General features: G+C 46.1%; 2 protein-coding genes across 13 annotated transcripts in view; one reads left to right on the top strand and one right to left on the bottom strand.

The window, feature by feature from the left end:
• Window positions 1-1,233: 1,233 nt before the first annotated feature.
• TNFRSF19 (TNF receptor superfamily member 19) lies at window positions 1,234-91,801 on the top strand. 12 transcript variants are annotated; one of them, XR_009536826.1, is made up of 12 exons: window positions 1,234-1,668; window positions 19,872-19,974; window positions 22,365-22,475; window positions 35,718-35,896; window positions 45,925-46,010; window positions 78,937-79,101; window positions 79,586-79,711; window positions 82,979-83,081; window positions 83,674-84,079; window positions 88,756-89,072; window positions 89,692-89,744; window positions 90,642-91,801. XR_009536826.1 is itself a non-coding variant. In XM_060129389.1 (10 exons), exons 2-10 carry the CDS (start codon window positions 19,906-19,908, stop codon window positions 88,786-88,788), a joined length of 1,278 nt encoding a protein of 425 aa, XP_059985372.1. In that variant the 5' UTR covers window positions 1,234-1,668; window positions 19,872-19,905; the 3' UTR covers window positions 88,789-89,165. The 12 variants fall into 12 exon arrangements, 7 of the variants coding, with proteins under 7 accessions (XP_059985372.1, XP_059985375.1, XP_059985377.1 ...); XR_009536823.1 differs by having other exon boundaries at window positions 89,692-91,801; XR_009536824.1 differs by lacking the exon at window positions 89,692-89,744 and having other exon boundaries at window positions 90,421-91,801.
• Window positions 91,802-137,235: 45,434 nt separating this feature from the next.
• The window catches only part of MIPEP (mitochondrial intermediate peptidase), a 133,605-nt gene continuing 126,661 nt past the window's right edge, over window positions 137,236-144,179 (bottom strand). Inside the window, exon 19 of the mRNA XM_060129388.1 lies at window positions 137,236-139,495. Coding sequence (XP_059985371.1) covers window positions 139,398-139,495 — 98 coding nt within the window. The 3' untranslated portion in view covers window positions 137,236-139,397. The remainder of the gene's footprint in view (window positions 139,496-144,179) is intronic.

A 144,179-nucleotide genomic window follows, 5' to 3' on the forward strand; every position in this document is an offset into this window, starting at 1 on the left:
AGTAAGCTTATTTTATTGAATCTGCTACTGTTAAGGAAGGGTAGCAAGACAATTCTAGATAATGTGCAATAAATTTATTTTTTGAAGCATTTTTTTAAAATTAATTCATGTTTGGCTGCGTTGGTTGGTGCATGCGGGCTTGGTGCGAGGGCTTCTCATTGCGGTGGCTTCTCGTTGTGGAGCACAGGCTTCTAGGCACGCGGGCTTCAGTAGTTGTGGCACACGGGTTGAGTAGTTGTGGCTCACTGGCCCTAGAGCGCAGCCTCAGTAGTTGAGGCACACGGGCTTAGTTGCTCCGCGACATGTGGGATCTTCCCGGACCAGGGCTGGAACCTGTGTTCCTTGCATTGGCAGGTGGATTCTTAACCACTGCACCACCAGGGAAGTACAAAATTTAAATTATGGATAAATAGACTAATGTGATGATTTTTAGTGAGTAAAGAGTTCAAACTATGGATTTAGCAGAAACGGCCCTAAAAGGCAAGGAGCACAGCTTTGGGGTAAGCACGGGGCAAGACAATCCTCTACGTCATTCTTCTCTTTTGTGGATTTTAAATGCTTCACAAGTGTTAATAAATTGCACCTATCTAAGAAGTACACGTTGTTTTAAAATCTGATTTTCTGAATCCCAAACTAAGACCGAGACTAAGATTAAGTGTCCACCCAGGGCCTTAAGTGAGAGGGTGACAGATATCAGACACTAGGTAACTCTTGATTATCTGCTCGTTAATTACTTTAATTAAAGTACCGCTGTTTAATTGGCAAAGTCTAACAATGTAAATTTCAAAGAAAAGACAGTTTACTTAAAATCCTTAAGGACTTGTCACACTGCAAACAAAACACACTTTGAAGAAGTCACGCTCTCCCTCTGGCAGTGTCCTGGTGCTTCTCCGAACCATTCTGGATACTGGACCCCCGGTTTTCGGGAAGAACTGTGATTTCTTTAAGGGAGAGGCAATTATTACGTGCTGTCCTCTGGAGCCAGGGTGGATGAGGGGGCCTTTCCCGCTGGAATCACCCCGCAGTACCGCCAGGCCTTCCAGCTGGGCAGCAGATGACAGAGCTGCGCTGCGTGAGTCGCAGGCGTGCAGCGCGATTAGAGGCCGGGCCGCCCTGCTTCCCGGGGCGGGGCGCGCTCCCCGCGGGCGGTGCAGCCTTCCTGCCAGGCCCGGCGCGGTGATGTCATGGGATCCGCGGCTCGGCGAGATGAAAGGGATCCAGCGCGGCCCGCTGGCAGCAGGCGCAGCTTCCAGCGCGCAATCAGGGCGCAGCGTGGGGACCCGAGCGCTGCGGTCCCGCCACTCAGCCCGGGCTGGGGGCACCGCCGGGCCAACTGGGTGCAAGAAAAAAGGAGGAAAGCAACGTGATCCGGGTCAAACAAAAGAATCCGAGGACGGGGAGGGGGGAGGGCGACTACCTGTTGAAAGGAGCGTTCCAAGAGCCCTGCGCGCACACACGCAAACTTGGCCTGCCTTTGATGTGCTGCAACTGATCACCGATCAGATTACGGGCATTTCATCTCGCTGCTCGTCTGCCTTTGATCTGCAGGGTTCTTCTTCTTCTCCTGGATTGGAAGATTCGTCTGGGCTTGCGCTGACATACATTTTGGGGAAGGTAGAGCTTTTGGCCCAGAAGCGCTGCCAGGGAGAAGCTCAGCTGCCGAAAAGGGTGAGTACTGCAGAGAGTTCAGCACGCTGAAGGCACCGCGCTCATGTTTCGTTGTGGCTTTCAGTTCGCTTTTCCTGCGTGTGCTCAGAAAAGATGGTTTTAGTGCAGAGAGCACGAGCATTTCTGTGCTTGAGTACTATGTGTATGGATGAGAGGAAACACGATACTCGGTGCCGGTTTAGTAGTTTGTACAAAGGGTTTGCAATCTGTCGCGCACATTTTACTTGGAAATGAGTTGTTCCAACAGGACAGAAAGGGAGAGAGCTAACTTTAGCAATCACCCGCCGCTGCAGAGCCCGAGGTCTGTAGGCTGTAATTGCTCTAAGTATTTACAGGTTGCTTTACTTAGTAAACGGGCGGAGGAACTCTACTGGATGCCAATGTTTTCCTTGTTTTCTCATAGAAAAGAGTACAGTGCATCTCTGGCAATACTGTTTCTTTATTTATTCTCTCACCTCCAAGACTACAACCTATCAAATACATTTCCTTATGCAGTGTGTATCCTCAAAGGAATCACTGGAGAGGCATTCAAGTATGATTAAAGCCTTTTCTGGGTAAAACTGAAGAATTTTCAAACAGGGAGGTTGAAGTTGTGCTAAGTTTGTTTTAAAAAAAAATCCTCTAGTGGTTTTCTGGAACCTTTGGCAATAGCACAAGCCTCATGTACAGAAACATTCACAAAGTTACTATTCCTAAATTAAAATGTACTTTCAATGTAGTGACAGCTGTTGTGAGTTAAAATTTGCCAACTCTCTATGAAAACTGAGTAATCAACAGTTATGATGTTACATACAGTTTTTAGCGACATTTTCACTTTAGTTGACGCTCAACATGGCAAAACCAAAATATATTGCTGTGCTGAATTTGAAAGTTAACTTGTTTTGTCAATTCAGTGATCACATGCGTGCACGCGTGCACACAGAGTGAAGTCTTTACATCGAGATGCAAGAAAATACAGTGGAAATGTAAGAGCACCATGTTCACATTAGTTCATTTTAATATTCTGGTCTTAATTTTGGGGGGTAAGATATTTATCATCACAATAGTCTATTTTAATGCTAGCCGAACCACAGAGAAAGTGTAAGTGATGAGAGAGATGGGTTATTCTTTAGTCTGAAATTCTGATGAGACAGGAAGGGCCTAATGAGTCTCATTTCACGTGTAATTAATTTTTCAGAGCCAATTAATTAAATTACTTTCTAAACTTTCCTCCTGATATTCTAAGGAGGATAATTAGCATTGTTTGCTTAATTTTAAAACTGATAGCAGTTAAGTGGAGATTATTTAAAACCATACCAAACTGACTATATTTTTAAGATGTGTCGGTGAGAATTTGAAAGATTTAACTGTTGTTTTTAGTCATGCCAAGAGAGGCATTTAAATTTTTGTTCTACTGACAATGTGACAAAGCATGTTCACAAAATCCTGAATTATCAGCTTAGGTTGATTTTTTTCATTTGTTTGCTGAAAAAGTCCTCTTTAAATCACAAAAGCAGTAGTAATGTTCACATTAGGATAAAGAAAATTAAACTTTTAAGATAATGACTGGAGAAGATGCCCAAAGAAATAGTGTGCTTAAGAACTCCGTCATTTAGTTCATGTTTGGGACTTAAAAAAATTTTTTTATGACTGTTTATTCTGCTACTAGGTTCATTCTAACAAACAGACTTCCTTCAACACAAAACAAAAGGGAGAATTAGCAATTATCTGATTAATTTAGGTTTTGTAGAAAACTAGCTTGGGCGAGTCAAGTCATTGAAAATTCACTTCAGTGTCTGAATTAATTCAGTTAATTGTTTACTTCTTGTGTCTTGGTTGAGAAATGAAACAGATTGTATTTGATTTTAAAAGAAAGATGCCTATTGCTGAATGTACAGGTACAGTCTCAAAAGCTGTCTCTGAATGAATTTCCACCTGAAGATCTTGACTGTGATTTAAGAGGGGATACTCCATAAGACTTCCACTGAACGGAACCCTTACATTACATTTTTTAAGCACTTTCCTATCTGTTGCTTCAATGGCAGCTTTGTTACTGCAGAAAGTCCAAGACTTCAAAAGACTTATTTCTAGTCCTGATTCTGTCACTGATTAGCTATGTGACCTTAAGGGATTTGCTTCACTCCCCAGTGTTCTCATATGGGAAATGAGGGAGTGGATCAGATCATCCTCCTGAAATAAGCAGGGTGGAATTTTTATAGCCATCTTGCAGATGAGGAAACTGAGATTGCAGAAAAGTCACTTGACTTTCTTAACTAAGTTACATGGCCTGTTTTCCAAGTCCTGGTCCTGTGTCCTTCCCAGTTCACCATGGATATTTTCCAACACCTGCTAAAACAAATGCACTGCTGACTGGAGAACAGTTTGAAAGATCAAGATAACCACTTCCTTCTGCTATGCAGTTTTTGTTTCTGTGATAGATGTGTCAGTCAACTGGATTAGTCCGCTGACTTCCAACAGTTGCTTTTGCTTCCGTATTTCTAACCAGTCTGAACACAATTACTGCTACACATAGTTTACCATGACATTTAAAATAATTTTCACAAAAATTTAATATATCAATGCAATGTGGAATTATATATATTCGTGTGTCTGTGTTTGTATGTATATATACGTGTGTGCACATATATATATATTATGTACATCTTTTGACATTATATGCACATCTTCTTGTGTTTCCAAGGAATTGACACTTTCTTAGAAGATGTCAGTGGTGTGCATGAGAAGTTCAATAGTTAATTAAAGGCTGCTATTCCTCCAGGGAGATTCCCAGTGGGATTTTGTGAGATTTCAGTTTACATATTCAATATGGGCTGGTACATGATATATATTCCCTATTACATTTGATTATGTTAAGAATCCTTGAACATGTTTTCACTAACTCCCTCTGGGTTTTTTCTTGAAAAAAAAGGAATATATTTCTTGTGAATAAATTTATTTATTCACTATAAATTTTACACATATACACTGCTCTCAAGGCCAAATATCTCTCATGTCTTATCACCCTCATAAAGGTTTCATATAAAGCTTTACAGATTATTACTTAGTAACATTCACTAATATTTATTAATGTGCTAGTTATTAATTCAATAATATTTATTGAGTACTTGTGTGCAAGGCACTCTGACAGTATTTTTCAGGACACCATCTCATTTAAATTTCCAGCAATTAAGTTTGTCATTCCAATTATACAGATGAGAAAAGTGAGGCTCAGAGGGATTAAATAACAAGTGCACGGTCACAGGGCTGGTTAAGTGGCACCACTAGAGTCTTATCTGATTGCAATTCGGGTTCTTTTGTTCTAGGGCTGGGCAGTTAATTCCTTCTATTATAAGAATTACATACAGCTGAACTTAACTGTTAGCAAACATTACAGCCAAAATTTGGCAAAAACATGCTCTGTTTTTCTTTCTTTCCTTCTTTTGGTATATTTTATGAGCACTATTAGAATTTTTTGATAGGGTTTTCCATCAGTTGGCCTAGAATCTTCAACTATAAAGGACCTCAGGACGTAATTCATTCTTCCTCTGCTTCAGGACTGGACCACACTCAAGCATCCACCATTGGTCTGGCTGATCAGACTCCCTGTGATGGCAGGGCTGGTCCAAGGCACCCTGGAAACATTCAGAAACTGGTGTGCCTTTAAAGAGTGATTCTTTAAAATGTCAGCACCGTTTAGAGGAACGTGCTATGAAAGGGGGGGCAGGAGGAGGCTCCCTGGTGGCCATGCCTCATTCCTCCTCAGCTGTCACAAGCCATTCAGCTTTGCTCCAAGCTGCCCCGCAGATCCACCCACTTGCTGAAGTCACCACTCTGAAGTGACCAAGTCTCACATCCTTCGATTGAGAAGTACTTTAGCATCATCCATTGTGACTTAGATCTCTGGTGAGAAGGTGGAGGGAGGTGAGATGGGGGTGTTGAGTGACTTCATGAAACCATTTCTTCCAACACAACCCACTCCCTTTGTGAGAAGAGCTCTGAGAAGTACAGCTTTCCCCATCCTGTTAATGGTCCCCAGTACTTAGACAGCCCTATGGCCTAGCCTCATTGGCTGCTGCCCTGCGAGCCTGTTCCTCAATTCTGCCACGTGCGGAAGAGTCCCCTGTATTTATCAGGAAGCAGAGAAGGAGAGTCAATGGCTCGTTTCTCCTCTCAGTAAACACATGAGAAGAGTCTGGCCAACGCAGTGTCATAAACTCACCAGGGTCAGTGCAAGTGCTGCAACTTATAGCACATTTGCTCTATAAATGTCATGAGTTTGACATTATATCAACTAAATAAATACCCTCCTTGGACTTTTCATGTGTATTAATTTAAGCATTCGTGGTACGGTGATGGTTATATTAGGGTTCAGGAAGCCTGGATTTTGGATCCTGTTTTGTTATTAACTTGGTGTGTGGCCTTGGGCAAGGGGCTTCCCATCAGGCCCCAACCCTGCGCTGATTGTCTGTTGGCAGCAGTGGGTGCTGGGAATTACTTAAATAGCTGGGTCTTCGTTATTTTCCCCCTTATTTTCTTAACTATATTTGGCAAACTTTACAACTCTTTGAGATCGTGGCCCCCCCGTTTATTCATTCATTCAACCAATTTTTAATGAGTACCTACCACGTGCCAGGCACTGTGAACAAAGGGACAGAATTCAGGAGTCTCATGTAGCTTGCTTTCTATTCCTTTTTCCCATGAAATAGTGCTCTACATGGAAATTACTAGAAAGTCAAACAATTTTCCATTAATTTTGCTTCCGGTGAGCTAGCTTATCACTGAAATTATTTTCTCAAGAAGTTTGTTACTTCATTGGTTCAACTTTTTTAGGAATACATTCTAAACAAATACACTGCGTATCAGCTTAGATATTGCTAAAACTAGCTTCAGAAAACCAACCCATAACGTAGTCTTAAAAACAACACCTCTGCCGAGATCTTCCTAAGGATTTGGCTTTTTCAGGGAATTCGCTGGCGGTCCAGAGGTTAAGACTTCGGGCTGTCACTGCCATGGGCCTGGGCGCAATCCCTGGTTGGGGAACTGAGATCCCTCAAGCCACAGCGGCCAAAAAAAAAAAAAAAATTTAGCCTTTTCACTAAAATTTCAATTCATTCATGATAGTCAGTGCTCTAAAGGGAGAGAATGCTTGCAGCCCTAATTCTAAGCATTGGTTTCATTCTGAAAGAGCCTGGGAGTCATATGATTCTTTTTGTACCACCACTGTGTCCTCCTTCCTTCAGACACTGTCCCCAGGTCACTTACACTCAAAGTGAGGTAAGTGGGGAGCATTTGTTAACTTAAGCGGCCTCTTCTTTAAAGAGTAAGAGGCACTTAACAGCTACAGTGCAGAGGTTCAGTGGCTCTCCGCTGTCGAATACCATTTCAGTTATCGATTTCTGATGCTTGGCGCTGTGTGCCTGACAAAAGGTACAGCGCTGCCAACGGTGGCTGCCATTTAATGAGCACTTACTGTGTGCCAGGCACTGGGCCAAGCGCTTTAAATACCGCATCTTATTTAACAGCGACCAATGAAACAACTTATTTCAACGGTAGAAGATACAGAAAGTTGGGAAGGTCAAGTAACTTTTCCAAGGGCATGCAACTAGCCAACGGCCAGTTGGCCTCCAAGGCCAGAATGTGCGATGCCAAAGGCTGTGTACGTTTATAGGATCTGTCCGCAGAGAGCTAGCAGCGGGCTCACGGGGAAGAGCAGTCACGTACAGATGACATGATGCAGGAGGGAGTGAACTACATAATGTGCCGCTGTCTCTAAGTAGAAAGGGAGGCCAGAGAAAAAACAAAGTAGTTCCTGCACTGGCAGATTAAATTCCTCTCAGAAAACACTTACTGAACATTCGTGTGAATGTCTGATACTATCAGGGATGCAAGTTTGAGCAAAATATGCTGCTTCTCGAAAGCAGGACTCCTTTTAAGTCCTTGAGGAAGAAAGCTAAGTCACAGGAACTCCGGACAGGAGGGTGCTGTCATTGTGGTAAAAAGGCCTCAGACCTCGCCGTGACTCCTGGGAGCTGTGGCTTCTGAGCTGGTCCCTTACCAACTCAGGGGAGGCAGCATAAAGAGGAAGCTTGGGGCGCAAAGGAAGGGCAAGTTCAGGGCACACAGGAGGCAAGGCACGCAGACCAGTTTGGCCAGAACTCCCAGTGTCCCGTCTAGAGGCAGGAAAGATAGAGCTGGAGATGTGGGTGGAGCCCAAACATGGAAATCCCTGACTGGAAGCCATTCTTCACGGTGAGGAATCTTTGTAAATCTTTTCATTGGACAGTGACCATGATGAAAGGCAGGGGGAAGCAGGACGGGTGGAACAGAGCAGCCGGGAGGGAGGTTCGAAGGGAGGTTTGACGGCGGGGCATTCAGGGGAAGGGTGCGGAGGGCCTGTTTGGCAGTGGACGGGGTGGTGGGATGAAGAGAAAACGAGGAGGAAGGGGTGAGTGTGTGAGACCTTAACAGAGAAGCAGCAGTAAGTCAGCTTAACCACGGTGGCTGGAGGATGCCCTGTGTGCTGGGCTCTGGGCTATGAAGGAAATAAGCTGTGCCCTCGGGAAGGTGAGGTCTAATTAGACAAATAGGTAACTTCCATCTAAGGGCGAGCTTGTTAGGGAACCTTGGGCTGTGATGTGGTCCCAGATCACAGCTGACAGGTAGGCTGGGGACAGGCACACTCGCCTTGACGTTCAGGTAGGACAGTGCGTATCATTTGTAAATGGTGAAAAATAAGTCGTGATTGCGGTTTCTGTTCCGGCCATGACAGCCTTGAGGCTGACACTTGGAAGGATATTTTTAATGTATTTTTTACAAGTACCTAGTAGCGCATTCCCCGTTCTCAGTGCGGGGTCATGAGACGGGCGGATTGGTGACCAACGGTGACAACTTATTCTCTCAACAAACATTTATTGACCGCTACCATGGGCCTTGCGGTATAGAAAGGAAACATGGGATTTGGTTCCATTCAAAGAGACGTGCAGGTGTGCCGGGGAAATCAGAACCAACACAGGAAGTGGTGGGCGCCCCTGCACCAATGCGGTGCGTGCGCAGTCTCTTGGGCTGGGGGGAAGTTTGTCCACTTACTGGACGGATGAACGACAATTGCTTACATTTCTACAGCATTGTAGTGCGGAAACCTATTTGTTCTGTACATGGTTCTTTTACTCCTTCCACTAAATCTGTAGAGCGGGCACCATTAGCCTTGCTCCGTAAGCGCGCGAAGTGGAGAAGTCTCGACACCGTCCTCGAGCCGCGTGTGGATGCACGAAGCCCGGACCTGCGCGGCCCACGATCCCCGGGGGCCTGGGCCGGACCGGGCTGTGCTCGCGCCGAGGCGGTGGACGCACCCCGACCTCTGGAGGCCAATGTCCGGCGAGCGAAATGGGGAGGACCCGCCGGGAAAAGCATCTGCGAATGTCGAGGCGGCTGATGGGCTGGGTCCTGGTGATTCGCACCCGCCGCGCACACGTGTCACATCGTTTCCCGGGCCTTTCCTGGAGCAGAGGCGGGCGCGGGGTAGAAGGTCACCGGCAGCGCAGAGGCACAAAGGCCTGGAAACAGGTCCAGGTGGACGCGAAGGCGTCCCCCTAGCCGCAGGCAGGTCCCCGACACAGCCCCGCTCTCCGTGGTCCTGGTGAGCCCCCTCCTTCCTACCCAGGTCCGCCAGCGGGATGCAGTCAGCAGCTCCCGCAGCCCGGGGGCCACCAGCGGCTGGACCGCGGCCTGGGGCACCCGGGGGACTGCGGGGACGCAGCCCGGAGCCCAGAGGTGGGTGGTGGGCAGTGGTTCCGATGTGGGCGGGGCTCCAGGTGGGCGGGGCCGGAGGCGGTGGCCGTTGCCGGGCTACGGGGCAGCGCGGACCCGCGGCGCCTGGACGTGCCGGGTGTGCGCGCGCGGAGGGGACCCCGGCCCAGCTCCGCACCGAGTGCCGCGCGCTCAGCACGGTTCAGCGCGTACCGGAGCGTCAGATCGCCGCCGAGACCTGCGGAGCAGCCTCCAGGCACCTGGGAAGGTAGGTGCCTCGCCGCCCCCGGGGCCGTGGCGCCGCGCCGCGCGGCGGATCCGCACGGGACGCGCGCGGAGAGGAGGCAGCTGCGGGTGGAGGGAGGGGGCGCCGGCCTGGGCTGCTCGCGTGCAGAGTAGGGGGCGGGAGGACAGGGCCGGCGGAGGCGACTCCCGGGAAGGCTGACAGCAAGGCCACCGAGATGCTGCAGCTGGAGGCAGCGGAGGGTGTGAGCACCCCCCGGCCCCCGTGGGCGACGGGAGTGGCCGCGCTGAACCCCGCTGTGCAGGGATCTTGTAAATAGAAAGGCTGCATGTAGGTGAAGGTGCGTGAGTGTGTAAGTGTGTGCGCGAGTCTCTCCCGGGGCCTGGACGGGGGCGCTCCAGCCCGTCCTGGCGGGAAGCGGTCTGCAGGCCGGCCGGGCCGGAGGGAGCTGGGGAGGGGAAGGGAGGGCACGCGGAGGATGTGACAGCAGCCCGTAGGCGCAGTGATGGGAGGGCCGCTCGCACAGCCCTGGTCAAGGGTCTCATGCCATTTCATGGAACAGAAATTTAGCTCATACGCTCTTGAGGATGATGTTTGGAAGCATCCAAATACAGCGATATGGTTTGATGGTAGCGAACTATGCGTCAAACCTGCAGTTACCATTGTAAGAAATCCAGGTCACTTTTTTTTTTTTTGCATTTTAATAAAAGGACTCAATTTGCAAACAACGAAAAAACATAAGCGTTGTTCGATATTTCTTTAATTGAAACAGTTTAACAAACTACTTATGAATGGGTGGTTTTTACTCCAATGACAGTTTTCCTTTACTAGAAGACGATTTCTTTATATAAACAGGAAACAGTAATTGTTAAACATGACTTCCGCAAACAGAAGGATTTATATGTTGTTATTTCATGTTTAATATGTTGTTATTTCATGACCAGATACTTGTATGCAAAAGGGAAGATTATATTGCATTCGCTCAGGATTTACTCCATATGTTTTCTGTTGTACAGCTTCACCTTAGGTGTAGTTTAAAAGCATGTTTATTTCAAGCGCGGCTTATTATCTAATTTAAACATACGTAACTAGAGGCGGTGAGAATAGAGTCCTTCCCTGAAAGACAGTTTTTGACAGTTGTTCACAGAGATGTCGGTACTTAAAAAGAGTTTTTCTTCGCATAATATTTATTAAGTTTTGAGGATAATACAAAACACAGAAATGCAATTTCATTTTGAAAATACTGCCTTGACATGAATACATAGTGCATTATCATGAGCTCTGTGTTTGTTCCTTTTTAACCCATGGAAGTGTCTCATGACATCTACTTTGTTACTGAGGCCACATGGCTTTATTAACTTGGGAATGTTTTTCCATACTAAGTGCTAGCTCTAGGATGTTGTGTTAGCATTTTCTGGGACATTCATGGAAGTTATTTGTTTCTTTGATGGGGGTATTTTTAGGCTCTGAGTCCAGGCTGGATTTTGAATTTGAAAGGTAAGGACATAGGAAGACGTTTTATGCACTTGAAATTGCAATGTACAGTGCCTTTCCTATCCAGAAGACTTGAATAAGGAACACTGCTAAATTTAAGTAACCTTTAAGAGGCTTTTTAAAAGAACAGAAAGAATTTTTTTTTTTTACTTTAGATGGTCATCAGATTTAATTTATATATAATGTGTTTGTACATACATGTAATAATCACATGCTGTGCTTAATATGTTCATTTAATTTACTAGTTGTAGCTCTAATATGTGAATCCAGGGTATGTTGGGGACATTTGAAACCTAAGTGAGGAATTCTGCTCACATGAGGAGAATATTCTTCTCCTTTTTCACCTGTTTAAATCTCTGAACCCAAGCTTAACCCAATCCTCTGCAACCAGTTCAACCATTCAAAATATAACACAGCACAAAAAACTGAAGGCATCTTTAATGAAGAAAGCCACGTCCTCTTAAATCTGATGAATCAATATTTAAAGTCAAGCATTTAAAAATCTGGAAAAGGCCAGCATGCTCTGTCTGTTGACAACAGGTTGAATAAGAATACCCACCTCGAATAAATGTACACCCCAAATAAAGAGACAGCTGCTTATGGGATAGGGGAGCCAGGAACAGCTAAACAGTTCAAGACGTTTGTCTCATGGCAGCGGATCCTTAAATGGTCAGAGCCTGTCTAAAGTGACCTTCTGGCTGAAGAAAAAGAACAGTCAAGAGTGGAAACGCAGTTTCCTTTCATGATTTACCGGCTGAGCAGTGAATTCATTCATCGTATTTTATCTGTCTCACATGTTTACATTTAAAAGTAAGATGTTTAAACAGTATTGGGTTATCGTCTAGTCCACACATCACAGAATAGGTACCTTTTAAATTGACGTTTTAAGACCTGGGTTTTTAAAAAGAGAACAACCAACCTCAGCAATTATATAAGACAAAGGAGCTTGTCCACCTCAAGATTAGATGTTATTCAGCCAACTCTTCCCCTCCGTCTGCTCGGATGGCTCTAATCTGAGGAAATTCTAAAAGAATGGAGGCCTCTTATAATGGAGAACACTACACATGTTACAAAGAAGGTCTTTGGAATCTATCCAGGCTTCTAAAATAAAAATTTCAACAGCTGTGTTGTAGACATTATTACGCACAATTCTCTAGAATAGATTGTGTCAATGTTTGGGGTCCCCTCAGACCTTGATGCCACAATTGTCCTATTTGTATTTTAGGATTGAGAAACATTTGTGAATTGGGGGAAGAGTACATCAGTTACAAGACGCTTGTTGATTGAACATTCTGAGAATACTATGACTGATTTTCCTAAAGCAAAAATGACAGCACCTACAACTCAGCGAAATGAAAAGAATTAGTCTCAAAAAACCATATCCGGGGCTTCCCTGGTGGCGCAGTGGTTGAGAGTCCGCCTGCCGATGCAGGGGACATGGGGTTCGTGCCCCGGTCCGGGAAGATCCCACATGCCGCGGAGCGGCTGGGCCCGTGAGCCATGGCCGATGAGCCTGTGCGTCTGGAGCACAATGGGAGAGTCCACAACAGTGAGAGGCCCGCGTACAGCAAAAAAAAAAAAAAAAACATATCCTAGGTTAAGTTCTGTTCAAAAAAATTATAGGAGCCTGACAGTGACTGGCCCCTAATGTTTTTGAACTTTGGAGGAATTGAAGATATTGTATTTGGCAACAGAACATTTTAAAGCTTGTAGAGTTTTTAGTAGAAGATATTTCTTGACTTGAAAAGGGAAATCATTCTCATTTCCCAGCCAACAACAATATGTATATTTTTATTACCGCATACCTTCGTGAGCTTCCTAGGCTACAAAAAGGGATGCCAACCCTACTGTGTAGGAAGAACAATTTTCAGGATATAGTGAAATTGAAGACAGAGATAAAGAACAGCTAGAGGCTAGGGGTTATTGCCCCATTTGGAAATAGCAGTACCCTAAATTTCTAATTAATTTTTTACCGTAAGGTAGATAGCTAGTGGGAAGCAGCCGCATAGCACAGGGAGATCAGCTCGGTGTTTTGTGACCACCTGGAGGGGTGGGATAGGGAGGGTGGGAGGGAGACGCAAGAGGGAAGAGATATGGGGACATATGTATATGTATAACTGATTCATTTTGTTATAAAGCAGAAACTAACACACCATTGTAAAGCAATTATACCCCAATAAAGATGTTAAAAAAAAGAAAATTAATTTTTTACTCTCTTCACATATGGGACTGACGTTATTCGCAGCCATTTATGATTCTGTTCCACCATTAAATGTAAAAGGCTCTATGTGTGGCATTGGCGTCATTTCAGTGCTGATTTTATAAATTGTAAGCTTGCCAGTGTACTTTAATGTTGATTTCTTTAAAAATATTTCAGCTTATTGCATATTGGAAAAATGTATGAGTTGGTTGTACCTTCATGACCTAATAATGTTCATACAGTTCTGCTAGATGAAAATGTTTACATGTTGCATGCCCTGTGTGCTGGATGATAAATCAAATGGCTTTGAAGGGATGGGGGGAAAAATAAAAGAAAATTAAGCTACTTATTGTGAAATGAATTATCCAGATTTTTTTGAGTTATTTCAGATTCATATATTTTGGTCATTTATAAGATCACAAATAAAGACTATTCTCAAAAAGGTTACTGAATTGTTAAAATTAGAAAGATACATACCAGCTCTTCCTCTTGGTGATCTTTGTTGATATTATAGACCTATATTCAGAAATGGGGTCCTCACCTGAATTGTGTGCTACCGCCAACACTTACAGTTCAAGCTCGAGCTGTGGTCGCACAGATTTTCCCCTATATTATTTTATCCCTTACAACAGCCCTAAGAGTAAAAATATTATCCCTAGCTAATGAATTTCTTCATTTATTCAGCATACGTTGGGCACTTATTTTGGGTGAGTTACCGTTCTAGAGGGAAATCGCAGTTCTTGTCATGAAGTCCTCAGACCCTAACTGATGGTCAACTCAAACGGCTTGGTTATGATGAATGAAGGAAGGTTGCCCCCTGTGACGATAGGGAGGAGTAGAGACTGGAGCACCAGACGCCTATGTTCTTCTATGGCTGGGACAACAGATGCTCAGCCGTAGCTCATGTTGCCTTAATGTGGGACTCATGGATGCCAGGCTTTCTAATTTTTCAGGAAAATGCTTCCTTTTTAATATTGAAAACTTGCTTTTTTTTTTTTTTTTTTTTTGCGGTACGCGGGCCTCTCACTGTTGTAGCCTCTCCCGTTGCAGAGCACAGGCTCCGGACGCGCAGGCTCAGCGGCCATGGCTCACGGGCCCAGCCGCTCCGTGGTGTGTGGGATCTTCCCGGACCGGGGCATGAACCCATGTCCCCCGAGTCGGCAGGTGGACTCTCAACCACTGCACCACCAGGGAAGCCCACTGAAAACTTACTTTTAAAATTAAGTGCTGTACTGACAGAAGGAAACGATGCCTCCTGGCGAGATGCAATACAAGAGCTACAAAGAGAGAGAAGGAGCCGGATAATCATCCTGTGAGACAGAGAGATATCCAGGGTGCTACGGAAGCACCAAGGAGGGTTCCTGTGCCAGATGTAGGGAGACCCCGGTTTGACAGATTTAGGGAAGGCATGGTAGATGAGGCACAGTGTATAGGAGAGCCCCAAGGCAAAAGACGGGCGGCAGTGGAGGGACCTGCAGGTTGAAGCCGCCACCGCAGTTCAGATCCAGGGCGCTGCCCCTCCGCAGCTGCTCCCAGAAACCCTGAGCTTTGCCTGGTGACGCACCAGCCCAGGTCTTCAGGATCTGGACGTGGAAGGGAAGGGGGCTGCACTTCGTTTCAGCATCTGTTGGATTTACCCCGTCTAGAGGCTGGCCAATCAGGACGCCTCCCTGTTAGTTACCATTCGTTCAGATGCGCAGGCTAAGCAGGTTAACTTGGTAAGCGGCCACTTTCTCTGCCGCGTAACAGAGTGTTTGCCAGCTCTGTGCTTTGGGCTCCCACCTCTTCTTTTTTGCTTGCCTGGTTCTCCTGACACCTGCTTGCATTTGCTGTAGAGCAGATGGTGAGGCAGGAATGCCACACACCTAGATTCCTGTAAACCAGCATCCTTGGTCTTCTCCTGATATTTAGGCAAACTGTGAAAACCCTTGTGGGCCCATCGTACATAATCTCATAATGTGTGTATCTTGTGCTTGACCACCCCTCCCCCAAATAAACAGAACCCGGAATTCCATCTATAAAAGCATTTCTTTACCTTGGCCAGACCCAGAAGTTAAAAGCAATTTCAGTAAATACCTTTTTATGGCCTTGTTTTTATTTTAAATATTATTACTTAAATGCTTGTTATTTCATTAACTTTTCCTTCTTTTTATGAATGCCAGAGCATTTCATAAGGTATTTCATTTGTTTCCAGGAAATTCAAGGTCACGCTTATAACACTGCGAGGGCTAAATTGTTTATTTCTAAACAGTCTGTGGCCAGGTGGCATGAAAAGTCTTCGCAGCCCTGCTTAGCTGGGAGTCCCTGCAAAGCACACCTGTGCGGCGTCCTCCCCCAGGTGGCATCACCTCCTTTCAGGCACCTAATAACCGCTTCATCAGAGTTGGTGTTCGTTCAGCATGTTACGTGGTTACATAGCTTTGTTCGTGTTGACCAGTTGGATGTAGTCCTACTGTGCTAAGTGGAAGGGACTTGGATGCTCAGCGTGGAGGGTACAGCCCTTAGTCAAGCTGGCAGAGCGCCAGGGCCCTGCCTCGGGGTCACCAAGCGTGAATTTGCTTTGGTTTCCACTGTTTCTAGTACGTGTGTCCTTCGGCCCTCCGCGTTCTCCCCATCGTGTGGGGATAAAGATCTCCTTTAGAGGGTAGGTAGTAAGGAAAGAAGCTGTACTTCTTCTGAAGCACTGACACAGCACTTGATACCATGAATGCTAAGTTCACACTGACCCTGTTCTCAGTCTTCGAACGCTTTCTGCAGCCTCAGTCCAGAGGCCTGGAACGCTACCTGCCCCTCGATTACGACTGTCTGCATCATGTCCCACATTTGTCCAGAAGGTTGCAGCCTTCAGGGACTGTCACACGCACTGGACCATTTTCTCCTCAAGGATAATATCACTAACAGTGGCGGCCACCATTGCTAATGAGTATTGAGCACTTATTCTGGGCCAGGAACAGTCAGGTCTTCCAGCTGTTAAGCTCACTTATTCCTCACGGCCGTCCGGGAGGCGGTACTGTCACGACGCCCAATTCAGAGAGAAGGAAACAGACTTGGGTCAGGGCCACAGCTAGTAGGTGATGCTCCCGAGAACAGCAGGAACCATGGCGACGTCAGCTTCTCCCGTAGGTAAAGCCGGGAGCTTTTAGTCTGTCCCGGGCCCTGGGCTACGCATCTTACCTGCATTATTTCAGCAGACCCTCAGCTCACCCCATGAAAAGGGGTCTGTTTTTGTCTCTGTAGGTGTGTGGTCTCAGAGTGACTTTGCTAAGAAATGGGACTGAAAACCCAGGTGTTCCTGTTGCCATTTTCCTGTGACCATTCTCAATAACGCCCAGGCTGTTTTCAGTTATGGTGGGTTTACCTGCAGAAGACTATTGGAACTTGGCCTTTATATCACCCTGACGGCTCTCAGGATCACCCACCCAAGTCTAAATTACATCCCAGCCTCTTGGTGTAAAAAGCCAGGTTAAACAAGAAGCCACAGAAAACAGAAGTGGCGTATTTCAGTGGCACAGTTCAATCCCCAGCTCCCAGTGTAAGAAATCTTCTGTGAAGCGCTGCTTGCGTATTTTAAGCCAATTCGGATTTTTAAAAATATGTCACTATATCATTTAATCCTGTGTCCTAATCTAAGGCACTGAATGCCTTGAGAAGGCAATAAGATTTTATATAAATCCGAAACAGAATGTTTATTTTATCCTGTTCACCACAGAAGAATTAGATCTGTTACGTGCAAACAAATGTCAGGTGTTTCCCACAATGTATTTTTCATTGTTTTGTGCTTCTTCATTCACTTAGTTAATTCCGGAAGCGTTCACTGAGCACCTTTGTGCTCGACACTGGGAACACAGAGAGTTCTAGGTGTGATCCTAAAATTGAATGCTTTAAAGGAACATTCAGTCTGGGAGTGAAACTGACCTGCAACGTGATGGGTCTTGTCCATGGATGCGGAAAGGGCTGTGGAACCCCAGGGAGCACCTCTCTTCACTCTGCTTGGCTGTGGACCGCATTCAGCAGAGTGATAGTTGAGCTGGTTCCCAGAGGGACCCAAAAAGCGAAAGGCTGTCCAGACCAAGAGGGCAGGATCACGGGTGTCCAGAAGAACTGTGGGTATCGGGGTACGGCTGAGCTGGGCGGGCAGTGAGAGCAGTGACCCGTGATGGGACCGGCAGGCCGGCGGGTGAGATTGTACAGGGCATAGGTGCCGGGCCGAGGAGTTCAGAAGATAAACTGCAGGGACAAACCCACCTGTACCCCTGGAAATTTAGGTGTAGCAATGCTCCTTTTGTATTTCCCATTCAAACTACTCAGTTTAGCATGTGTGTTGGGAAGATAAGACAAATCAGCACATTGGATCTAGTTCCATTAATTTTTTTCTACCCTATCATCTAAAAAAGACCCAAAATCTTTGTGATGCAAAAATCATAGTACACTTTGTTCAAATTTTCTCCTTTTTCATGGTAGTGTATATGTGGTTTTTATCTCATCATCTTTTTTAGTTTATAAACTTTCAAAAAGGATCGTGTTACTTACCTTTTTTGCCCCAAGAGCACTATTCATATATTTTTTCCATTATTAATGAAATATTTACACTACAAAGATTTTTTTAGGGTAAAGAGGGTAAAAAATTCACCTGGATCACCACAGTATAAACCTAAACCATTGATAATATGTTGGCATATTTATTTTTGTACACAAAATGGGTGTATCTTACAAAGTCAGAAGCATAGCGCCATGACTTCTAGATTGACGTGCCTTTCCAAGAAGAGGCTGCAGTGTTTGTGTGCCTCACACAGTAACCTGCACCATATCCCAGGAGAGTTTTCTGTGTAAACTGGATGTTCGATTATCGACCGATTATGGACAGACTCTATCGATCTCTTTATTTCTCATGTTTTATGTAAATGCTTTGGTATTTATACCCTCTTTTCCATATTAGTTTACTTCCATGTAGATTTTATGTTTTTTACTTTAAAAAAATTAACACACTAAAAAAAATTGAAGACCCCGCTGGGAAAGAGATAGCCTAAAGCATACCTTTCAGGGAATGTGATTTTATCTTCTGACCCCAATCCTTTGTCTACACAGCAGCAGGTTGCATGGTTGGGTAATTGCTGGATGATTTTGAGATATGCAAGGGGAAAAAAAGCTATGACCAAGAAGCTGGAAAAGCAAAAAAAAAAAAAAAAAAAAGCCGTTTGAATTCACTCAAAATGGGTCTTTCATTCAGCCAAGCTTACAAATGATTTTTCATTGCCCTGGTGGTTGGAGCTGCTGGGGCAGCTGGGATGACCACCTGGGTTGGTCTCCAGGCGGGGGAGGGGTACGCCCCTGGCTGGCTGCTTGGTCCATGGTTAGGACAGCAGCCTGCTCAGCCCGCTTCCTTTCTTGTTATTGTTGCTGTTTTTCTTGAGCTCTTTGGTCTGGTTCTCTGCTCTGGTTTCTTTCCAGTTAGTCAGGTTATCTGCTCTGGGTTTCTGTTAAAGAGAAACGGAACCATTTTTTCTCTGTCTGATCAATGGAGCAACCAGGTGAGTCTTCACCTTTTAAACATTTTCAAATAAATCTCTTCTCTTGACATTGAGTGAATCTGTAAAACAAAACAAAACAGATTCATTTCTGCATTTTCGATCATTCCTGGTAAAGACAAAGAGGCTTAGTTTATCTTTTCTTGAAACGTCAGGATAGCGCCTCCAATTCACCACTTGTAAATGATTTTTAGATGGTTTTAAATAAATGCTCATTTTTCTGCTAGTAGATGCTTTGCACTGCACTGGTTTGGGGAAGAGCTCACAAATGCCAGATGTTAGCTATTTCTGCTTCTTAGTGGAGCTGAAGGCCCAATACCCAAGCACACAGTTTTTATTAAACGGAGCAGGTTGTTTTCAGGTGTATGTGACACGGGGACATTGGAGCCACCCACCTGGGTTTGCATCCAGCTCTGCCTCTCACGGGCGATGTGACCTTGGGCAAGTGACTCAGGCCTCTCTGAGCCTCCGTCTCCCCATCTCTAAAACGGGGATAATGACAGTATCCACCTTCTAGAGTAGTTGTGAAGATGAAATGAGTTCTGCTAAAAATAGTAGCTGGCATGGCGTACTTAGCATGTGTTAATTGTTATTTTATCATTGTTATCATCCTGTATGACTAAACCCGTATAAATGGAAGGTTTCTATAAGTCACAGTTTGAATGTGATTCTCTGCTGGGTGAAGTCGACTGGACACTGTAGAGACTTGGATAGAAAGAAAATAAAGGCATGTGTATCCTGGGAACTCAGAGCCAGCAGGAATTTTGTATATACTGTGTAGGTAGACAAAGCTTCAATTCTCATAACCTAAATCTGTAAAGAATTACATCGTACTTGTCTATGGTATCCTTTTAAAAGGTGATTCCTTTTAAAACATAAATAGTGTTATGTCTTACTAACATACTAAATAATATTATGGTTTACTAGTGTATATAGTAAATGGTAACATTGTATAGTAAATACAGAAAGCAGTCACTCATGTTATTAATGTTAACTGTATCTTCTTATCTTTTAGAGCTCTTCAACCAGAAATACATTTAACGAGAGCAATGGCTTTCAAAGTGCTACTAGAACAACAGAAAGCATTTTGCACGGTTGTAGTTTTACTAGCCTGTTTGGTAAGTCAGCTCTTTACTTTCATAATGTGGGGAAAGAATTCATAGAACTAGTACCCAATCTATTTTCTATTTCTAACCCCATATCTTAAAACTTTCTTTCAAATTCATTTTATCATTGTTGCATATAATTAATAAGTCAGAGGTTGCTGTTGGGTCTTGACTTGTGTAACAGTGGTCGCAATTATTTATTTAAATCTAGATGAAATCATAAAACCACAGCATTGCTCGTTGCTGCGTGATAATGTTGCTCCATCGAGTTTGTAGGCAGATGCTGCTCCCAGCACAGCCTAACAAGACCTTAGATTCTAGTTTGGAGCCCACGACTTCACAGGTTGTGAAAAATTAGGAATCATTTCTTAAATGCTATTGTTTTACATAGTTATTTATATCCTTCTTGGTTTCAAAAAGCATCAAAGACAGATGGAGAATTGTAATGTTTGAAAGCTTTAACACAAAACATCTATGTAGGTGTTCAAAAGAATTACTGAAACATTTAATCTGGAGATGCAATCATGATCTACAAATATAAAAAGAATTATTTACACTGAAGACAGTTCCTGAAGTCTTCTTGGAAGACAAAGGAAGAGGAAATGGGGTCCGATTGGAGTCTGACATGCAGATAGATGTAAGGAAAACGTCCCTTCCTTGAGCTGAGGTTGTTAAACATTGGAAGAAATGGTCCACAAGAGAAGCTGAGGCATTTCTTTCTCAAAGCGATGCAGTGTCTTTGTGGTGGAGGGGAATCTCCTCTCTCCTTTAAATAAAACCAAACTCCTCTAAGATTGGTTGTTAATGAGGGTTAAGAAAGGTGGGAGGTGATTACTAGACCTTTAGCCCCAAATCATGGTTTCGTCTTGAACCCCACCTTGGATTCTCCCTCCTGCCTGCTCTAGAGGTTAAGGCTGTGATTTTATTTAAGGAGGTTGGCTGACTTCATTATAGATATTTGCTCCAAGGTGGAGACAGTTTGTACTGAATAACCTCCCATTGTTATAACCATCAAAAACCATTTCTGTGCACTTGTGCCGTGGACATGACACACACCAGCCTCTGTTCCCCCAGTGCTTCCTGAGGTTCTCAGTTTTCCTTTAGGGAAACAAAATTGTGTCAATAGTCAGGAATGTTACTGAGGGAGTCCCTGCTTGATGTAAGAGTTTGAACTGAATGTTGTCACCAGTCTGAGATTCTGTTAATATCAACATTTTTAATGAAATACCGTCTGTTAAGAAGCAGATATACACACTTTTGTAGGATGGTGTGTATAAGATGAACTTACATTTTTAGGTAAAATAAGAAATAAAGACTATATCTTGAAAATGACTTACAACCTTTGTTTTTGCAAAGCAGATAATCTTTGCATTTAAGTCCTATGCTGTGAACCAAAGTTTATTGTTAGGACATAGAGAACAGACTTGTGGTTGCCATGGGGGAGAGATGGATTAGGAGTTTGGGGTCAGCAGATGCAAACTATTACATGTAGGATGGATAAACAACAAAGTCCTACTATATAGCACAGGGAACTATATTCAATATCTGGAGATAAACCATAATGGAAAAGAATATGAAAAAGAATGTATATATATGTATAACTGAATCAATTTGCTGGGCAGCAGAAATTAACATAACATTGTAAATCAACTATACTTTAATTTTTAAAAAAAGTATATTGTTAGGTCCAATTTAAGTGGCAAAATGGCAGTCAGTAGGAAAGTAAGTTCATGTTTACATGACACTTTTACTCTGAAGCATTCAGAGAGTTGGGCCATTGTTATTTTCATCATTATCAGGAATTTTACTGATGTCACGATTGTCAGAATTTTTTGAATGATGAACTCTAAGTAAATGGAATTCAGCTGAAAAACTTCTGCATCAAAGCTGGGTATCAGATGTGTCTAAAGGATAATAGCAGAGCTCTTGGGACTAGTATATGTATTCCATTTACTTATTTATTCAACTCATTATGGGTGAATATGTTTTCTTAAAGAGCAAAAATATAATTCTTGAATTCAGACTTTTTCAGGTTGCAAAAGGACCTCGGTCTCTACATAACTGTTCTTTTATACATCTTCTTACTTAGAAAAGAGAGCAGTTTCTACCTGTTTTTACCTTGGGTACTCAGAAAAGTGTCAGAAGAAGATAGCAGTTAAATCCAGAAAAAGAGAACTCTCATTCAAGGAATACAGAGAGGAATCAGACTTGTTGATTTAATTGTTCCACTGACTTTTCCAGAAAGTGGTTATTCTTCCTAAAGTGAAAACTGAGTTGGCCTCACTCTGAATTAATGTTTACATTCAGTGATTATGCGAATAACACTGAAGATACTATTCCTTTTTTGTGAAAAATAGAATTAACTTCCCTTAAGATAACGTGTTGTGAAACATTTATTTCAGGCATGTAGAGTGATGTGTGAAACAGGAGACTGTGGACAACAGGAATTCAGGAATCAGTCAGGAAACTGTGTTCTCTGCAAGCAGTGTGGGCCAGGCATGGAGTTGTCCAAGGTAACTGTCGGGTGTGTGGGAAAGTCGTAGATCTCTGTCTTTAAAATGCGTTCTTTTCGGCTAAATTCTTTCAGTTAATGACTAGTGAAGATTTCTTGGTTTGTCATGTCCCTTTAGCCAAATATTGCACAATTCCCTTTTCAATACATTCGATTCATGTGTCTTACTGAGATAAAAGAAATAGATTCTAATAACCGTAATTCAATAAATGTCATTGTTGTGTATAATTTAGTGTTTATTGTATTTTATTGAAAGAATAGAACCATTAAACAACAAGGTCCTACTGTATAGTACAGGGAATTATTCAGTGACCTGTGATAAACTGTAATGAAAAAGTATATGAATGATGGGATCACTTTGCTGTACAGCAGAAATTAACACAACATTGTAAATCAACTATACTTCAATAAAATAAATTTTAAAAAAGAATAGAATCATTAAGGTTTATTTGCTCTAATTAAAAAGAATCAGCATTCTACTAAAGATTTATAAATAAAGCATTGATAACAGAAAATGGTCATAATAATATTTACCGGGCCTTCTTTTTCTTAAAATTAAGGTTACAATTACTAGTCAAGAAAAACAGAGCCCCAGCAGTGTCTTAAGTAACCAGGCTCCAAGGTCGCAGTTCTTTTCCAGGCCGGGGTTTGGAACATTCCTTTGACAGTGCCAGTATGATTATTAATTTTCCCGCTTTGAGTATACGCTACTCCCAGGAGCATCTTCAAAGTATTCATCCTCACCACTGCTTGTGAAGCAGCTGTGTTCCAACTGGGTGGACTCAGAGTTCTGCGTGTTCCTGGGCACGTTGCTGTGAGCGTGTTCAGAGCGGCACATGCATTTGCTTTATTTTCTGACCTTTTGAAGACGTTACCAGTTGTGGACAATTGATGTATCGTTTTGTTCTAAAGAATGCACCAAGGTCTTCCTGTTAGAAAAGGAACAAAAGATGTGTCTTTTTATTTTAAGTGACTTTTCAAAGAGAAGTCCTTTCCCCTACAGTCTGCTGTTCTCTGAATTTGAGTCTTGTCATTCATAGATTTTTGATCGATGGTCTGCAAACAGCAGGAAACAAAGAATTATGCATTCCACAAGCGATTCCTGGTGGATGGCCTCTCTGGGTGTTGTGCTTAATATGTCGGCTTTCAGCTTCTTGTGCCGTCCGCGTGGAAGGAACTGGCTGAATTTTGAACTCTGCGGCGTCTAGTTGCTGAAGCCCCCTGGCCGATGTTTTTTAAATCCCTGTGGATTGTAGTAACATGAGTTTTCAGACATAGGTTTTGCTCTGCTGGATGTAAAAAGGTCCTTTATAACAGGAGGGCTGCATATCTAGGATCTGTCAACAAAGTAGTTAAGAATGCGATTGTGCCCGCGAGGAAAGCAGTGATGTTTCTACCCCTCAGAGTTCTTTTGTCAAATCTCTGTGAAAATATGAACGAATCACAGATTCGAAGAGATGAGTGAATCATTTCTAAGGAATTGCTCCCTAACCTTCATCCTTTATCTAGAGAATGAAGATGGAGGTTCTGTCAGCTCGCAGTATTTTTTTTTAAATCCATCCTCTGAGATTATCTGATAACAGTTTCTGTATTTCATAATTTCCCAGATATCCATAAGAAGTATTTTTCATTAGGTAGTAATTTTCCCCGAGTATTGCCGTAGCTGTCCAACTTTACTGGAGCAACCAAAAGGAAACAATCTGAATACCCCTGCCTGTGTGTACTTATTTTAGTTATTAATATTTATGATCATTTTCCTCATCAAAAAAAAGACCAGGACAAAACATGGAGTGAGAAAGAGTAAAAGTAAAGGTAACGACGCCACTGAAATATTAGATTCTCGGGACCCACTCAGAAGCACAAACTTACAAATGTAGAGCGTGTTCCTGCCTGTCCTGAGGTGTCCACCCTGCAGGCAGGCAACCCCTCAGCTTTCACCCTCACTGTCTAAACAGACCGCCCAGCTCCTTGTAACAGACACTTAGCGAATCTTTGCTCAAGGAGTGGACGAATCTGTCAGCCTCGGATAGGTTTTGGAAAAAAAGGTGACAGTTAAATCTAGTAATATAAAAGTTAACGAATGTGTGATTGTGTGTTGCAAATAATGTTTTGCCAAGTCTTTTAGCTTGGTTTTAGCTCTTAATAAATAAAATTAGCAAGTGAGCCTCGCCCAGGGTCTAAAATGTAAAACATAAGAAAGGCAAAGGAGTCAAATACACCTATGGAAGTAAAAATACATTTTTATTTTCCAGTTAATTAATCAAGGCAAAGATGTGAGTTTTTTATAAATAATTACTTTGGAGCTGGAAGTTTCTAAACTGTCCACTCATGAATTTGCAGTTTCTTCCTTCCAGGCTGCCTTTATTAAATTTTTAGCAAGAACATACATCTTTCAAAGGAAAGAAGAGTAAGTTCTGAGTATGTTAAAATCAGATAAATCACTTAAATCAACAAGTATGTTCAACTGGTTAATTGTCACTTCCAAGCTTTGCAAATCAAGGCAAAATTTATTCTTTTCACTGAGACTAAGTTTTTGTTAAATTGTTAGAAACTACATTTATAAATAGTCTATTTGCTTGTTGCTTGGAATACTAACTATATCATTAGGGGGGTTACCTGTTAATTTGTAATGAAGCAGATGAGTACAGGAGTCTTTACTTTTTTAACTGAGGTGTACCATTTCGGCTACCAGTGGTGTTTGAAATTTTGAAAGCACAATAAATAGCAAATATTTTATAATTAGTTATGAAAAAGTAGGGAAGCTGGATCAAATTATTGATATCCACAACTAAAGTTTTCTTTATATTAAGAATTTTTAAAAGCGCATTTTCACCAAACATAGAGTTCTTAATCATCTTTATTCTAACATTATTATGTAACTTATTCTGCTGTACTAAGCGTAATTGAAAACTTCTGTCCATTTTTCTACTATCATGTCTATCCAAAATAAATTCCGGGTCATGAGGTTCTTCGAATTACAAACGTATATCTATACCTTAAAACTCAAGCTTGCAAATACTTCGGGTAAGCAGGTGTGGTTGAAATTTCCATCTGTGGTTTTATTGCTCCTAATTATTATTTTCTTTGGAAGGCATTCAGTCCTGCCTTTTCACGAGGTATGGCTCACTCTCCCACGGTTAGGTCTCTACATTGGGACATGCAGTTGGGCTTGTTGGAAGGTGCCGGAAGAGCTTTCCAGGGGCAGCATGTGCTCTGCTCACCTGTGGCGTGTGGTCAGCGCTTCCCGACCGCTTTTTCCTTCCTTTCAGTTGTGAGAGCGTAAGGAGCCTACGCAGCAGCTCCAGGTTCAATAAGACCCTTGATGCTTGTTGAGAGCAGTACCCTTCTCATCTTTGGCCACTTTTTAAACGAGTACTTATTTTCACCTCTCACCCTGGATACGTTGCGTGTGTTCATCTGCAGGGTGTGTCTTAACCTAAAAAATATGGACTCTCTCTCAAAATGTCTTTAATTGTGAGTCTGTGATATATATACCATGCAATGAAAATAGCTAACATTGGCCAACATGTATTATAGTGAGCCAGGTTCTATGTGATCTTTGTATGACATAAGGAATTCTTACAGCATACGTCTTAAGGGGGGAGCATATATAACTACCCCTGTTTAGAGGTTAGTCGGTGTGTCCACCATCACTGTAAGTAAGTGACAGTGTCGGGGGGAGGGGGGGCTCTTGGGGTCACCGTCTGCCTCCCGCCTTGATAATGCCCGAGCACAGCGCACCTGGAAGGACTTTCTGTGCTGATGCACATGGTCTCTACCTGTGCTGTTCAACACGGGTGCTACGAGCCACTGTAGTTATCGAACACGTGAACTGTGGCTGGTGTCACCGAGGAACTGGGTTGCTTATTTTATTTCATTTTAAGTAATGAAATTTAAGTTTCCCCATGTGAGGTTATGGTTGTCATATTGGACAGTGTTGTTCTAGAATGATCGACTTCCCTCCAGAAGCAGTGGCTTAGGACCAACTTTGAAAACACAGACAAATATCCCAGCGTGTGTGATGCAGGAGCTGCTCCCAGCAGCCTTCTCCCCGCCCTCCTCCTCCGGGCAGTGCGCTTGTCCAGGTCCCCACCTGTCCCTCCCACTCCGCTGGCTCCGCCCACCAGCGCTGCCCTGGGGCCACGCAGAGCGGTAGCATCTCAGCAGCCCTTTCGGTTCCCAGGTCCCTCCCACAGGGCCCCAAGCACCATCTCTGTCATTTCGGCTCTTTTTTAGTAACTCAGCTTAGGAAGTCGTTTTCCTGAATCTTTGGGGAAATACGTGACGGGTCACCGAGCCATTTAGAATCTGTGTTGAGGACTTTATCCCCTTGAGCCCTATTTACTCTCTCCCCCACTGCAGGGTTTAATTTTTAGTCTTTGAAAGTTTATGATAAAGATAATGAATAATGTCTTTTTCCTGTTTCCGAGGCAAAAAATACCGAGTATGATTTCCATGGCTCTGTAAGCAAGCTACGCTGGGCGTTTTGACCACGACCGTGTGCGTGAGCGTTCGGTGGCGTCCTGGGGGCTCGTGAGAGTGAGCGGGAGATGATTTTTGTTTTCCCGAAGTGACCACATTAGACTTGAATTCTCACCGTCTAGAGTTTGCCCGCCCACGGCCCCTCCTCCGCACCGAGCATTAATGCCAACAGTGTGCTTTTAACACGATCGCCTCCCGGCAGTAAATCAGGAAACTAGTTTTTGCATGAGCCTCTGGAAACAGACTTCAAGACTCTGGAACGGTTTTCAAAGTAAGCTTTGCTAAGCAATTATTGGGATGACTTTAGTTAATGTGAAAAAAGTTAATTCTTGTAAACAACTGCACCCTTCCCTCCCCGCGGGTGCACGCGGGGCTCCCTATTTCTAAAGACATCTCCTCTTTGGAAAACTGTTTACGTCCTTAGGAAGAAAATCACACAAAGATTAATGTAATTGTCAAGCATAAAAAAGATTCATTTCTGCCATTTAATTACAGTGTCGCTCACTTTATTTGTGTCTAATTATACCTAATCAAGCCCAGTGGTGTTTGGCAGGTATTAACAAGCTCTAGCTTGTAATTTTTCGTTAGAAAACTCAACTGTGGGTTTTCACAAACCAACAGTTGGGGGGCTATGTCTTTGGTGGTGTTTTCTTAAAGGAAATTAAAAAGCTGATTGCTGCACACCAGCCGCACCTGAATCTAGTTTGTCGTTTCCATTTGTGTGCCCTAGATTTTCTTTATAAATAACTTCTTCTCCATCCAGTTTGAGCTTTCAAAATTCAAAGAACCCAAGTTAATACTTATTGGCTGTACAAATAAATAGTGCTTTTGACCGGAGGCCCCTGGATGTGTTTCCTGGATAATTCATGGTCTGTGAGGATCTCCCCTGTCGGGAGGCGGGCCTGCTCCCCCAGCGCGTAGGTGGGATCCAGTGGTGTTTTTTGTTCAGTTCTGGATTTGCAGAGGGAGAGAAGAAGGAAGGGGATATGAGCACTGTTTACTTTCAGTCATTTTGCTACTGGAAAGCCACCAAATGTGGCTTAAAAATATTGGGCAGAGTGACAGAGCCACGGCTGCCCCCAGCTCGGCTGGAAGAAGCCCAGCTGGGCCCAGCCCTCTCTTGCTTTGGAGCCAAGATCAGGAAGCTGCTCACACCTCCGCCCGCCCAGGGGGAAGGCTTGGCCTTACCAGCTAGGAGATGTTGCTGTGGCCCTTACAGGCTTTTGCTCCCTGGGATAAAATAATAGTAGTTGTACTAATACTGATACTGCTACTAATAATAAACTTGAGCAAATACTGCTTCACACAATATTTGTTCGTCCGTCTGTTTACCCAGCATTAGCCCTTCATCACGCACTGGCGTAGCTGCGGTGAAAGAAGAGATACTCAGTGGCACCTGCTGAAGTGGGCAGGGCAGGCGTCGTTCAGAACCTTTGCAGTAGGCATGGGGATTCTACAGCGGGAGGGAAGGGGCTGATCTCCGAATACAGCCTGGATGAGTGGGAATTCGTAGCCGAGGAGGAGGGGTCGAGTCCGTGGTGGGAATTGCTACCAGGAGACACGAGAGGCGGAGAATTTCTGACCGAAGCCGACCCGACGGGTTCTCGCTGAACACAGGGTGGGACGGCCGGATGTCACCCGGGGGGTGGGAGGCTGAGGACCCTGAGGGGGAGGGCCCTGGTTAAACTGACCCCGCAGGGCTCTTGCTGGAACTAGATTTCACGAGGCCATGCGCAGATGGGCCGGGAGAAGGTTCAGGAGGCCAACTCAAGCGTGGTCACGCAGAGAACCTTTGACAGCTTCAGGGATGTGGGCTTTGGGGAAGGCGGGGTAGGGGGCGATGTCAGATGCCAAGGGTTAGTCCCTTAGTTTATGATTTGGGGAAGTAAGTAGGAGCCCCATGGCCGTGCATTCTTTTCTAGCCATGTGTGTATTTTCCCACCTCAAAGTTTGTTAATAAAAAGGCCTTCCCGGTGATTCAGGGCAGTCCTAGGTATTTCCTTTAAGCTTTCAGGCACCAGGTCATAATTTCAAAAACAAAGAACTGCCGTATTGTTCTGAAGCCTCAACGCATTTCTAGCATGGATGTTAATGGCAGACCGTCCTCCATAAAAATAAAACACGTAGCTAATCCTGGAGCCCAGGCCAGTGACTGACTCACTCTTCCCTCCCCCTTCTCCTCCTCCCTCTCCCTTAGCCTCCCACACCACACACACACACACACACACACACACACAGTCCTTCTACTAACTGGTGAGAGGGCGAACTCAGTACAACCTGGAAAGTGTCAAAGAAAACCAGGACAGGACAGAGGTTACAGCAGGAAAAACAAATTCTATTCAGGAGCTTTTGCAACAGGAGAAGAGAGACCTCGCTCCAGAACCGCATTCAGCTCCACATGCAACGTGGACACATGGGGGTTACAGCCCCGGAGCAGAGCGGGGGGCAGGGTGGACGCTCACCAGGAGGAAACGGCGGAGGAAGGGGGATCCTGGCTATATAGACGCCAGGATTCCTGCTGCAGGCAGACAGGGGACCAGGCCTCACCTGGGGCGGGGGGTAGGGTGGGTGGCTTGGGAGGTCAGATATGGAGAATAAGCAGGTACTGAGGATGGGGGATTCTGGCTAAACCAACTGGACAGGATCCTCGGACAACCGGGTTCTTCAAGACCAGACCTAAGAACAGGGTGCGGTCGAAAAAGTGGCTCAGAGACGCCTGCAGACTTTGGTCAAGCAGAGAGTCTGTCAAAGGAAAGACTGAGCAGAGCCAGTGTGGGCAGCCTGCCCCTTCCTCCTGTCACCATGGACCTGTCCACACCTCTGCTTCTGTCCCCAAAAGAAGCACTGTGCCTGGGAGCTCTCCCCCTTGTGCCCCAAGGTCACATGGGAAAAACTAAAAGATCTAATACTGTTGGTATTTTCATGAGATGCCCAATTAGATCACGTGATGCTTGCCAGCTCAGTTGGCTGCGCTCGAAGGGTACCCTCTGTGCCCCAGCACCTGGGTGCAGTGATGAGTAAGAGCAGCTCCCATGGGGTACCAACCTGCATCCCTGCGGAGGAACCCGCGCTCAGGAGCTGATGCCAGCGCTCCCCACAATGCGCCAAGCGGGGTGAACGAAAAGGAGATGCAGAATAGTTGTCCACACACGAGGAAGATGTGTCTGGGAGGTTTCCCCAGACTTGGCACAGTGGCGGAGTGGGAAGTTAGGGACGGAGGATGGAAAGACGGGTTACCATGGGACAGGGGCTGGTGACCCCCCCCACCGTCTCTCTCTCTGTCTCTGTCACTCTCTCTGTCTTTGTCTCTCTCTCTCCGTTGTTTCGCCTCCTTCCGTTTCTCTTGGTAGTTGTTTATTGAACTTAATATGGAAGATTTCAAGGCATTTTAACCACCTTGTTTTAGTGAATGAAATAAAAACATCAAGGTAGACATTTATATGGGGGGTAATTTAATATTTATATGCTTTTTACTTTATAGCCTGGATTTCAAATAATTGTGACGTCTCTACGTTTATGGTGCTTTAGAAATGTGACAAATCAGCTCTAAATGTGGTTGCTGCCATGGATGCTATACAGTAATTCTTCGGAAATAACTGCTCTGAATTTCTAGTTAATTCAAGGTGTCTAGTTAATTTAACATGTGGAATGAGCACTTCATACACTTCTTAGACTCTCATGAACTGAAAGTGATGATATTATTCTTAAAAGTTTAAAAGTAATATTAGGCTGTGTTTCTAATAATCTTTTCTTAAATGGCAAATACTTTAGAGAAAGTATATATTTTTAAAATTTTATTGAAGTGTTGATTTACAATGCTGTGTTAATTTCTGCTGTACAGCAAAGTGACTCAGCTATACATACATACGTTCTTTTTCATATTCTTTTCCATATGGTTTATCATAAGATATTGAACGTAGTTCCCTATACAGTAGGACCTTGTTGTTTATCCATCCTACACATACTAGTTTGCATCTGCTAATCCCTAACTCCCACTCCATCCCTCCCCCACCCCCCACCCCCCGTCCTGCTTGGCAACCACAAGTCTGTTCTCTGTGTCTGTGAGTCTGTTTCTGAGAGAAAATATATTTTGAATAAAATTCCCCCAAATAATCGATCTCTGTACAAGTATGGCTCATGGTACCTGCTCTGTACATTCTGGTACTCTTTTGTGATGGTGATGGTACAAAGCCTTATCTCAACCCCTCACCTGAATCTACCCCAAAGAGAATTGCTGCAGCTGCCCCCAGAGCATATAAGCTGCAGGCAGAAATAGTAAGCCGGTATCCAGTTAATAAAGGCAAAAGCTGTGATGCCCTTGGAGCCTGGCTTTGTTTTCTTTCTGTATGTAATTTGGTCCAGTGCAGAGTGAACCAAAAAAAAAAAAGTTTCATGAAATCCTCATTCTATAAACTCTAATGACATGTAAATCACACACAACGATACATGGCAAAAACTCATTGGTCAAAGCGGTGCTTATGTACAATATAAACTCTAGACACGGCCAGGAATCAAAAAAGAAGCACAAAGATTTCCCAACACTGAAGTATATGTTTTCTCAAAAGAGATGGAACTGTCAGTACACCTGTGTATATTCTTTCAAGTTCATTTCTAGTCAGGTCATTTCTCTAGTTTCTCAGGACTGGAGAGGGGAAGTGAGTGGCTATAGACAGCGAGGCTCGGCAGGAGGGAGGGAGGCCCGCTGACCACGTGGCAGGGGCGTTAGAGCAGCAGAACGGCCCCACAGGCCCAGGACTGCCTAGTTCTTTGTATGACGGCGCAACGCAGTAGTGGATTCAACCAGGAAAGGTTAAATTCTGTCTTATGTACCCATTTTCAAAAGGAGGTACTTGGGGGCTTCCCTGGTGGCGCAGTGGTTGAGAGTCCGCCTGCCGATGCAGGGGACGTGGGTTCGTGCCCCGGTCTGGGAGGATCCCACATGCCGCCGAGCGGCTGGGCCCGTGAGCCATGGCCGCTGAGCCTGCACGTCCGGAGCCTGTGCTCTGCAACGGGAGAGGCCACGACAGTGAGAGGCCCGCGTACCGCAAAAAAAAAAAAAATTTTTTAAAAAAAGGAGGTACTTGGGATTCGATTTAGAAAAATTTTTATTCAATAAAAATGTTTTAGATGGAAAGTGATGTTTGAAGTAGCCTAGAAAAAATTGGGGTCTGCAGATCCCTTTATTCCCCAGTGAAGCTTTATTATACTGGAATCAAGAAAATCGGTCTGTTGGGCTGTAGAGAATCCAAAACAGTAATGGCCATGGGTATCATTTGTTTACGGACACCTGTGCTTGATTTAGAGTTTAGAGGCTTCATATGTTTCCCCTTTTATTCCTCAGAGTAACCCTGTAGGGCCTGCATTGTTATCCCATCTCACAGATGAAGAGTCTGAGGGTCAGAGAGTTCCCAAGATAACTTAGCTGGCAAGCGGCCGATGTGTCTTTTGCTCCAATGCAGGAAAATATACACTTTCCCCCTGTATCAGCCTGGCTTGAAAAGCAACATTTCTGACGTTTGCTACCAGTTCATAGACGCCTACCTCTTTCCCTTTGTTTTCCTATCTTCCTCTCCCTCCCTTTTTCTTTCCTTCTCTGTTGTGTGTTAACCTGTATATGAGACCCTTACAGTCCCAGCTGCCTGGATCAAAGCGTGATGTTGAAATCGCTGCCGCAGGAACTTTGAGGGATATGCCCAGCCTGAGTGAGGAGGTCCTGCCCCGGATGTCATGTGCACACGCTTTGATCCTGGGACTCGGGGTGGGAGGCTCCCTTCTGTGCCTAAAGAAAGCCTTCGGATGCCTGGGGCTCTCTCAGCAGCTAACGCTGTCCTGGTGCAGATCCCACTGCTGTGCACAGCCCCCCAAAATAGCAGTGGCCTCCTTCCCGCCAAGACCAAGTACACATCCTAAGAAATTCTTTCTCAGTGTGTGTCTATATTGTCTTCCTGATTACTAGAGGTGCTTCCTGCACGAAAATCAAATCATTACAGAAGTATAAAAACTGAAAACACCTCATAATTCCACTACCCCCCCCCAAAAAGATAATCCCTGTTAACAGTTCTAAAGAAATTCTAATCTGTGAATTAGTATTTAAAACTTTTCCCCCCTGCTTCTGTCTGTGCCTTTGGTTCAGAACATTGTCTAGCTGGAGCCCTCAGGGTTAGGAAGGTGCTGACCTCCTGCTTTGTTTTTCTCCCCTGCTCTTTGCTGTGCTTGTTCAAGACACACATTTGAAAGACTGGCAGAGGAATTGAAGGGGGAAAGGAAGGGATAGCCCCTCCCAAATGTGAGTGAGTTCATTAGTGAGGTCTGGATTGAAGTATCGTTGCTAATATCCTTTATTGAGTGGCTTACTGAGTACAGGGAATACTATTCTTTGTGTTGGTTTTTGTTTTTTAATTGAAGTATAGTTGATTTACAGTGTCGTGTTAGCTTCAGGTGTACAGCAAAGTGATTCAGTTATACATATATACACATACATATATATGTATATATATATGTATGTATATATATTCTTTCAGATTCTTTTCCCTTACAGGTTATTACAAGATATTGACTAGAGTTCCCTGTGCTATACAGTAGGTCTTTATTGATTACGTATTTTATATATAGTAGTGTGTATATGTTAACCCTAACCTCCTAATTTATCCCTCCCTCCACCCACCCTTCCCCTTTGGTAACCATCCATTTGTCTGTGAGTCTATTTCTGTTTTGTAAATAAGTTCATTTGTATCTTTGTGTGTGTGTGTGTTGGTTTTGATTTAATTTTCAGCCAATAAGTACTGCTTAGTTGACTTTGTATAAAAATATGGATGAAGAAGTTAAATATATAAATTTTATGGAGAAGCGAGAATTCTGACCTCGCTGGATCTGTGTTCTGGCTTCCGTGGTTCCCAATGAGGAAGCTGAGGCTGTGATTGGGAGCCCTGCCCGCCGCCCCCCACCCCGCGCCGCTGCCCCTCTGGCTGTGTGTGGGCTCCCAGCATGCCCTCCACGTGGGGCTCTGTTTGCAGCTCGAGAGCTGCTGTCTGATTTTCTTTTTAATGGCCAGCGTTCTATAGAAACCATCACATAGTGCAGATAACCGTGTTAACATTTGATATGTAATCTTTCAGACATCTTCTTGTGTATATGTCACATAAAGTGCCTGAAAGTCCCAGAGTGTAGTGGTATGAAGTCTGGCTCTGGAATTAAACGATGTAGGTTTGTACCATATGACTCAGCAATTCCGCTCCTAGGTATACATCTGAAAAAAACAAAAACACTAATTTGAAAAGATACGTGCACTCAGGGTTCATAGCAGCACTATTTACAATAGCCAAGGTATGGAAGCAACCTAAGTGCCCATCCACAGATGAATGGATAAAGGAGATGTGGTACGTATATGCAATGGAATATTACTCAGCCATAAACAAGAAAGAAATTTTGCCATTTGTGGCAACATGGAAGGACTTGGAGGGCACTGTGCTAAGTGAAGTAAGTCAGACAGAGACAGACAAATACTGTATGATATCACTTATATGTGGAATCTAAAAAATACAACAAACTAGTGAGTAAAACAAAAAAGAAGCAGACTCACAGATAAAAGAGAATAAACTAGTGGTTACCAGTGGGGAGAGGGAGGGAGAGGGGCAATATAGGGATAGAGGATTTTTTAAAAAGGATTATTATGGGATTATATGAAATCATGTGTGTGAAACTTTTGAAAATTGTAAAGCGCTATATAATAAATTAATTAATTAATTAATTAATTTTAAAACCATGTAGGTTCAGATCCTGGTTCTGACATTAGCAATGTCTCTTTGGTTAAGGTGCATGCCTTCTGAGAAACCCCATACTCCCATCCAGGAAATCGGAGCATGGGAAGCGCTTTCCTCATTGTGGGGGAGGAGGAATTAATGAGATCCTGGCATAGGGGAAGCCCCCGATAAATGTTAGCACTTACTATTAATGTTGTTGTAAGAAATGGGATCCTATTTCTCATTCTGTTTTGTAACTTATTTTTTAAACTATCGTGAACACTCGTCTATGGCGTTCTTTTTGTGACTGCATTTATAACGGCATCATATGACACGCTGTGATTGACTTAGTGCTGGAACTCGTATGCAGGTCAAAGAGCCGTCTGTGAAGCCCATCCTTGGAAAGCAGTTCTGGGTTCTGATGGCCAAATCTAGAGATGCTTGAGACCTTTAGTATCACAGGGTTTGATCCAAACAAGGATTTAGTGTTCTTATAAGCGTTGTGTAAGGATCTTCCCTCTCTCAGACAGTAATAAACAGCTAACCATTCCAAGTTTCTCTAAGGATATTGTAAACTTCTGACGTTTCGTATGCAGCTGTCCTTGTGTTCGGTTACTTATCACAGTACTTACTTTCTGCCTTGATAAGTGACTAGGTGTCTACATATTTCCCCAACTCTAGCTTCTGAGCACTCAGATGACCAGCTGAGTTGAAGAAAGTACCGTAATTCTGCCCTCAGCTGGCGGTAATGCCGCAGCAGCGGGGGGAGGCGGGGGAGGGGGAGAGCCTTTCTTATTCAAATGCTCGTGCTCCTGGAATAAAGTGGATGAGTAAGTATACTTAGGTCGTAAGAGAGATTATTAGCAGGGGGAGACACATTGGAACTCGCTGAAAGAGCGGCCTTTGTGTCCAGAGAGGCGGGCGCTGGGTAGTCACCAGCCCAGTTCTCCACCGTCTCCTCGTCCCCCTTTTTCACGCTCGCGGGGTCTGAATAGCTGTCTCTTGCCTGTTCATCCCCGCAGGAATGTGGCTTTGGCTACGGGGAGGATGCCCAGTGTGTGAGGTGCTGGCCGCACAGGTTCAAGGAGGACTGGGGCTTTCAGAAGTGCAAGCCGTGCCTGGACTGCGCCCTGCTGAGCCGCCTCCAGAAGGCCAACTGCTCTGCCACCCGCGACGCCATCTGTGGGGACTGCCTGCCCGGGTATGTGGCCAGTCCTTCCCGCGTAATGAGTCAGTCAGTCTGAACAGGCTTTTCTCTGGTTCCCTTCCAAGTGCAGATGCCCGCTGATGTTAACCTGAACACACTTGCCGAGGTTCGTGGCTCTTCTGTTCTCTGGGCCTCCTGTGTGCCCTGCACGGTGACAGGCGTGGTTAGAATGCAATGGATAAGCGTGGTGACCGAGGCTCCGTGTCCCGAAAATCCTCAGAGCTCCTGCAAATCGATAAAACAGAAAACATGGACAAAGGGACGAAAGAAAAAACTAGACAGTTCACAAAAGAGGCACGTGTGTGGCCTGTGACCATACAAAGATGTCCATCCTCAACATGATCGGAGAAATGCAAATACCGCCATCCAGTCATTTCTGCAGTATTTTGTAAGGCATCACTTTGGGGAGGGAGACGGAGATCCCCACCCACAGGCAGCTTATATCTTAATAAGATTTGACAAATACCTACACAGTAAATGATAAGTTATACAAAAAGGTGGAAGATATGATTGCTATGGAAAAAAAGAAAATCTCAAGCAGCTCAGGGCGTTGGGCGTGCCCCTGGGGGACGCAGGGGATGCAGGTTGCAGGATCAAGGTGGGTCATCAGGATGGGCGATGCTGGAAAGGTGAGCTGTCTCTGGACACAGACACTGGGGTGGACACGGCCTGGCATATCTCAGAAACTGCCGAGAGGCCGAGGCAGCCACAGGAGGAGGGAGAGCGGAGAAGAGGGAGAGGCAGTGAGAGCCGGGGTAATGCAGCTGTACCGGTGGAGACCTGAAATGGGCACGTTGGAAAGGAACCCAGGCCGTGGACAGCAAGGGGACCACACCTGGGCCAGGTGGGGAGACAAAGCCCAGGAGGAGGGACTTTAACATTTTAAGTGCTTCTAGGTAACGGTTGGCCGGACATGCCAGATAAAACAGGCAGCTGGAAGCCAGAGTCCTGATGAAGCCTGGGACTCGGTGGGGCCAGTGTGTGGTCTGTTAGGGTCGAGGCATTGCTGCAGGAAGTAAGGAGGGGAGGGGACAAAGTGAGCATCAGGAGGACCTAATTAGTATCTAGTGGAGCCAGAGGAGAGATGAGGATTCCCGGAGCTTTCCTGGAACCCAGGCTTTATTGCAGATGTAAAGCAACCAGGGCCGGCAGCATGACGGGAGCAGCAAACTGTATTACATAGTGGCTAAGCAGTTTACGTGAATTACTGTCTGTGACGTTCACAGTGTTTTAAAAACGAAGAAAGTGAGCCTATCATTAAGGTTATTCAGGCGAGATGGCACAGGAGTGCGCAGTGTGGCTTGGACTCTGCCACCAGAATCCACGCTCCACGTCAGTGCAGACGGAGGACGCTGACTGCACTCCGCCGGCTCGTACCCACGGGAGCAGGGATTTGACAGATGCTGCGTGCCCGCTCTGGGGCTTTTAGTGAAGCCAGAGGGCAGATAAAGCTCTGGGCCTGAAGGCCAGAAACAGGGCAGGGAATAGCCTCATGGGTCAAGCAAGTCCTTATGCGAAGACTCAGAACCCAAACAGATGCAGAAAGTAGTGGTCTTACACCAGCAGCACAAGTGACCAAAGAAAAAATAGCTATATTTGACTTCATCAAAATTAAAGCCTTTTGTGCTTCACAGGATACCATCAAGAAATTGAAACAACAACCCCCAGAATTAAAGGAACTATTCGTAACTCATATATGTGATAAGGGACTATCTTATCTAGCACATATAAAGAACTCTTACAACTCAATAACAAAAAGACAAATAACCCAATTAAAATACGGGCAAAGGATTTGAATAGACATTTCTCCAAAGAAGAGACACAAATGATCAGTGAGCTCATGAAAAGATACACAACGTCAATTAGTCATCAGCAAACGCAAAAAAAGAAAAAAAAAGACCCACATACTTCACACCCACCAGGATGGTTATAACCAAAAGACAGGCAGTAACAGGTGTTGGTGAGGATGTGGAGAAACTGGGAACGTAAAATTGTGCAGCCACTTCGGAAAACAGTACGGCGTTTCCTCAGAAAGCTGCACGTAGAGTTACCATGCGACCCAGCACTTCTGCTCCTGAGCGTGTAACCAAGGGAACTGAAAACATGTCCACACGAAGACTTGTCCACAGATGTCCATAGCAGCCTTATACATGAGAGTCAGAAAGTAGAAATGACCAAAATGTTCATCAGCTGATGAATGGATAAACAAAATGGAGTGTATCTAGCAAGGGAATATTATTCAGCGGTAAAAAGGAATGAATTACTGATACATACGACCACATGGAGAAACCTAGAAAACATTATGCTAAGTGAAAGAAGCCAGTCACAAAAGAACACATATTGTAGGATTCCATTGGTGTGAAACATCCAGAATGGGCAGATCTAAAGAACACAAAGTAAATTAGTGGTTGTCTAGGGCTGGTGGTTGGGAAGGGTTGAGAAGAAGGGGGAGTGATTGCCAAAGGGTACAGAGTTTCTTTTCTTCCCTGATGAAAATGTTCTAAAAGTGACTGAGCTGATGTTTACACAGCTCCCTGAGTGTACTAAAGACCATTTACTTGAATACTTTAAAGGGGTAGATTGCGTGGTATGTGAAGTGTATCTCAGTGATCTGTTATGTGTTTAGAAAGCAGTGGCCTGTAATCTCAGAAGACACTGAGAGCTGTGAATATTATTCCCCAGCGTCTTGAGCTCGTGCAAATCTGATGGAAGGACAGACACTGGGCCCCCGATACCTCTCTGCTCCTGTTCTGACGGAACCGGGTCTTGACTCCTCTGCCCTCTCCGCCGGGGAAGAGGATGGGGCGTCAGGGAGAGGAGGGGTCCACGGGGGATGCCAGGCTGAGCTGGGCAGTGCCCAGAGACCCAGGACTCGGTTTTTACAAGGGGGAACCCAGGCGTGGGCTGCTGGAGCGTGAGAGGGAGTCCCCGCCAAACGTGCTTCCTCGTGCTTCACCAAACGTGTTGTCACCTGAGCCCAGTGCTTTAGTGTCACGGTGTTTGCTCATTCTGTAAATAGATGCTTAGATGTGGCAAGGTTAGAAATGAGTAGACATTTGAATGGTGTTTCGTAGTTTAGTTATATGATTAGTCTAAAATTACATCCTTTCTAAGCAAGCATGAAGGTGTGAGGCAGGCAGCAATTACAGAGTGACTTCTACTCTTCCAGGTCTTCCAGGGTGTTTTCAAAGTGCTCACCCAGCTTGACTGTATTTTTGTGAAAGAGGAAAATAGTTGACACCCGTTTGACAGACAGGAAAATGGAGGCAGAAAGAAAATAAATAAATTGCGTATTGCCTCCAGAAAAATGCCAAGGTCAGGCATAAGGTGGGCAAGTTTATTCCTGGTGTGACGCCTGCCCTCTGCGGCCGAGGCCTCACTCAGATCAGGATTTTCTGCTGCCCAAAGGCCCAGCCCCCCACCGGACACCGGTGTGGAAAGTCTGTCCTCTGTGCTACAGTTTGACCAATTAGGGAAATTCAGTGCCCTCGTTCCCAAATATGGTCAACAGCTTTCGGCCAGTTACTTAATTTCTCTGACATTGATTCTTCTCACCTATAAAAATATCATCTAATAATAATACCAGCCTACAGAATTGTCAGAAGGATTAAGAACATAGCTCACATAGAGCGCCTAGCAGAGCGCCTAGTACACAGTAAGCACTAGATAAATCATTGACATTGTTACCAATTAATGTTATTGGGGGCCAGTGAAAGCTTTGCTGAAAGTGGCCAAAGGGCCTCCAGCCCCTGTTCTGGCCCACGCCCCCTTCCCTTCTCTGCCGAGGGGACCTGGGGCCCCGCCCTGGAAGAGTAACCCAGCCCCTGCCAGTTCTTTGCTGCTTTTAGTAACCGGGATGGTTAACACTAGGGATTAACATCACCCCCTCCTTACAAAGGAGGAAGTCCATCCTTGGAGCGGATGAATGACTTGCTCGAGTCCTGTTTCGCTGCCCCTGAGGATGGCCTCTGCCGGTTCTGTACCCACTCCCCCCCCAACCCCCGTCAGCCCTGCTCCCCAACCGCCTGGTCCGTCCTCCGTCCTTCTGCTTACAGTGGCACTTGGCAACCCTTGCCCATCCCGAGCGCCCCAGGCAACACCAGGCTCTTCCCCTGACGGTCATCTTTTCAGTAGCATCTTCTCAGTGTCACTGGGGCCATCGCTTTGGCTGCCGAGGACTGTGAACAGGGGGCTGACCCTCCAGCACAAACACGGAGCCCACGGGTGTGTAGGAGAGGGCAGAATTGTCACCCACCCCCGGCAGACGCGCTGCAGGAAATGGGACCCGATGTCACACACAGGACGTGGCAGCCGCATTCAAACCTGCATTAAGGGAGATCGTTCTGAGACCAGGGCTGGGCTGGGGTCTGTCACCCCCGCAGAAAAGCGCTCACCGGCGGAAGAGTTAGTGTCTGCAACCAGGCTTTCTTAAAACAGCAGTTATCAAGCTGGTGTTCATTAGACTAAGTTGTATTATTTGGGTTCAGCTCAATTAAAAACGCCTCTTCGCATTCAGTGTTGGGGAATATTTTGGGTGGTTAGATGTATTTATATGCTGCATCTCATCAGACGGTAAATTAGATAAAATTCAATGTGGTTTCCTTTTGTCTCTTTGCGTTAGCTGAAAGCACGGAGTAAAATTTAAAGTTCAACGATAAAAAGCAGTTTAACCAGACACCGTGTATATGTCTCTGTTCTCTTTTGTCTTATTTAATTTTTAAAAATTTGTGTCCTGTCTCATTTGGTCAGGAGCAGAGTTGCAAATATATCTATGTCCCCCAAACCTTGGCAATCTAAACAAAATAGAGAGAAGAATAATTTTTAAAGATTTATAGATTTCTTTACCCACTTAATCTTTTGTCACATCTTAAAACTCTAATTTCTGTATCTTCATCTTCAAATTGGATGATAATTTTAAGGAGACTTTTTAAAAATTAAAAAAAATGTCTTTGATCGTTAATACATAATTGGTGATTCAGTAATTATTCTGTGCTTTAGGATTCAGACCTTAATCTCATTTGTACTAAGTGGAAAACGTGAGAGTCGGTTGATGGCTTTGAAAATTTCGTAGCAGTTAAAAAACATCTTAGATTCTGCCGTCCAGCCATTGTAATCAAGAAGCTGGCAGAGCAGGTCCTGAATGCTTTTGGATAATCTCTGTACCGCTGCTGATAGCTGCTATGAGCATCATGCCCAAGTATCGCCTCTCCTGTGAGCAGTGGCAACAACGCAGGCCCATCCAACCTCCTATCTAGTTAGGGTTTCTAGTTAGACTTAATGGTCATTGAAAACATGAGATCTTCTCACCTGCTAGCCTCATTTGTGTTACAGCCCCCAAACTGATCATATATTTTAATAATTATATTTTTGGCAAATATATTTTGTTCAATTTCAGGGAGAGCTCAGACCTCCAAACTGTTTTGTCACAAATAGAATTCATTATTTTAAAAATGACCAGGGGCCTCCCTGGTGGCACAGTGGTTGAGAGTCCGCCTGCCGATGCAGGGGACACAGGTTCGTGCCCCGGTCCGGGAAGATCCTACATGCCGTGGAGCAGCTAAGCCCGTGAGCCATGGCCGCTGAGCCTGCGCGTCCGGAGCCTGTGCTCCGCAACGGGAGAGGCCACAGCAGTGAGAGGCCCGCATACCGCAAAAAAAAAAAAAAAAAAGTTCAATAATGTCCACATTTGATTCCCAGCACTTGTTTAGCTTATTTACATAGAAAGAGTTTTTCTGTTTAGAAACTATATTAGACTATCTCAATATTTAATTTAATCAACTTATAATTTGGCATGTTTTCTGTCTGAGATAAAGAGAATTAGTCCGCATATATTACAATGTTTAGCAAGAAGTACATCTAAGAAAGCTCCCTTATATTGTCGTATGGTTTTTTACCTATTTTTAGATTTTTTAATGCATTTTTTAGGTGTGGTAAAAAAATGTAACATAGAATTTACCATCTTAACCATTTTTTAAGTGTACAGTTCAGTAGTGTATATTCACGTTGTCATTATACGCAGATGACATGATTCTCTATATAGAAAACACTAAAGACTCCACACAACACTATTAGAACTGATAAACAAATTCCTCAAGGTAGCAGGATATGAGATTAACGTACAGAAATCTGTTGCATTTCTTTAGACTAACAATGAAATATCAGAAAGAGAAAGTTTAAAAATATTCCTTTTAAAATCGTGTCCAAAAAAAAAAAACCTAGGAGTAAACCTGACCAAGGAGGTGAAAGACTTATACACTGAGAACTAGAAAACATTGATAAAGGAAATTGAAGATTATTTAAAGAAATGGAAAGATATCCCATGCTCTTAGATTGGAAGAATTAATTTTGTCAAAATGGCCATACTACCCAAAGCAATCTACAGATTTATTGTGATTCCTATCAAATTACCCATGACATTTTTCACAGGACTAGAACAAAAAATCCTAAAATTTATATGGAGCCACAAAAGACCCAGAATTGCCAAAGCAATCCTGAGGAAAACGGACAAAGCTGGAGACATAACCCTCCCAGATTTCAGACTGTACTACAAAGCTGCAGTAATCAAAACAGCATGGTATTGGCAGAAAAACAGACATATGGATCAATGGAACAGAACAGAGAGCCCAGAAATAAACCCGTGCACCTATGGTCAGTTAATCTACGACAAAGGAGGCAAGAACATACAATGGAGAAAAGACAGTCTCTTCAGCAAGATCCTGGTTTCAATTCTTTTGGCTAGGACTTCCCTGGTGGAGCAGTGGTTAAGAATCCGCCTGCCAATGCAGGGGACACAGGTTCGAGCCCTGGTCAGGGAAGATCCCACATGCCGTGGAGCAACTAAGCCCGTGTGCCACAACTACTGAGCCTGCACTCTAGAGCCCGCAAGCCACAGCTACTGAAGCCCGCGTACCACAACTACTGAAGCCTGTGCGCCTAGAGCCCGTGCTCTGCAACAAGAGAAGCCACTGCAATGAGAAGCCTGTGCACCGCAGCAAAGAGTAGCCACCGCTTGCCGCAACTAGAGAAAGCCCACGCGCAGCAACAAAGACCAAACACCGCCAAAAAATAAATAAATGAATAAGAAAAAGAGTTAAAAAAAAATGTTTTGGGTATATACCCAGAAGTGGAATTTCTGGATCTTATGCTAGTTTTATTTTTAATTTTCTAAGAAAACTCCATACCATTTGCCATAGCAGTTGCTCCATTTAATATTCCCGCCAGTAGTGCACAGGGGTTCCAGTTTCTCCACATTCTCACCAACACTTTTTTTTTAATAGCAGCCATCCTAATGAGTTTGAGGTGATGACTCACTGCGGTTTTGATTTGCATTTCCATGATGATTAGTGATGTTAACTGTCTTTTCATGTGCTTGCTTACCATTTATATATCCTCTTTGGAGAAATATTCAAGTCCTCTGCCCATTTTTAAATCAGGTTATTTGATTTTTGTTGTTGAGTTGTAGGAGTTCCTTATATATTCTGAATATTGACCCCTTATCATATATATGATTTGCAAATATTTTTTCCCACAGGCGTAGGTTGCCTTTTCACTGTTTTCATTGTATCTTTTTTTTTTAACCACCAAAGAAACTATTATTACTATAATTTAAAACTTTTTTTTTTGGTTGTGACATTTTTTTAACCACTTTGTTGAGGTATGATTGACAAAGCTATACATATTTATTGTATACAACTCCGTGAGTTTGGGAATAAGTATACATTGATAGTATCCTTTGATGCACAAAAGTTTTAAGTTTAATATATTCCCTCTTGTCTATTTTTGCTTTTGTTGCCTATTTATTATATGCCTTCTGGTTGCCTTTTGATGTCATATCCAAGAAATCATTGCCAGAGTCCATGTGATGAAACTTCTCCTATATTTTCTTCTAGGAGTTTTGTAGTTTGGGGTCTTATGTTTAATTAATTTTGAATTAATTTTTGTAAATGGTGAAAGATCAGGATCCAACTTCATTCTTTTGCACGTGGATATCCAGTTTTTGCAGCACCTTTTGTTGAAGAGACTGTCCTATATCCGTTAAGTGGTCTTGGCACCCTTGTCAAAAAGCATTTGACCATACGTGTGAGGGTTCATTTCTGGGCTCTCTATTCTGTTCCATTGGTCTGTATGTCTGCATTTATGCCAGTATTGATAATTGGGAGTTCGTAATATGTTTTGATATCAGAAAGTGTGAATCCTCCAACTTTGTTCTTTAACTTTTACTTTATAAATTCCAAAATAAATATTTTTTATAAATTCTGGTGGAAAGTCACCATATTACAATCATTTAAACAGATTTTCACAGTCCGATGAAAATGGAAGGTTGAGCAAGTGCTGGGTGTGTCTGGACATTTGGTCTAATTATCTAGTTTCAAATGCAAATTTTGCTTCAACCACAGATCACACAGATTTGCTACTACATTATCAATTCCACAAAATAATTGCATCTATCTGTCTTTATAAACGTGGTCTGTAATTTATTCTCCACGTCACTATTTTTGTCATGAAAAAGTTGGAAGATAAACATATATGTAAAATCACTTGAATCCCCACCATCTAGAAATAATCAGTTAATATGTGGCATAGAATATCCTTCCACACTGTTTACAATGCAAAGTTATACACAAAAATTGTTCCTAGCTGCATTGGTAAATAAATGATCTGAAAGAATCTATACAAAAGCGTGTGTCTGTGCAAAATGGCATTATATTATTCACACTTCTTTCTTTTCCACTTAATGATATTTCATGAATTAAAAAAAATAGATATGTAGATCATATTTGGCGAGCCAAATACATGTAGATATGTATGCATCATCGTTTCTCAAGGCCCCTTTGTATTCCACAGCCTTGTGTCTACCATGGCTGGTCATGTCTGCTTTGGGTATGGGACTGTGCCTCGTTGGCTTTTTTTCTTTTATGAGCAATGCGGTGGTTACACTCTTTACATCCAGCTTCACCCACTTGATTATTTTTTGAAGATAAATTTCAAAAAATGAAATTACTGGGTAGAATGTAAACTATTCTATTGAGTTCTGATGGCCTACAGCTAATTGCCCTCCTAAAGTGTCAATTCCTATGCCGCTGACAATAAACACAAGTGCCTATTTACCTAGGCTCACGCCAACACTTTCCCAATTTTCTAAGTGAAAATGGTATATCTTCACTGCAATTTGCACTTACTTGTTAGTAATGAGGTTAAACATTTTACTGTTAATTCTTTAAATTTAATTGCATCATCTTTTTAGTTTTAATTGTGAAGTTTTAAAATTATGAAGTGTTCTTCTTTTGGGAATTAGTGTTTTTGCCTCTTTTTCAGTTGCCTTGTTCACTTCACCATAATGATTTTTAAGTTTTATCTTATAGTCTTAAGTTATAGACAATACCATGACTAGAACTATTTTCCAATTTTCTTTTGCCCACTATGTTGATGACGCTTTGTTTTTGCTCTTCAGATGCCTCTAGTGTTTGTGCGTCTGTGTGTGTGTGTGTGTGTGTGTGTGTGTGTGTGTGTGTGTGTGTGTGTGCTCAAAGCTGTTAATCTCTATCGTCCTGGCTCCTGGGTTTCTTGTCATGCCTAGAAACATGCCCCCTTTTATCACGATTGTATCAGTATCTGCCTGCATTTTTCCAATGGTTTTATGGTTTCCTTAGCATTTTTGGCCTTCGAATTTCAAAGGTTAAAAACTAGCACTTCACAAGGCATTTTGTCATTTAAATGACAATAGAAATGTCCAGATTTCATATGCCCTCACGGGCACCCCACCTCAGTGTAGGAAAAGTGGGGCTGAGTAGAACCTACAAAGTTACATTTAGTGAATTGTTACTTCTTAAGCGTTCACTGCATGCTCAGAGACCTTTCTAAGGATGTGTCTGTCTGCTGTTATAGCTAAGCCTTTGAGAACCTTTTTTGAAACGCTAGAACTGGTAATGGAGACTGCCAGTAATTTATCACATAAGTCTGTTTGCTGCAACTGTGAGCTCAGATGAAAATGCTAACAAGGATTATTTCCCTTTCTCTTCTAGATTTTACAGGAAGACCAAACTTGTTGGTTTTCAAGACATGGAGTGTGTGCCTTGCGGAGACCCGCCGCCCCCCTACGAGCCACACTGTGAGTAACGCCATACAAAGAGCAGAGGGGCTCTGGGCCTTTTTAAAAACCTTTCTTCAGTGGACAAATGGAACAAAATCTCTCTCTACTGCGGGGCTTAGAGTGCGTGGCCTTTTATCAGGAGTGCAGCAGGACAGAAAGCCCTTTTGTTGTGCGTCTCAGTCAGCAAACTGCATCCATTGATTAGAATCTCGGGTGAAGCACAGAGGCGTTGCTGCTGCCATGTCCCATTCAGACTCTTATCTTTTTTTTGTTGTTTTTTTTTTGCGGTACGCGGGCCTCTCACTGCTGTGGCCTCTCCCGTCGCGGAGCACAGGCTCGGGACGCGCAGGCTCAGCGTCCATGGCTCACGGGCCCAGCCGCTCCACGGCATGTGGGATCCTCCCGGACCGGGGCACGAACCCGCGTCCCCCGCATCGGCAGGCGGACTCTCAACCACTGCGCCACCAGGGAAGCCCCAGACTCTTATCTTTCATTCTAGATCATAACTCAGGCAACTCCAGTTAACTAGGGGGTCCACATCCTACTGCGTCGTGGCTTTGTGCCGGGCTCTTCCTAGGCCCCAGACGCTGTCGTGGGGTGGCTCCCAGGCACCCAGGCGTTTCTGGAGACATCCCCCTCGGGGAATGGCGATCACCTGCCGAATGAGCGTGCATCCTAGTTCATTTCATTCCCTCCTTCACTTTTCTCATTTAACAAGTAAGTAAAAAGAGAAAACCCATTACATGCTGGTAAAGAGAAAATTGTGCCTTTTCTTCTTTGTATTAACATTACTTGAACTTTTTGACCATATTTTTTCCTTAGATGGAAAAGGCGTTTGTTTCAGGTTATCAACCTGCATTGATTTTGAATAGGAAAGAGTGATTCCTCACTCTTCTTAATCCTAAATACAAATCTGGCCAATGAAAACCCACAGGTGAGGGGCCGGGAGAGAAGTCAGAGGGCGGGCGCCCCCCAACCCCGGCCCCCAGGTGTGCTCAGGGCAGGCTTGTCTCCGCTGAGCAGGGCCTTCCTGAGCTGTGGGAGCAGCGAGGTCCAGGAGGAAGGCTGGAGGAGGGCGCCATCCCTGCATGGGTTGCTCTTGACTTCGGGGAGCATGAGTAATACAGATGTTTATTTAGGGATTCGTCTGGTATAATTTTCCATGCATGGGATCTGACCTCTTGCTTCTTTTTGTGACAGAAGCCCCCTTTAATCCATTGAAAGTCATTGCATTATTTGATAAGGTCACATGGTACTTTTGTTTCCAAGAACGTCATGGCATTTTGCAGTCCCTACTATTAGGTCCTTTGCCAAAGCGCATTACTTTCTACATCTGAAGTGACGGAAAGGCAAAGAACTTGACCCTTTCCAACTTTTATAGAAACGTACCCTGACCCCCCATCTTTGTAATAGGTCAACGCTCGCCAAATAACTCATTGCAATTAACAGATGCAGTACTGAATACCTGTTATGTATTGGTCACAATTTGTTTTACTTGATTTTCTCAATGTCCTCATCAGCTCGCATTCGTCATTGAGGACACTGGGTCCAGAGGGTTAATAACTTCCCATTGTTGGCTGGTGATGGGCAGGGACAATATTCAATCCCAGGTCTAACTCCAAATACTGCGTTCTTCCCCCCCACGCCCTACTGTCTCGCTAGAAAAACCCAGCTGTCCAGTCTGTCCTCTGTTGGCTGGTGTAATCCACTCCATGTTGACTTTTTCCTGTATTATTTGCTTTGAGGTTCGTCATTTAACAAAAACTCTAAACATCTAACATAGGGGAGATACTGAAAGAGTCTCTTTTTGCTACACAGCCCATAAAAGGACACGTCCCCTTGCCAGTTAAAATGTGGCCGCAACCTAGTCTGGCCCGTGGCTCAGCTCAGCCATCATTTTGGCCAGAAGGCCAAGATTATGCCCTTCCTGCTAAACGACCATAAAAAGATTTAGGGAAGAAATCAGTATTGCCCAATTTAGAGTTGGAAAGTCCTAGAGGGTTTTTTTTCCCCTTTAATTTATTGAGTTTAAATTTAATGTAATCTAGTCGTAAGTCTGAGGCACTGGAATCCTTTGCCTTGGGGGTCTGGCGTAGCTTGGACATCATAACTTAGCCTGTCAATGTAGATTTCACATTTAACCTTTCATGTCTTGTAGAGCTGTAAGTTATAATTTGAAAAGAAAATTGGCTAGTTTAATTTATGTGTATAGATATGTTTCTCCCTATATGAGACTTTTTAGAAAGCAAAGAAATACAAATTATTTTTCAGAGTCAGAAATGCAGTACACACAGCTGATAGCTTTTGGAATTATGAAACCACTGTCTGGTGGTCTTCAGTGAGCCTTAATGCTTATCACTTGGAAGGAAAGTTTGCTGCCTTTGGCACAGTTCTTGGGAATAATTCCAGAACGCAGCTAATCTCTTCAAAAGAGATCTTGAGGTCTTTGGGGGACATTATGTAAGGCGCCTTATGTTTTCATTTCTTCTACTTCGGGCTTTTCCACTCAACCACGAAAAACTGCTCCTTCGGTGATTTTCCCCGAGGAGTTGCTGTGTTGTTTAGACGCTAAGCTCGAAGGTGGTGGCGCCTCTCAAGCCACCTGGAGCGATGGGGCTTGTTTCAGTGACACACGCGGCAGCGGGAGGCTGGCCTCCCCAGGCCCAGCGGCAGCCCTGGAGTCTGGGGGCTGTGGCCTCTGCAGCAGCACGCTCCCCGCAGCTACTTTTTCAGGTCCTGCTTCAGTCCCCCGTCCCCCCCAACACTCTCAGCGGGCTGCTGGGGTGTGTACTTCCCTGGTCAGGCTCCTGAAGGAGAGAGTCCGATCGGTGCAGGTAAACACCGTCGTCCTGGGAGGTGCAGCCTTTCCCACTTACCTGCTGAACAAATACTTGGGTTCCTGCTGGGAGCGTGCACACCACGGGACACACGTAGACCCAGTCCTTCCCTTCGTGGAGCGTAGGGTGCAGGCGGCTAGCTGTCGAGTCACTCAGGCGCCGCACACCTGGATGCACCTGGTGGATCAGTCCCACCTGGGAGGATGCGCGGCTTTAAGAAAAAGTGACGGGTGATGACTGGGGAGCCGGAGGGGGGCTGCCCCAACTGTGACTTTCCAGCTGTGACCTAAGAATCGGCCAGGGGAGGATGAGAAGGAGGAAGCTGGGGCAGGGGCGGGGTGGGTCGGCCGAGGTGGGAAGTGCCCTTGGACTTGGCCCCGGAGGTCTTTGGCGGCCATTTTAGGGAGTGATGGAAACAGAAGCCAGGTGACGGTGATGTAGGAGGTTGTGCAAGGAGAGCAGCAGAGCCGACGGCAGGCCACTCGGTCCAGAGCTCTGGCTTGAAGGTGATGCGCGGGAGGGTGCAGGCAGGGCAGGGGTTTTGTTTTATGTTGTTCGCAGGCAGGAGACACATCTGCCTGTTTGCAGGCTGAGGGAAGGTCCAGTTGAGAGAGGCTGACTGTTCTATGTGAGAGAACAAAAGAATGATGTCACGTCAGGTTTGTTGAAGGATCCAGAGAAGGGTTGGCCTCTGGTGGCGGCGAGGGCTCTGTGCTGTAACCAGGGCCGGGCGGGGCGCAGGTGGGCAAGAAGCCGGGCTTGTGCGTCCAGAGTCCGGCGAGGCGCTCTCGTTCCTGGCTGTGTGTGCGGCAAGCACGAGGTGCCCCTCTGCCGGCGGAGGCTGGACAGGCACAGGTGGCCGAGGGTCTCATCCCAGACAGTGGACGGACTAGGTTAGATTAAGCGGTGGGTTTCCCAGGAGCACCGAGGTCGCTGGAGTTGGTGGTCCTGGTGAGGCCTCGTTTGCCTCTGCTGTGATATCCGTAGGGGTCCTGCTGCCACAAGACATACCTAAATTGTACCCAAATGCACAGCTTATAGCAAGCAACAAAGGAGTCCTTAAAGAGGATGACTGTCTGTGTTAATAACACCAGAATAATTTTAAATGACTGTAAATACATTTTTTTATGATACCTGAAGCAAACCGAAGATTTGCTTCGCGAGATTACGAGAAAACTTAACAGAAAGCACAAGATTGACGACTTCCCATATTTCCGTCAACTCTCCGAAGGGCCACCCAGGCCCGTCCCTGTCTTGGCTGGTGTAACTGTGGCGGGTGACTGAACTCCCCGGGGGCTGGGTTTCATGTCTGTAAAATGGGGTGCCCCCCCCGCTAAGGCTGATGTGAGTAGGAGATGGTCGGTGTCTGGGATCCTCTGTGCGGTGTCCGGGCGGGCAGGAGCTCCAAGCTCTCAGCCCCTTCCTTGCCCCTTCTACCACGCAGCCCCTTCCTTGCCCCTCCTACCACGCAGCCCCTTCCTTGCCCCTCCTACCACGCGGTGCTTCCTGGGTGCCTCGGCCTCACCTCCTAGCGTTTGGGAGAAATTGCTGTCTGGAGAAAGGGCCGCGGGCCTGTCCGGGGGTCTGGTGTTGAGCAGAGGCAGTGGTTCAAAGACCAGCGGTGAGTGTGGGAAGCCGCCCCGCTCAACTGGACAGGGGGTGACAGGAGATGGAGGACGCGTTAGCCATCAGATAACAGATCTGTTCTCTGCAGCTTCGATCTGTGATCAAGGGTGTCTCAACAGGCGTTTCTCTCCCTGTAGGGCATACCTGTATTCCTTGTAAACTGATTTCAGAAACTAGGAGGGACTTCGCTGGTGGTCCGGTGGTAAAGAATCCCCCCTCCAATGCAGGGGACACGGGTTCCATCCCTGGTCGGGGAACTAAGATGCCGCATGCTGCGGGGCAACTAAGCCCGTGCGCCACAAAGTACAGAGCCCGCGCGACACAACTAGAGAAGCCCGTGCGCTGCAACTAAGACTCGACGCAGCCAAAAATAAAAATAAATAAATATTAAAAAAAAAAACTAGAAGGAAATTTCTGTCCCCCCGACTCTTTATATTGGCCCAGTCTTAAGGCGTCTACCAGCAGCAGAGTGTAGGACACAGCCTGGGACCAGGCTCGGCCTGGACCGATGGTGTCGCGTCGGGCAAGTCAGCTCACCACTTTGAACCTCCACTTACTCCTTGGGAAATGGGGCTCAGCATGCCATGTTGGCCGAGTTTAGATAGAACTGAATGGACTCACGTCCAGAAGCACACCAGCCTTCTTCTCGATGGCGCCTGCGGCCCCGCCCACCCCAGGTGTACCCTTCGCGGGGTACGGGGGCTGGGAACTGCCCCACTCGGGGAGGGTCTCAGATGCAGCTGGCTGTGATGTTGCCTTGCTGGTCCTCCCCCTGCACTGGGGGCTGAGTAGTGAAGGTTACCTAGAAAGGAGCTGGGGTGGACTTTTGCGTTTGGTTACTCGGCTGGCCGAAGAGTCCCTACTCCGGCCGGCTGCTCTCCTCTCTGTCCCATGGTGCAAGGCCTCATGCCCGCTGCCCGGCCAACATGACCTGAAGCTCTCCTCCCCCAAAGTAACGATGGACGTGTGAACGTCAGCTAGTCTGCCTGTAGCCTTAATTCGTGAGGAAGTCTGGTTGACATCGCTGTAGACGCAGATAAATAAGTGGCAACCTTTACGTGGAAACCCCTGCTTCAGGCTTTGCCCCTCATCATAGCTTCACCTCCTGATAAGGTGCAGCTGTTTAGAGCATTAGGAGAAATAGAGGAAAACACCAGGAAATTTTAGAACTATGTCCTGCCACGGGCCTGATAAGAAATGCAGATTCGGTGTGATTTCTTTTAGACCTGTTTACTTAATTTGGAACTGTAGCTGGAACAAATGGTTTTGAAAAAATTCAAAGCGGTTTTTATTTAAGGGTGTTTAACCTAGATGTTTGCTTTGTTCAACGAGCCACGTGATTCCCAAGAGATAAGCGATCAGATAAGTCCCCCCGTGGGGGAGAAGGAAAGTCAGGAGCTGTGCTAACCTGCAACTGTTTAGGAATTTACATGACTCAGTACTCTCAGAAAACCCGCAGGTCTCTGCACCAGTAAGTAATACATCACATTAGGAAAGATTGATTGTTTTCCAAAGGAAACTCAAACTGTCTTGTAAATAACGAATAAAACTAATTTCAGAGTAAACTTTTAAAAGAATTATTTGCTCATTAAAGATAGTTTTTAAAGTTTAATAGAAAAAAAGAAGGGGAGAACATCATAAACAAAACATTTCCAGCATTAGCACATACAAAACAAAATACAGCCTTCTGACGGCTTTCATTTATTTTTTTCTATCTCTACTACTGATCTTTTTTTAAAATAGGTGTAATGATGCTGTACATAGAATTTTGTATCCTTTTTCCACTTGAGATGTATATTTTTTCACGTACTATTCTAAACATTAATGACATTTTCGAGTGAGTATGGCGTGTGCTTTGGACTTCAGGTGGATTGGATTTCAGGGCTGTCTCTGCCACACACATTGCTCTGTCCACGTGTGCGTGAGCCCTTCCACAGGTGGGCAGGTGGATGGATGCCCACAGGTGTTTGTGTGTCCAAAGGCACTGATGTTTTTCTCTCTTGATCTGCAATGCTAAATTGTTTTGAAGTAAGGGTGTCTGGTAAACACCTCTTACAAAGAAAACCAATTTAAGAGGAAATAATGGGGAGTGTCCTGAAATCGATGCCAGTATGGGTTTTCCAGTTACTTGTGGTGAAACACAGGCGACCTCAGCTGCCACCTGTGTTTCAGCTGAACCCCTGAGGTTCAGAAGCCAGTTCCTGCCATCCTGCCAGCACCCAGGACTCTTCATACTACCGGGGACTAAAACACTCACTGAATCTGATCAGAGTGACATAGAATGAGATGCAGAGAGATGCATGCAATCCAAAAGAGTTATAGCGAATCCATTTGCTTTGGAAACACCATGTGATGTTATTGCATCTGTGTGTGTTTTCTGTTTCTGCAACAGAGAGTTCTTCTCCTGGGCTTGCTAATACTTAGTGGCCTGACTTCCTGGAGTCCTTCCTGGATCCTCTGCAGGACAGGCCCACAAAGCCACCCTGTGCTAATTAAGGGTTCAGTTTACAGAGGATGCTCACGGAGTCTCTGGTCCTCAGGCCGTGACTCTAAGTGTCGGGCGGGGGGTCTGGTGCCCTGGGTGTGCTGGTGGAGCCCGGCTTCCAGACTGCTTCAGGACAGATGGGGCTTCCTGGACCTCCTAAATGGTGGAGAAGGGCAGCTTCTTCAAGATGTGGGTCTTTCCTGTTAAACAGAACAGGGTGGAGAATAGGAGAACAATGAGATCAAAGAAAACAGCCTGGGCTACAGGACAGCCTCCCCAGGCATCTGAAGCAGGTTCCCCGTGCTGGTCACTCTTTATTCTTTGGTTTAGGGAACCATTCTCCTCTCTTCCTTCCACTTTCCGTAGTTGTCTGCTTTTCCTCCCTTTCTTTTTCTCAGTATTATGTGATTCCCTTACTTTATTGACAAACCGTCTAAAACAGTGGTCACGGAAGGTTGCTTATGGGGGAACCAAAGAGACGGAAATCCACCAGGGCTCCCTGCAGGGTCCCGGCACGAATGTCCTGCCTCGAGGACGCCTCGTGAGCCCCCATGGGGTCCACCTAGGCTTTACTGTGGGTGACGCTCTGTCGGCCCAGCCAGCCTGGCAGAGGGCAGGAAGCGGGGGAGCAGCTGAGACAGGCAGAGAAATGGACGCAGGGAGAAGCTCAAGGGCAGCCTGTGCGTCCAGCGGGGAGGACACAGGACCCCACGGGGCAGCCACAGAGCGCCGAGCACGCCGTGACTTTGTGCCATTTAGTGTAGAGCAGAGGGACCAATTCCACCTCAACGACTGACCCCCCTGGGCTTTCCTAATGCCACTCACGACAGGCATTGCAGTTTTCATTATTGCTCTGGACCCAGAAAGGGTAAGGGAGGGGAGACCCCATCACATTTGTTGAAATCTTTTTCAGAAAACAGAAAAACTGCTGTAATTTCTTTGAAATGATTTCCATTGCTAATGGTTAACCTGTTTTTTAAGCAGATTTGCTTCTGGAGGTAAACAACTGTTTTCTAAACATAGGTTGACAATTCATTATAGCAAACTCCTCGTTTTCCAAGGATATTGAAAAAGTAGCAGGACAGTTTTAACATCTTGGCCTCTTTAGAGAGAAAAAAGTGCGCGGTAACTGCAGCTGCTTTGAACGATTATTTAGCTGTTTCGGGGATTTATCTTTCCTTAGCCCTAGCTTCATTAAAGTTATAAAAATCAAAAAATTTCAAGAGAAAGATGTTTCTTACACTCATGCGCTCTGTGTGCATTCTTTTCTCCCGATACAAAATTGCCAGATATTTGTAAGCCGTTCACTTGGTCCTGCATAAGAAGAAGAACAGGAAGGGGCAGCTTAGCTGCCTCCACTGGGTCCGTGGACCGTGGCCCCTGAGTCTGGAGATGCTCTGAGAGCTCTGGTCAGCTGGCTGCCGTCCGGGAGGTGGGAGAGTCCTGGTCTGGAGACGCTGAAGGCTTTGGTCCTTCGAGCGGGGCGGTTGATTATTACCCAGTCGGCTATAAATCTAGCTTCTCGGCCTTTATCTTCAGTCTCTTTCAGACATTTAAAGTCAATGAACTCGTTTAAATATTTGCTCACGAAGAAACAGGTTGTGGTTTGTTAAAGGCCATCCCTAAATTAAGTGAATGTTAGATTAAGTGCAGTTTATTTAAAAAATATAAAATCCAGCAGGCCTGTTTCCTTAGGTTGTGGACTTTTACAAAGGGTACAGTGATTTGTGTGTGTACCCATTAAACGCTTGAAATAAATAGGTGTGGAGAAAAGCCGTCTCACAGTTTATGCCGGACCCGTAGTGGAAACACTCAAAGTTGCAGCTTAGCGACGACTCCCTCTCTTAGAGCAGAGTATTTATTCTCAGGAGGTGCTGTGCCAGGGCTCCTGCTGCCTGGAAACCAGCGCTTGGTCCTTCAGGGGCCACATTCCAAGGGCGCCTGGAATACGTAGCGGCCCCCAGGGAGGGGGGTCTTTTTGTCTTTAAACGTGGGTGAGCGCCCGGCTGCTTCCCACGCCAACTGCTTGACGAGGGATGTCATTGGAGGAACATTGCTTTGAGGAGGGAAAAGAGAAGCATCAGGAGAGTTTAAAATAGCAAGCAGGGGGGCTTCCCTGGTGGCACAGTGGTTAAGAATCCACCTGCCACTGCAGGGGACACGGGTTCGAGCCCCAGTCTGGGAAGATCCCACATGCAGCAGAGCAACTAAGCCCGTGTGCCACAACTACTGAGCCCACGTGCCACAACTACTGAAGCCCGCACGCCTAGAGCCCGTGCTCCACAATGAGAAGCCACTGCAGTGAGAAGCCCGCACACCACAACAAAGAGTAGCCCCCGCTCCCCGCAACTAGAGAAAGCCCACATGCAGCAACGAAGACCCAACACAGCCAAACATAAATAAATTAATTAATTAAAATCAATAAATAAAATAGCAAGCAGGGCTTGAGTTCCGGAGGGTACGAAACTCCATCCGTGTCCCGCAGCCTGTGCTGCCCTCACAGAACCAGGAGGTGGTCTCAGGGCAGAGAGGCAGGACGGGCGCCCAAGTCGGGCCTGCGTCTCCAGGCCAGGTCGGAAGGACCAGGAGTAAGAGTTTAATTTCAAACTTAGGGAAAAAACATTGAAACTATACTTGAAATGTAGTTGAGTCATCCTACTTGAAAAAGTAATGTAAAATAACTCAAAGGGAAAATAAAAAGTTAAAAAAAATTTTTTTAAATAACTCAAAGGGTGGGAAAGGTAGTAGAAAGTAAAACTTGGAAGCTTAAAGTCAGATATCAAATAGGAATTAAAAAAATAATAATATCCCATTTCAGGTGTTTAAACAAGTATTTTAACTGCTTCGTTTATTATTTTGACCATATCAGAGAAATTAAGCGTTTGTGAGGGTTCTGTCTATATACTAATCATGTATCCATTTTCTTAAATATTCAGGACGCTTCTTTTCTCAATACTGTACAATTATAAGGAAAGGGAAGAAGTGTTTCTTTTGTCTTTAACTGTTCCAAAGTAATTTTTTAACTTTATTGAAATGTACTTGACGTACAAGAAGAGGCATCCATTTTACATGCACAGTTCAGTGGGTTTTGACAGATGTGCACAGCTGTGTCATCATCTGCCCCAGGGAGGATGTGAAAGTCTTCCCAAAGGGGAGTCATCTCAAGCAGAGCCTGGAGTCACCTCAGAAGGGCTCTCTTTATCATACTTACTATTGTCTTGAAGATAGGGTTTAGACATCTTTTTGTTCGCTTGCATTTAAAAAAAATGTATGTATGCATATATTACTGTTTTCTGTCCACGTTTCCCTTTCTATGTGGAGACCAAAGGGTTATGGTGTGAGATGTCGAATTTTGGGTTTAAATGATTTTCCGCAAAATCTCCAGTATCAAAGTTAAGAAGTGCACTGAAAATCCATCATCCCTGGAAAGCTTTCCGGTGGTCGTAAGAGGCAGGCTTTGCTTTAAAATGAGGAAAATTACGTTTTCAAATTTTTGGTGTTAGGCTGCTTAGCTCAGGAAGTCTCCCAGGGAGTCCCTTTTGGGGGCCTAATGCTAGTCTGGAAAGCAGAGGACATAAAGACAGCTTTCTGATGTGATAACTGTCGACCAGTCTGGCCTCTTGTTCACGAACAGATGTACTGGATCCTACTCTGGGCACTGGCATGGCCCCAGGGACACTGCAGTGAAAAACACAGACTAAATTCCCAGTGCTCAAGGAGTTGACGCCCTAATACTCCGGGGGAGGGGGGTATTATGTAAGATAAGGTGGTCAGAAGAAGGCCTGTCCCAGGGCCCCTGATGCAGGGAGGAGGGCAGAGCATGGGCAGAGGCGGGAGCCCAGCCAGTGGGTGCAGGGCCTTGGGAAACCGTGCAGACCAAGGAGGACCCTGTCCTCTGAGGGCGAATGTTAACTACAGGAGTGACACGATCTGACTTCACATTTCACCGTCTGGGAGGTGGACTTCAGGAGAGCAAGGGAAGAAGCGGGGGACCAGTTCAATGCAACGGTTTTAGCTGCTTCGATAAAAGGATGCACTTAGAGGAACGGGCTTTCCACCCGTTTCTCAAGAGTTAATTTTTTTTGGCTGCGTGTATGAATAATGTAATAATATTTGTTATATTCTACCTGCTCTGTGATGTCAAAGCAAATTACAGAAGAATAGTGTTCAGTTGATTTTTTTCTAAACTTGGGCAAAACACGAATTTTGAAGAGGTGAACTTACGATTCTATATCACGTCGTAAGATTTTACTGCACGATAAATGTTTTCTATTACTTTAGGCCCTGGAACACAAGAAGGATCTAAAAAATAAGATCCTGGAAGTTTCTCTCTTACTTCTAATGCTCATTAGCACTGAAAGGACACTCACATAACTACCTCGTTTGATCATCCCAAGACTAATGCCGACCAATATCTACTTGATGTTTTTGTGGATTAGCTCATTTAATCTTCATTATGAAGAGGCTTGCCTTTGAGTCCTGGTCCTAACAGCTAACTTTCAGATGAATTATTTAACTTGTCTGTGTCCCAGTTTTTTCATGTACCAAAGGAAGATTCTTATAGGTTTAAAAGAGGAAATAAAGCCCCCCCAATTGAAGTCCTGAATCTGCTTCACATTCCAAACCTCAAGACATATGTGCTCTTTCCAACCTAACCCAGACTTGGGTTCTTTACCATAAGGTCTGTCAACTGTCAGGTTATAAATAAATTAAGAGCAGGGTCAATTGTGCTGTAACAGAGACAGCAAAAAACACAGTCCAAATCCAGATTTTCTCTTCAGTCTAGAGCCAGCCACATGAAACTGGGCAGAGACATACACACGTTTTTTTTTCTTAGTTGGAAGTTAATGGGTGGAAATAATTTGAGTTTCATCATTTTAGAATAATTTCACAGAAGATTACTTCTTTCAGGGACTTCCCGAGTGGCGCAGTGGTTGAGAATCCGCCTGCCAATGCAGGGGACACGGGTTCGAGCCCTGGTCCGGGAAGATCCCACATGCCACGGAGCAACTAAGCCTGTGCGCCACAACTACTGAGCCCGCGAGCCAGAACTACTGAGCCTGTGCTCTAGAGCCCGTGAGCCAGAACTGCTGAGCCTGTGTGCCACAACTACTGAAGTCCGCACACCTAGAGCCCGTGCTCCGCAGCAAGAGAAGCCACCACAATGAGAAGCCCGCACACCGTAAGGAAGAGCAGCCCCCGTTCGCCGCAACTAGAGAAACCCCGCATGCAGCAACGAAGACCCAATGCAGCCAAAAACAAAAAATTACTTCTTTCAATACTGCAGTGAGGTAACTAAGAATTATCCACTTTACTAATAACAGGGAAGCTGAGAAGTTCAGGAGGAGAGTCCTTAGGTGGAAGCATGCTGAGCTGGACACTGCCTTTCCCGAGGATGAGGTCTAACGAACAAGGTCGTGCTTTCACGGGAACACGGAGTCCAGGGCCCCCAGTGGAGCCTGGCACTCAAGGGGTTAAGCACAGTCCTGCGCAGGAACTAGGAGGGCAGGGGCCCAAGTTTCATGTCTTTGTTCCAATTCCCAGATGGCAACCCGGTCTGTTAGTCGCAGTTGAAGCAAAACTATTTTTGAGCCTGTGTATCCTACAGCACAGATGGTTGAGGCCATAATAATGTGTTTCTTTTATGGTGTCTTTTCTGTTTCTTGGTGTAGAAGTTTAAAAGCTTCATTGTTTCATCAGTCAAATAAACGCAGCAAGACCTTATGGGACTGTGGGACAATAAAAGGAAGAAAAACATCCTTGAACGCAGGAAAAAATCTTTTTCTTTACTCTGTTTACAGAGGAATGCTATAGACAATCTGCGGCCATTGTGGGCTTTATAATTTTTTCAGTGTTAAATATGGTATTTATCATAATTACGGTACCAAACAGTTATAATCCACCCGGTGCCAAAGACAAGTCTAAAGTACCAAGCTCTCTCTGGGCATCACAGACTTTCTCCAAACAGCACCAGGCGGTGAAAGTCGCTGGTCGATTGCGCGGTTGAACTGCGGGCAGTGGAGGCCTGGGGTTCACATCCCAGTCTCACCAGCCACTCTGCTGTGACAGTTGCCTTGTCTGTCCTTCCCTTCTTTTCCCCACAAGGATATGCATGATAACATGTGGCACAGCTCTGGTGGGGGACAGGTCTCTAAGCCAAGTGATCTGGAAGCAAAATTAAGAAGAACAGAAACCAGGGGACTGCCCTGGTGGTCCAGTGGTTAAGAATCCGCCTGCCAGTGCAGGGGACGTGGGTTCCATCCCTGGTCCGGGAAGATCCCACACGCCGCGGAGCAACTGAGCCCGGGCGCCACAAATAGAGAGAAGCCCACGAACCACAACGAAGAGCCCTCATGATGCAACTAAGACCCAACGCAGCCATAAATAAATAAATAGATAGATAGATAGATAGATAAGCTGCTTGTTTCCGCTTCAAAAAAAAAAAAAGAAGAAGAGCAGAAACCAAGTTCAGTAAATAATTGACCAAGTCTCAGCTACTGGGACCTTCCGCCTCGTGGCAACAGGTCCCGAGCCAGGATTCTCCCCCTCCCGGGGATGCTTCTGCCTGTTGGGCTGGACTTCAGGGTCCCCTCCGACCGCCAGCCTTTCAGGTCACTCCCCACACCCCCAGGCCTCTGGGGTTGTCTTTCTACCTTTTGGGAGCCTGAACCCCTCATCCTAACCCCACCCCAGCACCTCTCTTAACGCCCTCCTGACCCCTTTGCCTGTCCGACCTCCTATCACGCTTGCTCCAGGCCTCTCGCTGGGCTGCTGAGGGCCCTTGAATCCTGTTTTCCTTTGGTTTTTGGTTGCATTTCTGAGGGCACTGCCAAGGACACACACATCTTGAGGAGCAGAAAACTGTTTATCTTGTCCATCTGTAACTGCCTTTTGTCTTGCTGAGAATACAGCTGTTCACTTCAACGCCTTACTTTTTTTTTAATTTTTTAAAAAATTTATTTGTTTTATTTATTTATTTTTGGCTGCATTGGATCTTCATTGCCGTGCGCGGGCTTCTCATTGCGGTGGCTTCTCTTGTTGCAGAGCACAGGCTGTAGGCGCACGGGCTTCAGGAGTTGTAGCTTGCGGGCTCTAGAGCGCAGGCTCAGTAGTTGTGGCTCGCGGGCTCTAGAGCACAGGGCTTCAGTAGTTGTGGCTCACAGGCTCTAGAGCGCAGGCTCAGTAGTTGTGGCGCACGGGCTTAGTTGCCCCGCGGCATGTGGGATCTTCCCGGACCAGGGCTCGAACCCGTGTCCCCTGCATCGGCAGGCGGATTCTTAATCACTGCGCCACCAGGGAAGTCCTCAACGCCTTATAAATGTAGTTGATTTTCATTTTCTGGATAGAAACATTGACCTTTGGTACTAATAAGATCCAAAGCAAACTTAAAGAAACGAGAAAAGGAAAACCTTTACCGCTCCCTGTTGGTAACAGTCGACCAGCAGCGACTGGCCAGCTTCAGTGACCAGAGCCCTTGGGGAACAACAGGCCTGGTGAGGACGAGGCTCGCTTCCCAGCTGCTCCTCAGCCCTCCCGCCAGGACCGCGCCGGGGCTCAGTGCATCCGCCCCCGGGTGGGGTGTCCTCCCCTGGCGCCTCGGGGCTCCCGGCCGGGGTCGGTGGAAGCTGGTGGCTCAGTCCAGAGCAGCCACTGCTGGCAGATTCGGGCAGCAGGGCAGGGTCTGCAGGGCGCAGAGGAGATGGTGGGTGAGAACCAAGTGGAGGCTGGTGGGAGGGAGAAGACGACAGAGATCCAGGTGTTTGGAAGGACAGTTTTCAAAGCAGTACGTACCCTGCTGGATGAGAAAGGACATCCTTAAACCATTATTCTTCTGGCCGTTGAAAGACAAAGTACTCATTATTGTGGTCAGAGGGAGTGATGGTACTGTGGCTTCTCAGCTTAGAACAAAACAGAGCCCTGCTGGCAGGATACAGTGCTTTGTCCTTCGGGGGCTGAGGGCTGTCAGCTCACTCGGCGTCTCCGAGGGCATCTGCACCGGTGAACACGCAGCTGGTGATGGATGGAGCAACGGAGACGCTCTGGCTGGTGCCGTCTCTCAGGAAGAAGGTGCTGGGCTCCCAAGACTCCGTTCAGACATGCTGTGGGAGCCCATTTACTTAGTCGGATGAGGTTCGCAGTGGAAAATATGGCCTCAGTTGGACAGGGAACCAAGCCCATCTCTACACACACCAAGCGGAGACTTGGTGACTTCCGCCGATTTTTAAAAATCATGTTTTCTAACCACGCAGGTTAGTAACTGAAGTCAGAAAATGTAGTTGGGTAGCTGTGTTGGTGAGAATCTGAACCCACCACATTCCTCCTTCAGTTCACACCATCAGCTTATTGCAAATACATGCATCACCGACTTCCTGACCCTAAGGTGTCCCCAGGCGGGAGCAAGAGTGACTCTCAGCTAAAAGGTCACGGGTAAAGTCGAGGAGAGACAAGAGGGTGAAACCTCCCCGACGTTGGGTAGAATTTCCCGTCGGTCAGCATGTCTTTTTGGTCGTGGACGCTGTGCAGGCCAGGTGGTGGTCCAGCCTGCTTCCTCTTCACTGTCTCCCCTTTACCCCTCTTCCTCTCACATAAGAGGGTCTCTCTTCCCACGTTGGCTATCCACCAGATTGCAGATGCTCACCGAGCATGACCATCCACCCTCGGGAAAGAATAAGTTAAATTCCTTTGTCCACAGAGACAGTTGTCACACACCCATGGAACTGGCCTTTTTTTCTGCTGTAATTTCACAGTGAGGCCAGACCATCTAAATATTGGCAATAGAACCAGGCAGATACATACATGACAAAATACAGATTTCAGACAGTCATTTGTATTAATCCCTCTTCCTGCAATGCCCCTTTTTTATGCATTGAATTTAAATATGTATCACTGTTTATGCTTAAAGTCTGTTTCTGTTTATCTGTCTGTATGTCGGTAATAAGTCCAAACTGTGGTCTTAGTGCTCAAGGAGCTGGAATAGAAGGAGGCATATTGTTTTAGTTTATTCTCTCCAAATCCTGTACCAACAGTGCCTAATGCAAGGCTTTGAGAGAGGCTTGGCGATCTTGGACAAACATTGTACTCAGTTGGGACTCTCACCTTGTGTCTCATCCACACAGAATGCTCCGCCAGTGTATTTAAGAAGCAGTGAGGGCAGGTCCTATAGCTCGTGTGCCACATGCCTCTAGAGAGGGACCAGAGGGTTGCTTCAGAGTCTTGGCAGGTGTACCCCTGCTCTGTATTCTCTGAACTATCTCTGTGCCTGACCATTCATATCTTTCTGATTTGCCTAAGGTTCTTTTTCCCAAAGGCTTTTCTTAGTAATAGCTTTACCATTTCATTCACAGTATTCCATGAGGTTGAGTTATTTTGCTCGTGGTCGCTTATTCTTATATAACATTGCTTCTGTTACCATTGGGAGATCATATGGTGGGACCCTTTGAGGTACTTAGATAGAAGTAGTGATAGCTGTTTCTTTTGTAAGAAACGCGTCTAAACTTCTGGGGAGAGTCATGTTGGTTTGTCTTCATTGTGAATTTTCCTTCTGAATTTTCCTGCCCTCTAGGGCCGTGTCACAAGGACCCAGGCTGTCCCATCAGTGTACTCAGAGGCCTGCCCACTATGTAGGTGGTTCAATTGGTTTAAAAGACACTCCAGATTCTGACATAATAACAGTTAGAATATAATGTCTGGTTCCAAGTAATAACAGGAAGAAGCATGGCTAACGTAGAAGGTTCTCTGTGGGAGGCACCATGCTAACCCTCCATGTGCATCACCTCGTTCAGGTCTCACAAAAGTCCTACGAGGTAGATACTGTTATTTCCTGATTTTACCAATAAGGAAACTGGGGTTGTCATTTGCTGGTGGTAACACAGCTAGTAAACGGCAGAGCCAGCTCTTAACCAAGAGTACGTGCAGCCATATATACAATGGAGTATTTCTCAGCCATAAAAAGAAACCAAACTGAGTTATCTGCAGTGAGGTGGATGGACCTAGAGACTGTCGTACGGAGTGAAGTAAGCCAGAAAGAGAAAAACAAACACCGTATGCTGACACATATATGTGGAAGCTAAAAAAAAAAAAAAAATGGTTCTGAAGAACCTAGGGGCAGGAAAGGAATAAAGACACAGACGTAGAGAATGGACTTGAGGACACGGGGAGGGGGAAGGGTAAGCTGGGACGAAGTGAGAGAGTGGCATGGACATATGTACACTACCAAACGTAAAACTGATAGCTAGTAGGAAGCAGCTGCATAGCACAGGGAGATCAGCTCGGTGTTTTGTGTCCACCTAGAGGGGTGGGATAGGGAGGGTGGGAGGGAGACGCAAGAGGGAGGAGATATGGGGATATATGTATGTGTATAGCTGATTCACTTTGTTATACAGCAGCAACTAACACACCATTGTAAAGCAATTATACTCCAATAAAGATGTTAAAAAGAAAAAAATAAAAGAGTATGTGCAGCATTTTACAGTAAATGTTAAAGCCAGGAAAAGAGAGGAGGAAAAAAGGATAAAGGCCCGCAGATGTCCATGTACCACACTTGGACCAGTGGAGGGAGGCTTCTGTCCAATCCTTTTTAAAAGTTGAGCTCTGGACCGTCAGCAGCAAAGTGAATTCATCAACCAGCAGTGCTGCTAGTTCCAGCAGCATCCACCTGCACGGCAGCTCTGGGAGAAAGAGCTGTGTGTTTGCTATTTTAATTCTCGGTAGAATCAGGTTCATGTGAGCACGACTTGCATGAGCTCCACTTATATGAGCTGATGTCCACTAGAATCTGCTGGTTGTCTGTTATTATGTGTATTAACTTATCTGCATGGTCACTGCTACTATTTTCTGCTCCTACATCAGTAGGCCTAATTACATGCAGTTGCTCTACATAATCAAAATCCTGGTACTGCGTTCTTCTCATCTGTAACCCTTTGATTAGTAATAGTGTTCTGTCAGTTCCAAACTATTACCAATCAGTTACCTCATTTCTCCACTGACTTTAGTTAAGATTTTCTACAAGGGACGACTGTATAGCACAGGGAACTTACCCAATATTCTGTGATAACCTATATGAGAAAAGAATCTAAAAAAGAATGAATATATGCATATGTATAACTGAATCACTTTGTTGTATACCTGAAACTAACACAACATTGTAAATCAACAGTGCTCCGTTAAAATATTTTAAAAAGTAAGAACAAAAAAAAAAAGGATTTTCTAAGAGCAGAGATAATGTTGCAGATAAGAACTGAGAGGCATGTTATTTAAAGAAGTTTCTTTAAATAACACACCTCTTCTTTTAATCACACACCTCTTCTAGGGTAAGAAATTCAGAAAAATGTTTTGATGAAAGCTTTCCAGAATACGAAACGGAGCTTTGATTCATATCACTAGTGTTTTCATTGCAAGATTCGGACTTTCCTTCTTCAATTCAAAAGAAAATAATGGAATAATTGGAACCATTTTGGAATATTGACTATAATCGTATCTTTTTAAATGTCTTGTAATAGAGAGTAATGTGTATTAATAATCTAAAGGAAAGACTCTGTATATAAAGATTATGAGAATAGACATGAATGTGAAGGACACTTCTAAAGGCTTTAAATTTAAGAATGCATAGAATTATATCCACCTCCCTCCCGCTCCCTCCAGCTTCCAGCAGGACACTTCACATTTTCTTCATAGTTTCCTCCCAACAAACATGGTAACAAGCGGAGAATAGCAATAAGGCAGCGATGGGCAGGCAGCCCAGAGGGAAACAGAAATTGATCAAGGCAGAATGGCAGATGGAGAGAGGGCTCAGAGGTCCTCCACGGGGGTCTCAGGGTCTCCTGCTCTCAGGAACCTGAGGAGCCGCCATCCCATAATCCCACAACCAGGGCGCCCAACCGTGCCATCACAGGGTACCCTGGGTTTCTTTGGTTCTGTAGCCTTTCAGCTTTTACATGTCACTTTATTTATCCTCAGTGGTTAGCCCAACTTGGCCAAGTGGGAAATAAAGATACAAGAGTTGACTTCTCAGAGGTGGGTTCTGCTTATGATAATACCATATTTGTGACTCATCTGTATTCGTGTTAGAAGAAAGCAAGCTTGAGGCCACCTTGGGGTTCTGCCTTGATTCACTTGCATTTAAGTCATGAAAGGACTCGTAATTAGGGCAGTGCCTGCAAGGGAACTTAAAAGAAGGAAACGAGCTCACAAGTTCCGTATTTATAAACAAATGTTAAAACGTTGCTCAACAAAGGAAAAATGCTTGCCTAGCTGCACTGTTTTTGATGTGCTCTCAGTTCAAAAAGGAAAATCAATAAAAACAGTTTAGGGCACTAACTTGGGAACTCAGCACTCAGAGCATGTTTGAAAACTGGTGTGACACGATGAACTTTTGGTTTCACTTGCACACAACTGACTGCCCCAAATACAGATGTTAGAAGATGGTCTGGCCAATGTTTACTAGGCTCAGATTCTGGTAAACAGAAACGTCAAGTTGAATGATTTGGGTGAAGCTTCAAAAGTGAGGTCAGAATGATTCCTTTTAAAAAAAGATGCAAATTCTAGTATAATCCTTCTATCATTCCTTTGAAAAATGATACTTTCTTAATGTAAATAATCTTGCTTAGTGAGTAATGAGATCTTGCTTGAGTTGTGATTACTATTTGTTACAAACTCCCACTGAGCTTCGCGCCTCTTCTTTTACTTTGTGATATCGTATTTTGAAATCACATTTTAGTTTCATTTTAATTCAGAGATTCATTCAACAATAAATTTGTAGGCAGCTGCAATGGGCAAGGTCAGTAATTTTTTAAAAATATGGTAGTTCTATTTGTAAATTTTTAGGAACCTCCATTTTATTGTTTTCCATAGTGGCTGCACCAACTTACATTCCCACAAACAGTGCAGGAGGGTCCCCTTTTCTCCACATTCTCACCAACACTTGTTATTTCTTGTCTTTTTGATGATAGCCATTCTGACAGGTGGGAAGTGGTATCTCACTGTGGTTTTGGTTTGCATTTCCCTGATGGTTAGTGATGTTGAGCATTTCATGTGTCTGTTGGCCATCTGTTGTCTTCTTTGGAAAAATGCCTGTTCAGGTCCTCTGCCCATTTTTTAATCAGGTTGTTTTGTTTTTTTTGATATTCAGTTGTATGAGTCCTTTATATATGTTGGATATTAACCCCTTATCAGTCATATCATTTGCAAATATCTTCTCCCATTCAGTAGGTTTTTTGTTTGTTTTGTTGATGGTTTCCTTTGATGTGCAAAAGCTTTTTAGTTTGATTAGGTTCCAATTGTTTCATTTTGCTTTTGTTTCCCTTGTCAGAGGAGACAGATCTCAAAAACTATTGCTAAGGCCAGTGTCAAAGAGAGTACTGCTTGTATTTTCTTCCAGGAGTTTTATGGTCTTTTCATTTAGGTCTTTAATCCATTTTGAGTTTATTTTTGTATACAGTGTGAGAAAATGTTCTAATTTCATTCTTTTGCATGTGGTTTTCCAAGCACCACTTATTGGAGAGACTGTCTTTCTCCACTGTATATTCTTGCCTCCTTTGTTGTAGATTAATTGACCATAGGTGCATGGGGTTATTTCTGGGCCGTGCTGTTCCACTGATCCATGTACCTGTTTTTGTGCCAATACCATACTGTTTTGATGACTGTAGCTTTTGTAGTATAGTCTGGAGTCAGGGGGCAAAAAAATCACAGATCTGTTTTAACTTTCCTCTGGAATTGTTGAAATTTGCTTTCTGTAACCAATCCCCCAAATAAATCCTGATGTTGCTTAGTTATTTGAGAATTGGAAGAATTCATCCCATTAACCTTTGTTTACCACTTCTTTCTTGAAATGAATTCTTTTTCAGGCTTCTCTTCTTCTTATCTCAGAGGCTAGCTCCTCCTCTTCTATCAGATTTCCTAATTTCACAGTGTACCTGAGTTCTGTCCTAGGTTCTCTTCTTTATCTACACTACGCATGTAGGTGATTTTACAGTCCTCTGGCTTTTGACGTTATCTATACACAGAGTTTCAAATCTGTGTCTCCAACTACAATCTCTTTTATGCTTTGTCGGGATATCCAGCTGCCAGCTCAGCAGCTCCGAGTAGACAGGTAACAGGTATCTGAAACTTCACATTTCCAAAACAGAATTCCCTTCCTTCCCGACCCCCAGCAAATGCAGTGTCCTTCAAGCTTCTGCCGTCCTCATTAGTAAATGGCACCATAGTTCTTCTGGGTTCACTCCAAAACCTCATATCATTGTTGGTTCCATCTTTCCTTGCACGTGACTCACAACTAGTACATCCAGTTGCTCTTACAACAAATATTTCTCAAACGTAACCATTTGGTAACATCTCCGTGGTTACAGTCTTAACCCAAGCCATCATCATCATCATCTAGACCACTGCACACCCCCTCACCTGTTGTCCTTCTCTCTTCACCTCAGCATCCAGCAGGTGGTTATCTTTCTAAAGTGTGAGAGCATGTCACCCTCCATGTTTAAAACCCTCCAATCCCTTCCCATTATTATTATTTTTTTATTATGCTATGCTTTGGTATTTAAGGAACCAAATACCAAATCCAAGGTCATGAAGATTTTACCCTATGTTTTATTCTAAGAATTTTATAGCTTTAGTTCTTAAACTTAGATCTTTGATCCATTTTTTGAGTTAATTTTTTTAATATGGTATGAGATAGTATCCAACTTCATTCTTTTGCACATGGATATCCAGTTTTCCCAGCACCATTTATTGAAGAGCATGGTCTTGGCACCCTTGTTAAAAATCAGTTGACCATACACGTGTGAGTTAGAGTTAGGGTTAGGTCAGTGCAACCTCTCTGGAATCAGTTTACTCAAATGGATCTAGTGCTCTTGTGGACCAGAAATAGGTGAGAAGTATATGAGCAAAATTTACTCATTGTGCTTGTATTTGGGGTAGATTCCAAACCATCATTGCCCTGGCACATAATCATCAAATGCAATGTCAAATCCAAAGCCTCAGAGGAAAGAGTTCAGTCCCCAAGAGAGCAGTGAGAGCTTAACAGTGTAACACTTTGTCCAGAGTGTATCAGCATTAAATTAGCACTGCTGAAACAGTACCTTGAAGATTTGCAGTAACACCTGGAAGTTCCTTCCAATGTGCATACAAGTAGAATCCTGGAAGCTTTTTATATTACTTGTCTTATGGCCTTACAGATTTAATGAACCGAATGAAAACTGAATCTCTGTTCCACATTCCATCCTTTATCTCTAGGTAAGATGGAATCTATTCTTATTTCAAGGTCGAGTTTTAAGTGTCCATATTTCTTAAGCCACATTTAAAGGAATCATATCTTAAGTAATTTTAAATGTTGTCTGTCTTCATCTTGTACATAAGACTCCAGCAAATTTAATATTGGCATTCATCATGCTCTTCAAAGCAATCAAATTTGGGATCCTCAACATTTCCGTGTCAATAAAATAAGGTGTGGAACTAGCAGATTCGATGAAGACCTGCTTCATCCTTGCCATACTGGACGTCTGGATGCCGTTTGGCTTGGGTTTAGAAGATGGGGGAATGGAGATGTTTCCAGGCCTGAGTCTCTTAACAGCAGAGATATGGAAGGGGGGAGGAGATCCCCAAGAGACCGGCTGTGGACTGCAGAGCACTGCCACTTGCCTCGTGGTGGCACTCGCTGGATTTGGGGCAGCTGTGGTGTTCTGAGAGGAGGACCTGAAAGTATTACAAGAGTTGTTGGATTTGAACAGATCTGCTTGGATCGGAGCAGCCCAGTCTGAGCCTGGCCACCACCGCTTTGCCCGCATCTGCTCTGTGGGCACACGGCATGTCTCTCTGGGTGCTGGGTGCTGGGTGTACGGAGAACCGCCGGCTCGGGGCAGACGCAGGCAAGGACTCTTGCTGATATATTGAGTGTTTTTATCGTGAAAAGGTTAGGGTTTTGTCAAGTACTTTTTTAGCATAAATGAGATGATCATGTGTTTTTTTTCCCTTTCATTTTTTTATTGTGTATTATGTTGATTGATTTTTTTTTATGATTAATCATCATTGCCTTCATGGGATAGATCCCACTTGGTCATGGTGTATAATCCTTTAATATCCACTGACTTTGATTTGCTACTATTTTTGTTGGGGGTTTTTCATCTATATCTGTAAGGGATCTTGATCTGTAGTTCTCTTTCCTTATAGTGCCTTTATCTGGCTTTGGTATCAGGGTAGTGTTGGCCTCACAGAATGAGTTAGGAACTCTTCTTTCCTCTTCATTTTTTGGAAGAGTTTAAGAAGGAACGGTGTTGATTTTTCTTTAAATATTTGGTAGAATTCACCAGTGAAGGCATATGGTTCTGGGCTCTTCTTTGTCAGGAGGTTTTTGATTACTGATTCCATCTCTTTGTCATGAGATGGAATATGAGATAATAGTCTCTCTGTTTTGGTTTTCTGTCTCTTCTGTGTCTGTTTTGTTGGCTTGTGTATTTCTAAGCATTTTTCTATTTTACCTAGTTTATCCAATTTGTTGTTCATAATATTCTCTTATAACCCTTTTTATTTCTGTTAAGTCCATAGCAATGTCTGCTCTTTCATTTCTGATTTTAGTTATTTGAGTCTTCTCCCGTCTTTTCCTGTCAATCTAAGTTTCATCAATTTTGTTGATCTTTTCAAAGAACCAGCTTTTGGTTTTATTGCCTCTATTGTTTTTCTCTGTTTATTTGTCTCTGCTCTAATCTTTATTATTTAATTCCATCTGCTAGCTTTTGGTTTAGTTTGGTCTTATTTTTCTAATGTCACAAAGTTAAACATTAGGTTATTGATTTTAGATCTTTTTAAATGTAGACATTTGCTGCTATAAATGTGTTCTGCGATTGTTGAGTACTTCCTGTTATTCTTAGACTAGAATTCAAACTCCTCACTATGGTTTACAGATCCCTACATGCACTGATCCTGACCAGTTCTCTGGCGCTGTCTCCTTCCACTCTTCTCTTGGTTTGCCCAGGAATTGTTTTTATTTCCTGACTTACTAATTAACTTAATGCTTTAGTGTAGTAACATTAAATAGGTGAGAAACTGATTAACTGAATTCCTTAGTGAAATACCAATAAGGTACCTTTTGATAGCGTGTGGAACCATTGCTGTGTATCTTCGTGAAAAGTTTAAACATATATGGGAAAAGATTGAACGTAAATGTTCATAGCAACATTATTCATAGTAGCCAAAGGGTGGAGACAACTCAGATATCCACCATCTGATGAATGAGTAAACGAAATGTGGTCCATCCATACAGTGGAATGTTATTCAGTCATAAAAAGGAGTGAAGTTCTGATGAAACTCGAAGACATTCCACTAAGTGAAAGAAGCCAGACACAGAAGGTCACATGATATTTTATGATTCCATTTATATGAAATACCCAGAGTAGGCAAGTTCATAGAGACAGAAAGCAGGTTAGTGTTTACCAGGACACGGGCGAAAAGGGGGAGGACAACCATCACTTTACTGGTGATGGTTCACAATGTTGTGAATGTACTCAGTGTCACTAAATGTAAATTTTATGTTACGTATATTTCACCACAATAAAAAAAATCAATTCAGTTTAAAAAATATATTTTTTTCTGTGCAAACAGAAAAAAATCTCATTTTCAAATAATGTTTTTTTATCAGTTATTGAAAAACAAACCACATAGTTCAAAGACCAAAGTTTAAAATGAAAGATAAGTAAAAAGATGAAGACTCACTCTTTTACATTACGTTACATCCAGTGTCAGAGTGCTTGATATAAAATGGATTTTAAAAATCCGACTGTTTTATTTATTGTTTATTTCAGAGGAATATGCCGGTGGCTTGAGCTCCAAAGGGTTTATCTCAACAGATAAATGAAATCTGGTGGTAGGCAGTGCAGAGGATGTAGAGCAGGGATCAGTAAACGACTGCTCTTTCTATGGGAATGCAGTCCTAGCCATTCATGTACATATTGTCTGTGGCTCCTTTTCACTGCAATAGCAGAGCTGAGTGGTTGCAAACCTTCCCAGGAAAAGTTTGCCCACCCTCAGTTTAGATACTCCATTTCGTATTTGACATCACTGAGGATTCAAGCCTCCTCTACAATGTACTCCAACGTCCTCATTAACAAACTTTTATCCCCATGGCTGGCCAAAAAAAAACAACCCGGGCACATTCAGGTAAGGATATCTCCATGAATAAGAATTACACAGTGTGTTCCTCCCAGCTGGATTATAACTTGCCTGAGGCTAAGAACCATACTTTGTATTTACTTATATTCTTTATACTTTGCATTTAGAAAAGTAAGAAATAGTTTTATTAGGTCTATAAAAAAATCAGAAGAAAATACTCAGGGACACTTTTGATACTCTCTGTCTTCATTTCTCAGAAATAAATTACTGATATTATTTCTTTACATGTTCCTTTGTTATCCATAATCAGCAAATTCCACTTGGAAAGAAAAAGGAACAGTGCTATTCTAGCATGTCAAATAAAATGTAATCATGGCTTCTTGCCCCTCCTTCTTCATCATTATCATCATCATTATTATTATTTTAAATAAAACCAAGGATACTTCAAATCCCAAAAAAAAAAAAAAAGAATAGAAGCTTTCTTTTAATGTGTGTGTCCCTTGTAACTAGGGGCAGGCAGGGCAAGAGAAAGGGGAGGAGTGAAAAAAAAATGTAAATCATAATTGCATATCAATACCCTCATCTAAATTAGAAGAGGATCTATGTATAAAATAAATAAGACACATGGATATAATGTGCCACACAGGGAATATAGCCTATATTTTATTATAACTATAAATGGAATACAACCTTAAAAAATTGTGAATCACTACCTCGTTACACCTGAAATTTATATAATTCTGTACATCAACTATACCTCAATAAACAAATAAATTAGAAGAGGGAAAAAAAATCCAACTATTTTGTTTATTGGCAGACTTCTTTAGTACATCTGGAATTCATACATTGAGTGTTACCATAGATATTTTTGTTTAACCAGTTTAGATTAAGATAAACCTTACACTCCAGGACTGTATCCTTGCCTCAGTTAAGATTGCAAAATGCTGTTTATTAATATATTTTTTTAATGAAAGAACATAGCTAGAAATAGATTCATCAGGTTTTAAATTTGTTAAACAGTTATTCAACATGGGGTTTTTTGGTTGGTAGTGGTTGTGGTGATGAAAGAGCACAGAAAGCAATGGATTGATTTGTACTCTACTTGAAAGAAATATAAAAGTCAAAGATAAAATATATTACTGAAAATTATTAGCAAACGTCTAAATTGTAAGTTTATCTTCCTGAACTAATCGTTAATTGAGTTGCATGTGCCAAAGCATGGTCATCGACAAGTGAAAAGGCTCACATTCCCAATCCTGTTGGAGTTTGCAAAGTGATCTGTCACATAGTGCGACACCTGCTGTATTATTTTCTTATGTGAACTCTCTGATGAAAACACAAGGCATTAGTGAGATCTTAAACATGGAAGCCCAGACAGAAAGCATAATTAGTTCATTTACAACTGGTTCTTCCCTACTCTATTTATCTGACACTCACCTAGTTCTACCATATAGACCTTACAAAGAACATTTAAAAAATAAATTTAAAGAGGCATATGTTCTTTTTCGCTGCAATAACATGCAAGAGCCTGTTTAATCTTGGGGCAAGAGAGGTTGAATTTGTGAAGCTCTGTTTGTTTTAAGTTAGGTCAAGTTATATTGTATATGTTAGCTAATTAAGTAGAATTTACTGGTCTGTACAAAATTTGAACTAGCAGTCCTTCACCCCATAGTATATTTTTTGCTGTAAGCAATATTGTTAGAATATTGGAAGGAGCATAGCTTAATTATTTTAAAAAGAGCAGACAGACAAATCGGGCCTAAATCTAGATTCAAGCACCCGATGGTTGTTTAAATGAAAAACTGTTTAAAGATTTGTACAGATGTCTTCATTTTTAAAAAATAATTTATCTTGTATTCAAATTGTTGAATACTTTATATTACAGTAAATTTGGTTGAAGAAAATGAGGAAAGAAGTCAATTTGTAAAAATATACTCATGTTGAAATCAAACAAGCCAGCCAAACGCAGTACGGACCAAGGAGCCCTGTAGTTTGGTTTGCTTTCCAGAATATGAATACCCAATGGTGGTTTAAATGAAAAACTGTTTATAGATTTGCACAGACGTCTTCATCTGTAAAACCCGTGCTGTGAAGGATTATTATGACATTCCAAAAGTGGGTAGTAAGAGGCTGGCCCTCTGTAGGTGTTTGGTGTGTGGTGTCTGTGATAATGTTGATGATAATTTGGATGACTTTCTACAAAAAAAATTCATGGGCTTCTGTTGTTAGCAGATCTCTAAATGTTCATGTAATTTTCTCCATCCCTCTGAGTGGTTTTAGGGGGGAAGGCGTGGGTAAAAATGTAAGATAAAGATGCCTGATTTGGTAAAATGATAGGAGTGCGATTTAATCGTTCCCTGGATCCAATTTGCCTAACAGTCCGTTTCTGAAATTGACACCAAAGCAGCTTTTGTTGGAGGATGTGACTGACCCCCTGAAGGTCCTCTCCTTTTCTGGCTTCTTTGGTAATTCACTATGAGTCAGTCGTTGCTAAGTGTGGATGTTTAACTAAGATCACACTTGGCGGATAATCATTTAAATAAGATCCCTTTTTGACGAGTCCACGGGGCGCTAATTCAGATTGAATAGAGAGAGATGAATTTTTGTTTCATTCTCATTCTGAGGTTATCGCCAATGACCTTCAAGGCTTGTGTATTGATAAGTCTGAGCAACCCTTGCTTTTTCTCCCAGAGTCAGGTTAACATAACGTAAAGCGAGTGCCTGCAGACGAAACTGTCATTTTCCCCCAGCTGTTTGCACCTGTACTGTCACCCGCCAGAGGTGGAGGGATGAAGGACACACGCATTGTGGGTATAATCTCAGCTCAGTGACTGGACAGTTTGCCGCTTAACAAACTTCGGGGAACGCTTAGGGTTTTCCAGTTTCTTTCACAGACGTGCATTCGTGTCATCGTTTATATTTATTGGGCACCAGCTGTGTGCCCAGAACTCTTGTAAGTATCATCAGTACAGTGGTGAACAAAACCTGTGACATCTCTGCCCTTGTGGAGCCTGTATTTCAGGGAGGGATTTAATTGGTTGTGCTCAAGGCTAAGCAGCTGTAACAGGGAAGCCCCCCAGTAGTGCAGCCTCTGGAAGGCAGCAGGTCCTCTCTGTTCTGTAACCGTGCAGGTGGTGCAGCTGGTGGAGCAGCTGTGCCGCAGGTGTCCTTCAGAGGCCCAGCGCCTGGCCCCTGCTGCTTTGCCAGCCTTCGGGTAGCTTCCTCATCTGCCCTCCTCACCCATAGGACCCAGACTGGGGTAATTTGTCCCTAAAGTGGAGGTGACGCAGATGCCACCCCATCCCTTCTGCTCATCCTCCCGGGCCCCCTTGACTCTGATTTGGACGTATCACACTTGGCTACAAAGGAGGCTGGGAAGTGCAGCCTCTTGCTGGACCAGCTTCAACACAAGGCAGGGGGTGGGTTTGGGGACGCAGAGTAGGCTGTACTGCTCCCACCACAGGGGAGAATGACAAGGAAGCACCCAAGTTAAATATATGAAACGTCAGATGGTGGCAAGTGCTGGGGAGGAAAGGAAAGCCGGGGGGCATTGGAGAGAGGTGACAGTTTTAAGGAGTTCGGCAGGGAAGCCTCACTGAGTAGGTGACACTTGAGGAAAGAGCTACAGCAGTGGAGGGGTGATGCTTGCAGCCCGGGGAGGGTGCTGCAGGCCGAGGCCATGGCAGGGAGGAGGGATTCATGGGGCGCAGGGCGGGTGCTGGGAAGAGGGTGGGTCGGGGCGGTGGAGCTCGTTCTTGGATATGCTGGGCATAGGTGCTTCCCCATCCACGTGGAGACGTCCAGCTGGCTGTTGGGTTTGTGACTCTGGAGTTGGGAAAGCAGCTTGGACTGGGAATGTAAAGTTCAGAGAAGTGACATGCAGCGTCTGACATAATCCTGTTCTTTGCTGTGAAGACCACGCTCATCTCCGTGGGGAGAAGCCGGCCAGGCCACAGGGAGGTCACGGGCTCCTGACCGCAGACCTGTCCGGGTGTGCAGGCGTGCATGGAAGCTCGTTCCGCCCTGAGAGAAGTTCTCACGGCCCCTCGCAGGGGATCTCGGTGCCACGTATGAGCCCCTGTGTAATCGTCCCTGGGGAGGCTGAGGTTCAGGGAGGGGCCAGATGGTGCCAACCAGCTCCGTCCTCCCTGTTTAGCACCCTCTGTGGAGAGTGGGCTCTGGGAAGAGGGAGCTTTTGTTCAGCAGGTTATTAAACACAGCCTACTCAGGCGTGAGGTTGAACAAGCAGGGGGCTGAGAGGAAGCAGAGCTGCAGTTACTAGTGGAGGGCGTCTGGGTGCTGCCCCTCCTGCCATCTCGCCCTCGAATCCGTTCCAGACTCAGGCCCCTCCGTAGAGTTTCCCCTCTGCCCAGCTCATCGTGCGACACTGAGATCCACGCTGGGCCAGAGGCCCTCAAGTGGAACCAGCTTCCATGCACACCTGGACACCTGCACACCTGGACACGTGGACAGGTCTGTGATCAGGAGGCCCGTGGTCTCTCTGGGGCCCGGCCAGCTTCTCCCCACAGAGATGAGCCACATTCTGCTCGTCGTTACCTGACAGATGTTTTACCTGCATCCCTGGACAGGGTGGTCCACCAGAAAGAATCCGAAGGCCAGGTTCCGGTTCTCAAGCTGCCTGCATGTTGCTGTGTGACCTTGAGCAAGTCCCTCAAAGTCTGTGTTTTCTCCTCTATAAATAGAGGGTGGTCAACGGACTTCACCCCGTCGTCAGGAGGGTGGGGTCACCGGGGGTGCATGTCAGCGTCAGGTGGAGGAAAGGTCCACTCCGGCCTGAACTCTTCCTCGGACTTTCCCGAAAGCAGTCGGAGCCCGGCAACAAACCCCCCCGACACACACGTCTTCCCAGCCTCGTTCCGAAGCTCTCTAGAGGCTGAGGTGCAAGGAGGCGTCTCAGCTACTCGGATTCACTCACCTTGTCCCACTCCAAAGGGGGGAGCAGGCCTTATAGAAACACTTGCCAGGCTTTGCAAATGACCCCCGTGTTCTCATCTGTTCAGATCCGCACTTAGCCTTGTAGGACTGAGACGTCTTAGTCACTGCAGACACTCCTACATCATCGTCCAGTTGAGCTGAGCCCACTGAAATGTTCAGTGTGAAACTGAACCCATGTACAGTGTGTCCTGTAACGTAAAATTTAAGCAAAGAAACAGCTCTCACTCTGAAGTAACTTGCCAAAGGGTAGTGCTGAGATCAGGGAGGAATCTGATAAGTGGTGAGGGTAAGACGTGCCTTTGTGTTCCAGAAAAGTTAGAACTTTCCAGAGAATACGGGTAGTCCTATTCCTGGTTCCTCGGAAGTACCGTCAGGATCCTAGCAAGGTGAGGGTGAGGTGCCTTGTAGGCATCGAGGTGCTTGGCCAGGGAATTGAGTTAGAGCCGTGGGTGGAAAGAATCTTGAATCTCAGTATCATGGCAGCAACGACAGGTCAGAGAAGCAATCTTTTTTGGTTTGTAGTCAGTAAGTCCTTTTCTGAGCCAGGACTTAGTAGGGTAGAAGCCACTTCATCCAGCTGGTACCGCTCCCTCCCCTCTGTTTTTACTGCTCAAGTCAAAAGAATGATAAGAAGATAGGCTTTTATCAGGAGCTGATGTGAATGAGTTTCTGAGGGTGGTTCTAAAATCTAGTGATATTCGGCCCGGTCTCTCATGGCTTCTGTAGTTATATCTGCATTGCTGATGTGACAAACTTGAGAATGATGAACCCATTTCCCATAAAAAAAAAAAAAAAAGATGGTGTTTGCTGTCAGGGTTGTCATAAACTTGTCCATATAAACAAGAATCAAGAATGTGGCTTTCAGAGCGTGCTTCCCATGGGGACTCTTGGGAGGGGTGTTTGCATTAACAAGATGCCTTTTCATATATAGGTGTCAAAAACTGAGAGGTGAAATGTCTGTATTTTCTTGTTCGTCTTCAGATGCTCCTGCCTGGGAAATGCATAGAGAAGTAGCTTATTTGGTGTAATGATGTTTAAAATGGATGTCATTATGACAACTCAGTAGCACTGATATCACAGTACTAGTGCGCTTCCTTGGAAAGATATGTGTTACCAAGACTTTCCTGACTGGCTTGGGGAAAATGAGCCCTGAGTCACCAACCACCAAATTACAAATATACCCATTTGAGGGCATTTCAGCTGATTTATGTTAGAAACGGTTCCTTTTCTGTGAAGGCAAGGAAGTTGACTCATCCATTTTAGAAAGGTTTTAAACAATAAGAACCCAGAAGACTCTAATCTTGTTCTACTTTAACCTGAATTCCTGGTTCCTCGTAGGGTTTTTCTGAATATCTAATACTCCATTGATCAATGAGTTTAACTTAATCCTTACATCATAGTCAGGAACTTTATCTTCGACTCAAATAACGTATTCAGTCTCATTTTGATAACAGTTCTGCTAAAGCCCGGTATTGACTAGAGCTTGGTTATTTGGTGGAAAGTTTCAGCTAAGGGGCCTGATCTCACTCTGAACTAAACCACTTTCTCACAAACATAAATCAACTTCACCATTTGGTCGCAACAGGTAATACTTAATGTTTCCCAAGCGTAGCCCACGATTTTACTTGCATTCGATATAAATTCCTATTCGTGTATTTACTTACAGTGTTTGCACAGCTGTGCTTGTGTTCATACGTCCTCTTGTGAATTTGTCCCCCGACAGAGGCTGTTTCAGGTTTAGATTTCATCTCTATCAGGTCAGAGGTGTAATCTATTTAACTTGCTGTGTGATGAACATCTAACGTGTGCGATTTGATTATGACACTATGTCTACATAGCTAAAAGCGCTATTTGTTTATGAATATTAAAACATGTTTACAAACAGATATCCTTCAAAATGTATGATTGGATTAAGATTCTTATTCATCCAGGTCCAAGGCATATGGTTTATGTGCCTTTCCCAGTGGCAATAAGAAGCGTGTATGAGGGTGGCCCAGAATCACTGAGTGTAGATACACCAAGATTCAACATTCCAAAACGATCGCTCCTGCGGTCGTATTTTTATGATTCAATAATATCAACCCTGAAGTTTCTCTCTGGCTCTAGCCGCAGGGGTCGTACAGTGGAAACCAGGCTTCAAGGGTTGGGATGGGGGTGGGGCCTGTGCACTCAGGGGTGGGGCCTGTGCAGTCAGGGGTGGGGCCTGTGCACTCAGGGGTGGGGAGAAAGTACCAGGTGGCCTTTTGTGCCGTGTGCAGCACAGATGCAGACACCAGCCTGTCATCTCTAGGGCTGCCAAGTCCATTACCATCACCGTGAGCCACAGGGGCAAACGGCCCTCAAGATGTGCTTCGTCCAAACTGAGAAGTGCTGTCAATCTGAGATCACAACAGTGTTTGGTTTTTTCCTCCAAAACTTAGGTGTTGTTCAGTAATTTAACAGCTAAGGCGTTAAAAAATGTTCACTGTCTCAGAAATTGGGGGCCTGCTGTGAGGTTATGAATGATCCAAGTCCTGGTTTTCCCCTAAAGTGGACCCCCAAAGCATACTTTAGTTCAGCCTGCTTAAAACTGTAGAAGGTCTAATTCCAATTAAAGGGCGCATATCGAGTGCTTGCTCTGCGGCCCACACTGCCAAGTGCTGGGGAGGAAGAGCAAGATGACAGATTCCCAACTCGCAGATGGTTCTGGTCCAACGGGCCCGACAGCACACGTGTTGGGGCTGCGTGTGGTTGGTGTCATGGGAACAGAGGAGAGTCGCAGGGAGAGGTGCGGTATTCAAGCGATCTCCCAGGCGGAGGGAGAGTCTGAGCCCTCTAGAACACCTCCCCCTGGTCTCATTGATGTTGCATGAAGGCCACTGCTGCAGGGGACCCCGAGTTCAGTGTGAGCACCTGAGTCCCTTGGGTGGTCGAGATGTGCTGATTCCATCCCCGTGGTTTTCAGGTACCAGCAAGGTCAACCTGGTGAGGATCCCGTCCACAGCCTCCAGCCCACGGGACACGGCCCTGGCTGCCGTGATCTGCAGCGCCCTGGCCACCGTCCTGCTGGCCCTGCTCATCCTCTGCGTCATATACTGTAAGCGGCAGTTTATGGAGAAGAAACCCAGCTGTGAGTTCTGAGCCCTTTCTGTGTCTTAGCATCTTGGTGAGGGTGTTTTGTTGGTCATCAGTGCCATCCGGGTGTTCGACGAGAACCTAAGAGGAGAGTCAGGTTGCAGCCAAAGGGACAGAGAGAGCACGTGGAAACAGGCATCCCAGGGGCCTCCTCCCCAAGAGGCCTCCTGCCAAAAGGGCTGAAGGCGCGGCCACTGGGCAGCATCACTTCCCGGGGACCTGAGGAGGCAGGGGTACCCCCGCCCCTCGGCAGAAACACAGCTCGTCTGAGCTCTGGCAACACAAGTACCTTACATCTCGAGCTGTCTTGACCGATTGTTTCGTATCTTTGCTTCCGTGTAAGAAGCATTTTTAGATGTGAACAACAGCTCTCCTTTCCTTTATAACTGCAAAAGCCGGGGTAGTTCTGGTTGCACTGGGATGTTTGTGGGCTCCTCCTGGGGAAGCTGTCTTGCTGACCGAGTTCTCGGCCTCCGCAGGGTCCCTGAGGGCACAGGACCTGCAGTACAACGGTTCTGAACTGTCCTGTTTCGACAGACCTCGGCTCAGCGGCCCTGCGCCCCACGCCTGTTGTGAGTGCCACCGGGACTCGGCCCAGACCTGTGGTAAGTTCAGCGCTTGGGGGCCACTAGGAATGCAGGCCCTGAAGCTGCAAAGAACTGCTCCCGCTCAGTTTTCTAGTTAAAGCTAATCTAGTTCAGTCGTTCTCCCCTGTCCCCTGATGTTTTGGGTGTTTTGTGTCTCTTAAGTATTTAACAGAAAAGAAGCATCTCATTAAAATTCTAGAATTTCTCAGTAACTTTTTAAGCAAGTTTGCCTTTACTTTGGGGTGAATTGATTTAAAATAATATGAGCCTTTTGTAGAGCAGGGGATCCATCTCCATCCTTGTCTGGTGGATTCCACCTGAACCTGCACGTAAGTGTCTTAGTGTGTTTTGGGATATCTTAAAGAGGAGGGAGGAGGGAGACCTATTGCAGGGTTTTCCACAAACCATAATTGCCTCTGGGGTTATTGACAGAAGTGAAAGTTTAGGGAAGTCCAGGCAGACCCCGGAGATACCGTGGGTTCGGTTGCAGACCACTGCAATAAAGTGAATATTGCAATAAAGCGAGTCACGTGATATTTTGGGCTTTCCCAGTGCATATAGCGGTGATGTTTGCACTGTACTGAAGTCTATTAAGTGTGCAACAGCATTATGTCTAAAAAAGTAATGTATACACCTTAATTTAAAAATACTTTCTTGCTGAAAAATGCCAACCGTCGTCTGAGCCTTCAGCGAGTATAGTAGTAACATCAGAGATCCCTGATCACAGATCAGCAGAACAAATATAATAATAATGGAAAAATTAATGGAAAATTCGAAATATCGTGAGAATTACCAAAATGGGACACAGACACAAAGTGAGGAGATGCTGTAGGAAAAATGCTGTCGACAGACCTGCTCGACGCAAGGTGGCCACAAACCTTCACTTTGGGAAAAAGCAGTAACTGAGGCACGACACAGCCGCGTCCGCCTGTGATTCAGATGGACTTGCTTTCTAACGTGGGCAAAAACGGGCAAAGGTCACACCACCTGGCACACTTCCTGCCCCTGTCCCCACACTCACCTCCTCTGCAAAGTAAAAATCGACGCAGCTGCAGCCCTTCCAGAAGCCTGCCCGCCACCTGCCCCATCCACCCCTCACAGGTCCCCCGGCACCTGTGGTTGCAATAGCGCAGCAGCATTTTGTCTCCTGTAACCTTCCTTGAAGTTAAACATGTCCCAATTCAATTGCTTATTGTCTCAGAACTGTCCGATCTTTCTTTTCAAGAAATTGAAGGGTTCAGCTTTTCAGTCTAATATTTAATATGTGGGATAAGGCATCTTCAACCTAATTATTTCTCTACTGGCCACTACTGTCTTCTGCTTTAGGGTTAAGAATAAAACATGGGATTGCCATGGCATGCGTGGATCTGGCTTTGCCTTTGCCTGCAGAGATCGTAGACTCAGCTCCTGGCAGCACCGATGCCTTGGTGATTCTCAAGGCGGCCCAAGCACCGCCTAGATGCTGCGCTGGGCACTGCCCCTGGATCAGAGTTAGCAAACAGGATTGCTTGAGAGAGAAACTTGGGTTTCAATGTGATCAAGTACAGCTTTGTGCAAACTCTGCCTCATCGTCACTTCTATCTGAAAAGAAAGATTAAATACGTGGATGGCTTTGTTGCACGTTTTTGAAATAGAACGCAGAGACTGGACAGCATCCGCCCCCACTGCCACCCACCCACGTTCAGTGTCGCTCATCATATAAATTGCTTCTTCCTTAGTGACAGTGCCTGTTTTCTTTTCACTTCTATTTTGACATAATTTCAGACTTACAAAAATGTTGAAAGAATAGGACAAAGAATTCCCACATACCCTGTCCCTAGATTCCTCCCGTATTAACATTTTATCTCATGTCCACATTTGCTTTATCATTTTTATCTCTTTCTAAGTACGGTGGGTGTACACAGTCAACCTTTGAACAACTTGGGGGTTAGGGTCACCCACTCTCCGCCCAGTCAAAAATCAACTTGTAACTTAGAGTTGGCCCTCTGTATCTGCGGCTTCTCTGTGTTCACAGTTTCTCCGTATCCGTCCTACATCCTCGGAACCAGACGCCCGCTGACCGTGTGGCACTGTAGTATTTACTGTTGAGGAAAAGCCTCCAATACGTGCAGCCGCACAGTGCAAATCCATGTTGTTCAAGGGCCAACTGTGTGCTTTACATAGACATGTACACAGTTTTTAAATTTCCATTTAAAAATCAGTTGCAGGGAGTTCACTGGTGGCCTAGTGGTTAGGATTCTGGGCTTTCACTGCTGTGGCCTGGGTTCAGTCCCTGGTTGGCGAACTGAGATCCCACAAGCTGTGCGGAGAGAAACATCTGTTGCAGATAAGGTGTCCCTTTACTTCAGCGCTTGGTTCCTGAGAACAAGAATGTTCTCTTACACAACAGCGTGATTAATGCTCATTTCCTAATTTTGTCTGTATGTTTTACTATATCTATAGTTTTATAAAATCAGAGTTACATATGTCTGTATATGTAGAGAGAGAAGTCTAGAAGGCTGTTCAGAAATGTGGACAGTGTCTTGCAGCTTATGGAATTAAGGAAGATTCATTTTTTAAATTTCTGATCTAATCTCTCTATTCTTAAGGTTTTTTTCTTCAGTGAATGTGTATTATCTTTGTAACCAAAAATACATACCGCTTCAGTGAACATAACAGTTTGCAAAGCTGTGTGCACATAGATAGTTATTCTTTAAGATACATTCCTAGCAGTAAAAAACCAAAAAGTTGTGTGTGTGGAGTTAAAGGGTTTAGACGTTTATGTTCTGTGCTGCATGGCTAGCCCGCTCTGCAGAAACCCTGTGCTCTTTCCGCCCTCGTCAGCCATAGGTGAAAGTCTCATTTCACGTACCCTCTCATCATTCCTCTTCATCCTTATTTTCATTGTAGTAAAATAGACATCACCTTAAATTTACCGTTTTAGCCGTTTCTCAGGGTACAGTTGGGGGGCATTAAGCACGTTGTGCAACCATCACCACCATCCCCAGGGCTTCTCCACGACCCGAAACTGAAACCCTGTCCCCTTTAAACACTCACCCCCTATTCTTCCTGCCCTCCAGCCCCTGGGACCCACCATCCTACTCTCTGTCTCCAGGAATTTGACTCTTCCGGGTCCTTCATAGAAGTGGTCCATCATTTTTAAGATAAGAAAAAAGAGAAAAAATTAAACCTCATAACCCCTTTCCCCCCCAAAAGTCACCCAAAGAGGAATAGCTAAATTTTCGAGAGCAGTGTTGAACTGGTATAAACAAGCACTGCTCCTCACAGCCCTGCCGGCTTTCCTAGGGCCCGTGCATCTCATCCCGTCCCCGTGCTGTGACGGGGCCTGCAGCGTCGGCCGGGAGACTCCTGCTTGTAGGGTGCACTCCAAGGCCATTCTTCAGGACAGGTAAATGGGTGCTTTTAATCTATATAATTTCGTGTTCCCGCGTGCAAATATACAGGCTACTCATGTACCAATTTTCATGGGAAACTATGGGACATCACTTTTTTAGTATCATTAATAACATTCTAGACATTGTAGGGGGTGGGAACTTTGGCAAGAATTAGGTAAGTGTCTCAGGGTTACTGATAGCCAGGGTAACATTCTTTATATTCCACTAATTTTGTTTTTGTCTTATATTCATGATTTGTGACACTTCCATCATCTGTAAGTAATTTTTAGCATGTCACATACTCAGAGAATTTTAGAACAGCAATCAAAGGAACTCAATTAAGACCCAGGAAACTGCCTATTTTAGACATCGGATTAAGTTTATATTGGTTAGAAGTAGGTATAAAAATTCGGTTTTAAAGTAAACGTAGTAATTTAACTTACTGTATTGAAGGAAGTTTATAACAAAGGAAGCATGAGAATTCTGACTCAATAACTTGTTGTTTATTTCATCTAGAAAACTGAAAAGCATAGCTGGAATGTTGTTGCTTTGTAGTAGGTTTTTCTCCCAGTAGAGTACTTACAGCTCTTTCGAACATGTGTCCAGAGACACAGGTCCAGCGGGGGAAGCAGTGCCGACTTTCTTTGGGTCCCTTTCGAGGTCCATCTGTGGCGAGTTTTCGGACGCCTGGCCGCTGATGCAAAATCCCAGCTGTGGTGACGACATCTCTTCTTGCGCTTCTTATCCTGAGCTCCCTGGAGAAGACGTTCACTCTCTCAATCCAGAGAGTGCAAGTTCAGCATCCTTGGACTCAAACAGTAGTCGGGGTCTGGTGGGCGGAGCAGTTCCAGTTCAAGCTCACCCTGAAAGCTTTACAGAAACTACTGATTTATCGAGACTCAACAACTCAGTGTCAGAACCAGCGCTAACTCAGGACGCGCTCGCCGCCAGAAATCAGCTGGCTCAGGAGAGAGGAGGTGCCCATCAGCTGGCCACTCAGCCGTCACCCCAGGTAAGGCAGCGATGGATTCGGTGTGGGCACAGCAGTGACTTAAGGAAGCCCAGAGGGAACAGGACTCTGTCCCCCATTAAATGTGGGCGAACCTGGGGAGAAGGTCTTTCCATCCTTCATAACTTCTTGTATGTTATAGGAGAATATATTTAAATTAAATTTCAGGAGTCTTTTTTTTTTAACTAACAGCTTATCTCTAAGGCCATCCAGGGCAGCCGCATTCTTTTCTCCTCTTGTCACTCCAGCTGCCCAGCACCGCACCCCAGCACCATCCTGGCTGAGAGATGAATTAGTTGTGGGAGCATCTGGGAAGCAGTTCCTCACCTTTGTCTTCCCCTGTGACGTTCTCATGCCCAATACTTATATGCTGTCCATTCACGGTCAAGTTAATGAGAATTCAGGTCCCCTACGGCTACCCTTCTCCCTCCTCTCTCTCTCACTGCGGTTTCTCTAGATCGCTTGGCTTGGACTGATTGATCAGTTTGGTTGGAAATTGATTGTTGGTTGTGATCTAGCACCCAGACAGCAGAAGGTCCTTCCAGATGGAAGGGTCTGGCATCAGGTTTGGGGCTGGGGCAGGTGGTGACTGAAGGGAGATGGGCTCTGACCCCGGGGGCCCCTGGGCCCTGCCCCTGCTTTCTCGTCCAGGTGAGGAGGTGGCCTTTGCTGAATTGGGCTTGGTGTGGATAAGCGTTCCCTGAATGTGAGCACACACATTGTTGGTGTGCGTCCTTCTGGGAGAACGATGCCGGCCTTGAGTATGAAAGGGCAGAATCACAGCAACAGGGGCTCCCAGGCCCCGCAAGCCCTGTTCTGCACAGACAGGGCTGCTCTCATCCTCGGTCCTTCCTGCCCCAGATCAGGGACGCGGCCGATGGGCCGCAAGCACGCTGCGCGGGCTCCTGGATAACACCTGTTTCCTTGAGACGTCCTGTCTTTGTCTAATAAAATCAGAAAGAGTCTAAAGTCAGTGTGGACGGAGATACTTCCTTCTAAGAACACATATGTGGGTTTATGTGCATCTAAACCTGCAGTACTTTTTTTTTTTTAACTATGAAGAAAATCTATAAAGCATGTACAGGGAATTCTGTACTGAAAACATTTGTTGGCTTTGGAGAAAAAACGATGTTGGTTTTCTCATAATAACGGAAATGAAGAAGAGATCCATGAACGGAGGAAAATCAAACAAATGAGGCCGTTTGAAGAGCACAGACTGTGCAGCTCTGCTGGAAAGCTCACTCGCTGACCTTGTTCTTTGGGGCCAGCCTCTGATTTTCACACTGTTCATGAGGATAATAAGAAAAGACTTAAGAGTTGGCCTAGGTGCATATAGGTCTCAGCATGGACGTGGCCCACAGACCTTTGGACAGAGAACCCCCAGCAGCCCAGAGCAGCTAACAAGCCCCGAGAACGGGTGAGAGGAGGACGCGGAAGACAGGATACGGGGCCCTTTGGTAGCTAATCCCAACATCCCAGTCGGAAGCCTTGCCACGCACTCGAAAATGAACATCTTAGGACACTTAATATTTAACCTGAGTCACGTGTTCATTACAAAGTGCTGAAGTTTCTTTTCCATCAAGTCACTTGGTTCTGATGATAAACTTGCTTGTGTTACCTTCACGAATTATCTGTTTCACCTTCTCGTGTATCTACTGTCAGAAGAAAGTCTGAGTGGCTGCAGTGACGGTGCTACCATCGCACTAGCTACAGTTCTTCCGAGTATTGTCAGTAAATAGAATTACTGCTCGTCTTAATTTTGTAGCTTGTCCCCAGTTTTGTGGTGTAAATTCTAAAACTAAGGAATAAAGCATCTCGAAGCCACGTCGTGTCAGAAGCAACCCAGCCTGCCCTTTGTCCTGTCTATGTTATGGAGGAGGTGGAGGTAGGGTGGATGAGCCCTTTTGTCCCAGCTACATGGATGCAGAATTGTGGAAACGTAGTTCAGTATGTCAGATTGGTGCATCATGACATGAATTCTTTTCGTAGAGAGTTGTCAAGGTAATTATGATTACATAAAGATACCTTCAACTCAGATTCTGATGGAAAGTTATAATTACATATAAGATGAATGAGGAAATGTTACATTCAGCTTGTTCCATGTAATTTATTTATTTATTTTTGAGGTAGTTTTCAGTGGCTAAGGACATCACCAAATTTTTTTTTATAAATTTATTTATTTATTTTTGGCTCCGTTGGGTCTTCGTTGTTGCACGCGGGCTTTCTCTAGTTGCGGTGAGCGGGGCTACTCTTCCTTGCAGTGCGCGGGCTTCTCATTGCGGTGCCTTCTCTTGCTGTGGAGCACGGGCTCTAGGCACGCGGGCTCAGTAGTGTGGCTCGTGGGCTCTAGAGCGCAGGCTCAGGAGTTGTGGTGCACGGGCTTAGTTGCTCCGCGACATGTGGGATCTTCCCGGACCAGGGCTCGAACCCGTGTCTCCTGCATTGGCAGGCGGATTCTCAACCACTGCGCCACCAGGGAAGCCCCACTCCATGTAATTTATTAATGAAAGGTTTTTATAGGCTTTCCAAGATGTGTTGTCTTATAACTATTAGATAATTTTGGCAAATCTAAATAAGACATCCTGAATTCAGGAAAGGGATTGTTAAAATGTAAATCATTTCCATTTTCTCCATATAATTAAAAATAGAAGGGCTTCCCTGGTGGCGCAGTGGTTGGGAGTCCGCCTGCCGATGCAGGGGACACGGGTTCGTGCCCCGGTCCAGGAGGATCCCACATGCCGTGGAGCGGCTGGGCCCATGAGCCATGGCCGCTGAGCCTGCGCGTCCGGAGCCTGTGCTCTGCAACGGGAGAGGCCACAACAGTGAGAGGCCCGCGTACCGCAAAAAAAAAAAAAAAAAAAGTAGCAAATAATATTTTGAGCCCATTTTAAGCGAGAATCTTTTCTAAACTCTGAAAAACACTTCTCTTAGTTGTAGTTACTGAACTTACCTCTTGCAAAGAATTTGATTTCAGAAGCTTTCTATTAATGGGCCAGAGGGCAGGACTCCTGGCTCCTCAAGTTCAAGTGCAGTGAGCTTGGCCCCTGATGTGGGCTCACTCCTAACTCAGGAGGGCACTGTTTTCTGTTCAGGGGGTGGATGAGGGCAGCTGTTGCCAAAACAGCCCCACCCCTTTTTAAACAATTTATTTGTATTTTATTTTCAATGAAACTTTAAATTCCTACCAAGGCACTCACTTGTATTTTAACCTCTATTTCACGTGAATACAAGTTTCATTCACTTGTATTTTAACCTCTATTCACTCTTTTTTCCCCAGCTTTATGGAGATGTAATTGACGTATAACATAGCAGAAGTTAAAGGTGTACAGTGTGATGATTCGATTTATTGCCAAGTGCACCAAGGGACTTTTGTCTGTTTTTGGTGTGAGGCTCAGATTTCTAACGTGTGATGCATTTGTTTCCGAAAATTTATTTTTACGCGGTAGTCTTCCTGTGGGTAGTTTAATGCCACCCAGAGTCTGATAATGATATGGTTCGGGATAAAGCAAATAGGAGTGAGAGCTGTCTTTAGTCCGTATGATTCCATTTTAATCAGATGTTCCCTGAACACACCTCCCCAGAAGGGAACCAGGTCTAAGATACTGAGATATCACTTGCTAAGGTATTTGGGAGAAGGAAGCCAGCCTGTTTAATAACAGGAAAAGCTTTCTTTGGTGGTGTTTCTTAACCAACATTTTAAACGTCAACATGAAATAATGGAAGGAATGCTAGAAAAGATATGAGATGACCTGGGTTCTAGTTTCTCAGTCTATCAACATCTCTATTTTTTCCTTATTGGCCAATTAAGTATAATTTTCCTCCCTGGTAGCATTAATATGGTTGTTATTATCATATCAGTTGATCAACATATTTGATAAAACTATCTTATTATTGAGAGAACCTCAGAAGTTTCTATTTCTAGATAATCTCCTTAGACCTTTGAAAAAAATTTTTTCTGTAAATATGTCTGATATGTCACTAATGCCAAATTAGTGGTAAGTTAATGAAGGGTTACGGCGTGAATGAAGGTTTCACTCACGTACAATAACACGCAGGTGACCCAAGCCTCACCCCCTCCCAAAGTGAGGTCACTGTGCTTTTGTGATAAGGGACAGATCTAAAGGCTGCTCTCTCCCGAGGACGTTTGCCCTGTGACGTATGTGTGAGTATTCCAGGGAGGTCATTATAAGAGAAGTCTCATTCCCAGACTCTTTCTAAACTTTCTCCAAGACTTCACAGAAGTTTTAAATTCAAAGACTAAGAATAGCATTAATTATTAACCATCTTTGTTCTTTTAAAGAATAGACTAAAGAATCCTAAAATCTTTACCTACAGTTGCTTTAAAGGAGTGCAACACAGAAACAAGCGTTAAGTGTTTGACTGAGGTTGAAAATCAGCAAAAGAATTGTTCATCGATACAGTTTGTTTGGGGCACATTTTCATCTTTTAAGGTCTGCACATATGGAGTGACTGTGGGTTGTTAGGAAATCTTTGTTTTTATTCTCAGAGTACATGGGTACCTGATATTGGGACACCCTGACAGGAACTTCTGTCCATATATTATAAAATTCATGTGTGCAATTAGTAAAAGCTAAGCACCATAAATGTTTACAGTCACAGTTTAGGGCTTTAATTTGTCAGGTGCTGTGTTCAAAGCTGTCCTTCTGTCACCGTTTCAGGAGGCCGAAAGGACTTGCTTCTTTCTGCAATGAAGTGTCGTATGGAGCCCAAAGGGCAGCCACTCCTCTGCTTATGGACTCAGCACCGTCTGGACCTCGCATGGCTTCTGGGGGAAGAAAGTAAATCTGAACCACACTGATGGCATTTTAAGCCTTTCAACCAGTTGCTTCTGAGCCAGACCAGCTGTAAGCTGAGACCTCAAGGAATACACTCCAAGCACTTCTGAGACTTTGCATCTTTCCTACACAAGAAGCTTCTACGCTACAGGCTGACTTCAGAGACTGACGGGCCAAGTTTGCAGCCACCGAGCTTAGGGGTATAACGAGAAACAGAAATGCATTCATGCTTCTTTTCACGGTGGAGGTGGTTTGCCAAGACTGAAGACCCAGAGTAAAAATTTTCATTTACATTTTCTTTCCAGAAATAATTTCATATATCCTACTAAGTCGGCGTCAGATGAGTTACCTTAGTTCTTAGGTAGCATGGGTTCAAAAGGGAGTGTTTTTATTTCCTGAAGGTCACCTTTTCATCTTCTAAATAATTAGAATAGGAGGTTAGAACTGACTTCACATGGCCTGCCTGAGTCTTGGGTTTATTAGATGATGTTAACTGTCCTAACTGGGAATCAGAAGAGACCAAATCTTGCAGAATTGAGGCTTCTCGCCTCAGCCACTGTCTTGTGAACAGCGGCAGAATTAGTTAACAAGAGGGGCCTGAGTTAGGACATGTGTTTGGGAAAGGACTGCCCATCCCTCTGAGTTAAAAACCCCTTAGCGTGCGCATCCTAGATTAGCAGATTTATGTGAAAATCCATTGATATGGAAGCATTTGTTACTTCTGTCCCTGGGACTGAGCTTAAAAGATGCAGAATTTCTCTTTTATAGAGAATCGGTATTTATAATGATCTTTTATTTGCATCGTATTTTATACTAAAGGCTTTAGAAATGACAACATATCAGGTTTCCCTGCTACTGAAGCATAACACCAGGTGAGTAGCCTTAGGAGACTCTGCATATTAGGACCAGAAGAAAAAGCACAGCTTGTAGGCAGCGTTTAGGTGAATGGATTATAACTGCCATACGGGGCTCCCACCAATCTCCTAAGCTTCTTCAGCACAGTAATTCCCACCGTAGCCCAACGGCGCTGGACTTAAGAGTCTGGTGCTTCTATGAAGGCGATCCATCCCCTACCACCTTGGTATTTACCGACTAGAATTAGCTCTAGAGCTGAGACAGAAATAACCCCGCTCAGTCATGAACCAGGGGATGGCTCGTTGGCTCGCCTCTGCGCCCTGGAGAGGAATTACTTGAGCAGAATTTATTTTTTTCCTGCTTGAACATACGTGATCAGCTCTGGCTGTTGTCTTTTAAGTGATTACTATTAGCTCTGTCCCATTTGCACTTAAAAAAGAAATAGACCTTTGAACATCCCTGTGTTAGAGAATGCTGAGATATTTTGTTTCCAGATCAGTCTTCTACCTGACATTTAAAGTGAGCATTAGAGGGTATTCCTGGGCAGTCCAGTGGTTAGGATTCAGCACTTTCACTGCCGAGGGCCTGGGTTCAATCCCTGGTCAGGGAATTAAGATCCCGCAATAGAAATCTGCCTTTTCCAAGGACATTTTTATCTTCCCTCTTATTGCCCCGTGCTTTGCTCTCTTGCAGTAGTGAGCTCTCACGAGGCCTTTTCCTCGTGCTGGGACTGTCCCTCCATCTGCAGCTCAGGATCCCTGTGCGGACATGAGCTCACGGTATGTCGTGCACGTGACCTCCGTGCCTTTGACTGAAATGGGAAATTAGAGGGTCTCATGGTAAGGCACAGCCTTTCCTGTCTACCTGGTGTCTAGTCATAGTTGATTGACTTTCTTTTTCTCTTCCTTTTTTAGCCTAAACCAATGGTTCCTAAGCTCGGGTACTCACCAACTCTTCTGAGACTTGCCCTTAGGAAATATATGTAAGGTATTTAGGACCTGATCACAAGAGGTCCACGAAAATGCAAGTTTCACTGTAAGTCACATGTGTGCCGTTCGTAGTTTGTAATCTGATCACTTTTGTGGTGACAGAGGGGTGATCCAAGTAGGCCAGGGCTGTGCTCCTTTTTGTAACCCGAGTATATTTTCCACACGTAGAGCCCTCTTCAACTTCAAAGGCAAAAACCCTTGCAGGAGAAAGCTGAGATTGATGGGAATGAGACTTTGGACGCAAATCCTGAAACATCACTTTTGATCAATAGAGAAACACTTAGGGTTAAAAAATTGATCTCATTGGATTCTGCATTTGAAAAATCCTGGATTATTTTGTTGTGGACCATTTTTAAAGTCTTTATTGAACTTGTTACAATATTGCTTCTGTTTTATGTTTGGGGGTTTTTTGACCCCAAGGCATGTGGGATCTTAGCTCCCTGACCAGGGATCGAACCCACACCTCCTGAATTGTAAGGCGAAGTCGTAACCACTGGACCGCCAGGGAAGTCCCGATCCTGGGTTATTTTTATCCAGAGGAAGACAGTTTACTACCATGTGCTATGGAAGCATACAATGATGTTATAGTCTGCACTCTTTGTCAATGCTGTAGAGGACAATCCAGTTGGCATTTCATGTCAATATCCTGCAGAACTCAGCTGCTAGGGTGCTGATGCCAGGAACCGCCATCAGCTAATAACAGGGCTGGGAGTGCAGGTGCTCGAGACTTCCGGCACTGCAGAAGCTCACTGACAAGGATGAGACCAGGGTTGGAGAACAAGCACATAAAGGCGTGGGGTTTTCTAATCTTGTGTGTATGGAATGTATTTTTCAAATGTAGATTTTTCTACTTTAGTTAAAGTGTAATGTTGCCGTTACCTAGGTTAAGCACTATTGTCTGTGCTAGTAAAAAAAAAAAATAGAAAAGGAAAAACTATCCATCATTGCTTTAAGGCAGTCAGCTTGCATCAGTTTAGACCCCATCATGACTGTTTTGCATACTGGAATTGATACATTTGTAAATGTTGGTTTTCTTACGTAACTAGTTTTGTAAGACCTTTTTTTTATTTGTGAATAAAATTGTTACCTGGTATTCTTATCGACACGTCTGGTGAGAAAGTGGTTGATGGTGTGAATGCAGGTATGTGTTCCCCTCCTGCTCTCCATGGAGGGTCTCACTAAGATCTCTTTCCCCATGTATCCCTCTCTGGATTTCAGTCTCTAGGAGGGAGATCTGGAATCCTCTGGTTACATCTCTCAGGCTGGTCAAGCTACTGAAAAATGTACTGAGCTATTTGGGAAGCTTTAGTATCAAGGTTTTATCATGACCTCTTTTTTTTTTTTTCCTTCATTTTGTGACACCGAGAGGGAAGGTCTGAAGAAGGAGAAGTTTTCCGTTCATTCTCTTTTGAGGTCAGTGGGGCGTTCTCCTGGGAGAGGTGGGCTGTGGGAGTGAGGGACGCGCACAGGGCAGCGCTGGTCACCGTGAGAGCCCTTGTTTCTTCCCAGCTCCTTCCCTTCTCCCTTCTCAGCCCCCCTCTTCCTTCCCTTCCTTCCCTCAGTAAAGCTTTGTAAGCTGTTCCTAGATTTTGAGAGGAATTTAGACTTCCTGGAAAAAAATGGCTTATTTATTTATTTTTTTAATTTAATTTTTATTTTATATTAGAGTATCGTTGATTTACAACGTCATGCTAGTCTCAGGTGTACAGCAAAGTGATTCAGTTCTACATATACATGTATCTATTCTTTTTCAGGTTCTTTTTCCAAAATAGGTTATTTGAAGTGTCACCGTATTCTCTCAGCTTGGTGTTAAATGTCCCTGTGGACTCCATGAGGGAAGGACATTCATTAGCTTCTCTCCTCTTTCCCAGTGTCCATGCAGACTTGGGAGAGGGGGCCTTGGGGGACCACCAGCTCTCCGAGGAAAGTAGCTCAGATCCTAGGAGGGTCTAACAGGAGGCCCAAAGTATTCTGTCATCACACAGGTGACACATTTGCATGATTACAACTATGACGAGTCTGTTTGCAGCTGTCCACTTGTCATTCTGAATATGTCCATTTGTCGCATTTTAACTTGAGAAGTTGTCTGATTTTTTAAAAACGTATTTGGCACCCAAGAAGGTAGGAAAGTACATCTTAAATGTATCGTTCAGTTATATTGAAGCTAAACGGCAATCTGAGAATTTCCACAATCTTCTAAAATTTTGAGGACATTTCATGAAGACCCGGTGGATGATTCTAAAGATGTAATTATCCCAATCAGCCGTCAGCTCTCAGTAATATTGCTTATGTCACATTTCAGCCAGAGGCAAGGTTTCTGCCGTAGAGACTCAGCAGGCCAGGGCCGGGTCCTTTCATAAACCACCAGTGGCACGTGAAGTAGTGTGATTTCTGGCTGCTTTCAAATTAGCCTTTGCAAGAGACTTGAACGATAAAAACTTAACCAGCAAAATACTTTCTCCGGAACCATGGGTGGTCTTCTGAAGCAGGTTTCAATGACTCATCTGTGAAGACAGAGGGTTCTTTCTTTTTTATCTTAGTTTCTAATGGCATTAACTATTCCTCCTCAAGACAGAAATAGCTGTGTTCTCTCAGTTTTGTTTGGGGCTGCGTGTAGCCAGCAGCACCCTGCAGAGGGATTTTCCTCCCCTGGGTTGACTGTTTACAGTCAATAGAAGGTCTGCAGAATAGGCTGCAATCCTTTAATTGCAGGTGAGAGAGGCAGGTGCCCACAGCCTGGTACACATCACCCCTCGGTGAATCAGGTAAGAACTGTGTCCCCTGAACTCTAAGCACAAATCTCACTCCTCTCAGAGGCCTTCTCTGGGAAGAAGCTGTTTCCTGGGTCAGCCCCTCCTTCCTTCCTTCAATATCTTGACATATGTATATAGTTGTATAGGGTATGTGCTCGGTCATAGATGCAGTGCCGAGGTTGAAGCAGACACTAACTATGAGGGAGACAAGCCTTCTAAGTATTTACCAAATGGGGTGCGATGGTAAGGAGAGTGCAGGCTCCTCTGAGGCGCGAGGGAGCAGCGACGATCTGCGGGCAGTCGGGACGGGCGCGGAAGCTGGGGAACCGTGTTCACGGCGGAGGTCCCCACGAGCAGCACGTGGAGAGGCCCAGCTTGTTCTGGGAGCGGTGGGACCAGGTCTGGGGGAAGCCGAGGCTCCAGCCTGACAAGGGCCTGGTGTGGTGCCCGGGGTGTCGACTCTGCCCTGGAGGGAGTTTACTTGCCTTTAAACAGATGGGTGATGTGCCTTGAAAACCCTGAAATCTCTAGTCTTCCGGAAGCTTGGAAGTTACAAAACTCGGTGAGTTAGACCTCTGGCTGGGAGCAGGGCATGTGGCCAGCTGTGCACGGAGAGGCGGACGGTCAGTCCGTTTGGAAACACCGTGGCTGAGGCTCTTCTCTCATCGGGCTCACCTTCGTCCTGTTCCGATCGCAGGGGAGACGGGGCTGAGCGCGAGGCGCACGCTTGGGGCTTGGCTGAAGCCCCTGCTAAGGTCAGATCCGCGCTCCCCGGTCCCGAGAGGCCTCGGGTGGGGACGGGACTAACTTCCCAGCCCCGGGGTGGCCGTATGTCCCACAGCGGCATTGCTCAGATGCCTGGCCTGAGTCGGCCACTGGGTGACAGGCGTCTGTCCACTCGCTTCCAGATCTGAGCCAGCCGCCTTCATCTGCTGCCAGTTTTTTCTCAGCCCCTCGCCCTTGTCTTAGAAACACTGCCACGTTTGCTGTTTGTTCCTCGGGTGGCCGAGCAGCCTGGCACAGAAAATCTCGAAGGCTGGCCCCTGGTTTGGGGTGGGCGGCGAGGCCCGGGGAGCCTGTGTGCAGCCTTTCCTGCTCCCCCAGCTCTCGCTACTGCTCGCCCTGGTCCCCGCGGTGCAGCTTGTCGGCTCCCTGGCACTCAGCACCCCTGCAGGGAGATCTGCCCGGGCAACTTTAACCCCAAATAAGTGCCCGGAGAGAGAAGTCATCAGGTGGCTAGAGATGGAGCCCAAGCAGGAAGGTGAGGGAGGAGCTGCACAGAGAACCCAGGACCCTCCCTGAACCTGCGCCCTCACTGAGGGAAGCGAACCCCATGCGGGTTGCGGGACGGGGGGCGGAGCAAATGAGCGGCTGCAGTCACGTGACCCGAGGGTCCCGTTTTCTGCACAATGACTGTGTTAATCCTAATGTCCCTAAAGCCTAGGGAGAGAAACTGGGATTCAGTGTTTTTTCAGATGCGCCATTCAAAAGTGGGTAGGGAAGACTCGCGTGTGAGCTTTTGTAGAGAGGAAGCGTTCCTCCTTCCGTTGCTGCTGTCGCCCTCTGTGGCCCTCACCACGTGGCCTAAGGTCTGGGTCCCCGGTTTCCCAGCCATGCAGGTTCCAGCTAACGCGGGAACCGCCTCCTGGGCCGCCCATGGCCGCGGTTCCATCCACGCAGAGCGCCCACAACGCATCCAGGAGGGGAGCTCAGGTTGCATCCGAGCCCCATCCGACCGTGAACGTTGTATTCCCTCGAGGAATCGCACATCTAATAAACCTGCGCGGTAACTCTTGCGCTCGGCTGTGTAACCTAGGACAAGGCGCCTTTACAGACGTCCCTTCCTAGAAGGTGAGTGTGCTGAGGAAGTTATGGAAGGTCGGGTTCCAGCTGAGGCCTCTTGAGAGAATGTCTTCTCTCAGCTCATAAACCAGTCTACCACCCATAGCGCTGTGGATTCCAGTCACTCTGAGTGGATCCCAGTTAGATGTTGCATTGGGGAGGGTGATGGCTAATTTACGTGTCAACTTGGCTGGACCACGGTGGCCACGTATTTGGTCAAACACGGGTCTGGATGTTGCTGTGAAGGCTTTTTTTTAGGTGAGATTTTTAGGTGAGATGAACATCTGAAGCAGCAGACTTTGAGTCAGGCCCACGCCCCTCTGTCTAGTGGGGTGGGCCTCGTCCAGTCAGTCGGGGACTGAAGAGAAAGGCTGAAGCTCCCTGAGGAAGAAGGAGTTCTGCTTCCAGGCGCCTTCGGATCATCCCCTCGCGGGTCTCCAGCCCGCTGGCCTGCCCTGCAGACTCGAGGCTCGTCAGCTCCACATCTCTTACCTCCTTAAGGTCAACCTCCCTCCTTCTTCATCTACTCCCCCCCTGCCAACACACACACCCCCTACTGGTTCTGTTTCTTTGGGAAAACCTGACTAAGACAACGACCAAAGATTAATCAATCAGTCGATCCCCAAGCAGTGACCAGAACTTGCAGAGCCGTAATTCGAGTGAAAGGTTCTCTGTCGGGCAGCCCGTAGAACGTCGAGGGGCTCCAGGTGTTCTCAAAGGCCGAGTCACACCACCCAGAGGTCGCTGCTCGGAAACCGCTGGGCCGTCTCGTCTTTTTCTTCAGGCATCTCCCTTTATCCCCCACTCCCTTTCCTCCCTTCTCATAATTCCCATCCGGTCTCCCCCCTCCTCTCTCCTCTCTCTACCGTGCAGACGGCCTCCTGCCAAAGAGGCTTCGTCCGTGAAGGGAAAGGCCTGGCTCTTGTTGGTTTTGATACAATGACTGGACGTCGGTTCGGGGAGAATAAGAGAAAGAAAGCTATGGTTCTCTTCTGGAGGAACGGCCCAAATGACACTTTCTGAGGTGAGCGCTTGCCTGAAAGCACTGTTGTCGTTTGTTGTGAAACGTGCAAAACAGCCAGCAAGTGTGATTCCCTTTGGCCGAGAGCTTCAGTACAGAGAACTCGTAATTATTCTGCCTCTTCAGCAGCCCAGGCAGTGGGCACAGAAAGAGCCCAAGGTCTTCCGGGGACTCAGAATCAGAGCAAGAACCTCTGCTGTCCTCCACAGCCCCCGAGGACATTCTCAGGAGTGCAGGAGAAACTTGTTCCCCAAGACCCAGAGCAGAGTCCCTGCAGCATCACTTTTCCCTTCCCGAAAAGCCAACCCCACCTGCATGACTGTATAAATCACTCTGGGGGAACACTGTCTTCGTTCACAACACAAGTTCTGTGCTGCCCTCTGACTGGATTCAGGGTCCCAGGGATGGCATCTCCTAAAAATCCAGCATGCCCTTTCATAAGCAAACCAATTCAGTTGTCAATTTCCACACCTCTTCAAACAAAATGTAGAATTTGTTAGTGTAGAGCAGGAGCCTGAATTTTAGAAAAATCCTACATTAAACAGTACAGTAGAGTCCGCCACACAGGATAACAAGCTCGTGGTGTAGAAGGTATTCCTCATTTTAAACACATGCGCCTTATCTCGCTTGATCTGCCTCTATGGTCAAAAGTCTATATGGCTCCATGGCTATAAATCTTGTTGTTTTTTCACCAAAATTCAATCCAATGGATAAAGAGTTACCTCTACCAAAGATAATACCAGCTTTGGAGACAGCTCTAAAAGATGCATTTGAAAGAAATCTTAAGTAACAGCAGCATTATCAGAATAATGAATCGCCCAGTTAAGGAACATCTTTGAAGTTAATGATATTTATCTGGATATTCGAGGCTTGTTTGTTTTGTAAAATCTCAGTACTTAACTGCTAGACCTTACACGCTGCACATTTCTGTCGGAGGTGAGGAATATGCTCAAAGCCAGATTCCGCGCTTGGGGACCTCCTGATAATAACGTGACATTTGAAAACAGCTCATCTCTTACTCAGGACTTGTACATCCGTTATCTCATTTGGTCTTCACATCTGTCCTACGAGCAGGATTACCATCTTCATCTCACGGATGAGGAAATGGAGATTCGAAGACAGTAAAAACCAGCCTTAAACTCAGTAAATGGTAGAAAGTGGTAGAAAACATGTAAAAAGGTTTTCAGCCAATAGTGGTAGAGCTGAGATATGAACCCTGGATTCCAACCCTCAGAGCCATGATCTCCTGGTCACGCGATGCAGCCGAGGAGTCCCTTTCCACACTGCGGTGCAGGGAGAGGGGACCCCGGCTTCTGGCTGCATTTGTGTGGGATGAAGGCGTGGGACTCCTGGCTTCACCTACAGCCCCAGGATGGAGCTGGAAGGACCGTAGAGATTGTCTGGTCCTGCAGCTTCAGCCTGGGGATCTGCAGAGCCCAGAGTTCTGAGGAGGCTGCCCCAGGGAGTGAGAGAGGCCTGCAGGGGGTACCTGGCCCATCTCAGCCCTGCTCCAAACACAGGACCATTCACCTCTTACTCTGCAAATGCACAGACGTGGACCCAGAGAATCCCCACTCCATCCTTGGTCTCCTGGCTCTGAATCCATGGAGGACAGCAATGGCTTGATGATAATGAACACCAAGACGAAAAGCAGAGAGACCAGATTCTAGTCTGAGTTCAGCCACCAACAGCTGAGGGAGCTTGGGCCCATCACTTCTTGGGATTGTTTTTCTTACTCTGTAATATAAAGGAATGAGAGGTTCTTTCAGGCCCTTGTGCTCTTCAAGCTGGAATCCCGGTTATGGAGACTCAGAGCGGCCACCACAAGGGCACAGCCCCTCATGTCACAGCACTGTCGCTGCCCCCTTCAACGAAGCTCACCTTCCATACCTGCCACATACCGTTGGTGGCTTCCAGTTCAAGCCCCAGGGTCCCATCCTTCTTATACTGTTACCCAGGAAAATAGCAGGACCTGGCTGTGATCCGTACCCCACACCTCCACTATTTCTGGATGCTGTTGGGGCGGAAACACCAGGCTCCTATGAAAAGTGTGCAGACCATGGAACGCCAGAGCAGCCATGGGTCCCTGGGAGGTCATCTGATCCTTTTATTCCTCTCTCAAAAATGTTTGTCCATCCGCAGTGGAATGGATAAACAAAACGTGGTCTGCCCATAAGATGGAATATTATTCAGCCTTAAAAAGGAAGGGGGACAGGGAGCGTGGGAGGGAGACGCAAAAGGAAGGAGCTATGGGGATACACGTATACGTATGGCGGATTCACAGAAACCGACACACCATTGTAAAGCAGTTATACTCCAATAAAGATGTAAAAAAGGAAAAAGGAAGGAAATTCTGACACCTGCTACAACGTGGGTGAACCTTGAACACATTATGCTGAGTGAAATAAGTCACGAACAAAAGGACAGCATATGATGCTACTTACTGTGGTGTACTTACAAGCGGCAAATTTATAGAGACAAAGTGAAATGGAGGTTTCTAGGGTCTGGGGGAGAAGAAGGGGTAGTTAGTGTTTACCGGGTGTAGAGTTTATGTGAGAAGATGACAGCGTTTTAGGTGGAGACGGTGGTGATGGTCACACAACATTGCGCATTGTACTTGGTGCCACTGAGATGCACGCTTGTGTGGCTAAAACGGTAAGTTTTATTTTGTGTATATCTTATATTTTTTAAAGCAGAGTCTGTATCTAAATCAAGGCCCTGGGGGCCCAGCCCTCGCCTCTCAGGTGGGCCCGAGGCTGCACACGCAGCTCCCCAGGCGACGTGAATCACGGAGTCTGGGACGCTCCTCCGAGCTGTTCGCGGTGGGGAGACTGAGGCTGCGGCCCGTGAGGCCGGGAGCACCGGGCTCCCAGCGCGCCCTTCCCAGAACTCCCAGCACCTGCGGCTGCGGGACACGGCTCAGCCGAGACCGCCGACCTCGGCCAGCGGGGCCATCGCGCAGCCGCCGCCTTCGGACGCTCGGGTCGCCGGGGCTGCGGGCAGGCGGGGCGGGGTCGACGGGCGCAGCGCCCGCCCCGGGATCCATCCTGACTTGCCCTTGGGATCCCTTCCTTCCTTCGGGTAGAGTCACCAAGGGCGCGGAGAGTCCAGTTCCCGTGAAGACAAGGAGCCCGGCGCTGGCCCCAGCCGTGTCCAGTGTCCCGCCGGCCGCCGTGCCCATGCGCCCAGCCCAGGCTCGCCTCCCTCCCCAGCGAAGCGGGTGGGCGGGGCCGCCCGGGGGAGGGGCAGCGGCAGCCGGGGAGCGGGGCAGGCTCGGCCCTGGCCCGGTGCCGGCACCCGCGCAAGTCACTTCACTTCTCTGAGTCGTTTTCTTAATTGTGGCAGAAGAGACGTAACGTATACTTTACCGTCTTAACCATCGTAAGTGTACAGCTCAGTGGCATGAAGTACCTTCACACCGTTGTGCAGCGGTCACCCCCATCCATCCCCAGAACTTTTTCTCTTTCCAAACTGAAGCTCTGTCCCCATTAAACATTCACTCCCCAGCCCCTTCCCTCCAGGCCCTGGCCCCCAGCATTCTTCCCGTCCCTATGAATTTGAAGACTCATATAAATGGAATCATAGAATATTTATCCCTCTGTGGCTGGTTTATTTCACCCGGCATAATGTCCTCAAGGTTCATCCATGTTGTAGCAGGTGTCAGAATTTCATCCTGAGTTTCCTTTTAACTACTCCTGTGCAAAATGGTGATGGTTTCTAACTCTCCAGAAAGAATATAGTAAGAATCAGAGAGAAAATATGCAAAACTATCACAGAATAGGTGCTCCATAAGTGGAAGACATTACTATCTCTACATGTATTACCAGTATAATAAGATGTGGAAAGAGTCTGCAAGCAAACTGGAAAGAGTCCTCGGACAAAAAAATGTTGCCTGCCATTCCAGGAAAAAAGGAATGTTGCTTGCATCAAACCATCAGCCAGGACGGTGCACCCTGAGGGGATTCAGGATGGAGAAAAACAGGACACTGGCCCTAGACAGTTAAGACGCAGATCTAAGGAAGAATTTCGAGGAGCCCAGACTCCCGCATCTTCCCATCCATAGAAAAGCACGAAAACCATTAACTTGCGATGTCTGTGTTTTGTGATTAGCGGTCATCATTTGATGCTCCACCACATGTTTGATTGTCTCCAGCAAAAACTCCTGTGCATCCCGGCTCCTCCCTGACACCTTTGGAGAAGCTTCTCAGAGCATCTGAGAGGCTGTCTTCTGGGCCACGGTCCTCAGCAAGCTCCCCGAATGAAGCATAACTCACAGCTTGTAGGTTGTGCGTTTTTCTTTTTCAGTCGACAAGTTGCCTCTGCCTGTTCATCTGGGTTTGTGAGGTTCGGGGGGTCAGTTCAGAGCTTCCCACAGTAACGTGGGATTCTTTGGAGGCGGAGGGAGACTGAGGCCAGACTGTGGTTTTGCGGCCTCGTTCCCTCCAGGAGGTGTGTGTAAAGGTGGAAGAGGTGGGAGAGGGTACAAGGAGACCAGGGTGTTTCATCCTGGAGCCTGGGGTGGTTTTCCAGCACCGCTGCAAGCAGACTGCTCTGGGCCGGCATGGAGATGTGCACCCCCCAAGCCTGGGTGCACACATGCACATGTGCAGACAGTGAGACGGCAGTAAGCTGGGAAGCAGCGGGCCAGGCTTCCCAGGGAATCTCCCAGAACCTGGCATCCAGGAAGGAGATCTCAGCCATGAAAGGCCATTCCCTGTGGGTGGGCTGCAGATGCCAGACCAGCAAGTATGGAGGAAGCAGCAAGGGTGACGGGCAGAGGCTGCAGAGGTGACAGCAGCTAGGAAGTTGGTGTCGGCACGTGGCCCAGGGTGTTTGCTGTGATCCATCTGTTCTGGGATTCTGGGATTCTGTTCTGGGATTCTACCAGTCCCTGTTGGGTAAACCTATCCAATACTGCCTCAGGGGATGAAGGCCTGAGAAAAACTAGCTACCCAGGAAGCCCAGAGAGCCAGGGATTCAGGCAGCACCGGCTGCACCCCACGCGGGGGCTCTGTCCGTGCTAATGTGCCACAGAAGTTTACCTGCAGGGACAGAAGAGACTCTGAAGAAAGAACCTAGGGCAAGAGGGACCAGACAGAACAATCTGAGAAAGCCCTCCTGCCCTGTCTGTCACCAAAGTATCTCAGAAGAGGAAACCAGGCACCCGGAGCAAGAACCAGCTGACACAACAAGGGCCAGATTACATCTCCAAGAACTTGCTGCCATCCAGCCACCGTCTGGAATAAATCTTGTTACATGATTAAAGACATCAAAGAAGAAATAAAAGATTATGGGACTTCCCTGGCAGTCCAGTGGTTAAGACTCCGTGCTACCACTGCTGGGGGTACGGGTTTGATCCCTGGTCAGGGAACTAAGATCCCGCATGCTGCACGGCATGGCCAAAAAAAATAAAATAAAATTATGGGTGAGGAAAACAAGCAGATGTAGAAAATAAAAAGAACTTCTAAAAATTAAAAACATGATAAATGAAATTTAAAACAATATATGGTTAAGAAGCAGAAGAGACAATTGGAAAGAAAATCAGTGGGCTGGAAATTGGATCTGAGGAAATAGAAGGGACATATGATAGAACACGTGAAAAATAAGATGAGAAAGTCTAACGTATCTAAAAGAAGTTTCAGAAAGAAAGAAAATAGAAGACGAGGGAAAGAAAATTCACAGCGGCCGTTTTCCAGGACCAAGCGTGTATCTCTATAGTCATGCCCTTAGGTCCAGGAGAGCAGGCACCCTGCCCCGGACCCTGCATCTCAGGGAGCCCCAGGGCTGCCAGGCGCCTTCCTCAAGGTTTTCTACACCCGCTCCAAAGGCGAGGATTAGCAGGGCTGGCAGTGTGTAGTCAGGATGCCCAGCGCCCGGAACAAGCCAGGGTGGACCAGAGGCCTGGTTCCCCCCCTTCAAGGCACTCTCTGGCTCTCTATCTGGCTTATGGGCACATCGAGTCTTGCCCTTCTGGGCTGTCCTGGGGCATATTTTTTTTAATTTTTTTGCGGTACGCGGGCCTCTCACCGTTGTGGCCTCTCCCGTTGCGGAACACAGGCTCCGGACGCGCAGGCTCAGAGGCCATGGCTTCGCGGCACGTGGGATCTTCCCGGACCGGGGCACGAACCCGTGTCCCCTGCATCGGCAGGCGGACCCTCAACCACTGCGCCGCCAGGGAAGCCCCATGGGGCATAATTTAATGCTCAAAATGAACACGCAGGCCCAAAGGTGCACTTAAGTGCAAGAACATCGGTATATGGCCTTGCGAGATTCAAACAATAGACTCAAACCACGTGCAGCGTAAGGAAGTCAGGAGGCGAATGATCAGTAATTGAGTTGCGAAGCCTCAGGACTTGGGGCCCACGCAGGATGCCACCTGCTGCTGGAATAACCAGCCCCCAGCCCCCGGCTCCACAGCTGATGCAGCTGATGGAGGGCAGGAGGGGCTCCACAGCTGATGCAGCTGATGGAGGGCAGGAGGGGCGGGGGCAGCCACACCTGCACCCAGTAGCACCCATCAGCGAGCCCGGATATCCGGCCCCTCGGCGGCCCCGGAGTAGCAGTGCCAAGCGGGCGGGGGTCAGCAGGCCTTCTCCCTGAGGTTCAGGCCGGGGGACGCGGCCTGGGAGCGGCCCCGAGTCCCCACAGAGACCCACAGCCGCCGGCTCAGACCCCAGCACTGGGACCCCAAGCACCGGGAGCTGCCGGCTAAGCCTTCTCGGCAAGATCGCTCCAACGCTGGTAGGAAGAAAGGTTGTTTGTTTGGGGGGTTGGCTGCTTTTCTTGTGGCAGAAGGCGGCGGGGAGCACGGGAGAGAGCCCGCTGGGGACACTGACCTGCCCGGGTCCCTTCCCCATCACCCGCCCTGTGCCCACCCTGCGGGGACCCAGCGCCCTCTCCTGCTGGGACACCGTGTCGGACTGGGGGCGCCAGCTCGGCGATGGTGACCGAGTCTCCGGACGCCGGAGGTCCCTCGGATGCGTCTGGGCCTCCCGAGTGTCCTGCACGCGGGGTGCGCGCCCGCCCCGGGGAGCAGCCTGGGTTCGGGCCTCGAGGCAGCTATTAACTCGGCGTTCTTGCCGCCCCTCCCCAGTGCGCTGCGGGGCTTGATGTGATCCCAGCCCGAGGTGGGGAGGAAGGATTTCTCCTTTGTTGTGGCTCCTTTGAAGGCCTTGGGCTCGCATTCCTCTGAAGCCCCTCCGAGCACAGCCCGGCTCTCCTGGCCTCCCTTTCCCGGCTTCGGGGCTGAAGCTGAGATTCCGTCTCGGCCGCGGCTGTTTTCTCCCCCAAACGAAGGGCCCCCGGAGCGGGGAAGAGGGAGCAGGCCCGCGCAGTAGCCGCAGGGGCCCGGGCCCCGGTGTTGACAAGCCCGCCTGGGCCTGGCCCGGCTGCGTAGCTTCTGTGACCGTGTCCTGGGATCGGGCAGCTTCGAGGCTGTGCGGCCCGAGAGCCCCACACGGCCCTGCTCCCTCGCAGGAGGGCCCACGCTTGGTTTCACCCCCCGTTTGCCGTCAGCATCTTGAGACTCTCAGTACTTGTTTGAACAGAGACCCCTGTGTTCACTCTGGATCGGGCCCCCGTGGGGTAGAAACGTGGGCCCAGCCTGGGGCACGTTCATGTGACTACTTGGGGGTGAGCAGACGCGAGGAGACCGAGGGGGAGGGTGAAGGGGGTGGGATCGGGGTCCTCCCCACGTTCCTCCCCTGCCCCGACCCTCCTGTGTCTCTCATTGTAAATGTCCGTTGTGCCTGCTGGGACCAGGGCCTAGAAGGGTGCCGGGCAGCCCTGTCCCCGTGAGCCAAGTAACCCCCGCCCTGGGGACAAGGAATGGGGCCCCTGCCTCTGGTTTTACTGTGTCCGAAGCATCTCAAATTACGGTGCCTTGAAAACAAAGATGAAGCTTCCTTTGGATTTCCTGGTACAGGCTAATCAGAGAAAAGCAAATGTCTTCTGAAATGTAGCAAAAGCAGTCAGTGATGGCTTTAAATGCCTGGCGTGATCCTGCAGAGACTGAGAATGCGTGGCGTTTGTGATGCTCTGAGGACGGCAGTCCACGTTATCCCAAGAAAGCCTGACAGGTGACTCCACTCTCTCTGAGTGTGGGTTCATGATCTCCTCAGTCTGGGAGAAGATTGGCCTCAGTATTTACTTCCCTGGGCTTTACAAACAAGGGGCCCTGATGACCAGCATGGGGGGCGCAGTGCGGGGAGAAGGAAGGAATGGAAATTGGGGGAACCTTGGAAGACTGGACAAGGGAACCCTAGAATCCTGCCTCTTTCTCCGACCTTACAATGCCTCGGCTCATTCTTTTTTTTTTTTTTTAATTTTTATTGGAGTATAGTTGATTTACAATGTTGTGTCATTTTCAGGTGTACAGCAAAGTGAATCAGTTATATATATATACATATCCATTCTTTGTTAGATTCTTTTCCCATATATGCTATTACAGAGTATGAGTAGAGTTCCCTGTGCTATACGGTAGGTCCTTATTAGTTACCTGTTTTATATATAGTGGTATGTACATGTCAATCCCAATACCTCCCCACCCCCAGCTCCAGCTCATTCTCATGCAAACATAAAAAGGCTGGAAAAGTAGCACTTTAGGGAACATATAGGATTTTGGAAAACTTAGCCCATTCCATGAAAATCCATGCCATCCTATGAGCCTTGGTCTGGGTGGGGTGGGGTGAGAGGTGTGCCTTGCCAACTCAGACGTATGGAATAAATCTGAGAGTTGGAAAGGACTTATGTGTAATCAAGTCCTGACCATAAATAATCGATATGGGAAAAGTCCTGACTATATTTATTTATTTTTTTATTGAAGTATAGTTGAGTTACAGTGTTGTGTTAATTTCTGCTGTACAGCAAAGTCATTCAGTTATATATATATATATATATATATAATTCCATCCTTTTTTAATATTCTTTTCCACTATGGTTTATCATAGGATACTGAATATAGTTCCTTGTGATATACAATAGGACCTTGTTGTTTGTCCATTCTTTATAGAGTAGTTTGCAACTGCTAATCCCAAACTCCCAATCCATCCCTCTCCGGACCCCCGACCCCTTGACAACCACAAGTCTGTTCTCTATGTCCATGAGTCTGTTTCTGTTTTATAGATAGGTTCATTTGTGTCATATTTTAGATTCCACATATAAGTGATATCATATGGTATTTGTCTTTCTCTTTCTGGCTTACTTCATTTAGTATGATGATCTCTAGTTGCATTCATGCTGCTGCAGATGGCATTATTTCATTCCTTTTTATGGCTGAGTAGTATTCCATTGTGTATATGTACCACATCTTTATCCATTCATCTGTTGATGGACATTTATGTTGCTTCCATGTCTTGGCTATTGTAAATAGTGCTGCTATGAACATAGGGGTGCATGTATCTTATTGAATTATAGTTTTCTCTGATGTATGCCAAGAAGTGGGATTGCTGGATCATATGGTAATTCTATTTTTAGTTTTCTGAGGAACCTCCATAGTGTTTTCCATAGTGGCTGCACCAACTTACATTCCCACCAACAGTGTAGGAGAGTTTCCTTTTCTCCACACCCTCTCCAGCACTTGTTATTTGTAGACTTTTTAGAAATGGCCATTCTGACCGGTGTGAGGTGATATCTCATAGTTTTGATTTGCATTTCTCTAATAAAACAATGTTGAGAATCTTTCCATGTGCCTATTGACCATCTGTATTTCTTCTTTGGAGAAATATCTATTTAGGTCTTCTGCCCATTTTTTTGCTTGGGTTGTTTGTTTTTTCGTTGTTGAGTTGTATGAGCTGTTTGTATATTTTAGAAATTAAGCCCTTGTCAGTCATATCATTTGCAAATATTTTCTCCCATTCTGTACGTTCTCTTTTCATTTTGTTTATGGTTCCTTTGTTGTGCAAAAGCTTGTAAGTTTGATTAGGTCTCATTTGTTTTTGTTTTTGTTTTTTGCGGTACACGGGCCTCTCACTGCTGTGGCCTCTCCCGTTGCAGAGCACAGGCTCCGGAGGCACAGGCTCAATGGCCATGGCTCACGGGCCCAGCTGTTCTGTGGCATGTGGGATCTTCCCGGACCTGGGCACGAACCTGTGTCCCCTGCATCGGCAGGCGGACTCTCAACCACTGTGCCACCAGGGAAGCCCACATTTGTTTATTTTTATTTTTATTTCTATTGCCTTGGGAGACTGACCTAAGAAAACATTGGTAAAATTTATATCAGAGAATGGCTTGCCTACATTCGCTTCTGGGAGTTTTATTGTGTCATGTCTTATATTTAAGTCTTTAATCCATTTTGAGTTTATTTTTGTGTATGGTGTGAGGGTGTGTTCTAGCTTCATTGATTTGCATGCGGCTGTCCAACTTTCCCAGCACCACTTGCTGAAGAGACTGTCTTTTTCCCATTGTATGTTCTTGCCTCTTTGTTGAAGACTAATTGACCGTAGGTGTGTGGGTTTATTTCTGGGCTCTCTGTTCTGTTCCATTGATCCACATGTCTGTTCTTGTGCCATGTGGTTTTGATTACTGTAGCTTTGTAGTATGGTCTGGAGTCTGGGAGGGTAAAGGAAAGGTCCTGACTATAAACAATTAATATGGGAAAAGTCCTGACTATAAAAAATCAATATGGGAAAAGTGAGACCCAGAGGGGAAAACACTGACTTAGGACCACTTCTGCCACCATGTTATCATCACGATTAACCATCCACACATTCACCGACCACTTAGTCTGTTTCATGCACTGCATTTGCCACATTTCCTGCAACAGCTGTCCCAGGACGCAGGCAACTGGGGTGTAGTGTTAAGTGTCAGCAGTGTAGGTATTCGGCTCAAATTGTTCCCTCAGCTGAGATCCCTCCCCGGAGTTGCTGACGGCCAAGACGGTTGATCCTGAAACTGTCAGTTTAAGGTGAGATTTGAGAACTGAGGAGGGTGGTTACATGGTTCACATCTGAGAGCAGATGTGTGGAGATCAAATAAGTTTCCAGGATCAAGCACGCCTGTTGTAAACCTGCTCCTTTGTAATTTACAGTGTGCTCCTAAACAAAAATAACTCTGGAGATACTGAGATAAACAGTTACATAGAACAGAAGGAGAGAGTATTATTGAGAACAGTGTCCAAAGGGCTGAAATCAAAGCCAGAAGATGTTGATAGAGTCTAAATGTATTAAGGATCCCATTGGACAAGGCTTGGACTTAAGCCCTCCTGATAGAAAAATCTCCATTTTATTTCTAAAGATCATGCAGGAAGAGACTCTCCCTACCAGCACCCGCACGCCCACCCCAGGAAATCTTTCCTTGGCTCCCATCCCATGCCTCAGGATTAACTACAGAGAAACTTTATCTCAAATCTTGTTCTAGTACTAACCCATCTGCATCACGTAAAAGAGATGGGAAACACAGCTAAATTCTGCGCTCAATAGAAGAATGCCTCACCCCGGAGGAACACTCAGGCCCGAGCGTGAGACCCCAGTCACGCGGTCCTGGTTATTTTATGTCTTCATCAGAGCTCACGTCTCTGTGTCTTCACAGGACTTCCCCGAGGCCCCAGCGGGCAGGGCCTGGAGGCAGGAGGAGGAGGGGTGTCCATGGTAACGTTCATCCCTCTGGCATCGCCTTCCTGCCTAGAAGACCCAGGGAGGCAGCTGCCCATTAACCGAAACTCCAGGAGCCTCCCAGCTGAGGTTGAGAATAGGACGCAAAAAGCAAGGGGCGATCATTAAGGGCAGTAAATAAAAGGCGGTCCAGGGTGGAAAAAATGCAAGGATTACCCTAAGGAGGACAAGAATCCCAAACATAGTTATTAATGGCAAGGAGATAAAGTGTTTGGAAACGACAGACACTGAGCGAGGACTCAGGGGAATGAGAAAAGGCCGACAAATTATATGTGAGCTCGTAACGGGATCCGGGGAAGCAACCGCACGGAGCACAGCAGTTGTGAATCGCATAGTTGAGGTATCGCGTCATGGACCAGGGAAGAGGGCCGTCTCCCCGGAGCCCCCGGAGCCCACAGGCCGGCCCGCAGATGGCGGAGATTTAGCTGAGGTGGAGGGGATGGAAAGAGGGCCCTGCAGAGGGTGAGCGGGCAGGGCTGGATGGAGAGAATTCCCAGCAGAGCTGGTCCCGAGGGGACAGGCCAGCCAGGCCCAGCCCCAGGGGATGGGGAGGCCCAGAAGGGCGGGACAAGTCATCACCCAGTGCGTGCAGACCCGGAGGCCGTGGGACCACTGGCCGAGCAGCTCTTCTAAGCATGTTGGGGGACAGGCAACACCACCGCCCGTGGGCCCTTGGGGGGTCTGCAGAGCAGCCATGGCCGTGGCCCCCTAGGAGCCTTGGGTGAGCTCCTCGGGAAGGGATGGGCATTTTCGCAGCCTGTCCAGGCAGCCCTGCCGGACGCCATCAAAGGCTGAACTTGGCAGGGACTGGGTGGCCTGTTCCCACCTCTGTCCACCGAGACCCAGGCCTGGTCTTTCTGTCATTTCTTGGGGTCTGTTGTCTGCCCATGTTTCAAACTGAGAGAAGGGCTGTCAGCAGAGGAGACTGGGGATGACAGAGAGAAGCAGAAGGCGAGAAGGCCCCGCACAGGGTGGGCACAGGGTGGGCACAGGGGCCAAGGCAGTGTTGGCGGTAGCCTCCAAGGGCATCAGACAGCGGGCTGAGGCCAGGAAACCATCCCCGGGGCCCGGGCGCACTTTCAGCCACAGCAGCTGAGAGCCTCATCCACTGTGTGATACACGCCTGTCTCCCGTGCCTTGTGCAAATGTGTATCGGTCCCCTGCAGCAGACTCACAATGCAGAACGACCCGTGTGGACCCCGCTAGGGACATGGAATAGGGGGAGATGGACGGGGAAGCAGATGATCACGCTCGGGGTGGTGAGTGCATGAAATGAGACCCTGGGGTGGGAGTTGCCGCTCCGCCCACAGTGAAGACCTTGTGGGGGGGATGCGTGGGCTCCTGCAGACCGAGAAGGGTCTGGCCAGACAGGGCAAGGGGTGAGGGCAGCTCTGCACAGGTGTGGAGTATAAGGTTGAGGCTGGATTCACTCGGCCTGACCTTTAAGCTGTGTGACCTCAGGCAAGCAACTTAACATTTCTGTGCCTCAGCTCCTCATCTATAAATAAGGATGGAAAATGTACCTACCTCCCAGGGTCGTCCTGAGGATTACACGTGTTGATGTATTTAAAGACCTTAGATGCGTGTCCAGCACAAAGAAAGTGCTCATTAAACAGGAGCGGCTGTCTTTTGTCATGTGCTGGGAGAACTTGGGGAAATTCAGTGTGATTGGACGGGACAGGGAGACACAAGCTCGAGGGCTGGAAGGGGGCAGACAAGGAGAGCGACGCCCAAGGAGTCGCCTCGGGCAGGCACAGGCCTTGGGTCTTTTGGAGACTGAGATGCGAAATAGCTTTCTACCTCTCATGTTACAGATTTCTAAGTATATTACTTTTTTCATTATATTTAAAATCATTTTCCAATTCCATGACCTACAAACCTAAAATTAAAACACGCTGCTGTTTTTATATCGCGTCATTCAAGAGCTGTACACAGCTATTGCTTAAACATGTGTTTACTTGCAGACAAAAGAACAAACAAAAATGAATGTCAGAGTTTATTATTTGGCTCAAAAAAAATGCATCATGCTGGGACAGCTGAAGGAGAAAAAATGAGTTCTACAAAATTAGGTGACCCCAGATGGTAAGATAAGTAATCAAAGCAAAAATCGTTGGCATTTTAGTGCTTATGAAATCCTTCACCTAAATGCAGCGCTCGAAGGTCCTGCTGCCCTTTCGGGCTCTTGGCCTGGGAGGTGCTGGGCAGAGGTGCTCAGGGCCCAGGAGAGGACCTGGGGTCAGAAAAACCCGGGGAGAAACCTCAATAAATCTCTTAGGTAATGAAAAAGACACGATTTTAAAATTAATTTATAATGCATTCACCTCTGCTTCTTAAAAATATTATATATACAGACCTTCCCCCAAAGCTACATTTCTCCAGGTGAGAGATGGAATGTCGAACTACTCTGCGCTCCAGGCTTCTGTAGGGGGCTCGGCCCCCCTCCTCCCAGCTCCTGAACCAAAGAGCAGGAAAGAAGGAGGGGCCGGGTCTCAGTGCGGCCACAGGTTGGAGGAGCTGGGCAGTCGCTGTTCGCCCTCACCTTCTCCTGTGCAACGCCCTGCCTCAGGCACGGACCTGGGTGGGCCTCGCCGCCTCTCTCTTCTGGGCTCTCAAACACACATGAGCCCTCATAACCTTTGTCCTCCAGTGAGTTAGCCCTAGCCCTCACCCTAACCCTAACCCTAACCCTAACCCTAACCCTACACCTAGCCCTAACCCTATACCTAACCCTAAGCCTAGCCCTACACCTAGTCCTAACCCTAACCCGAACCCTAGCCCTAGCCCTAGCCCTACACCTGGCCCTAGCGCTAACCCTAACCATAACCCTAGCCCTACACCTAGCCCTAGCTCTAAACCTAGCTATAACCCTAGCCCTAACCCTAGCCTTAGACCTAACCCTAACCCTAGCCCTACACCTAGGCCTAACCCGAACCCGAACCCTAGCCCTAGCCCTACGCCTGGCCCTAGTGCTAACCCTAACCATAACCCTAGCCCTACACCTAGCCCTAGCTCTAAACCTAGCTATAACCCTAACCCTAACCCTAGCCTTAGACCTAAACCTAAACCTAAGCGTAGCCCACACCTAGGCCTAGCCCTAGCCCTAGGCCTAGCCCTAGGCCCAGCCCCAGCCCCAGCCCCAGCCCCAGCCCCAGCCCCAGCCCCAGCCCCAGCCCCAGCCCCAGCCCCAGCCTCATCAGGCCTCAGGCCCCAGCCACACGCCTGGTTTCCAGAGGGCTTCGCAGCCCAAAACGCAGTAATGTGCTACTTTGGTTACTTGGCCATTGTATTTGGGCAGAGGCCTCCTTCCCAGCATTCCTGCCCAGAGACTGCTGGGACGAAGCCAGCTGCAGTGTTCCTGTGGCCGTGGCCATAATGGCCTCTAATACCAGCAGTACCACCCAAACTGAAGCACCTGAGTCCCCGATCACCGCTGGCCCCTCCTCCATCACTTAAGTGCTAATGATGGGCAGGCGAGAGGGACACGGGGGGTCTGGAAAACCGGACTCCTCTGCCCCACGTTGTCACCGGCGTCGGCCTCAGCTAGCCGGCAGCAGCCCGAAGACCCTGCCGTGCTCTGACGACGCCCACCCGCCAGGCCCTCACGCCTCGGAGCCAAACCCAGAGCCCCGCGGGAGCAGCGGCTGTGACTGAGCTGGACAAGCATTTGGAACACAGTGGGCGCCACCAGGGCCTGGGCGGGGATGGAGGGTGAGGGGCACAGGCCAGGACGGCCACGTCTCCCGGCGGTTAACAAACAAGAAGCGGGGCCGGCTCCACGGATGCGCACAGGGCCTGACCTCCCTCCGGCCTCTTGAGGGCCACCTTCCACGCAGCCTTCGTAAAGCGGCGAGCTCCTTTATCAGGGGTGCTTGGAAATTCTCGAGGCCTCTTGAAGCGCTGAGGTTTGGAGCAGTGACGCCAGAAGCCAGGAGGGGTCTGAGTGACTTCACCGGGTCGCTGATTTCCAGGCGAAATCCTGGGTGTCCTGACACCTTCAAGGTGGGGTGACCGCTGAGCAGGATCCCTCCTTTGATGGCAGCGGCCGAAACGTAAAGAGTTAAAAAGATGCTCCGAGGTCAGGAAATTCTACCCCGGATGTCGACAGCCCCTCCCCCGCCCACGCTTTCCCACTAACCGTCTGAGGGCGGCCAGAAGGTCCTGCCAGAGGCCACTTGAAAGAGAGTGGTTTGCTCTGCGCTCCTGGAACTGCAAGTCTGCACGTCCAGAGTCTTTGATAAACATTTGGCTACAGACTCCTGCTCAGCAATCCCCGCTCCCGGCCCAGATGAAGCGCAGGGCCCCGCTCTCCTGGGAGGAAGGAGCCTCTCGCTCCCCGCCCCCTAGCCTCGGTGTGGACCAGCGGCGCGCGCGGCCAGAGCCCTGGCCGGGAGACCCGGGGAGCCGAAGGCTCCTCTCAGCACACACGTCCAGCAGGTCCTGGCCGGCCGGGAACTGGCCACTGGTCGCCCGCTCTTTCTGGAGGCCTGTCATGCCAGGCGCTGCTCACCGTGCTGGGGACACACACAGGTGAAAACACCGCTTTGCCACCAAGGGGCTTAGTGGAAAGTGAAGGGCTCTTATCAAGGTAGATGATGTTTGGTACTGAGCGGGAGACGCGGGACAGGACACGGGCCAGAGGAGAGGGTGTGCAACGGCCGCAGGGATGCTGGGCCTCCGGTTGGGAGGAAGCAGTCAGCGGGGACCCGTGGGCAGAAGGGAAGCCAGTGTGGGTCCCAAGACAGGATATGGTTGAAGCCCCGGGAACCGGGCTGAGACGCTGAGGGAAGGGCTCCTGGGGGTGTGTGGAGGGTGGCACCTGCAGAGGCGGGGTCACGGGCTCGGACCTGACTCTCCCCTGGCTTGGGGGACCCACAGAGGGCTCCCAGTGGACGTGAATTAGGGGTGAAGGAGGCTCACGGACAGAGAGGACGTGATTCAGGAGGGGCTGCCCGTCCCCCGAGCCGAGCTGGAGCCCACACCCAGGCCTCCGTGACACTGACACCCACGGGAGCCACTCGAACACCGGACACGACCCTGACTCACGCGGACCCCACTGTGACGTAACCCGCCGGGGCCTGGCTGGACCTGCAGCGAGCGGCGTCGGGTGGAAGCAAGTCTGGAAGCGAGGAGGACAGAAGCCCGTCGTGCAGGGCGAAGGGTGAGAGGCTGCAGTCGTGGGCCGGTGGTTGCCTGGCAACCAGGATGCAGCCGTGCTCTGTGGCCGACTCCCCGGCTGTCAACACTCCCATCGGGCCGGTTTCTAGTTACCCAGGGGAAGCCACTGAACAAGGAGTTGGGAAGAGATGTGTACAACTGGCTCTTTGGAGCTGTTCCCACCGACGCCAGCTCGCCGCTGGTGGGGACCAGGGCCTGGAGAGTGCAGAGGTGAAGGGCGTGGGCTCTAAAGCCAGGCAGACTGGGTTCAAATCACAGCTCTGGTGTTGATAAGCTGTGTGATCGTAGACAAGTAACCTAGCCTCTCTGTGCTTCAGCTTATCCCCTTGTAAAATGGGGATAGCAGCAGTAGCTACCTGAGGACTGTTATAAGGGTTGAGTGAGCTTCTGTTTATAAACACCTAGCATGTAGTAAATATTTAAATATTTTCCAAATAAAGTATGGAAGAAAGAGGTCTGAGTTCCTGTTGTGAATGTTTCTACATCCAAGGACCAGTTCACAAACAGATGTTCACATACCTGCAAAGAATGTTAGACAATAGTTAAGTGTGGAAGGAAATAGTTTATTGCTTTTTAAAATATACTGTTAGTAGTTAACAGAGTTTAGTGCCTTAATATAGACCTCTACAGCCTTCAAAGAGTCAGGCTCATCTCCACCACAGGGCCTTTGCATGTACTGTTCCCTTGGCTCTTCCCCCAGACACCCCACAGCTCTTTCACTGTCCTGTTTTTTTTTTTTTCCTCTCTCTCTTTTTTTTCCTCTCTCTTTTCACTGTCCTGTTTTAAGTCACTTTCCCAGTGAGGCTGCCTCTGACCGCCCAATTTTCCATTGCATCCCTCCCCCAGATTCCATATTCCCTTCCCTACTTTCCCATAGATGTTGTTACCTTTTAACCTCCTACTTATTTTATTTTCCATCATTCCCTGCTAGGATGTAAGAGTTTGCACTGTTTTGTTCAACACTGTATTCCTAGTGCCTAAAAAGCGCCAAATGCGCAGCAGGTCCTTAGTAAGGATTTGTGAAATGAATAGAGGAATACGTATGTCTCTTTGGGCTCAGCTAAATTCTCAGACTGATTAACTTCATAATAATCGTGCCAAATTGCACTAAAGCTTCAGCTGTGAAGTTTAGTAAGTCTGGGTTTTAACTCAGATATCAAGGTGGTTTGATAAGATTCATCAGTAAGATTGTTACCGTATGATGTGCCCTTTGCTTCAACTCACATAACCCTCCACCTGTGTTTAGTTACTTCTTTGAACATTTATCTTACGGACTTTTCTTCATGCTTATCCCTGCAACTGGAACTAGACACGAATGACTTTGTACCAGTGTTTCAGGCACTGAGGAAGCAGATTTTTCTCTGACCCATCAAGGTAGTTTCAAAACCCTAGTTTTCCAGACAAGGAGCCTGACTCTGTCCAAGGGGGCACAGCTAGGAAATGGCTGGTTCAGGAATTTGTCCAGATCCACCCAGCTCTGAACGTGTTTTGCTGCTCTGTCACGTTACCTCCAAGTGCGAATTCTAGCTTACTGTGGTTTGCTTCTTGGTTTTTACTTTCTTTTCTTCCACAATAAAGTTAAGTTGATAGTGTCAAAACCCAATGTGGTTTTCCTCCCAGAAATATGTTTAGGTATCCGCCTAAGTAAGTTAATTAGATAAATGGCACATTCCTCCTTTCTCCCCTTACTCACAGGCCTCAAGGTCTTTTGGTCCTAGTGTTTTGTAATTTATCTACTTCTCTTGATAATTAGTTTACCTCTATCATTGTAAGTGTGTGCAAGGCGTACCTAGCAGGCAGGTGCACCTAGCAACAGCCAGGTTCTCACAGCCTTTCATCTACAGGTGAAGGAAACTGTCCCTCACGTTCATTCGTTCATTCATTCGGTCATTCAATCCTTTGTTAATTTGTTCATTCATTCACTCATTCGTTCGTTTGTTCCTTCATTCTACAAAGTTCTACTGAATGCCAGCTACGTGCCAGACATTGTGTTAACTATGAAAGTTCCAAAGACACGATCCTTAGCCTCAGAAGCGTTCTACACAGTAGATGGATGTGTAAAGAATTTAATAGCATATCATAAAATTCCTACAGATTCTCCAAATCAGCAAATTAATAACAAGTGATGATTATTGTACTTGCCATTTCGGTAACAGAGCTTTTCTGCAGCAGAGTCCTCAGGAAATCAGGGCCCCTGCCTCTGGGATACCAGGAAGGCTCACACACACACACGCGCGCACACCACACTCCACATACATATCCCCGCACACCACACACACACACACACACACACACACACACCTGAGCAGTAACAGAAATCAAGTCAGGATTCCTTTTAATCTATCAAGTGAGTGATCTGCACGGCTCCCTTCTGTATGTGCTCGCTTTCAGTTAACACATTCTTAAGACATTTACAGTGTCTATAAAGCACTCTGGTCTCACCATCAGATTTAGATGTAAACTCCCATGAAGTCCTTCAGTAACAACCGTGACTAATTCAGAATCATTTAAACTCATTCATGACTTCTGGAAAAATCAGCTCACACTCTCTGTGGTGCATTTCAGATGCTTTTTCAAGATTTTCAGAACGTAACAATGGCCAGATTTTAAAACCAGGCCCTGACTGGGAAGTGTACCAGCTGCTTGAAATTTTAGAAACTCATCCTGAGGTCTTGTCCTGGGGCATCTGGGCACCGTCGATGCCGTCAGCTAGAGACCCACGTCACCAGCTCGGTGCTGGGCGGGAGGCTCCTAACGGCCCAGGAGGTCCAGGAACCCCTGAAATATGGCAGCAGGTGGGGGGCTTGTCTTGCAAAGTCCAGGCAGGTACAGGCTGTGGGGCAAGGCTTCCTCTCGTCTTATTCCTTCTTCTCTCACCAGAACATCCAGGGGCCACTGTCACCGCCACCAGCTTGGCTGCAAAGGGCCCCGCACACTCTCTCTTGAGCTTTCATTGCGGAAGCCACCTCTCCTGTCCTTGAGGGGCCAACAGGGTTGCTGGGGGTTTTTTCTTTGAAGCGTTCCCTAGAAACTACAGGATATTAGAAAGTGGTAATAACAGGGCTTAGCACAGGGCTGCAATGACGTTTCACAAAGATATTCTGGCCCGAAATTCATCTTACCGCATTCAGAGCTGGAAGAATCTTCCAACACGTTTTAGACATTTTCAAGTCTGATTTCCAGGTATGGAAATGCCATTGGTCCCCTGGGATTTTGCATGGCCCAGGGCACCACCCCACCCCCGACGTGGCCTCTGCTGTGTGAAACCCCCGTTTCCTGTGCAAGGAACTTGACTCCACCCAAGGGGCACAGCTAGTGAACGGCTGGTCCAGGGATTTGCCCACAGATCCTTCCAATTCCGAGCCTGTTTTGTCCCTCTTACCACTGTTGCCTCCAAGTACAAGCTCTAGCTCACCTTAGTTCGCTTCTTGGTCTCACTTTTTCTTCCACAATAAAGTGGAAGAATAAATGTGTCTCTGTTGGGCTCTGTGACCTGCCCTCCCCCTCAGCCAGTCCTCTCCAGTCTGACGGGCGCACCCAACACCCAGTGAAGCTGGTTGTCAGGCCAGTTCGGCCCCTCAGCGGTAGCTCGTGTCCGGTCTGCAGGTGGCATAAGTCTCAGACCTTCCGCCTCATCTGACGCCTTCAGCTTCCGGAAGCCGACGCGGTCTTTCCCCCCTAAAGCAAATCTCCAGTCCTCCGGTTGGTCCCTTGGTGGCGGCTAAGTTACGACATCCTCTGCGACTCTCACATCGCCCGCGGGGGAGAGAAGGCACCTGCCTTGTTCTGAGCTTTCGGCAAAGGACCTCGTCCTCCAGCTCCGACCGCCGGCTCCTCTCCCCACCCCCCAGCCCCGTTCTTTTTGTGCCGCGGGTCCCTTTGGGAATTCGAAGCTGCTGTCATCTCAGGCAAATGCACATGCACTCAACGTGCCGCGTACGCATCTAGGGGCTCCACGGACCCTATGAGGCCCAGCCACAGTTAACCTGCATCACATGTCTGCAAACTGGTGAGGTTGCAGGTGAGACACAAAGAAATCATTCCTTTGCTGAATCAGTCGCTTGTGAGTAACCACGATGAGTCAGGTACTTTTCTAGATGCCGGGGATTCAACAGGGACCCGGACAGATGAGATCTCTGCATTAGACAGCTTTCATTTTAGAGGAGAGACGATAGGCAAGATGTCAAATAAATCACATGGTGATCTCAGCCCCTGATAAATGAACGTAAAGGTGTAACCGGTGGTGCCGGGAGGCGTGTCACTGCTCCTACAGACGCAGGCGGGGAAGGGGCTCCCGGGCGACGGCATTTGAGCGGAGACCTCAAGGGTGCCCGGGCCGTCCAGGCCGAGGGAACAGCCAGCGCGGGCGGGACAGAAAGGGCTACAGGGAGGCGGGAGTGCGGGCGGGAGGCGTGGCCACTCCCGGCGTGCGGGACCCCTGGGGGAGGCCAGGCCCCGCTCCGCGCGCCCGCGCGAGCAGGGAGGCGCCCCCGGGTCTTCGGCTCCGCCCCCTGGAGGCGGGGCAGCGTCTCGGCTCCGCCCCCTGGAGGCGGGGCAGCGTCTCGGCTCCTGCGTCCCCACGGCGGCGCCTGCAGGACCCTGTGGATGGTTGGTGCCGTCAGCGCCTGTTGGGAGAGACCGGCCCGCGCTCCCGAGGCCCAAGCCCAGGCCTCTGCCGGGTCAGTGTCGGGGTCACGTCTGACCAGCCTGAGGTCGACTCGCACGAACGCCAGGCACGGAGTGCCGTCCTCGGGGGGCCCCGAAGGATGAGCGGCTTAGTGGGTCATTCATTACAGTTATGGGTTGAAGTGTTTTGAACATATACTCGCGCCACGTGAATTTTTTAACCCAAGTTTGTTCACTATGTAAATGATGAAACGTGTAAGCAGGTAAACGTCTGGTGCCGTTTGTGGCAGATTCCCCAGGGAGAGAGTGGTGGACCCGGGCCCGCGGCATTCATGACGGTCCTGCCTGTGGCCAGCCTCTCTGCAACACACACACGGATGGAGAGAGTGCACTCCACCACACACCACACACACACACATGGAGAGAGTACACTCCTCCACACACACACACACACACACACACCCCACACACAGATACACACCCCCCACACACAGACACACACAGAGACACACACACACGGACAGAGAGTGCACTCCAACACACACACACTACACAGACACACACAGATACACACCACGCACACAGAGACACACACCACACACACACACAGATACACACACACCCCACACAGACACACACACAGATACACACCACACACACCCCACACAGACACACAGAGACACACACACACCACACAGACACACACACACGGACAGAGAGTGCACTCCAACACACACACACACACCACACACAGAGACACACACCACATACACACACACAGACACACACACACACCACACACACACACACCACACACACAGATACACACACACCACACACACACACCACACAGACACACACACACAGAGACACACACACACACAGAGACACACACACGGACAGAGTGCACTCCAACACACACACACACACCCCACACAGACATACACAGACACACACACACACCACACACACACACACGAAGAGAGCACTCCTCAACACACACACACACACACACACACACACACACGGACGGACGGACGGACGGACGGACGGAGTGCACTGCTCAGACAGCACCACATGGCGTCAAGCGCTCAGTGAGCCCCAGTCACGAGCCCCAGGCTGGTCACCTCCCGCTCTGCCCCCTCCACTCAGAGGCCAGCCCGCACCGGAGCTGCTCTGACTTCCATCCGCCTTTGGACTGTCCGCTACTGGGCTTTAGAAGGGACCTTTGTCTGCCGGTTTCCTATCTGCTTTTCCTCGCTAACTTCCAGAAAGAAACAAAGGGGCCTAAGACAGCCAGGCAGCTCCCAGAGCAAGGAAGGCCCAGAATAGTGAACGCGGCCGGAGGGCCCAGAACAGTGACCCAGGCCGGGCCGGGGCCTGCCGCCTGCTGCCGGGGCCCGTGGGCTGCTGGCGGTGGAACCCGAGACCTCTTCTAAGGTGTCTGTCTGAAGACAAGGCGAGTCAGAGGTGGGGAACCAAAGACAAAGCGAGCGCAGCGAGGATGGTGGGCCCTCCCCTTGCCTGGGGAGGGGGGAAGGGGATGGCACAGTGAGGAGCTGACCCGACGAGACCCCACACAGCTGCGGGGCACACACTGAAGGGCCCTGAGAAAGCCCCCAGCGTGAGCGACACGGGGCACGGAGAGCCTGGCGATGGGCTGACGAGCCAACCGCCAGGTGCTAGAAATCCTGGTGGCCCAGGAGGGTTGCTAGGTGGTGTTCTGGGCAGAAATCCCGAGAATGCCCAAACCACCCTGTAAGTTACCACTCCTCCCTGCGTGGCCCCAGGGAGACAGAGATGCATAAACACAAAGATGGGAGGGAGAAGGGCGGCGGCTTTCAGATGTGTCTACCCCACCCTCCTCCCAGGGGCTCTAAGGTGATTCCACAGTGGTTACAATTTATTCACTGCCCACCACGGGCCAAGCAATGTCCACACGACTCTCATCCAAAAGGTAGGGGCTATTTAGTCCCATTTTATGATAAGGACGTTTAGGCCTATCTTGCCCCAGAACTACTAAGAAATTGTATTTTCTAATGGAAGGCTCCCTTAGACTGCTCAAAATTGAAATAACACTGAGGTGCAGACATTTTGCCATCAAATTCACAAAGATCAACAAGAAAGGCCTGACCCAGGGTGGGTGTGTGTTAAGGAAACATGTTCTCACATATTGCTAGTGGCAACGTCCAGTAACACAAACCTCCTAGAGGGAAATGTGGCATTGAAAGCTTTAAACATGCTAACATCATTTGGTCCAAGATTCCACTCCCAGGACTTTATCTTGAGGAAATTACCATAAACATGGATAAAGATTAATTACAAAGGTATTTAATGTCTGTTATCTGGAAACAACCTAAACATACAACAGTAGAGGGCTGGTTCAATGAGTAATGGGACCTTCATGTTAGAGGGGATGCCTCCGTCCCCGCTGCTGGTTTTGTAGCCTTCTCCTCAATTCTGCTGGCTTCTCTCCCCACCCCCTCCTCTTACCCAGAGAGGGTTGGGAGTTGCAGCCATTGGTGAGTTACAGGCAGCAGGTGGGGGTGAGCAAAGGCCCTCTGCATGGAGAATTTGTCCCCTTCCTCCATCCCTCTGCACTTGGGCCGATGGGACGCCGGGGGCCTGGTGAGTTGTCTGCTCTGCGCTTTCCCTGCGGTGGGTTCTTGCAAGGTCTGAGCAGAGACTTGCTTCCCCTGGGCTCCTCCAGGCAATGACAGCTGGCCCAGTTTGTTTCTGGTTCTGGGCTCTGCCTTCCATTTAGCCTTAATTATCAATAGGGTGATATTCTGGTTCTCCACCAGCTGTCTTACCTCTCGATTGATTTGGGTAGGGAAGATGGAGGCTACCCACTGGCTTCTTTCAAAGACGTCGCCATGACAACTGGTCCTGAAAAATACTTATGATTAAAATGGTTGCATTTTTACAGCAAAAGAGTCAGCTACAAAACAATACGTAATAGCTGAGAAAAATGGGGAGATACCCATAGATTGTGGTTATTTTCTTCTTTCTTATTCTACATTCTCTAAGTTTTTTAAAACGAGCCTTCAAAAATAAGAAAATCTGTATTTAACACCTTACTCCGCTTGAACAATCCGCTCTGAAGCCCTTGTCCGATCTTCCTGGCTCCCCGGCCGCAGCACGCCTTCCTCTGAGGCCCCGCACACCCGCACTTAGACTGGTTATTACGTCACCATGGAAGCGTTTATGCAGATACTTCTTTTCCGCTAGGTTGCAAGCTCCTTGGGGACAGGGACCTCATCTTTCCCATCTCTGTGACCACTGTAACCAGCAGGCATTGGCTTGTAATTGGTGCTCGCTCAGCTGACGTCTGTCCCAAGTATCTGAGCAGAAGGACAAGGTTCCCGTACCTAAAGGCTGACGACAGAGGAAATGGCGAGCAGGTGGCTCTTCTTCAGGACAGGACGGAAGAAAGGGAGGGGGGCTGGAAGTAGCTCTAGGGAAGGCTGGCCTCTTTTGCAGACGGTAAAACCAGAAGGCCTGTCACCCACGCGGGGCAGTCTGGGCGTGCCTCTGCCTGAAGGCGTAGCGGGGGTGGCGGCCCGGTGAACACGGGAGTCCCTCCCCAGCTACGATTCCAAAGTGAGGCAAGGGAGACCTTTCCTGCTCATCTCACGGCGCAGCCCCACGCTTCGGCCGGTGTGTGCCGCCCCTTGCACACGGGTGTAATCAGCAACCTATGACCCCACCAGTCCCGGGCTCTAGGGGGCTAAGCGTCGTGGTCTCAGGGCTGAGAAGAGCAGCCGAAGCTGGACACTGTCCATCCCAGCAGAGCCTGGCTTCCCCTGTGCGGCACTTTGTATCACCTGGTCTGCCCCGCAAACCGCAAAGCCGCGGGGCCCCTCCACTAGGGCAGTGAGCACAGACCGCTTCCCGCCCAGCATCCAGTCGGCTAACATCACCCACTGCAACCTTTTCTCTCTGCGGGACCGCCCTGGTCTCACTCACTCCGCGTGTTTCGGATACGCAGCTGCTTCTGCCTTGCGGGGGTGGGGTGGGGTGGGGTGGGGTGGGGTGGGGTGGGGGGAACAAGTGGCCCAGACCTCGCGAGATCCTCACGCGGCCGCCGGTGAGCTCGGCACCTCTCCGAGGCAGTGCTTGGCTGAGCGGCGAGCATGTGACCGGGGCTGGTCCAATTGAATCCACCCAGGCGTGGCTCGCGTGGTCCAGCTGGCGCGCATGCTCCGTCCTTCCGGCTGAACCTGGGTTGAGACCTGCGGCTGAGTCGGTGGTGTGGGGCCGCCCAGGAGCGAGGACGCAGGACGGAGACAGTTGTTTCGGAAAGAGTAGAATTTGGAGGTTGGTAATGACCTTTTATTGGCTTCTTTGATCTTGGGCAAATGTAAACTGTAAGCTTATCCTTGGTTAGTAGCGGTAATTATCGTGAAGTGCTGTGTGAGGATCAGATAAACCAGTGTGCATGTGTGAAAAGCCACTTTCATTTAAAATTAGCAGTGATTGTGACGTTGGGAGAAGGAAAACCTCGCGAGGAATTGAGCCCAGGAGGTCGTTTCTTTCCCCAGCCGCGCTAGGGCCTGATTCATAGCAGGACACTGGGTGTGAATTGATCTCTATTAAATGAATGAATGTGAAATTGCAAAAGAACAGCGTTTTCTCTGAAGATCATCGCATGCGGATGTCACGTGGTGGTTCTTGCTTTGCATGGGGCTGTGGAAGTGTGTCTTCTTCAAGAGACTCTGTCGTGGGGATTCAGCTGACTGGCAGCCCCTGACGCTACGTTACTGAACCAAACTTGGGTCCCTTTGCCCAGCGTGGTAAAGCCGATCTATGACACCTGTTTGTGGTGAAGCAAAGGGCAGCCTTTCTGGCAAGGCAAGCGAGGAAAGGTTTTTAAAGACAGGGTGAGGGAGAGGGGTAGGGGGGTGCGTGATCAGCTGGTGCACATTCCTGTGATTGGCTGGTGGTGAGGTAATTAGGAGTCAACAGCGTCAACCTGGTTCCAGCCCATCTGGGGCCTACTCGCTGGTGGTCGAGCAGCAGTTAACTTCTTCCACCTGATGGGGGTTTCAGTATCTGCAGAACAACTCAAGGATGGCTCAGAATGTTATCTACAGCCCTGAAGAAAGAACTAAAGGTCTCTGACTTTGTTTAATGGCTAAACTATTATTGTTTGGAATTGTTTGTGTTCCTTTGTTTCTGCATTTTCTCACTTCTCTGATTAAATTTGCTCTTTGGGGCTTCCCTGGTGGCGCAGTGGTTGGGAGTCTGCCTGCCGATGCAGGGGACGCGGGTTCGTGCCCCGGTCCAGGAAGATCCCACATGCTGCGGAGCGGCTGGGCCCGTGAGCCATGGCCGCTGAGCCTGTGCGTCCGGAGCCTGTGTTCCGCAGCGGGAGAGGCCACAACAGTGAGAGGCCCAAGTGAAAAAAAAAAAAATTTTGCTCTTTGGAACCCAGGGAAGACCTAGGAGGCTAAAGTTTTTCTACAGACGAGAAGGCATTTGGCGGACATGGGGAGAGGGGTCTGTCCCAGGAAGGCCCCATAGGGTCCTTCTCAGTTACAATCTCCCCTTTTCTTTGATACTCCTCAGTCTTGGAGCAGGTGTGGAACACGAAAGGGAATAAAGTTTTGGATAGAGAGGTTAATCATAAACTCCGCGAGTAACTTCGTTTTAGGGGGAATCAGTTTCAGCTGAGCTTTGAGGTCCACCACTGTGTTAATTGGGCCATGTTTCCCCTGGGCTCCTCCAATTAATGATTGAGCATGGACCATTTCTTTTAAAATTTTGAACAATTTAATAGAGGTATAATTCACGTACCACAAAATTCAGTCATTTCGCGTGTATAATTCAATGGTTTTTAGTATATTCATAGATTTATGCAACCATCACCACTAATTTTAGAACATTCTCATCTTCCCTAAAAGAAACTCTGTACCTATTAGCACTCAACCCCCATTTCCTCCACACCTAGCCCCAGGCAACCACTAATCTACTTTCTGTCTCTATAGAATTGCCTATTTGGGACATTTTATGTGATTGGAATCACACAGTTTGTGGTCTTTCTTTCACTTGGCATTACATTTTCAAGGTTCATCTGTGTTGTAGCATGGAATACAATACTTTGTTTCCTTTTACTGCTAAATAATATTCCACTGTATGGATATACCACTTACCAGTTGATGAACTGTGGGTTGGTTCCACTTTTTGGCTCTTATGAATAAAGTTTCTGTGAACATTCATGTACAGATTTTGGGGTGGACATATTTCACATAAATATATATGAATGGGTTATATTCATATAATACCAAATATATTTGATATACTCAATATATTCATATTTCATTTTCTTGGGTATATACCTAGGAGTGGAATTTCCGAGTCATATGATAACTCCATGTTTAACTTTTTGAGTAACTACCAAACTGTTTTCCAAAGCAGCTTTACCATTTTACATTCCCATTAGTAATATATGAGGGTTCCAGTTTCTCCACATCGTCTCCACCACTTGTTACTGTCTTTTTTATTGTAGCCGTCCTGTTGGCTGTGAGATGGTGTTATTGCGGTTTTGATTGGCGTTTCCCTAGTGGTTAACTATTTTGAGCATTTTTCACATGCTGATTTGTATACCTACTTGGATGGCTATTTGTATATCTTCTTTGGAGCAATGTCTATTCCGATCCTTTGCCCATTTTTAATTGGGTTGTCTTTTTATTATTGAATCATAAAATGTCTTTATATATCTGGATACAAGCCCCTTATCAGAGGTAGGATTTGCAGATCTTTTCTCCCATTCTGTGGATTGTCTCTTCACTTTCTTGTTGGTTTAATTTATAGCAAAATTGAAAAGTTTAAAATTCTGATGCAGTTCAGTTTACTCCTTTCTCTTTTGTGCTTTTGGTGTCATATCTGAGAAGCCACTACCTAACCCAAAGTCATAAAAATGTACAGTTATGTTTATAGTTTGAGTGCTTACATTTAGGACTGTCATCCATTTTGAGTACATTTTCGTATATGGTGTGAAGTAGAGGTCCAGTTTCATTCTTTTGTGTGTGGATATCCAGCTGTTCTGATTTGTTGAAAAGACTATTCTTTCCCCCATTGAATTGTTTTAGCACCCCTGTCAAAAACCGATTGGCCGTAAATGCAAAGCTTTACTTCTAGACTCTCAATTCTATTCTGTCAATCTATATATCTGTCCCTATGCCAGTACTACACTGTCTTGATTACTGTAGCTTTGCAGTAAGTTTTGAAATTGGGAAGTGTGAGTCCTCCTACTTTTTCTTTTTCAAGATGGTTTTGGTTATTGGGAGTCCATTTCCATATGAATGCTGGGTAATTTCTCTGGGACGCAGAACCCATCTAACGGGCAGTTTTGACCTGGGGACTCCACATTGGCCTGCCTGAAGCTTTCTCAGAGCTGTGCTGAGACTCTTCTTGCCTGATACTCCTTCTCCACCCCTCTCCTTGCACAGGGGTCAGACAGACCTGCATCAGTGTCTAGAGGCACTTCCTGCCTCCTTCTGCTACCTCCTGTTTATCTTTACAGACACTTCCTCCAGTGCATCTCCTGTCTCAACATCTACTCCTCAAAGAAGCTGAACTGACTCAAGTCCTAAGCTTGGAGTTTCTAAATCCCATTCCAAACCCTTTTGATATACAGTACTTGGAAATACATCAATCAGGTAGGGAAGGGAAATGTCAACTTCAAGAAAACACCCCTTCTTTTAAGAGATAGGGGCCCAGGACCCTTTTCATAAGGAGAGTAAGCAGGTACAGCTCTGAATGTCCCACCTGTAGCGGTTCAACGGTGAGAGTTGAAGTGGCCAATTTTTCAGTATATGAAGATGAAATATTTTAGGGCGGTTTTCACTTGATCACCCATAACCATGTGGCATGACAGTTTTTTCCCTTGTGGTTTAACCCAGTTTGATTCTAGAATTATGTTACTTGCAGCCAAAGCAGCCTAACTATTGCTGACTGTACACGGGTGGCTTGGAGACATTCTAGCAGTATCTTTATAAGAAATCATCCATTTTATTCAAGGTAGTTCAAGTTTGCATTCTATCATTTGCAGTCAAGTGAGTAAACAAATAAGGTGTTTATGTTTCTAAAAATCGTGTAGGAAGAAGATAAATTGACAGTTTGCAGAGCAAGGGAAAATCAATCTTCATTCTAACTTTCTCTATGTGACAATATTTCATCTATTTCTGAAGGTGTTAAAACTAAGTAAAAAGTGGTTATGTACCTTGAAAAGGGAGGGAAATAAGAATTATGAGCATTAATATGTACTAGGTACTTTCAGGAAGTTATAATTTCATAACAAAATGGAATTGTTTCATCATATACAGAAACAATTACACTTCCAGTCAAACACTGTGTTGTGGAGCTTGTTACCCACAGAGTAGAGAAAGGAAGTACACGTATCTGCCACTGTCAGGAAGAAAACTGTTATGGCAAAAGATCATTTAGCAAGAATTTGCTGATCAGTAAAGCTTTGATAAAGATGCAGCCAGCTGGGCTGCCATATACAAGGCACTCTATTATTTACTGAATAAATAAAGATGAAAGGATACACATCTGGCTTCACAGTGTAGTAAGGAGATAACTATTGATAAAGCATAATTATAGATTTATTTTTTTAAACGGCTTTATTAAGAAATAATTCACATACCATAAAATTTACCCATATGAAGTATATAATTCAGTGGCTTTTTGGCATATTGCATAATTAACTATATACCTTTTTTTTGAATTTTTTTTTATACAGCAGATTCTTATTAGTTATCCATTTTATACACCTCAGTGTATACATGTCAATCCCAATCTCCCAATTCATCACACCACCACCACCCCCGACAACTTCCCCCCTTGGTGTCCATACGTTTGTTCTCTACATCTGTGTCTCTATTTCTGTCCTGCAAACGGGTTCATCTGTACCATTTTTCTAGGTTCCACATATATGCGCTAATATATTATACTTGCTTTTTCTCTTTCTGACTTACTTCACTCTGTAGGACAGTCTCTAGATCCATCCACATCTCTGCAAATGACTCAATTTTGTTCCTTTTTATGGCTGAGTAACATTCCATCGTATATATGTACATCTTCTTTATCCATTCGTCTGTCGATGGGCGTTTAGGTTGCTTCCATGTCCTGGCTATTGTAAACGGTGCTGCAATGAACGTTGGGGTGCATGTGTCTTTTTGAATTATGGTTTTCTCTGGGTATATGCCCAGTAGTGGGATTGCTGGGTCATATGGTAATTCTATTTTTCATTTTTTAAGGAACCTCCATACTGTTCTCCATAGTGGCTGTATCAATTTACATTTCCACCAACAGTACAAGAGGCTTCCCTTTTCTCCACACCCTCTCCAGCATTTGTTGTTTGTAGATTTTCTGATGATGCCCATTCTGACAGGTGTGAGGTGATACCTCACTGTGGTTTTGATTTGCATTTCTCTAATAATTAATGATGTTGAGCAGCTTTTCATGTGCCTCTTGGCCATCTGTATGTCTTCTTTCGAGAAATGTCTATTTAGGTCTTCTGCCCATTTTTGGATTGCATTGTTTGTTTTTTTAATATTAAGCTGCATGAGTTGTTTATATATTTTGGAGATTAATCCCTTGTCCGTTGATTCGTTTGCAAATATTTTGTCCCATTCTGAGGTTGTCTTTTCGTCTTGTTTGTAGTTTCCTTTGCTGTGCAAAAGCTTTTAAGTTTCATTAGGTCCCATTTGTTTAGTTTTGTTTTTATTTCCATTACTCTAGGAGGTGGATCAAAAAAGATGTTGCTGTGATTTATGTCAAACAGTGTTACTCCTATGTTTTCCTCTAAGAGTTTTATAGTGTCCGGTCTTACATTTAGGTCTCTAATCCATTTTGAGTTTATTTTTGTGTATGGTGTTAGGGAGTGTTCTAATTTCATTCTTTTACATGTAGCTGTCCAGTTTTCCCAGCACCACTTATTGAATAGACTGTCTTTTCTCCATTGTATATCCCTGCCTCCTTTGTCATAGATTAGTTGACCATAGGTGCGTGGGTTTATCTCTGGGCTTTCTATCCTGTTCCATTGATCTATATTTCTGTTTTTGTGCCAGTACCATACTGTCTTGATTACCGTAGCTTTGTAGTATAGTCTGAAGTCAGGGAGTCTGATTCCTCCAGCTCCGTCTTTTTCCCTCAAGACCGTTTTGGCTATTCGGGGTCTTTTCTGTCTCCTTAAAAATTTTAAGATTTTTTTGTTCTAGTTCTGTAAAATATGCCATTGGTAATTTGATAGTGATTGCATTGAATCTGTAGATTGCTTTGGGTAGTATAGTCATTTTCACAATATGGATTCTTCCAATCCAAGAACATGGTATATCTCTCCTTCCGTTTGTATCATCTTTAATTTCTTTCATCAGTGTCTTTTTTTTTAACATCTTTATTGGCGTATAATTGCTTTACAATGGTGTGTTAGTTTCTGCTTTATAACAAACTGAATCAGTTATACATATACATATGTTCCCATATCTCTTCCCTCTTACGTCTCCCTCCCTCCCACCCTCCCTATCCCACCCGTCTAGGTGGTCACAAAGCACTGAGCTGATCTCCCTGTGCCATGCGGCTGCTTCCCACTAGCTATCTGTTTTACATTTGGTAGTGTATATATGTCCATGCCACTCTCTCGCTTTGTCACAGCTTACCCTTTCCCCTCCCCATATCCTCAAGTCCATTCTCTAGTAGGTCTGTGTCTTTATTCCCATCTTACCCCTAGGTTCTTCATGACCTTTTTTTTTTGTTTCCTTAGATTCCATATATATGTGTTAGCATACGGTACTTGTTTTTCTCTTTCTGACTTACTTCATTCACTCTGTATGACAGACTCTAGGTCCATCCACCTCACTACAAATAACTCAATTTCGTTTCTTTTTATGGCTGAGTAATATTCCATTGTATATATGTGCCACATCTTCTTTATCCATTCATCAATGATGGACACTTAGGTTGCTTCCATCTCCTGGCTATTGTAAATAGAGCTGCAATGAACATTTTGGTACATGACTCTTTTTGAATTATGGTTTTCTCAGGGTATATGCCCAGTAGTGGGATTGCTGGGTCACATGATAGTTCTATTTGTAGTTTTTTTTGGTGTGTGTGTGTGGTACGTGGGCCTCTCACTGCTGTGGCCTCTCCTGTTGCAGAGCACAGGCTCTGGACGCACAGGCTCTGCTGAGGTCATGACTCACAGGCCTAGCCGCTCCGCTGCATGTGGGATCTTCCCAGACCGGGGCATGAACCTGTGTTCCCTGCATCGGCAGGTGGACTCTCAACCACTGCGCCACCAGGGAAGCCCCCTATTTGTAGTTTTTTAAGGAACCTCTATACTGTTTTCCATAGCGGCTGTATCAATTTACATTCCCACCAGCAGTGCAAGAGTGTTCCTTTTCTCCACACCCTCTCCAGCATTTATTGTTTCTAGATTTTTTGATGATGGCCATTCTGACTGGTGTGAGATGATATCTCATTGTAGTTTTGATTTGCATTTCTGTAATTATTAATGATGTTGAACATCCTTTCATGTGTTTGTTGGCAATCTGTATATCTTCTTTGGAGAAATGTCTATTTAGGTCTTCTGCCCATTTTTGGATTGGGTTGTTTGTCTTTTTGAGCTATCATTGAGCTATCATTGAGTTATTGAGCTATCATTGTCTTATAGTTTTCTGCCTGCAAATCTTTTGGCTCCGTAGGTAGGTTTATTCCTAGGCATTTTATTCTTTTTGTTGCAGTGGTAAATGGGAGTGTTTCCTTAATTTCTCTTTCAGATTTTTCAGCATTAGTGTATAGGAATGCAAGAAATTTCTGTGCATTAATTTTGTATCCTGCAACTTTACCAAATTCATTGATTAGCCCTAGTAGTTTTCTGGTGGCATCTTTAGGATTCTCTATGTATAGTATCATGTCATCTGCAAACAGTGACAGTTTTACTTTTTCATTTCCAATTTGTATTCCTTTCATTTCTTTTCCTTCTCTGATTGCCATGGCTAGGACTTCCAAAACTATGTTGAATAATAGTGGTGAGAGTGGACATCCTTGTCTTGTTCCTGATATTAGAGGAAATGCTTTCAGTTTTTCACCATTGAGAATGATGTTTGCTGTGGCTTTGTCGTATATGGCTTTTATTATGTTGAGGTAGGTTCCCTCTATGCCCACTTTCTGGAGAATTTTTATCATAAATGGGTGTTGAATTTTGTTAAAAGCTTTTTCTGCATCTATTGAGATGATCATATGGTTTTTCTTCTTCAGTTTGTTAATACGGTATATCGCACTGATTGATTTGTGTATATTGAAGAATCCTTGCATCCCTGGGATAAATCCCACTTGATCATGGTGTATGATCCTTTTAATGTGTTGTTGGATTCTGTTTGCTAGCATTTTGTTGAGGATTTTTGTATCTGTATTCATGAGTGATATTGGTCTGTAATTTTCTTTTTTTGTAGTATCTTTGTCTGGTTTTGGTATCAGGGTGATGGTGGCCTTGTAAAATGAGTTTGGGCTTGTTCGTTCCTCTGCAATTTTTTGAAGAGTTTGAGAAGGATGGGTGTTAGCGCTTCTCTAAATGTTTGATAGAATTCACCTGTGAAGCCATCTGGTCCTGGACTTTTCTTTGTTGGAAGATTTTTAATCACAGTTTCCATTTCATTACTTGTGATTTGTCTGTTCATATTTTCTATTTCTTCCTGGTTCAGTCTTGGAAGGTTATACCTTTCTAATAATTTGTCCATTTCTTCCAGGTTGTCCATTTTATTGGCATTGAGTTGCCTGTAGTAGTCTCTTAGGATGCTTTGTATTTCTGCGGTGTCTGTTGTAACTTCTCCTTTTTCGGTTCGAATTTTATTGATTTGAGTCCTCTCCCTCTTTTTCTTGATGAATCTGGCTAATGGTTTATCAATTTTGTTTATCTTCTCAAACAACCAGCTTTTAGTTTTATTGATCTTTGCTATTGTTTTCTTCGTTTCTATTTCATTTATTTCTGCTCTGATCTTTATGATTTCTTTCCTTCTACTAACTTTGGGTTTTGTTTGTTCTTCTTTCTCTAGTTCCTTTAGGTGTAAGTTTAGATCGTTTATTTGAGATTTTTCTTGTTTCTTGAGGTAGGATTGTATTGCTATAAACTTCCCTCTTAGAACTGCTTTTGCTGCATCCCATAGGTTTTGGATCATCGTGTTTTCATTGTCATTTGTCTCTAGTATTTTTTGATTTCCTCTTTCATTTCTTCAGTGATCTCTTGGTTATTTAGTAATGTATTGTTTATCCTCCATGTGTTTGTGTTTTTTTACATTTTTTCCCTGTAATTGATTTCTAATCTCATAGCATGTGGTCAGAAAAGATGTTTGATATAATTTCAATTTTCTTAAATTTACCAAGGTTTGATTTGTGACCCAAGATGTGATCTATCCTGGAGAGTGTTCCATGTGCACTTGAGAAGAAAGTGTAATCTGCTGTTTTTAGATGGAATGTCCTATAAATATCAATTAAATCTATCTGGTCTATTATGTCATTTAAAGCTTGTGTTTCCTTATTAATTTTGTTTGGATGATCTGTCCATTGGTGTAAGTGAGGTGTTAAAGTCTCCCACTATTATTGTGTTACTGTCGATTTCCGCTTTTATAGTTGTTAGGCCATTGCCTTATGTATTGAGGTGCTCCTATGTTGGGTGCATATGTATTTATAATTGTTACATCTTCTTCTTGGATTCTTCTTGGTTCCCTTGATCATTATGTTGTGTCCTTCCTTGTCTCTTGTAACATTCTTTATTTTAAAGTCTGTTTTATATGATATGAGTATTGCTCCTCCAGCTTTGTTTTGATTTCCATTTGCATGGAATACCTTTTCCCATCCCGTCACTTGTAGTCTGTATGTGTCCCTAGGTCTGAAGTGGGTCTCTTGTAGATAGCATATATATGGGTCTTGTTTTTGTATCCATTCAGTGAGCCTGTGTCTTTTGGTTGGAGCATTTAATCCTTTCACGTTTAAGGTAATTATTGACATGTATGTTCCTATTACCATTTCTTAATTGTTTTGGGTTTGTTTTTGTAGGTCCTTTTCTTCTCTTGTGTTTCCCACTTAGAGAAGTTCCTTTAGCATTTGTTATACAGCTGGTTTGGTGGTGCTGAATTCTCTTAGCTTTTGCTTGTCTGTAAAGCTTTTGATTTCTCCATCCAATCTGAATGAGATCCTTGCTGGGTAGAGTAATCTTGGTTGTGGGTTCTTCCCTTTCATCACTTTAAGTGTGTCCTGCCACTCCCTTCTGGCTTGTACAGTTTCTGCTGAGAAATCAGCTGTTAACCTTATGGGAGTTCCCTTGTATATTATTTGTCATTTTTCCCTTGCTGCTTTCAATAATTTTTCTTTGTCTTTAATTTTTGCCAGTTTGATTACTGTGTGTCTTGGCATGTTTCTCCCTGGGTTTATCCTGTATGGGACTTTCTGCGCTTCCTGGACGTGGGTGGCTATTTCCTTTTCCATGTTACGTAAGTTTCAACAATAGTCTCTTCAAATATTTTCTCAGGTCCTTTCTCTCTCTCTTCTCCTTCTGGGACCCCTATAATGCGAATGTTATTGCATTTAATGTTGTCCCAGAGGTCTCATTTCTGTCTTCATTTCATTTCTTTATTCTGTTCCACAGCAGTGAATTCCAGCATTCTGTCTTCTGGGTCACTTATCCGTTCTTCTGCCTCAGTTACTCTCCTATGATTCCTTCTAGTGTATTTTTCATTTCAGTTATTGTATTGTTCATGTCTGTTTGTTCTTTAATCCTTCTAGGTCTTTGTTAAACATTTCTTGCATCTTCTCGATCTTTGCCTCCATTCTTTTTCCAAGGTCCTGGATCATCTTCACTATCATTATTCTGAATTCTTTTTCTGGAAGGTTGCCTATCTTCACTTCATTTAGTTGTCTTTTCTGGGGTTTTATCTTGCTCCTTCATCTGGTACATAGCCCTCTGCCTTTTCATCTTGTCTGTCTTTCTGTGAATGTGGTTTTTGTTCCACAGGCTGCAGGATTGTACTTCTTCTTGCTTCTGCTGTCTGCCCTCTGGTGGATGAGCTATCTAAGAGGCTTGTGAAAGTTTCCTGATGGGAGGGACTGGTGGTGGGTAGAGCTGGCTGTTGCTCTGTAGGGCAGGGCTCTGTAAAACTTTAATCTGCTTGTCTGCTGGTGGGTGGGGCTGAGTTCCCTCCCTGTTGGTTGTTTGGCCTGAGGCGACCCAGCACTGGAGCCTACCCGGGCTCTTTGGTGGGGCTAATGGTGGACTCTGGGAGGGCTCACGCCAAGGAGTACTTCCAGAACTTTTGCTGCCAGTGTCCTTGTCCTCATGGTGAGACACAGCCACCCTCTGCCTCTGCATGAGACCCTCCCACACTAGCAGGTAGGTCTGGGTCAGTCTCCTATGGGGTCACTGCTCCTTTCCCGGGTCCCGATGCACACACTTTGTTTCCCGCCCCCTGCGCCCCCGTCCTGTCGAAGTTCTGCAATCAAATCCCGCTAGCCTTCAAAGTCTAATTCTCTAGGAACTCCTTCTCCCGTTGCTGGACCCCCAGGTTGGGAAGCCTGACGTGGGGCTCAGAACCTTCACTCCAGTGTGTGGACTTCTGTGGTATAAGTGTTCTCCAGTCTGTGAGTCACCCACCCAGCAGTTACGGGATTTGATTTTACTGTGATTGTGCCCCTTCCTGCCGTCTCGTTGTGGCTTCTCCTTTGTCTTTGGATGTGGGGTGTCTTTTTTGGTGAGTTCCAGTGTCTTCCTGTTGATGATTGTTCAGCAGTTAGTTGTGATTCCGGTGCTCTCGCAAGAGGGAGTGAGGGCATGTCCTTCTACTCCTCCATCTTGAACCAGTCACTATGTAACATTTTGATAAAGTATTTTCAACACAAAATTTTCCATTCTAACCATTGTTAAGTGTACAATTCAGTGGCATTAATTACATTCATATTGTTGGGCAACCATCACCACTCTCTATTTTCAAAAATTTTGCATCACTTGAAACAGAAGCTCTGTAACTCTATGATAATTCCCCCATTACCCCACCCCAGCCCCTGGTAACCTCTAGTTTAATTTTTGTCTGTGATGAATTTGCCTATTTTAGATATTTGATGTAAGTGGAATCATACAGTATTTGTCCTTTTGTGTCTGGCTTCTTTGCATAATTTTTTGAGTTTCATCCATGCTGTAGCAGGTACCAGAACTTCATTCCTTTTTATGGTCAAGTGATGTTTCATTATAGGGATACACCATATTTCGTTTACCCATTTATCTGTTGATGGGCATTTAGGTTGTTTCCACCTTTTGGCTATTGTGAATAATGCTACAATGAACATTGGTGCACAAATATAAATTCGAGTTCCTGCTTTCAATAACTTTGGGTATAAAACTTGGAGTGGAATTGCTCGATCATACGGTAATTCTATGTTTAGATCTTAGAGGAACAGAATTATAGGTTTCTGGTAATGGTGGATTAGGCATTTGGACTACCCCACAGAAAACAGTTTTTTAAAACTAGATCAGGGCTTCCCTGGTGGCGCAGTGGTTGAGAGTCTGCCTGCCGATGCAGGGGACACAGGTTCGTACCCAGGTCCGGGAGGATCCCACATGCTGCAGAGCGGCAGGGCCCGTGAAACATGGCCACTGGGCCTGTGGGACCGGAGCCTGTGCTCCTCAACGGGAGGGGCCACAACAGTGAGAGGCCCGTGTACCGCAAAAAAAAAAAAAAAAAAAGAATATCAGAATAAGAAGCAACATGGCATGTATAAAAGACACACCAAATAATGAGATAGTGAAGGAACAGAAAATATATCATGCAGATAGTAAACAAAGGAAAACTTGTGTAGTTATAATAAATCAGGCAAAATAGGTTTTAAGCTAAAAGGTACAAGGAGAGATAAAGAGAATCACATCATAATAATTTAAAAATTTACTAGGAAGATACAAGAATTCTAAATTTGTTTGTAGTTAGCAATATGGCCTCAAAATCTATAAAGCGAAAACTGACCAAATTACAGTAGTAAATAGATAAATATGCAATTATGGCAAGAGATTTTTAATACATCTTTCAGATGTTTTAAAGCAGATTAAGCAGACAAAAGATGAAGAAAACGCACCTTGCACATAACAACTAAAAAATACACGTTCTTCCCAAGCACATCTATCATGTTTACAGTCGGTATTGACCATATACAGGGCCCTAAAGTGGGTCTCAATAAATTGCAAAAGACTGAAATGGTACAGAATATGTACTCTGACCACAGTGCAATAGATCCACTTCTAAATTACCCATTAGACTACATTAGATATTTTGAATAGAATAATAATGAAAATACTCCATGTGGACACTTCTGGGATGTAATTAAAGCAGTACTTCGAAGAAAGTTTATAGAGTGAGATGCGCATCTGAGAAAAGAAAGGCTGAAAATTAAAAATTAATTAACCCAAGACATAAGAAAATGAATAGGAAAATAAACATAAAGTTGGAGGAAATAATAAATAGATCGGGTGCCTGTGGAGAGCAGTTACCCTTGGCCCAGTGCATCGGGATTGCAGAAAGGCACCTAACACGGTCCTGCTGGTTTCTCTGTCGGTGAGAGGGAGAAACGGGCCTGGAGAACAGCTCATCACTGCTGGACAGTCTTACTCAAAGGATGCGAATTAAGCAGTTTATCATAAAGGACCGTCCCAATGGCCACCACAGGCTTGTCCTAGCGCTGCTTCCCACGTGGTTTTCTAAAAACATCGAGTCACGATTTAAAGAGTACAAAGGTGCCACCTGCCACCTGCCACCACCCAGTGGATGGCAAGTTCTGTGGAAGACTTTTTCCAGATGGCCTCTCCTCTCTCTCCTCCCACCCTCATCCCTCCTGGTCTGATGCTGTGATGTCTCATCGTCTGTCTGTCCACGGGCACAGGCTTCCTCAAGCAGAAAGACCACGCGCGACATCAGGCCCAGTGGGCCCTGTAACCACCCAGCGCTCTGTCTGAATGTGCACCTGAGCCCCTGCAGGAGATCCACATCCTCTCCTGAAGACCCGTGCGCAGGGGAGGGGGCACAGTCCAGGAGTCCTGCATCGGCATGACCAGCTCAGCGGCCGACGCGTCACCAGCCTGTCTGCCCCACTGTGGCGGCAGAGTCCTGACACTGCCTGCACCCTGTTACCTCTTGGGCGATGGGTTGCACCTGAGATGACCACGTGATAAAGTTCTTCGTGAACTGAAAAATGCTAAATGAATGTCAAGCACTACTGCTATTCATGTTTTATCTCAGTCGCTTTGAGCAAATCACGCTAACCCTTGGGTATTAGTAAAGTTTCTGACTGTACGGGTTGTTCCCTGAATGTCTCAGAAGCATTTTCTGAATTTGCTTACATCAGCCAAGCATTCCTTCAGAACTAGAAACACGCTTTTAAGTTTAGCTCTGTCATGATTAAAGTTTTTGTAAATTTTAAATTATATTAAAATGAACACATTGCCTATTTTTTTTTAAATTTGGAAATAGAAGAAAAATAAAAGGCCCAAATCTCAACACTAAGGACAATCACATTAACATTTTACTCATTATCCTCTAGTTCTTTCTCTAGATGATGATTATTATTTTTAGCACATAAGTAGTTTAAACTGGATTTTTGGAAGCTGCTGGTAAACCGTAAAGTACTGGAGAGAATTTTTCCCAGAGGAACTGCTGTGTGTTGTGGGCTTATTCCCATCATAAGGAAAAGCATTCACAGTAAAATAATTTGCTTTACGATTTATCCAGCTGTTGTTGAGAAAAGAGGCGATGACCCCTCAGAATTCTTACAAGTTCCTTAGGGATTTCCTTTGCTTTGACTCGCTCCAAATTACTTATTCTTCTAGTGATTTTAAAGAAAGGTACAAAGCTGAGATGTCTCCTGAGCCCTCGTATATCTGAGAACGCCATTCTGCATCTCAGCCTTTACCTCTGAAAACTTTTGTTCACTGTCCTTTGGCTTTCACAGCGATGAACAGTTGAATTCTGGGAGCGCCGTGCACTTTGTTCCTTTCTGTGTAAGCCTGTTGTTTCTAGCTGGATGCTTTCAACAGTTAGTCCCCAGTGTTCTGACAAATGTCATCAGTAGGTCCTCCAGCAAAGCGGGGGGCCCCCTCATCAAACACGTTTGGGAAATAGGTGTTGTGAGTGCAGGACTGCTGATGTGCACATGGTGAAACACAGAGCTCACTTGTATTTTACAAATGTATTTAACACTGGGACCCTTTTGAGTTCGTGGAACACTAACAACTCCTGGGAAATGCCCAGTTTGGGATCAGTTGGCTTATAATTTTAATTGTATTTATATTTAAGTTCTCAAAACGAAAGGCAGAGTCTGTCTGGGTGTGTGTGGGGCCTCTTTTTACTGTTTTCTTTGTTCGTTTTGATCTAGAATGCAGGATTCTCTTCTCTCTCTTTGCTTGCATTTATTTACTTTGCTTTAAAAAATTGTGGTAAATCATACATAACAAAAACTTGACTGTTTTAACCATTTTTAATTGTATATAGTTCAGTGGCATTAAGCACATTCTCATTGTTAGGCAGCATCAAGGATTCCCTTTTAAATTACACATCCATTTTTTTTCATCTCAAAAAAGTTTCCTTAAATTCCTTGACTAGCATGTCTTGACCAGAGCTCCTACTATGTGCTGGTCACTGTTCTGAGCACTGGGAACACAGGAGGACACGAGAATTTGGGTTTTGTTGCTGTTTCTGTTCCAGCTGTCCTGGTTTTGTCCCTGGGATTCTGCGCTGCTTCCTGGCTGCCAGTTTTCACCGTGTCCCTGAATTTAACCTGCACTCTGAGTGAGATGCTTCTCATTTCTCCTTGGCAGTTTTGGTCTTTTCTGCTTTGATCATGTTTTAAATCACTGCACTATGTTTCAGTTTCTCTGCATTTCTTTTTTTCTTATTCTGCCTGTCTTCTTTTTTAGATTTGCCTATTTTAAATTTCCGCTTGTTCTTTCTTTATGGCTTTTGGCTTCATAAATACCGTGTTTTCTCAAGTCTCACTAAGAATGGCAGAGATGTTTTCTACAATGTGCCTTAGTTCCTTTTAAGAATAGTGTTCAAAGTTGGGATCTTCCTGCATCTTCCCTTCCTTTTTCTGAAGCTCTGCACAGATTTCCTTTTCTGCTCACTCACCCTCAGCTGAAAAGGGAGGATAAAGGCCCAGGGGCTGGTGGCTCGGTACACCTGGAGCTGTTAAAGCACCTTTTCAGACTTACCTGTAACGGACGGCAGGTTGGTGTCAGTTTCTCCGGGTCCGTTTCCCAGATGAGAGTTAGCGTCGCCTCCCTCAGCTCACAGACCGTGTGGGTGGGGACAGAAGCAGCCGCTCCTGCCCTGGGCACTGGCACCTGGCTGTCCCTGCGGCATCACCCCACACCTCCCACGGGGGAGCGACTGCTGCAGGCCTGCCCTCCTTCCCGCCCAAGGATTCTCTGCAGTGTGGTTTCCACGTGTTCACAGACTGAGAGAGCCAAACGGGGAGGAGCTGGGAGAGGAGAACAGGCCTCGTGTGGCTAACGCGGAAGCCCCACAGGAGGTTCGCGGGGCCGCGGCTCCCGGGCTGGTGCACACAGCGTGTTACCTGTGTGGGCAGGAGGTGGGGAGAGAACGGGGGGTCGCCCCTCCCCTCACCCCAGCATCCAGGTGGACCCGGCATGCGTGCGTCACTGACGTTTCTTTATCCTGTCTCGTCTGTTTCTAGCTTGTAGAAATTCCTCCAGATTCTGTGAGTAGGTTGGACATGTGTCCTAGTTTTGGGGATTTTTAATCCTGCCTTTTTGCATCATCACTGGTCTTTTAGGGAGAAGCAGGAAGAGGCCACTAGCAGGTGTCATTTTAAATGAAAGCCTGTAATTAAATTCTTGACTTTGAAGGTGTGAAAAGCCTATTAAACGGTGTCTTTCTTTTCTGTTATTAACACATGGTGATACAGTATGCAATAATGTTTAGGATAAAGACAGGGTTTGAATCCCAGTTTCCGTATTTATCAGTCGCTGGACTTGACACATCATTTACTAATTGTACCTGCACTTATTTTTGTATATTCATCGTCAAGTCAGAAAAGTGTGAGTTCAGGTGCCCTCTGTTCTGAGTCCATCTGTATAGTATATTCCTAAACACACAGGAAAAGCCAACACAATCGATTACAAACACTTTGGAAACCACACTTGGTTTCTCGGTCACTGTAACTGACTTTCCATTTTCAGAGCCACCTATAGGAAATCACGCAGAGGAACTATATGTGTAATCTTTCTGAAGACTGCTTCAAATGGAAATAACTTTGCTTTTTATTATGTCTCTAACCAAGTAAAGGTCATCGGACAGGGAAAAAGCTCACCAGGAGCGGGGCTGGGCTGAGGGTGTCTGGCCCCTGACGCTAACACCTCTGTGTTCTGGTTTGCACTCGCTCACTGAATGGATTTCCTTATGTTCAAAAATCTGCCAAACAAACAGGCTAAAAGCCAGCATAATTTTAAAGTTAGTTATTCCAAGTTCCACTGGTTTGAGGTTTTTCATAAGTTATTACAGAATTGACTGCTGAAATCAGAAACAAACGTTCAAAGTTGTAGCATTTACGACAAAATTGGTATCTCCGTGACTGATTTAAAGGATTCACGGTGTTCCCATCATTTAGAATCCATGAGGAAAGTTTCCAAGTCCATATCCAGGTCAGAAACAAGGGCATTTACGAAGTCATCGATAGAAGGACACTTCTGAAGCATACCTGCGGACGAAGAAAAGATGAGCAGGCTCATTCTCCGCAGACAATACACGGGGACGAAGACACACATCAAATCTGCAGGGTCAGGGGACATTCGGCCTTGTGAACCGCGAGCTTGACTGTGAGGACGTTTCAAAAAGTCCTGGGCAGTGCGTGGGCCCCGAAGCTTTTCTTGTTTTAATGCCTTTTTTACTATCTGATCAAACTCTTAGCTTAGAGATTTCGAGCCAAATATGTTTCCCGGGGGTTTTTATTTTGCACATATTACTATACACTTGGAGTGATGTCAGAAGACTTAATTTTTCAGCTATCTTTGGGCTGGTTCAGAATTTAATATGTTTAATTACCTGCCAAGTGTTATTATCAAGTCCTGTGCACTTTAAAATCATTCAACTGTTAATTATCTTGCAGAAGTCTTATATCAGACACAAGTTACTGGCTTTCCTCCAGACCTGCCTGTCTTGGAGAACTCCTAATGTCTGGTTCTCAGATTTCCTCATCTGACATACAAGGTTTCAATAAAGCTAGAATAAGAAGCTGTACTGGAAAGCAGTGAGGCACCCTGTCTAGCATATAGTAGCAATTCAGTAAAAAGCTGAATTGATCTCCACTCTTCACTCAGGAAGCCAAAGACAACATTCAAGCAATGACCCCTGTGGCCCCGGCCTGTGCTCCTGGCAGGTAATGCTAACTCAAGGTTGAACAGGGCTCTCTCAGTGCAATTCAGTTAACATGCCTTGAGTGTTCGCTGTGTGAAGGACCAGGCCAAGTCACAGTATGAGGGCAGGAAGGACACAATCACAGAAGTACACCGTGTGGACCTGGACAGCCATGTGGGGAAAGTTAACCTTGACCCCTGTCACGTACCGTACATAACCATTAATGTGAGATGGGCACAGACCTAATTGTAAAAGCTAAAATTATTAAGTGTCTAGAAGAAAACACAGAATATCTTTGTGACTCTGAGGTAGGCAAAGGTCTCTTAGGACACAGACGGTAATAACCATAAAAGAAAAAAAGATACATTAGAGTTCATCAAAATTTAAAACTTCCCGCCTTGCAAAGAAACTGTTAAAAAAAAATGAACAGGTAAATGACAGAATGGGAGAAAATACTGACACAACACATATCTCACACAGGACTGGTATCCAGAAAATATAAAGAACTCCAACTTATCATAAAAATACTTGTAAAAATAAAAAATGGACGAAAGATTTGAGCAGACCTTTCACAAAAAAAGATACCTGAATAAACACGGAACTAACAGGCCCTGAGAAGACACACGACATCACTGTCATCAAGGAAAGGAAAAGCCACAAAGAGACACCATGATGTCCCACCGGGACGGCTGAAGTCCCAGGGCTGAAGACAGCAAACGCAGTCAAGGCCTTGGGCGCCATGGCTCGTCGCCCAGCAGGGGCAGAGGGTGAGATGCGAGAGCCCTTCAGAAAAAGGTCCAGCGGTTTCTGTAAAGCTCAGCACACACCTGCCCCGGGACCCACCTGTTTCCTCCTAGGTATTAGCCGAGAGAAATGCAGGCACGTTCCCAGCAGCCTAAAGTGGAACGACCCAAGCTCCCATTACCAGGCTGCAGGTGGACGTTCGTGGTGTCTTCACACAGTGGAACGGCACCAGCAACGAGAAGGAAAGAACTACTGACCCAGACAACACCTCGGGCAGGCCTCAGACACAGTGCATTGCACACAAGGGCCCACACAAAACACACGCTGCCTGTTTCGTTTATATTCACTTCCAAGAAGGTCCGGACTAAGCCGTGGCGAAAAAAACTGGAGCGGTGGTTGCCTTCGGGAGTGGGGATGGTGACCGACCCAGAAGGTCCTGGTGTGATGGGAAAGTTCTCTATCTGGACCGTGATTTGTGACACCCAGGTATATAGCTCGTCAAAATTCAGTAAATGGAACGTTAAGGATTTGTGCCTTTCACCATGTGTAAATGTTACGTAACCAACACTGAACTCTAGTTATACGCACACAGAAGCGTCTGGGGTAAAACGTACTTACGTCTGCACCTTGTTTTGAAAATACATGTATGTGATGGGTGGATGGAGGAATGGACAGATGGATACGTGACAAAGCAGAGCAAAATGTTAAGTGTAGACTCTAAAGGGCAAGTATGTGAGTGTTTACAGTTCACGTGACTTTTCTGAATGCCTGAAAACTTTCCACATAAAGCGTTCGGGGAAGAGTCAGCTTCGGGTGTTAACAGCACATAGATGGCAGCCAGTGGGAGAACAGAGGGAGAAGGATGTCGTGCGTGGCAGAGATTCCGAAGGCTCCGTGGGGCAGATGGGGGCCTGCAGAAACGTGAGAGATGGGGAAGGCTCAGGCTCAAGCTAGGGCCTTTGCGGTGGAGAGGGCGGCCTAGGCAAGGCACCCGGTGGGCAGCGCACAGAGCGTCTGGGGTCTGGAGGGAGAACAGAGCGCCGGGGAACCAACCGCTCATGACGTTTGGGTGCCCTCCGCGGTGGAACGCAGAGCTCGGGGCAGGCCCAGGCCTGGACCCACGGACACGGTCACTCCCCCTGGGGAGCATGTTAGAGGTGGAGCCGACCCGTGCAGTCAAGCTTGGCCCTCGCGTCCCTGTGAAGTGTCACGTTCCCTCCACAAGCTGCCCACGTTCACAGGGCCCTGCTCTGTCCTCCATGGCCGCACCTCAGGGGCACATGCCCCCCGCGAGGCCCACCTCCAGCCACTTCTGCGTCTCAGAGAACGGCAGTCATGGCAGCAGCGCGGGAAGAATGTAACACGCTCAGGGCAGTTTTAAATAAAATCCCATCAGAGGTGAATGGTTCAGTAATTCTGTGTGTGATGTGACTGGTAAAGAGAATCCAGACCGAGAGGGATGGGGGAGTGACCGGGTCAGGGATTCTCCTGGAATATGGCTGCGGTGTCCTCGCTTCAATTAGACTGAAGTGTTTGGCAAGTGTCAACCTGAACTAACTTTGGCACAAAGAATTAAGAGAAACACAATGTTTTCAGGCAGTTCCACGAATAAGAAAAATTGAAATTGGCTTTTATGTATGTGGATGGTAAAAAAGATTCCAAGAACTCTGAGGTTTTTAAAAAAGCTGACGAACACGTACGTCCCCTCTGTCTTCAAGTCTTAGTCTTAAAAGGGTGGTGATGAGACGTGCAATTTCGCAGGAGCCCCGGGAACCCGGCTGGAGGTGCCGAGTCCACGAGCGGGTGAGTTTACACACGCTCCTCTGTGGACATCACCTGAGTCGGGGGCCAGGGAGCCGAAACAGTAAAACAAAACCGAGGGCAGCCTCACGCCTGAAAGGAGAAGCGTGGACAGCGATGTAGGAAAGGCAGGTGCGCCGGGCCTGCCGCCGAGTCCTTGCGGAAGGAAGGACAGCGGGCTTCCGCCTGCCCGCCCCCCTCGGAGCCACAGCGGTTGCGGAGGATGACTTAGTTTGTTTTCCTCCTCGTTTTACCAGAGAGGCAAATACGCTGATAAAAACTGGAACAAACCCGAACCTTTTGGTCCTGACTGCTCTGCTCAAACCACGTGTTCCGGGACCTCGAAGGACGGGGCAGCTGCCCTAAAAGGCCTGACGGCCCTGAGTTACGGTCTCGAGGGTCGCAGGCTGCGTCGCGAGGCAGGAGGGGCTTCTGCTCGGAGGCCCCGGCACTGGGGCAGCTGGGGGGCAGGCCTCGCTGCCCAGCTCCGCGCCCGCTGCACCCCTCCGGGACCTGCTCCCGGGGCGGAGGGACGAGCAGCTGCGGACCATGGGGCGGCTGAACGCGGCACCCGGCAACCCCGAGGAGCTCGTCTGCGCCCTTCGCCAGCCCCGGAAGCCACGCGCTCTCAGCTGTGTTTCGGCTTCTCCCTTTGACTCCGTGGCGACCTCTGTACTGTTCCCCCAAACTCCTTTTCTGCTTGGTCAGTCTAAGTTGGTTCTGTTCCTTTCAAGTAGATTGCCAGTTCATGAAAAGATTATAGTTCACACGTTATGAAGAGGGACTGAGCGATGCCCGGGGGACACTGACATTTCTGTCTGATTAAGGACCAACTTTCTAGACTCAGGGTTTAGACTAGAAGCGTAACACCCCCCCCCCCCCAGTTCTTTTAAAATCAGAGATGAAAGCAACCATACGCTTATATTTCAGACGCAGCGCCAGTACTTGGTTTAAATGAAGGTATGTCTGTCGGGTTTCTGTTTAAGGTCTACAGGTGTCATTTACCTAGGGGACAGCAAGCCAGCTCTGAAAAGCAGAGGAGCTGCCATGCAGGAGCAGGCGCTGGGCAGGTTAGGGTTTTAGGCTGAGTGGAACATTCCCTGGTTCCGCACAGCATCTTATAATTCAAAATTTCAGTCCATTCTCGTCCCTGACTATCCCGATGTCTTCCTCTGAAGGGTTACCAAGGAGGAAAAGAGTGGAGAGATGACTCTTCCTTAGGCACTGGCGCAGGGGCTTGGGCTACCCCGTCAGCCAGCTGGTTAGGGACTTCAGCCCAGTCACGTAACTTCTGGGGCTCCGTTCTTCTACTAGAAGCAGTCTGAGCAGAGGCAGACTGGCAGAGTGAAGCATAATGTCATCTACTTTGCTGGACTGTTATAAGGATTATAAAGTACATCTAACTCATGGAAAAGGCTCCGTAACTGGTAACTCCTAACTGGTAACTCCTAACTGGTAACTCCTAACTGGTAACTGGTAACTGC

The sequence above is a fragment of the Lagenorhynchus albirostris genome, chromosome 18 (assembly GCF_949774975.1).
Source record: "Lagenorhynchus albirostris chromosome 18, mLagAlb1.1, whole genome shotgun sequence".
In the NCBI taxonomy this organism is placed as follows: Eukaryota; Metazoa; Chordata; class Mammalia; order Artiodactyla; family Delphinidae; genus Lagenorhynchus; species Lagenorhynchus albirostris.

Coding starts and splice junctions, on each gene's coding strand:
- TNFRSF19 (XM_060129389.1), top strand. CDS start 19,906: ATGGCTTTCAAAGTGCTACTAGAACAACAGAAAGCATTTTGCACGGTT. Junction 22,476..35,717: donor CAGGCATGGAGTTGTCCAAG/GTAACTGTCGGG, acceptor TCATCCCCGCAG/GAATGTGGCTTTGGCTACGG. Junction 79,102..79,585: donor TATGGAGAAGAAACCCAGCT/GTGAGTTCTGAG, acceptor CGGCCTCCGCAG/GGTCCCTGAGGGCACAGGAC.